Source organism: Diuraphis noxia, unplaced genomic scaffold, assembly GCF_037042655.1.
Source record: "Diuraphis noxia isolate RWA-SAM2 unplaced genomic scaffold, SU_Dnox_SAM2 contig0007, whole genome shotgun sequence".
NCBI lineage: Eukaryota > Metazoa > Arthropoda > Insecta > Hemiptera > Aphididae > Diuraphis > Diuraphis noxia.
Genome location: NW_028301717.1, coordinates 2,150,380 through 2,256,035, shown reverse-complemented (window position 1 = coordinate 2,256,035; position 105,656 = coordinate 2,150,380). Strand labels below are relative to the sequence as shown.

At 27.3% G+C, this 105,656-nt stretch overlaps 10 protein-coding genes and 1 pseudogene across 13 annotated transcripts; 3 read left to right on the top strand and 8 right to left on the bottom strand.

Annotated features, from left to right (window-relative positions):
- Positions 1-14,760: 14,760 nt before the first annotated feature.
- Positions 14,761-24,167, top strand: LOC149054409 (uncharacterized). The gene is made up of 16 exons (XM_089230257.1): positions 14,761-15,194; positions 15,503-15,680; positions 18,228-18,419; positions 18,483-18,611; positions 18,664-18,786; positions 18,855-19,010; positions 19,068-19,343; positions 19,418-19,537; positions 19,606-19,829; positions 19,888-20,025; positions 20,094-20,472; positions 20,536-20,742; positions 20,835-21,005; positions 21,077-21,388; positions 22,263-22,625; positions 22,923-24,167. Exons 2-16 carry the CDS (start codon positions 15,510-15,512, stop codon positions 23,169-23,171), a joined length of 3,210 nt encoding a protein of 1,069 aa, XP_089086383.1. The 5' UTR covers positions 14,761-15,194; positions 15,503-15,509; the 3' UTR covers positions 23,172-24,167.
- Positions 24,168-25,618: 1,451 nt separating this feature from the next.
- LOC149054408 (G-patch domain and KOW motifs-containing protein-like) lies at positions 25,619-27,095 on the bottom strand. Its single transcript, XM_089230397.1, has one exon. The coding sequence runs from the start codon at positions 26,926-26,928 to the stop codon at positions 25,900-25,902; it is 1,029 nt and encodes a 342-aa protein (XP_089086523.1). The 5' UTR covers positions 26,929-27,095; the 3' UTR covers positions 25,619-25,899.
- A 3,102-nt stretch (positions 27,096-30,197) lies between these two features.
- On the bottom strand, positions 30,198-32,604 carry LOC149054407 (uncharacterized; annotated as a pseudogene).
- Positions 32,605-34,566: 1,962 nt separating this feature from the next.
- On the bottom strand, positions 34,567-46,825 carry LOC107168136 (Poly(A) specific ribonuclease subunit PAN3). Of its 2 annotated transcripts, none has more exons than XM_015517447.2 (13): positions 46,568-46,825; positions 45,719-45,820; positions 41,734-41,835; positions 40,081-40,194; positions 39,778-39,991; positions 39,557-39,703; positions 37,865-37,981; positions 37,619-37,784; positions 36,548-36,773; positions 36,348-36,487; positions 36,098-36,286; positions 35,864-36,026; positions 34,567-35,796 (listed from the first exon to the last, which is right to left on the bottom strand). In XM_015517447.2, the coding sequence occupies exons 2-13, from the start codon at positions 45,797-45,799 to the stop codon at positions 35,665-35,667; spliced, it is 1,791 nt and encodes a 596-aa protein (XP_015372933.2). In that variant the 5' UTR covers positions 45,800-45,820; positions 46,568-46,825; the 3' UTR covers positions 34,567-35,664. The 2 variants fall into 2 exon arrangements, with proteins under 2 accessions (XP_015372933.2, XP_015372932.2); XM_015517446.2 differs by lacking the exon at positions 46,568-46,825 and adding an exon at positions 46,161-46,497.
- Positions 46,826-49,377: 2,552 nt separating this feature from the next.
- Positions 49,378-57,884, bottom strand: LOC107168128 (DENN domain-containing protein 2A-like). The gene is made up of 10 exons (XM_015517433.2): positions 56,402-57,884; positions 56,152-56,280; positions 55,959-56,064; positions 53,973-54,166; positions 53,680-53,901; positions 53,452-53,594; positions 53,111-53,269; positions 52,089-52,284; positions 51,776-52,012; positions 49,378-49,821 (listed from the first exon to the last, which is right to left on the bottom strand). The coding sequence occupies exons 1-10, from the start codon at positions 57,383-57,385 to the stop codon at positions 49,576-49,578; spliced, it is 2,616 nt and encodes an 871-aa protein (XP_015372919.1). The 5' UTR covers positions 57,386-57,884; the 3' UTR covers positions 49,378-49,575.
- Positions 57,885-58,038: 154 nt separating this feature from the next.
- On the top strand, positions 58,039-61,119 carry LOC107168129 (syntaxin-10). Its single transcript, XM_015517434.2, has 4 exons — positions 58,039-58,788; positions 59,456-59,661; positions 59,831-59,925; positions 60,825-61,119. The coding sequence occupies exons 1-4, from the start codon at positions 58,726-58,728 to the stop codon at positions 60,899-60,901; spliced, it is 441 nt and encodes a 146-aa protein (XP_015372920.1). The 5' UTR covers positions 58,039-58,725; the 3' UTR covers positions 60,902-61,119.
- A 508-nt stretch (positions 61,120-61,627) lies between these two features.
- Positions 61,628-65,097, bottom strand: LOC107168122 (ubiquitin specific protease 5). 2 transcript variants are annotated; one of them, XM_015517424.2, is made up of 5 exons: positions 64,772-65,097; positions 62,740-62,827; positions 62,417-62,672; positions 62,143-62,340; positions 61,628-62,022 (listed from the first exon to the last, which is right to left on the bottom strand). In XM_015517424.2, exons 2-5 carry the CDS (start codon positions 62,821-62,823, stop codon positions 61,760-61,762), a joined length of 801 nt encoding a protein of 266 aa, XP_015372910.1. In that variant the 5' UTR covers positions 62,824-62,827; positions 64,772-65,097; the 3' UTR covers positions 61,628-61,759. The 2 variants fall into 2 exon arrangements, with proteins under 2 accessions (XP_015372910.1, XP_015372909.1); XM_015517423.2 differs by having other exon boundaries at positions 62,740-62,833; positions 64,772-65,096.
- A 1,532-nt stretch (positions 65,098-66,629) lies between these two features.
- Positions 66,630-76,265, bottom strand: LOC107168133 (elongator complex protein 2). Its single transcript, XM_089230254.1, has 12 exons — positions 75,928-76,265; positions 75,297-75,486; positions 74,131-74,247; positions 71,940-72,167; positions 71,535-71,792; positions 70,190-70,407; positions 69,949-70,125; positions 69,017-69,194; positions 68,728-68,874; positions 67,586-67,751; positions 66,950-67,462; positions 66,630-66,838 (listed from the first exon to the last, which is right to left on the bottom strand). Exons 1-12 carry the CDS (start codon positions 76,066-76,068, stop codon positions 66,685-66,687), a joined length of 2,487 nt encoding a protein of 828 aa, XP_089086380.1. The 5' UTR covers positions 76,069-76,265; the 3' UTR covers positions 66,630-66,684.
- A 2,464-nt stretch (positions 76,266-78,729) lies between these two features.
- LOC149054406 (uncharacterized) lies at positions 78,730-82,637 on the bottom strand. Its single transcript, XM_089230255.1, has 8 exons — positions 81,963-82,637; positions 81,714-81,782; positions 81,212-81,250; positions 79,567-79,674; positions 79,401-79,507; positions 79,270-79,331; positions 79,088-79,188; positions 78,730-79,013 (listed from the first exon to the last, which is right to left on the bottom strand). Exons 1-8 carry the CDS (start codon positions 82,062-82,064, stop codon positions 78,813-78,815), a joined length of 789 nt encoding a protein of 262 aa, XP_089086381.1. The 5' UTR covers positions 82,065-82,637; the 3' UTR covers positions 78,730-78,812.
- Positions 82,638-89,849: 7,212 nt separating this feature from the next.
- LOC149054405 (large ribosomal subunit protein eL28-like) lies at positions 89,850-92,153 on the top strand. The gene is made up of 5 exons (XM_089230251.1): positions 89,850-90,009; positions 90,180-90,277; positions 90,372-90,500; positions 91,840-91,953; positions 92,021-92,153. The coding sequence occupies exons 2-5, from the start codon at positions 90,191-90,193 to the stop codon at positions 92,114-92,116; spliced, it is 426 nt and encodes a 141-aa protein (XP_089086377.1). The 5' UTR covers positions 89,850-90,009; positions 90,180-90,190; the 3' UTR covers positions 92,117-92,153.
- Positions 92,113-100,459, bottom strand: LOC149054404 (intraflagellar transport protein 122 homolog). Of its 2 annotated transcripts, XM_089230249.1 has the most exons (26): positions 100,191-100,459; positions 100,046-100,114; positions 99,849-99,958; positions 99,532-99,652; positions 99,183-99,467; positions 99,036-99,111; positions 98,773-98,964; positions 97,965-98,053; positions 97,610-97,718; positions 97,395-97,538; positions 97,193-97,330; positions 96,966-97,130; positions 96,767-96,886; positions 96,580-96,698; positions 96,359-96,512; positions 94,762-94,923; positions 94,528-94,694; positions 94,180-94,460; positions 93,963-94,107; positions 93,789-93,882; positions 93,604-93,704; positions 93,306-93,414; positions 93,077-93,236; positions 92,627-92,826; positions 92,329-92,493; positions 92,113-92,259 (listed from the first exon to the last, which is right to left on the bottom strand). In XM_089230249.1, the coding sequence occupies exons 2-26, from the start codon at positions 100,102-100,104 to the stop codon at positions 92,182-92,184; spliced, it is 3,543 nt and encodes a 1,180-aa protein (XP_089086375.1). In that variant the 5' UTR covers positions 100,105-100,114; positions 100,191-100,459; the 3' UTR covers positions 92,113-92,181. The 2 variants fall into 2 exon arrangements, with proteins under 2 accessions (XP_089086375.1, XP_089086376.1); XM_089230250.1 differs by lacking the exon at positions 99,532-99,652 and having other exon boundaries at positions 99,183-99,480.
- Positions 100,460-105,656: the final 5,197 nt, after the last annotated feature.

The following is a 105,656-nucleotide window of genomic DNA, read 5'->3' as shown; positions in this document are numbered from 1 at the left end:
TTGGTAATATTTATTATTCATATTTTGGTTATTGACTTATTGCTTTCTAGTTTGCAATAATTGATATGAATAAAATTTAAAATCGTATTTATGAAAATCTATAAATTTTAAAATTTAATTTGCGACAGGTTACAGCCGTAGTTTGGTAACGCATGCAGCGGCCCCGTCAACTAGTTAGCACGCGGCCCATCGGGAATTTCCCGATTTCCCGATGGCCCAATCCGTCCCTGTGTATGATTAACCATAATATACATTATACACGTTTAGTAATCACTTATCAGTTATCAGTATACTTTGTATTATTTCAGTATTCAATGATTTTATTTACTTGAACCGAAATTTTTTTTTTAAAGTACATAATTTTGCTGCGAGGCGCCGAGGCCCCTTTTACGATGAGGCCCGCGGAAAATCCCGCCTTCGATCATATGTAGTTCCGCCATTGATAGGTATTAGGTACTATATTGTCTATATTTATATTGTATATATATAAAAGTACCTACATATTTCTGATAATTTTATACTACTATTAAGAACAAACACTAATAAAAACATCCACTTTTCAAATGAGAATTCCCGTTATTACTGCAAATTATTTAGCAGTTGATTTTCTTGATATTTATATGTATCTTAATCCAAATTTCGATGAGTAGTTTCTGAGTAATTACAATGTTTAAGAATAAACCTTAAAAATGGTTATAAAAAAAAACTTAAATGTTACATATATAGTCTATTAGATGTAATATTTATTTTACTTGGATATTATGTTTACAAATTATTTGTATATTGACAGATCAAATACAATTGCCAACGTTTTCAAATTACATGAGTCCCTAAAGCTACTTAACCCATAACGCCGTACATATATTATAATATTATCTTTACTTATTACACAAAGTTATAGAACTCAAAACTATACTTTATTGATATAGCTAGGGATGCACGGTTTAAGCATAAAAGTATAGGGTGGACATGCTCAAAATATCACATCGTAAATATGCATGTAAATTACAGTGAAACCTCCTTTAACCGACGCCTCCAAATATCGGATGGAATTTTGGGAACGGCGAAATGATGTGTAAACTCTGCAGTATTTCCCCTCTTAATAGTGTACATTTCTAAACAGCGGACGAAATTTAAGCGACCGAGAATGTCCTGTATTTAGAGATTTCATTGTATTATATTTTCGATTCTTCTATATTTTGAGATATGAACAAAATTTATAAACATAATAATGTCATTGAAAAAAATAACAAAACTAATTATTGAATATTTTAACTCAGCCTCTAAGAGAATAATTATAAAGTGATAAAGAACTTAAATACAGTGAAACCTCTAAATACCCGACACTCAGGGTTGCTTAAATTTTGTCCGTTATTTGCAGGTGTCCACATGCAATTAAGAGGTGTCCGTTAAAGGAGGTTTCACTGTAATTGAAAATATTTAAAATTTAAATGATTTAATTTTTCTTTACTTATGCATAGTATAATAAATTAGTACCTTCCTAGTCAGTTCCTACTAATTATTACTTAGGTACCTATAATTTATATGTATTAGTGAAATTAAGATATAATGTATTTATTATAAATATAGTCAAATAATTAATGTAAAATGAAGATTTAAAATATATATATATTAATCCATTTCTCAAACATTAAAAATTGTTATGAATACAAAAAAAAAACTAAATATATGTGAATAAATATTATATAATAAGTATATATATATATATTTACCTATAGGGTTAAAACTTTAAATGATGTCCAATCGGTCACGAATATAGCTAGGTATGTTTAGATGACCTGGGCAATTCAATATCTATCGTGATCGTCACTTATTACCTACCCCCTTCACACAAGATAACCATCTGTCGCATTTAAAATTTTCCCTTGCAATATAATATATAAATAAATATAATTACTACCTATTTTGGTGTTATCCCCTCCTATATAATATGTATATATATATAAAATATTCATCCACCATTTTTTTGTAACTGTTTATTCCCACTTTTCCCAAAACATTGTTAAAATAATAACACTCAAAACGGCCAAACTATACATATACACTACAAATATATACATTTTATATATTATTATATTATATTACACGTGCACTGAACAGACTACAGGATATTCTGAAAAAGGATGTCATAGTGATAATTGCCACTTGCTCACAGTATTATTATATTTGTTTCACTGTATGTATGATGCATGTAATAATAAAAATAATAAAATACCATCCCCTTATTTTGATAATAGCGGCTGACACGCGCTATTTTTTGTGATGTCCTTGCATGCTATACAGTAGGTATACATGTATGTCATAATTATTATTTCAGAAGATGAAACGTCAGATAAGTACCACATGTTTAATTTATTTTAAAGAAAAAATAACGAATATCGTACAATCTTATGCGTTTTTCTAGTTTTCTATTTTCTATTTATTATTTATGGAAAATAACACTTATTAGATGGCTAGACGGTTCAAACCTGCAATTAGATAACACTTATATACTTGCTATAACTCTATATATTATAATAACACAAATTTGAATGTATTTTGACTATTTTGCTGTATACTATATATGTATATATTGTATAATGAATACATAAAATATGTTCTTAAATACAATCATTCATATATTATTATTATAATAATGCCTATTGGCTATTTAAGATAGTTACAACTGTATTAGGTAAAAGCAAAAACTAATTTAGAAAACGTTAATATTGCGTATGATAATATTTTATCATATTTCCTTTAAGCTCATAGATAAATATAAAAATAAACTCGAAATTAACTAATAAACATATCTTTTTGATTATAATTTTAAAATTATTTGTATTTATATTTTTTAATAATTTGTTAGGCTTCATTAGCTAATGAGATTATTATGTCCTATAAGAGATCTTTTTATTATTATTACCAAATTTGAACGATTTTAATTAATATAATTAAAAGTTATAAATATTATATTAATGTATTAAGTTGGTAAAACATTGATTACTTCCTACAGTTGGGCCCCAAAATATAAATTTTTATATATAAATATTTAGATTCCGGATTATTTTAAGTACAATAATACATTTACTACATTTGTTGGGTCGTGGATTTTTTTTATAGTTAAACAAAAAAAAAAATCAATTTTGTCAAAAACTGGTTTTGCATAAGAAACTCCGTTCTCTTATATAGAAATATATCCTTTCCGGTGAGAAAGTGAATCAAGTTGGTGCATTGGAAGGTCAAAATTTCAAAATTTCAATAGTTTTCAAAAGCACCGGGAAAAAAACAAAAAAATTTAGGAGAAATGAGAAGTTTTATGCAAAATCAGTTTTTGAGAAAATCGATTTTAGATATTGGTGTAATTAAAAAAAATATATCGTATTAGATACATGAAATTGTCACTGAATGTTTATATTGGCATTTTATATACTTGATAAAATTTTCAAAATATATTAACAAATTTTAAGTTATTTATAGACATTTTAAACTTTCTGTTTTTATTTATTTATTTTTTTTTTTCTATAAAACAATAAAATTGTAGGTATTCGTTGGCTCAAAAATATGGAAAATTTAATGTACAAGTTTAATACATAAGTTGTTATAATAGCAGTTGGAAAATATTAAAAATACATAAGCACGTTTCTTTTTTTTATAATCGTTTTAATTTCAAATTTTGACAAAATTTATTAAATAAGAAATTTACAAATTGTTTATTTGTTAAAAATGTATAACTTATTGACTTAGAATCACTGATTTTATATTAAGTTATTGTTTATATTATTAATTTAGCTTAGATCTTACATAACATAAAAATATAGGTACATATTATAATTAGATCATATCCATATACCATCATACCCAGAAAATTTGTATGAGGGGGATGTTATGCATAACAGTTGACAAAAACTTTTTTCTAGTAAGGAATAATATAACTAATAACTAATAAGTAATAATTAATAAAAAGTATTAAGTAATAACCCTAAAACAGCCTTATAACTTATAAGTTGTTTTATGTAGGTCGACAAATAAAAGACGATGGAGGGGGATGTAACTGCAAACCTCCCCGCACTAAGCATACTACCTATACATTAATAATTAATTTATACGCCTATTAAAAAAAAAAAGTTTATTTAATTTTAAACTAATTTAATATCTCATGTACAAACGCATGTAATATTATAATAATTAAATTAATATAGAACACATACGTACCTATTGTTAATTATTATGAATTAAATCCACAAGTATATACCTGTTCAGAATTTGACGTGGACAATTATTTTTAGCAAAAGAAATAGTAAAAAAGCGGGTAAGCGGGTATCGCTCTGCTGTACATTAGGGGGTGTGGTGGACCTCAGACTAAGGTAGGTTAAATTTGAAAAACGATTCTGAACGGAGATGGTTTATCTGTCTAGGGTATATTATAGATTATTAAAAATTTTCAATCTTAGATTCAAAAAGAAAATTTTTTATGAATTTCTAGTTTGAAATAATTTGCGAATTTTTGTGATTTTTACATATGTTGTCAAAATTAAAATTAAAAATGCTTGTAAAAAAAAATTGTGACTATGTATTTCTTTTATTTTGCAACTGCTATTGTAAAAATATATCATGAGCATTGTATTAAATTCTCAAATCTTAGAATTAAAAAGAAAAACTTTTATGAATTTCTATCTAACATAATTTGAACAGTACCGTAATTTTTATGTATTTAGTCAAAATTTGAACTGTAAATGCTTATAAAAAAAATTTGTGACTGTATATTTTTTTTATTTTTCAACTGCTATTGTTACAATGTGTTAGGAGCCTTGTATTTAATTTTCAAATCTTTGATCTAAAAAGGAAAACTTTTATGAATTTTTATCTAAGGTAATTTGAAAATTGCCGTAATTTTTACGTATTAAGTCAATATTTGAACTTCAAATGCTATTAAAAAAAAATGTTGCCGATGTATTTTTATAATTTTTTAATCACTATAAGAATAACTTATGAGGAACTTTGTATTAAATTTTCAAGTATTTTGATAGGGCCAAAAAAATTTTATCGACACTTCAAAAGAAAATTTTCAGAAAAATTGAAAACTTCAGTTGTCTATAAATATCTTGAAAAAAGTAAAAAATTCAAAATATTTTGAGAATAAATCATGTAAAGAAAATGCCAATCTAAATAACTGATAAAATTTTCAAGTATCTACGACTTATACTTTTTGAATAATAACAAATATTTAAAATCGTTTCAGGATAAATCTAACGATTGTTCGTTACGCTATTTCGTAAAAATTTAAAATTCAAACGCACTTAAAATTTTTCCTATAATGATGCTTCGAGTTTTCTCTATAGCTACTAGAAGGAAAACTTATAGAAAACTTAGTGTTGTATTTTTAATCCTTAGTTATTAACGCAAAAAATTTTACGATTTTTCAACTTCAAACTTATTTGCAAATTTTCGCGTTTTCGACAGATTTCATTAAATTTTGAACTATAAATGCTTATTAAAAAAAATTGTGACTTACGATTTTTAATTTTTTTTAGCTACAATAAGAACAACTCATAAGGAACCTTGTATTAAATTTTCAAGTTTTTTTGGTAGTCCAAAATTTTTTTACCGACACTTCAAAAAAAAATTCTCAAAAAAGTCGAAAATTTCAGTGGTCTATAAATAACTCAAAAAAGTCAAAAAAATTTGAAAATTAAACTGTAAATAGATAACACTAACATAAACATTTGGTGAAAATTTCAAGTATTTACAGTGATTAGTTTTTGAATTACAACCATATAAAAAAATCGATTAGGTCGAAAACTGATTTTGCGTGAAAATTCCCGTTTTTCTGTCATTTTTTTTAAAACTGTTGGAAAATGTTTACTTTTGACCTGTATAATGCACCAAGGATGATATTCACTTTTACATCGGAAACCATCCCCAAAGTTTGAAATCGAAGCATTATTTCGACTATAGTAAAGTTATGCTGTACACAGACACAAAAAAAAAAACAAAAAAAAAAACACACACATCATTTTAAAATTAATACATTCATCACTTCGTTCAGAATCTAAAATACCTATTATTTTTCAATCAAGCGGTTGATAAATTTTGCACATACATCGTGTAATACATATAATATGCAATATGCATTGATGCTGCAGAGTGTAATTATACCTACTTTGATATTATGATACTGCAGCAGGTGTATCCGGTGCATGCATATTTATTATTTTTATTTATACGTTCGTTTATTATATTTTATTCGTGTTAGGTGTTAGAATACCATACCATCCATCCCATCATATACTAATATAGTAATATGTAATATGTATCATCTCCAAATTTCAAAAGTATGTTAAATGGAATGATGAGAGAGTACACATAATATACATAATTATAGCTCTGTAAGATATTATTCACAACTAGGTATATAGTGTCTATTAAATTTCAATAGATTTACTTCGGTAGGACGGTATAGGTTAATTTAAAGGCGGTAGATAATATGCGGTTTATATATCTAGGTTTATAACCTTCAATTTTTTTTATTTTATCATTTAGATTAGTTTATAGATAACATATAAAATATTTCATTCAGACTCGTGCGGGAATTTAAAAACACCGTGATAATATAAATGGATTAAACGAATTAGTTACGTTGGGTGGAAAAGAAAAGATAATATAATATAATAACTGAGTGAAAGTCCATAATATGTATAGATTTAATTTTCAATTGCATTAAAATATTTTTTTTAAAGTGCATTTCTGTATTTTATAGGTACCTACTTAATATTAGTAAATAGTAGGTATATGTATATACGACTACACTATACATATAGACTACAGAACATGTACCTATACCGTAAAGTATACGATTTAGGTTGGGTGTACCCGACACGTGTTCGAAAATGATATGTTCGAATAAAATGTGTTCGAATGAAAAGTGTTCGAAAAAGCATATGTTCGGATGAATTTTTGTTCGAATGAATTTTTGTTCGAAAACTTTGTATTTATTATTTTGAAATTATAGATATTAAGATATCTATTATTTATAGTATATTCCAACTATTATACCGTTAACCAGGGAAAGACGGTTATTTAAGACAATTTAACAATTAACATTATTTACGCACCGAATTGCGTACAATTTAAACTTTTAACTTGAATATACTCGTATATACATTTATTTATTTTATTTGACGATATACATAGACCTATACATTTAATAATTTTTTTCACTATATAAATAATAAATAAATAAATAATATTTTAATATAATATGCTTGTTTTTACCTATATATATTTAATAATTTTTTTCACTATATAAATAATATTTTAATATAATATGCTTGTTCTTAAGACTGAGTTTAACTATTCGAACAAAAATTCATCCGAACATATGATTTTTCGAACACTTTTCATTCGAACACATTTTATTCGAACATATCATTTTCGAACACATAACCCTTATCTTAGGTTGAGAGATATAGGCGTATTATAGGAGATAATTTTACGCTGCAGTATATACATGCAATACTGCATAATAGTCGCTATTATAAAGCCACTGCACCACCTACATCTAATTTATGTGCTTTTAGAACAAGTCAAAGCATAAACTGCTTTCTGGGGGAGTAATATGTCTCCAAGTTGAAGGCTCCAACTCATAAAAGACAACAAAAAAGTAGAATAAACTTTTATATCAGTTACAAAAAAAACAACACCTGCACACCATCACATAGCCCATTACATAGCTTTATTTAAAAACAAAAACCAAACCAACCATAATGTCATTAAAAAATTAACATTAATGTAGGATATTTATTCTAAATTATGCAATAAAATGAATATCTATACTTCTGTCGAATCAAAAATTATTTTCAAAAAACACCGTCATAGCTATGGAATCCTAAGTTTCCTAACTCTCATTCAATAAATACGAAATAAGCCACAAGATAATAATAATAAATTACGTTTTCATGATATTATCAACTATTATTCGTATCTCTAACCATATTATACTCAAATAAATTTATGTTATTTTTTGTACATTTTTAGTTCGTGATTTTGAAAATGTTTGTCAACATTTAAACTTCAAATTACAAAAAAAAATTGAGTCTATGCTTTTAACTTAAAGTATATATATATATATATATACAATATAATATATATTGTTAATTTACTATTAACGTACAACGTTCTTGATTTGACTTGACTAAAATAATTTGCGTTAATTTTTTTCTGCGTTAACTTGTCCACCACTCGGTAATAAGTATATAGGTACATCAACGTACAAGCATGACATTATTTATATACCTACCTAGTTATTTAGGTATAATAATGCAATCCATATATATATTATATATATATATAATATAAATAGTCTACAGTCTACACCATCTATACAGCACTACACTGTATTATTTCTCTATTTATTCCATCGTTGTTTTTGCGATTTATAGCGGTGTGTAGTTTTGCTTTACTGCAGTTTATTAGTTTATAGCAATGGATTTTATTTTGTATCTATAATTATATATATATATGCTATATATTTCATATATGTACATACTATTGTTCCGAACCCTGGTAGAGCTTAACTATAGAAATCTGGGTAAACGGAGAGTGATAAAAGTATTTTGGTATGTACAGTTGGTCGGCCCGATTGCGTCAAAAAAGGTGTTGTAGATAACGCTCATATATATACTTTCGCGCCATACGCACCACGCGGGGAATGCAGCAGGATGCTCGATTTTGGATTTAATGCAAGTAATTACTGACAAAAGGTTCAGCAGGATAATATATATATTATAAAGGCTTAACCTCCGGTGAGATGAGGGAACGTTTACGGCTATATATGCTATATATATATATATATATATATATATATATACATAATATAATAATACGTATGCCGACCACTCGCCCATCGCATTGATTAATACATATATATATGACGTGCAGCTATATATAATATCATGCGATATACCGGAATGGAGTTATTGTGGGAGGGTGGGTGGTCGGTTGGCTCATGCCGTCCGGATGGTGAGAGGTGATGCAGGTTGCGGGTGATGCGTTGGCTGTGGCGGAGAAGGCGCGTGAACGTCCGATATGGCGCACCGGATCCCCCTGGGGGCGTTGCGCGTTGCGCTGCTCTGGTGTCGATAACACACGGCTCGCTTCGCTTCCAGGCTTTAATTGGCAGTTTTGGCGACGCACACGCCTATATATACACGGCCCGACGTGCGCGTGGTACGATAATCGCTACGGGATTGGAAATCCACTCTGCACGGCGGAGACGAGTCGACAAAGACGATAGGCAGCAGGGGGTGGGAGAGAGCGTCCAAGTTGACGACAAAAGCTGAGCTTTGGTAAATGGGTGGTGGGAAAGTGTGAAACTGTTTGTCTACACTTATATATATTACAATATTCGTATATATACATACATTATTCTTTCATATATATGTAAAAGGGTCTATTGTATTTATGCCGCCGTGGTGGTTTATCAGTGAAGAGACACTGTATAATATATATATATACTAACGGTTTTGTAGTATATTGGTACATATACAGTATATTCAATTATTGAATTATATATAATAATAATAATAATATATACATTAAACATTTTATATCATAATATCATCACATTATATATTATTATATATAATTATTATAATTTATAAATGTAAATCTATACCTATATTATGTACCCGGAATCGCTTACTTAGCCTTATGCAATTATAGGTACATATTTATGTATTATAAATATAATTTTTTTTAATATATACAGAGCGATTTACCAAACATGCTCAAACCAATTTTTCCATCAATAATGAATTCATCCAAATTTATATTTTGCATGTTTTAAGTATACTGAAGAGTGAAGAGTTAGGATTATTTAGTTAAGGACCATAATTTAGGATACTTAACGATTTTTTACACTTCTTAAGAAGTGTCAAATGGCTGTATACAAATAACTTCATTTTTGTAAATGATAACTGATCTTTTTTACTGTAAATATTATGAAGTAGATAATTTTTGTGTTCTTATATCCATCTAAATAAAAATTCTATGAAGCTATAGTGGTTCGGGGTTCCTGTTTTATTAAAATGTGTCTATATTAACTAAGGATGTAATAGTTCGTAAAAATGGATTTATGAGACTATAAAATAAGTGTAAATTTTGAAAAAAAAAAATTTATTTAGATCTATTCTATCTACTTATTACTTACATTTAATAATGAATTTTCTCGGCCGGTCGACTAGCCACCGACTGAGACTAAGTGGCAAAACTTGCGCCACCGTTCAAAATTTTTTGCAGATGCTGCACATATATAGATATGTATACGCGTATGCCATTTGAAGGCTGTTCTACGACTGTTCTCTGAATATTATAGATTATGAGTAATGACTTGAGTAGATTGATTTCAGATATCCGGAGGTGGCTGAATCAGTCAAGGCTCAGAAGTAGGGCTCGGAAGTTGATGACCTTAAAAACAATAAAAAAATGCCCTAAAAAAATATGTTAAAATGACATAAAAATGGCAAAAAATGTCCTAAAAAAATGACCTAAAAATTACAAATATTAATATTATACATTTTTTTTTTAATATTTTACTCTATTTTACTATAAAATTCAAAATATGACATAAAAATGACAAAAATGTCCTTAAAATAGGAAGAATTATAGATTTATCAAAGCTTACAAATTATTTAAAAATTAAAATCATTGCATTCCACAATTAGAGCGTATTTTAAGTTATCGAAAGTAATTGAACGACGATTATCTGTTAATAAATATTTATAATTGGAAAAAAATTTCTCTCTACGTCTACTGAAGTGATTGGGGCAAATCTGAAATGTACCAAATCATCAGTTAAAATGACTAAAAATGTGGGAAAATGACTTAAAAATTTCAAAAAATGACTTAAAAAGTAATAAACACCAAAAAATGCAAAATAAAAATTAGTTATTCGGATTCACATGCTTATGAAACAGATTTGTAGCCAGAAGAGTATCGTCTAAAAAGTTCAAAAAAAAAAATGTAAAATCAAAATGCATCAACTTCCGAGCCCTACAGTCAGAAGTATGACATTTCATATGGCCCAAGCACTGACAGGACATGGATGCTTCCAGTATTATCTATAGAATAGGATGAGGGCAGCTGATCCTCGTTGCAATCACTGCAAGGAGCCGGAGGACACGGTGGATCATACGCTGTTCCACTGTCCACACTGAGTGGAGGGTAAGTTTGAGATGGAGTATATAGTGCATTGGTCAGCGACTACTGCCCGAGGATGTTCCCGATACCATCCTGAGGCCAGAACAGGAGCTCCTCCCACATGATATGTCAAGGAAAATGTGGATTGAGGCGTCAGCGGATAAGCAGAGTATATAGCGTACGGTAGGATGGTGGAGACGATACTCGGGCTAAAGGAGACAGCTGAACGCTTCAGACAGGCAGAAGGAGGATAGCCGACAGGTAGGGATAAATTCGTTTTTTTTTTGTGGACCGAAGGCCAGTTTTATTTTTAAAGGTGGTTAGAGGCCCCACGTATGTATTATGTATATCTAATTATCGAATATAATTAATTTTTGGTGAATAAGCCCTACGGGACCGGGTGGCAGTATTATGCTAAACAGTTCCCATCCGTTTCCGTTTTTTTGAACGGAAAAAAAAGACATCTCCTAAGGAAGAGGCTGAAATATATTTTTACCTATTCTTTAAACAGAAAATTTCTAAAAAAATTACGTCACAGCAAACCTAATCTTACGGGAATTTCATACTTATAAAATATTAAATAGAACAAATAATAGAACATTTTAATAAGTACCTATGTATACATAAAAAATAAATTTTTGTTTACTTAATATTATAATACCTATATAATGCATGTTATAAAATAATTTTATAATACAAACTCTAGCCTTCTGTTTTTCATACGAAAAACGATAATTTCATCCACTGGTATATTTATTTATTTATCAATGTGCAATAGTGCTGCAAGACCGCATAAGTGATCCTGGCCTATTTTTGAACGTAGCTACGTAGTCATGTTTTTAGTTTACAACAATACAACACAAGCATAAAATAAAGTAAATAATAAATATAAATAATTAAAAAGCAGTAGATAGGTACTAGTGTACTACCTAGATTTATAAGTCAATTTTGTAGATTAATAATTTATCTTTATAAATATTAAATAATAGTATGGTCTGTATTAAGTATTCAATTGCTTTTAAAAAATAATATATTAACTATTTAGTCCTACAAATATTTTGAAAACTCATAAGGCATTATATTTTATTTGTATTCTATTATAATAGAATACAAATATTAAGCAACCAAAAATAGGTATTACAAGATAAAATGTTACCGTCTTAGAGAAGAAAAGGATCTTTCAGCGGATGCTATACACTTATAGGCTAGCAAGCAATTATACCAAGCAGTGGCGTATTTAGGTTTTTGTCATGGGGGGGGATATGACTTTTTACCGTTATCACTAACTTGAGGGGGGCTACGCCCCCCTCACCCCCCCCAAGTTTCCAGGAATTATAAAAGCTTATTAATATTAAATATACTTTCTATGTTTGCCAAAATTATAATACACAACACATTACTTGAGATTAAATGTTTTATTAAACCCGGTATAATCACTGACCACAGACCAGTGACCAGCGATACCAATGAGAATACTGTACAATAATATAATATTTTAATTCTTGCAAATGTAATCAATTATTGATAAAAAAAAAAAAAAAAATCATATTATTTTAAATAATAATCGTCAAATTATAACGAGTAACGACTATAATTAATTGTGTGTATACAGTCTATGGGGGGGGATTGATCCCCTTGATCCCCCCCCGTAAATACGCCACTGATACCAAGCAGCTTTTTGATATTAGGAATAAATTATTTCACTTCAATCTGAAATACATTTAATGTATCACAGTCAATAAATTCGCCTAAAAATACAAGAGAAAAAAATATTGTGTGTAGGTGCGTTACTCATTAATCAATTTTAAAAAACTTTTATACTATACCTAATAATTTAATTACCTTCAATTTGTTTTCTAAATTTCTAATCCATCTTGATTTCCAAAGTTAGTCTTCTATTATACGACTCACAGGGAGAGGCGTGAATGCTCCCACGCCCCCCCCCCCCCCACACACACACACACGTACGTCACTGTTGAGTACTTACCCGACTTGGATGGATTTCCTAACTTAGATGTATTCAGCTCAGATATTCAGTAGGTACTTGGTATTCGAGGTGACTAGTTTCCAATTGATGGACTCCAAGTCCGTAATTTCCCCGTCAGGCATGAGTAAGTGTGATTTGAGTTTAATTGTTTGATTAAAATAACACAATGAGCAATACGTTTTTAAAACACTACAGTCGTATATATTATATTATTAATTGCTTTATTATTAAGTCTCAGTATAAGTATAACTTCTACACCTTTCATTTTAATCATATATGTAGTTTATAAATAGTACCACTTTAGGTATTTAACTATAAAAGCATAACATATTATAAACATTTAAATTTAAATTCGATTTGTTGAATTACAGGGGTTAGTTTAATGAAATTAATTTTAGCTTGTTTTTATTACTCGTATTATCAAATACTGTTTTCTATACAACGCGCACATATGAGGCTTGTGGATTATTTTTACAAATTTATAATGACGGTAAATTATAATTTATAATGAATCAAAAAAGGTATACCATAATATACATTAAAATAATATATACCTATATACATATAATATATACTAATATTATAAAGTTGAAGAGTTAAAAAAGTTTGAACACGCAAATCTCAAGAACTTCTATGGTTCAAATTTAAAAAATTATTTTTTTGTAGGATCGTCCTTTTATCGAGAAATGCTATAGGCTATATAACATTTTAAGAAAATCCACAGGTTAAGTTTAAACTTAAGAATTTATAAGAAATGTATGAATTAACTTTTAGGTGCTGTAAATTTAATCAAAAAATCAAAAAATTCTATGACGCAATGGCTTTCAAATGAACTAATGTACCAAGTGTCTCATATATACTATATACAAAAATATGTGATATATTATTGCACAGTTACTTTTCGTAATTATGAAATAAATCGTTTTTCATTTTTTTCACATAAATACCTATGATGTATTTTATTTCACCTAACCTGTGATGGATTTGCCAATCTAGATATCATCCTACTCTGCCTATTAGGAAATCTGAAATCTGCCTATGCAATGTTTGTTTTTAATATAAAAAAGACACACATACACAATATTGACAGTTTTGAAAAGTCCGAGCAGGCGACCTATATGAAATTTAAATTAAGTATAACTTATAAACTAAGTTCGTGCGTCGGAGAGTCTAACTTCGCAATCGTTTTTGAAATGCTTAACGCTTAATTACTACGTTAAAAACCGCAAAAAGGAGTGTGCGTAAAGTAGAAAAATTCCCTTGATAGAAAATCAGTATGTCATTGTCGTATGTGCATTGTAGTCAGTAGAACAACTATTATATTGAAGGGCTTCTAGTTAATTTCTATGTAAACGAGGACTAAAAGTTTATTACTATTTTCTGAATGCCACGCGCCATCTAGGAGCTTTAGTCGGCGATATAGGCGGTATTCAACAGCAATCGAACGAGAAGAACACCGACAAAATGTTGTCATGGAGGTGCTAATATTAATATTATCTATCCGCGTCTGAAATTTGGAGATGATATTATAATATTATGGTAAATCAGTCTTTGAGTCTCCCTCCCCCCTTGCATCTTCCCACTCACTACCACCTCCTCTTAACCGACAATCGTACGGACTTGATGTGACTACAAACAGACCACGGTCTACAATTATTATAGTTATTACTTTATTAGTTATAGTACATTTTACTGAATGCGGTCCGTACTGGTATTCCTGATTCCATATCCGCTGTAGTGACTAGTGACCGCGGTACCGCGCACACGTCGAATGCACACCCATAGCGTCCGATTTTACTTTTTTTACTTCATATCATAAACATATTAAACATCGTTATTTTTATTATTACTTATTAATATATTATTGCCGTAATGCCGTCGTGATTTAATACGTGTATCATGCCTTTAGCATCGTGACCGTTGTGATAAATAAGTCTTCGGGACATTAGCCTGAATCCAGTGTTATTATTGCTTCGATTTTACATTCAAATATTATCGCACGCAGAAAGTAAGTAACGTCGGAACTGAGTGATTTCGACCATTCCCGGGTGTCGGACGTCCGCCGAACCACCGACCGGCAGGCTGGACGCCCTGGATCCCGTCGGCGGGTACCATGACGGCCAGTTGTTTGCGTCCCCCGTGTGTGGGCGTGCGGTGAGTTTTTCACGTCCCCCCGCCCACCCTCGGACCAATTCCCTGTCGGACCATCTGTCGCGCCCGCTGCTAACTGCCCACGCAAACAACTGGTCGACCCGTTGCTTCTTTTTTGTCTTGCCATATTCATTATTATGATCGTCACTTTGTATTCGGCTCTAGTGTCCAAATGAAGAATATAGCTGCCTTTGTGTTTCTTCTGTGTCTGGCATCTGCGCACAAGTCTGGCAACACCAAACATAAATGGTGGAGCATTCCGGAACCCGTTGCCACTGTTGGCAAGTTATTTTACTTCAAAATTCCTCATGACTCGGTCGTTGACAACACCAGTCCCATTGACGTAAGTCCATTTTACTTGACTACATAATAGTGTATCGATTCTATTTGACTCAAACAATGAGTCTTTTAACACAACCTAAAACCATTGACAAGAAATTTATTTTAGATTTACAAATATACAATATAATTAGGAAGTTGTGCATCCCTATCGTTGGTTAGGTTAGAAAATAATTGACAAATATATTAAAACACTGGATAGTTCCATGTAGAACTAATTGAGATGCATCGCAAACTTGTGTTATGAATAATAATAAATTAACAAAAAATATTGTTTCATGAAAAAATTCTACTAAACAAAAATAAATTAATATTCTTACTACCTGTCATACCTTATTAATTTATTATACAAATAAACAAACCATTATTACAATCACTTGAATATTATAATATGAATTGAATTAAAATGTATCTCAAATAATTACAGCTTTTTTTTCTTTTTCAATATACTTAACAACTTTCTACTAGATCACTGTTACACGCAACAGATTTTAATTTGTCTGACTATCAAATGTTAGTTCTAATCAATCAATTTTTAAATAATCAAATATCACATAAATTACCTATCAAGATTAATTATATGTCCTGTTTGATTTGTTTTATTCTGGACAAATATTTCTAATACATGTCTATCATACATAAAAATGATTTAAATATTTTTTATGTTTGTTTCAATATTGTCAGTAATTACAAATTATTGAATCAAGGTTATCATACTAATTTTTATGATCTTATAATGTTTTATAGCAACAGTTTACACTCTACAAACTTACAAAATTATTATTTAAATGTTGATAACATATGAAACTAAATAATTGTTGATTCATTGTTAATAACATTTATTCTATGATAATTTTTATGCTTTATTATTTAATATACATTATTTATTTTTATATGTTCATACAATCTATAAGAAAGAACAAATGTCAAACTTAATTATATATTAATATGACAAATTATTATACAATATCTGTATCAAACTAATTTCAATATACTATTTTAAATATCGAGGTGTTTTTGATATATTTTTGTCAAATTTAAACTCTTTAAATATCAATCAATATAAAAAAATTTTGAGGTACCACAATAACATTTTAATATTTAAAGACGAGGAAAAAGTGTATTAGGAATATTTAACTTTACCAAATTGTAGGTACTTATTAAATATGAGTTTGTTATTAAAAGTGATAATAATACCTACTTAATTACAAAGTATTTTCTTTTTAGATTCTGAGCGTAGCAAATTAATTTATTTTACCTATTAACAATGGTATGAGATTTTTTTCCTGTCATCAATATTATGGGTAGTAAAAATACTACAATTTTTGACATTAGCATCTTTTCTGATGGAAAAGTAACTGTAATCGGTACATTCAGGAGATAATAAAGTTAGTTTTTGAGAGTGTACTGAAAAACAAAAACAAAAATAAAGAAATAATTGGAAATTTTACATAAAATCAATTTATTTATTTTTTGTTTAACACATAAACTAAAAACTGTAGGCACCTGGAATGTTCACCAAATATTGATATTAGAATTTTTTATGTATGGTAAAATTTTCAAAATATATTGACTTTTTTGATCTATTTATAGCTGTAAACCATTTTAGAATTTTATACAAAATTTAATTAACGAATCCTAATAAGTTGCTCTAATATCAGTTCTAAAAAATAGTAAGAATACATAATTAAGATTACTTTTTACTCTGCTTTTTATATGAATTTAAAATTCAAATTTTGACAAAATTCATCCAAATCCTAAAAATTCATAAAAATTTTTTTAATCAGGTATTAATAAAAAGTTTGTTTTATAGCTAACATTAGAAATTTTAATATAAGACTCCCAATAAATTTTTCCACCTTAATCAAAGAAATACTTCACCGACTAGTGTCATTAATTTTTTATAAGCTTTTGATCTTAAATTTTTAGTATATCTTTTATAATTTTCTGCGATTTTTAATTATTAAATTTGATTATTTATATATGTTTACTAATATGATACACAATTTTGTTCAAAATAATATTTTTCCTGCAAAGACTTGTGATTAAATCCAAATCTAACACATCCATTACAATGACAGACTTAATAACTACTAAACAGCATTGCAGCACTCACTTAGGTATCCACCTTTATTTTTTTTATTTAAAATTTTTGAAATAGATAATTTATAATAGTTGTTACAAATTAGCATTGAGTCATGGATCCTAGCTAAAACTGTAATTGATAAAGGGACCCCTTATTTGTGATAACTTACTTTTCAATTTTGTTTAATTGTAAAAATGAAAAAAAAAATTATATGATTTATTTTTATTTTACATAAACACCTTTTTGTAATAATAAAACATAATAAACACAGATTTTTTCAATGGATATACCTAACAACCCAAAGAGATCTATTTCTTACTTCAGTACTACATAACCACTGATCACCTAAAAACACCTGGGAAAACTCCTGGGACCACCAATTGGGAATCAATGATTTATAACATATTGGAAACTAATATCATATTAAATATATAAATTATATTCAATATTTTTTTGTTTGCTCAGTTTTTGGGTCAAGATGGTGGTGGTCTTCCAAGTTGGTTAGTTCAAGGTAATGGTGAGCTTGAAGGAATACCAGGACCTGAAGATGTTCGCGATCATTTGTTGGTAAGAGCTGGAGACAAAAGTCGTCGAATGGTTTCTGATGTAGCTTATATTAGAGTTGCACCATTGAAATGGAAAAATGTTCGAAATAATGTTAGTATGATTGATAAATTTTACCGTACCTAAATAATAAATTAACGCTTGACATGGTTACAGAAACGATGTAAAAATTCTGAAGATTCTATTTTGCTATGCCTCATTATTGGTATGAATTTTAAAAGTATACAACCTTTACAAAGGCTTATTGCACTGAAAAATTTGGCAGGATTTTTAAGCCTTCCTCAAGTAAGAATAACTTTATTCAGATGTTAAATTATTACTAATGCAATTTCTTTAGGATGCTGTGTTATTAGTGCCTCAAGAAAGTGTATCTTCTTGGTTAATTGACTATTTAGTAACATCTGAACGCCAATCCCATAAAAAACAACAATTCAATGATACATCATTTGTTCTTTGGGAGGTAATAAATCATGTTATGTTACAGCATAATAAACAAAATATACTAAAACTATTACCAATGTCTTAAAGGTTGGCTGTGGAGGTGATATTTTGCAAGAACATATTGATCATGTACGGCAAATGCAGAGTAATACAGTTGATGGAACTTTGTCTGAGGTATTGCAGTTGCCAGTTACCAGTTGGAGACTGGTAAATTCATTAAACCCTTTACGAGGCCGTCGTCAGGTAGTATATATTACTATTTGAATGGTATTGATATTATATATGATTATAATTGTTTAGGTGATGATGACAGGCGCAAAACAAAACACAAATTCTGGAAATACTGCTGAAGTCGATTACAACGATGATAGTTTGACCAGGAATCTTAATGCTCTCCCTGATAATGACGATGATGATGAAGAAGAAGAAATTATTCCTGATACTAGACAAACTATTATTGAACCATCTCCGGTATATATACCTCATCAATATGATACTGACCATTATCATAGACATCACCGTAGAGATGAATCTGTGCTGAATATTCCAAAAGACATCAACTCTACGCCTGTTCAAGTAAATAATACCAATATACTTGCTTTTTACTGGATTAAAATTCATTTTTTTTTTTTACATATATTAAATTTTAGAATATGAAATTATCTTCAACTCTTGATTTAAGTGGAGTCATTGGATCTTTTGAGAACATTCAGCCAACACCTTCATTTTACGAGCAAAAGTCTTCAACTTCTACTACTCAAGAATTATATGTTTGTTACATATTTGACTGTTTTATACATAATTGTCAACTGATTTTTTTAATTAATTTTAATTTTAGGAATCTGTAGGTATGGGTGATTCGTATGATGTAACAACAATACCAGATGATATATCTACTGAAACTCCGAATCTTGTGACAGACAAGATAAAAGATCTAATAAATGAGAATTCTGTTAGTACTTCAACTACTTCAACAACATCAAATGGAGAAAATCCTAACACATCTCCAATAATTAAACATAAGTTACCTAAACTTGCTATTACGGCTGGCAAACCATTTAAGTAAGAAGTTTGTACAAAATGTTCTATCATATATTTTGAATCTTTATTATGATGTCAGGTATCCAATTCCTAACAATATATTCTATGATGCTGAAGATGGAGATACAAAACACTTAAAATTAGCATTGTTGAACACCGATCCAGCTTTATTATCATGGGTTGAGTTTGATGCTGAAAAACAAATCTTACTTGCTTTGTATGTTGTTAAAAAAATATTTTGTATTATTATGTACCTATTTGTTTTATTTTTACTAAACTTTTTAGACCTTTGGAGGATCATGTATCAAAATGGGAAGTAGTAATCGAGGCAAAAGATTCTGGGAATCTGGCTATTAACAATACATTAGAACTGGTAGTCCAACAGCTACCTCACCTACGTGCCATTAATCATCAGTTAACACTTCAAATGCGCTTAAAACAAGATTCATTAGCCTGGACTCATCCAGTCAATTGGAGCTTGGATATCATTGACAGAATCAGTACAATTTACTCAACTGATGTTAAAGATATCACAGTCTTAGACTGGCCAAGAGTCTCTCTTTTAGCTGCCAATAAGGATAAACATAGTATTCAGTTTACTTGGACCAATGATACATTGCCACGTGAAATCTGTCCTAATGGACAAATAACTCAAATTTTAGGAGTATGTTTGTTATAGTTTATTTTCCAAATTGTTGATATTATTTAAATGATTCATTTGTTATAGGTTTTAAAACCAGAAAAAGGTGGTAAAATGAAATTTGGAAAATATTTTGGTTCTTCAGTTGTTTTGGAAGATGTTAGCTGGCAAGGATTAGGTAATTGTGCTACAACATCATTTATTTCGAGTCAAAATTATCAACCTGTGTTGCGAAATCCAGTTGATCTTATTAATGCCACTTATGGACAGTTATTATCTTATGTCGTACCAGAGGTAAATAATTTATTTGTGCACATCATACTTATGTGACTAGGATTAAGCATTCATATTCTATTTGTAAAACTTATCTTTACTTTTATTTTTAGGATACATTTTATGATCCCGAAGATGGTTCTTCACGCAGATTGAAGTTGTCATTGATGACTATTGATCGTACACAAGTTCCGACAAATAGCTGGTTACAATTTGACACTAAGAACCAAGAGTTTTATGGAATTCCATTGTGGGGTGACAAAAGCTTTTCTGAATATCAACTTGTAAGTTTAATTTTGTACTTTTTCTTTAGTTGATTTAAGAATTAAAATACTATATTTGTTTTTTTGTTTAGATTTGTACAGATAGAGAGGGTAGATCAAATCATGATAGTCTAGTAGTATCTATACATAATACAACTAAGCCTTTGCCATCAGCTGAATTTGATATGATATTCAAAACTCCAGAATTCAAAGAATTCAATAATTCAGCTAAACTAAAAAAAATATTTGTTGAACGTATAGCTAACCTTTTTAGAGATAAAAATACAGCCAACATCGTTGTTCTTGGAGTCAGCTCAGTTAATGGTATGACAATGGTGACATGGTACAATAAAACATTAGAAATTGATCGGTGTGATGAAGAAAAAATTCTACAACTGAGACAAGTATGTAATTTTTACTTAAGAGGACGCTACACCTGTATGTGTTGTCTCTGTTTTACAAGTGCGTAACATAGCAAAATCTGTTTAGCGTGGGACAACTGTTTTCCCTCAATATTTATAATCGAATTTTCAAAATTTCACAACGCATAGGTAATAACTTTATCTGTGTCATAGCGTCGTTATTTTTTTGATAGCACTAACCAATAATTTTAAGTAATTTAATGAAAAAATAAATGTATTTTCTTAAGCTTATAACTTAATTATATTTATGTTATCAAAAAAGTAACGACGCTATGACACAAATAAAGTTCTTACCTATGCGTTGTGAAATTTTGAAAATTCTATTATAAATATTGAGGGAGAACAGTTGTCCTGCGCTAAACAGATTTTGCTATGTTATACGTTTGTAAGATGGAGACAACACATACGTGTGTGGTGTCCTCTTAACTACTGTAATAAATCCTTAAAACCTGTTATAATTTAAAATAACAACTCAAGAAATTTAATACTGTAATTAATAATTAAAGACATTTTGTTGACATATATATTACTATTGCTAAATGTCCTGTAAGTTATAAGTATACCTAAAAATAGTATGTCCAATGGGCCAATTTGATAATTATGCTGGTCTATTTGTTTTCATAATGCCGACACACTATTTATGTGGGCTAGTTGTGATGACCCCTGTTTTAGGTTGTTTATTAATAATTGTAATGTGCTAAATTTCTGTATAATGTTGTTATATATAGTTATCACAACACTTAAATTACTACCGACTAATCATATCTTTAACATAGCTAAAAATTATGACTATTTTAATTTAATGTGTTAATCATGATATTTAAAATAATTTAATTTAATCTATTTTTACATTTAGGTCTTATTGAATGAAGATGAAAAGTTATCTGAAAATGTAACAAAATATATGAAACCATCATTTAATGTAGTTGGAGCACATGTTTTGCCTTCTGGTATGTGTGAAGGTGGATTTACTGAAGTTCGACCACCAAAAACAACCAACAATGTTACACCTCGTGATGACAATATTTTGCTTTTATTCGACAAATCAGAACAATATTTTTCGACATTTATTATTCCAGCAATCATAATTTTAGCAATGATGCTTTTTGCTGGATTATTAGCTTGTTTATTGTATCGCCGACGACCATCATCAAAGTTAAGAATTGGTGATGATGAAAGACAAAGCTTCCGAAGTCGTGGTATTCCGGTTATTTTCCAAGTAAGAATTACCCTACATAATTATGTATAATAATGTGTGTGAAACTATAAATAAATTTGTTCTTTATTAACAAAAATGTACTTTTATCATTTTTAAGTAAAATCCCAGTAAACAAATAAATAGTATTAATCCGGGTCTGCTTATACAAATAATTTGCTTTTCATTCAGCTTATTTGATAGTAGATGAAGTTATTTTTCTAAAATTGAAAATTTTATATTTTTTGTGATTTAATATAAAAAACCAGATAGAAAGTTAACATATTCTGTGATATTTGACAAACTTATTTTGTACAATAGGATGAATTAGATGAAAGACTTGAGCCTACAAATAAAACTCCAATAATCATGAGAGAAGAAAAGCCGCCTTTACCACCACCCGAATATCAAAGATCAACGCCAATGGCCACCACAGCTTTACTAGCCGATACAGAAGATTCACCATATCAACCTCCACCACCACCCTTCTCTAATGTTGGCTCCAATCATAGGTCAAAACCGTCATCAACTCCGTCATATCGCAAACCCCCACCTTACGTTCCTCCTTAACAAGTCTGATTCTAAATTAGTTTTTAAATTGGTCTTTTACATCAATTTGACTGATTCCTTTTAGTCATTAAATAAAACTTTTACAACAAGTTATTAACAAACAAAAATAGTGTTCGCAATAATATTGTCATTATTTATTTTTTATTTTTTTTACAATCTATTATTTTTAATGTCTTTAGCAATAACAATTATTATTATTTTATCAGTATATTTTTTCTATAATCGTGAATACTTTGTTAAACAACTTTTTTCAGGCGTTAGACTTTAGTGTACTACAATATTATGTGAAGTAACTAATAAGCATTTATTATTTTACCTTTCACGATTTCTCCAAACCCTCGCTTATTGTTCTATGTGTTGATGTAAGTTTGTGTAGTAATTATTCAAAAATAATTAAAATTAGACAACTTAATATACTACACAGTTAATGTATTATTTTTTTTTGCATATTTGCAACATTTTTTATAATCAATTTTTTTTATCCAATTTATTATTATTATTAATATTATTACTATTAAGATAAATTACATAATTATTCTGTTTTAATTTAATAAGAAGAATTGTAATAAAAGTTAAATCAAAACAATTTTGTTTAGTATTGAAATTTATTTTCACTAAAACATGACCAAAATAATACTTAGTAGTATTAGTAGTATACTCATTGGGATAGACTTACTTTTTTTTTGTTATATATTATAAATAATATAATATTGAAGAAAAATTATTTTTACTTAAGGGCTTCTAAGTAATTTTTAAGTTAGTGGCTTTGGTGAGTGTAAATGTGTATTTTTGTTCTTATAACAATAATTGTGGCAGAGGTCACAGAATTTTATGCCATCGAGTATGTTTAGTTAACTGAAAATTATTATTTATTTTTTTTTTTTTTCATCTTTTAGAGAATATTGTAATGGATAATATTAGTAATCATTATTAAATTGTGTTGTAAATTAAAAGTATTATCAATGGTGATAAAAATATATAAGAAAATTTCTTTTACATGTTCTTTTGATTAATTTATAATAACATTTACAGTTGTGACTCATGTTTGTATTTTAGCGCCCTACCTTTCCTGACTGTCCCAAAAGTTCTGAAAAAAAAACTGATGACTACAAACGCCATGACTATAGTCCATAGTATATAACTTTGTTGTTTAAATTATTTATTACTATTTACTATCATAAAACTACAAAGGTGCGATTTGGGTTAAATTTATGAGGGTGCTAGATTTATATCAACCAAGGTGGCCTGTGAAAGGGCCTAATAATAAATTATATATATCAATTTTATAATATTAATAAAGAAAAAATATATAATAAAAAAGTAATATATCAAAAAAATATTATTTAATATTAATGAAGTATAAAATAAATTTAAGAAGTACCTACCTCATTTTAGACTGTTAAGAGAATTTGTCTCTTTACTGTGACATCAATAGGCAATACCTTGTTTCCCCAAAAAAATTTTGTCAATAAGCATTGATATGTAGGTACGATTTTTGGCTGTGTAACAAATACTATGGTAAATAATGAACTTGTTTATTATAGCAGCTACATTTATAACAATCCGTTGATTTGTATATTTAATTGCATGGTATATAGGCAAAATATACCATTTTGAAGAAAAGTATACTTTTTAATATAATTTAGCCAAATCACTGCATAATACATACATATATTTTATAACTTAAAACTCTGTTTCCCATAACTATCCTTTCACATTAACAATGAAACAAAATTGTCATGTGAACTAAGGATAAAGGTATTTAAGGACTTAAGGTAGTATAGATATTTATTATTTATGCATGGGTGCTAAATTTAATTTATCCATAATGTATTAATGTGAAAATTATTTTAAAAACATTGAATATTAGAAATACTTATTAAGTAAGTACTTGGTTTGTTACAAGAGAACATTGCAGAAATTTAGAGTTTTTTATTTTAAAATACCGGCAATATTGCATTAAGTAGATACCAGGACACAAAAGTTATTGAATTGTTTTGTTAGTCTATTTTCATGCTCTAAGGTGTGTACCTTTATTAAAATAAAAATGTAATTATGAATTTTCTATAATAATTTTTTTTTTTTTTTGTTATTTACTGATATTTATGAATTATGAATAGCACATTCATTTCATTTGTATAAAATATAATCTAAATTCATGGAACCTATACTTTGTTCCAAAAGAGAAAATCTTAGCACGTTGAATGGAGGATGCTCACCACCTCGTGTCTTCTCTTTTGTAATAAAGTATATAATATCTACAGATCCCAGTTATGACTACTATTAAGATCATAAATAAAATAAGGAACTTAAATATTTTCTTAAAATTGGTTAGGTATTAGGAATAATTTTACAAATTTGGTCTAAGACTCAAATAGTGGAGGACAAGGGTGTTGTGGGTCACCAGATATATTTCAGCTGAAAAATATATTTTAAAAAGCAAGGAATTAAAAAATAGGTCTGCAATGAAATGTTTTAATGTGTAACAGATGTCAAATGATGTTCATATGATTACAATTAGTAGTCGACTTATGGCTCATATTTTTAAATACTTTCACAATAATGCTGTCATGATATTATTTAATAATTAATGTAGTTAAGTAACAGCAAGTATCTGTCTAAACATTACAAAAATATACAATAATTATTCATAAAATACATTTACAAAAATAAGTAACATTAATAATTAGTAATTAATAGTTAATCTATAATCCTGAATATACATATATTACGATGAAGACTTTTTGTGTTTATATTTTTTATGTTTATTGTGATTAGATTTATGTTTTCTATGTGGTGATCTGGAATGTTTGCTTTTTTTTGTTTTATGGTGTCTAGATTGACGATCATCGTAAATGTCTTCTTTAACTATTTTTTCACGATGATTAGATTGATCATCACTGTCATTCGATTTAGTTTTACCTTCATGATATTCTTTATACTGTTTTATATTAATTACATTACAATTTTTATCAAATTCACTTTTTGTGACCAGATTGAATAAATTTTCGCTAACATTCTCTAATTCTCCAGTGCGTGAAACTTTCACAATCACTCTTGAGGATAATTCATCAAAACCACAAACTTGTCCATACTGGCCATTCAGTTTTCCAATAGTAAATTGTACAAAAGATCCTCTTTTGAGTTTTAGTTCTCCTTCAGAACTTAGTGTTTTTGGTACAGATTTAACTAATTTATCAGCGCCCAAACCCATTCCTTTAGACCTGATCTCTGGCAGACTAGTAGAAGTTATTTGAGAATTATTACCAACACCTTTAGTAGGTTTCCAACCCATACCTCGAAGCATAGCTAATCCAAATTTATCAATCGGTATAGTTTCATAGTCTTCGGCCGTAGACATCTCCATCCCTTCCTGAGGATCGATTATCAATGGTACTTCAACTATTCTTGTATCTTCTTCTTCTTCTTCTTCATCTCCTTTTTTTTTTTTACAACCCTTTAATATTGCCTGTACAGCCATTTCTTCCAATGTTGACGCTCCGTTTTCTTGTGGTTTGTTTGATATTGAGCTTACAAATTCTTTTGCTGGTAGCCTCTGTTTAACTGATTTTGGCATATGAATAACTAATTCATGATCAACCTTTTCTACTGCTCCAGCCACTTTAATCGATTTCTCTTCGACGCATTCAATAAACTGAATTGCTTTCTCTGTTTTTGGAAATACAGGAATTACCTTAGGTTTAGATATTTGTTTAAACGAAAAAGATATTTTTTTGGTATCTTCTTCTTCCATCATAACTAATTATTAATATTCAGTACGTTAACGGTCAACGATCAACGACCAAGCGAGCAACAATTCGAATACTGGATTTGTTTAAACGTAAGTTGAGGTTGACGAAATTACGTAGAGTCGTAGACAACTACTAACCAACGTCTGACGAACTTAAACGTTAACTATAAACACTAAACAAAATATAATAGTGATAAGTGATAGCACAGAACCAGTCGGCAGTATAGATATTAGATTAGATTACATTTTTATTTTTATTAGCACAGAACAATTTTATAAGGTATATGAAAATTTAAATATAATAAAAATAATAATTATTATTAATTTAATTGTTTTTTGATGAATAGAACAATATTAGTTTTATCTGAAAAAAACGTTATTCAATCATTAATGTTATATTAAAAATATTATCACTAGATACTTCATAGCCTCAAGCCTGAATCCCCCAATGTGGAAAACAAAATTGTAGTAACTCAAAAACGAATATCCACATGACCATAGATACTTGAAAACTTTCCCAAAATGTAATTAGGTATGACCATTTTCATACTTGATAATATATTAAAATTTACAAGTTTTTTTTTGTGTGTATGTTTAAGCCCAACGACCTATGTTACTGAGAGTCAAAATAAAAATAAAAATGAATAGGTATTCAAAATATTTTGATTCTTTTTATCGATAATTAATTTTAAAGTTGGTCAAAAAACTTGAAAATTTAACCTTGAATAGGTACAAGACTTCATAATAATTAAATTAGAGAGTGTAAAGAAAAAGGTTGAGCGTAAATCCATATTTTTTCTGAGCATGTAAAGTTAGTATTAAAAAATAAATTCGTCAACATTACGAACATTTGCAAATCATTTTTGAGTTGAAAATACTTTAAAAAGTTATTTTTGTATTTAAGATATTTTTAAAATAACAAAATTCCTTATAATTGTTTTACCTATACCAAGATAAAAAAGTTAAACGAAGTCAAATAAATTTTTATGAGCGTTTCAGGTTCAAATATCTACGATATTAGATATTCAACGGTAAATTAAGTAGCAACTATGGACATAGGAAATTATTGTCGAATTGTCATTAAATGATTTCCTATTATTTTATTATAATTCAAGAACGTCAATAATCATTAACTTCTCAAAATGTTTATTTTATCACTTTTAATACTTCTTGATAACAATTTCAAATTGTTTTGATCATTTTTGAGTTATTTATGAACATTTCTTCCTTAAATAATATCAATAAATAATTTCGATTGGTCAACATTTTTGAAAATTGAAGATAGCAAGTTCCTCATAAATAAGTTGTTATAAAAGTCAATAGATGAATATCAGTTCATATCCTAGATTCAAAATCTAAAATATTGCTCGAATAAATACCATTTAAAATTAGAGCTGTATGTAGTAATACAAAAAGGTAAGTTTAAAAAATTATCGACAATAACAATATCTTCAAAAACATTAGTTATACGTTTCAATAAATGAAAGTCCAACGTTAAATGAATAATCTGGTATAGTATCGATAAGTGTAAATGTTAATTTTAGAGAATAGGGATAAGCGTCGACGTACATATTACTCGTGTAAAATCACATAGGAAATCACGAAATCATACATAAAAATACATAGAAATTTAGCGACAAAAACGAGCAGAATTTCATGAATTGGTTTTTAAAAAAGTGATGGTGAGTAGTTAAGCATCTTAATAACACCTCCCCCCCATCTGCAATATCAGTATATTGCAGCATTAATTATTAAAATATAGGTATAGGTACAATTTATAACAAAAAATACAATTACATAATACATTTAACATGAATATCCTCTATTAGAAAAAAAAACAATTACTCAAAATAAAAATATCCGAAATATTTGATTGAAAAATTTACAAAATGTGTACAACAAATTGAAGCATGTAGGTACTTAAAAAATTTTACGGCGGGATTTTGTACAAGCAAATTCATTAATTATATCTTCATAATCAATTTGTCTGCAGATTTCATTTTCGATGTTAAGAATAAGAATAGCAAAACTGTTTAAATGATCCTCTGTTAGTCTCTATCGCAAGTAATTTTTAATTCTTTTTAGTGTCGAGAAGGACCTTACAGCAGAACAGTTTAAGGCTGGAAGGCATAAAAAAATTCTTGAAACTATGTCTATGTAAGGAAATAGATCACTTATATTCTTTTCCTTTATTCCTTTAATAACATAATCATTTCCAATACTGTACGGGGAATTTGTTCTATACTTAAAAGATAGTTACGGAAATGTTGACATTCATTAGAAAAACTTTCACCTAAATCATTATTATATATTTTACAAAGTTCGTTTGCACTCAAATCCAATATTCAGAGGATGAAAGAGTTGTAAACTTCAGTAAAAATGAGAATTTTTCCTTTATATTTTCATAAAACTTTTACCTTTTTTCCAATTCGGCATCAAGTTTATCTAAAATTGCGAAGTGTTCACTTTTAATGATTCGCGACTATCAACGATGACACATTTTGTACACAACACTAATAATAATAATTTAATTTTAAACGAGACGTGTATAATTTTCTAATTATAAATTATTATCATAATGATAGGCGGTCGATGATTGTCGCTAAACTGAACTCGAAGAAAAAATTTCAATGTTTTGTTAAAAATAGATAAACAAGAGTCACGAATCAAAAATATTTCTGCCTCTATATCTATTTTTGCCTATGTAATACCTATAGCTTTATTATAAATTGTTTTTATACAGCTATAATTTTATTTTACATTTATTTTGTATACATATTAAGTATAAAAATAATTTCATATAAAAATAATTTCATATAAAAATAAAAGCGATCTATGTGTAATATGTATTAAATATTATATGGTATATAAAAAAATAGAAATAAAATCAAATTAATTTTTTTTAAATCACTAAATAACACAACATTTTGGCGCCCAGGGCTACAGCCCTGGTTAGTCCTAATATAAATACGTCCCTGCATTTACTTACCACAATCCATTCCTGGTATCTGCAGAGACCGCTTTTAAATATTCTTTAATCGGCCTTAGCGTCAAAGGTATAATCGTTAATAAGTACAAAAAAATAATAATACTAAATACTAAAATATACATTTAGAATTAAAACTTGTAACTGTATGGTATACATAAATTTTTTTTTTATTCATAACCAAGTAACAACAGCATATTTTTATACTTATCAACTTAATATTAACGTTTTATTATTTTTAAAAATGATTACAAGAACGTCGAGTTATTATAATAAAGTAACACCTGCAAAGGGTAATGGAAAAATTTTATTATAAACAAAACATAAAATCAAAAGAAAGTTTTACACATGTATACATGTCACGATATTGTTTGTTTGTTACACTAACGTTTTTAACCGCAAACAGTTACTACAACTACAGATTATGTAAAATATATAATTTATATAATCTATGCTATAACTAATATACCTATCTACTATAATTTTGAATATTATATTAATGTTCTGCTGTATCTTTTTTCTAAATTCTAAAGAACAAATGGTAGTGATAAATACAGCTTATAAGCTATAATTTATACATACAATTTACTATAATATGTAATGAAATAAATAATAATTAACTTGTTCATCAACTATAGTGTTTCATCAATGTATATATTGTAATCATTTCCATTTCTTATTCAGAAGTTCACGTTGAAAGTTCTCGGCGGCTGCTCTACCAAAATTACTAGGATTGTAAACGTTCAAATAATATTTTGTTGTGAACGTTGTTGGAACAGTTTTAGTTAGTACAAATATATCGTAAACATCCTTGATTTTAGCAAATTTCTTTTCTCTAACATTCAAAATCATAACCGAAGTTTTTGCAGTCATTTTAATACTAACCGAACCATATAGTCCTCGAAACGCCAACGACGACGGTACGCCGTTTTTCATCAAAAATTTAGGTGCAATTTTTAGGACAATTTTTTTAGCAATCTCCTTGGTCGGTATCGATAACGTTTTACCAAAAATGCCTCGTTTAAATCTAGCCCCAACGTCGTAACTGGTTGGCGTCGTAGTGTCTGCGGGAGGTTCGTTTCGTTCGTCAGGTTTGATAAAGTCATAATCGTCCAAGTTGCAATCGTTATTACAATCATGATCATTAAGTTTCGACAAGTTATAAAATAATTCATCGTTATTTATGACAATTGTCCCGAAAGGTTCTATTTGCACATCGATACCTTTTAAATGTGAGTACAAATCCAAACGATCTTCAATCCACATTGTGCAGATGACTTGTACGGGCGATGTCGCAAGATCGGCGACTAATGGTAACGCGAGAGACACGATTTCAATCGATTTACAAGTATTCATCATTATTACATCTTCGGTATCTAGAGTATCGGAAATAAAGGCGTGCGGATAGCATTCGATGAGTAGGCTAATGACAATACCAGTAACAATATCGCTACAACCTATATCAGATAACAATTTTGGTACTTTGGAAAATTCATTGCTGACCGAGTCGATGCCAGTGTTCACGGTATTTGGTACTTTGGAAAACTCATTACCGATTGCGTTAATTCCAGTGTTCACGGTATTTGGTACTTTGGAAAACTCATTACCGATTGCGTTAATTCCAGTGTTCACGGCATTTGGTACTTTGGAAAACTCATTACCGATTGCGTTAATTCCAGTGTTCACGGTATTTGGTACTTTGGAAAACTCATTACCGATTGCGTTAATTCCAGTGTTCACGACATTTGGTACTTTGGAAATTTCGTTACCAATTACATTAAACGCCGAAGATATATGGCCAAGGACATAAAAACTTAATACTAGTGAAAAAAAAAAACAAATTACAAAATACGTTAAATACTTCATTTTTTCGCCTATGTTCTTATCCGTAGTCGATATTGTACGCAATAAGACGCTTTTGCTTTTACTTAAGGTGAAACTAGAAATTGATCTAGATTTAAGAATTCAAACTTTGTTAATACGCGATTTTCAATTAATTCGAAAAATAATAAAAATATAACGTCAAAATACGTGTTGATAAACATGAGCATTGAGCATACACATCTTACCTTGAGTTCAACACATTCACACATTCACTACTAAGAGTATATACTACAATATTGGGATTTATAACTACTATCCCAGCAACTTGTATAACATATTTAAATAATATATGGATGACGGGGATCAAATTTGAGACGATAAACTAGTTAAAACTACAGTGAGCAAGAGTAACAACCACGTGGCTATAGGTAAAAGAACAATGAAATGGCTAAAGACAACGAACTAATGACTATCGGCATCGAGCAACGACTGTTACGAACTTACGACTGTAACGGTGTAACTGTCAACTGAATAACTGATCAACAACGACAACAACGTACAACATTATTACAACAGTTCTTAAACGTCTTAAACAAGTTAACCAATTACCGAATGTCGGATATATTGTAACGAGGAAAAACGGTTGCACTTTATACGTTAGGTTAGGTTATGAGCAGTTGTAGTTCACCGCGGGTATATTAGGATTAGGATTTAGGGCCACCACACGTGCAGCCGTACAGGGCTACCAGTCCACTTTCAGTTGCATGCATAATCATATTCTATGATAATAGGTCAATGATTACAACCTTGTTTCCAGTGTTTCCACGCACGTCTGCGCATAATGAGACGGCCTCAAAGTGATCTTGTTATTTGTTAAGTTGTATTATTCTAAGACCGTGAGTTGTACTATAGTTGTAGCATAGAACAGTTTGGTTGTAGCACAGAACAATTATATAGAATAGACAGTCGATCAGCTGTGCGGGTTTACGTATCCCTATGGTATGAAGTATTGGACTCTAAAAATTGTACCGTATCCGTAATCTGATAGGATGTTGGCAACGTGTATCCCTCTTTGTTACGAAATTTTAAAAACGGATACAACGCAATGGCCAGGCGGCATTAACCACCTGTCCTGTATGGCTGTATGTTCTGTATCCCGTAATCCGTAGTTGTAGCGTTTTCATATGTTATTAGTATTATTACTTATTAATTTATTATTCAATTTTTTTTGTAATTAATAATTTTCATTATGGTTGTAAAGTGTCTGGTATGCCCTAACAAATATGGGCCATTATCCCAAACTAAATTTATAATGTGTTAGTTCTTTAAACCTATAGGTATTCTATTCTAAATTCAATTTCAATATCCTGTTATTACATAAGCCATTAATTAAAGTATTTTAATATTTTTTTCATTAGAGTTATTAATTAAATACAGGGCCAGCGCTACCTTTTGCGAGGGCCTGTGCAAAACGTATTTAATTTATTTAACCAATTAGGCAATAACTATAGTTATCTATAATTTATAGACTAGGTGTAATTAAAAACGAAAAATTATCAAAAATACATGTCCCAAATAAAACAATTTTTTTAATAATTAAATTTAATATATTAAAGAGTTAAGCTCTTCCAAAATGTTGACCCTAGTTACATCTATGATGTTTAATGGTATTAAAAAATACTTTAGGGAAATAGCGATTATCAATTTTCAACTGTTCAATGATTACTTTTAAACGTATGTGTAATACGTCAACTTACATATCATATCATACGAGTAAACAGACAAATTCCAAAATATATATTAAGGCATACAAAGGTTTTGTAATTTTACCGCACCACGTTGCTTTTCAAAATATTATACATATTTAATTTAATATTACTTATATTCTTGTTTTATTTTATTGCAAGATTTTTATACAAAATATATTTAAGCACGAGGTCCTGGACAAATGCCCCGTTTTGCCTCCCCCTAACGCCGGCCCTGATTAAATAATTTATTTTACATTTTAATGCTAAACATTCAAACTTGGTAAAATTACTAAGTACTGTACTATACAAACTACAAATATCGTTTTGTGGTAATCAATGTTCAGCGGTGATATTGATATGAACTATTTAATTGATAACGTATGCCACGCCCTCCCGGAGACCGTGTTCAAGGCCACAGTCACCCGATTTTGCCAATACACAGTGTCGTACCTCTGGTTGTAGTTGTAACAGAATTTTGTACTGTATAAAGTATATAGACATTGGTCATATTCATTGTATTCATATTGCTAACATTTAAAATACATATATAAACATTAAATAGTATATACTATTTACAAATATTCGTTTATGAGTCATTCTAAAAAATAAAATCGATTTTGTCAAAAATTGGTTTTGCATTAAAATTCCACGTTTTTCCTTATTTATCCTATTTATTTTCGTTTTCCCAACGCTCTTGAAAATTACAAGCAATTTTTTTATTCTGACCCCTAAAAGTACCAACAAGATTAACTTTCTAATGTCAAAACTCAAAACAAATATTGTCATTGTAAAATCAAAAGATTCAAAACTTAAAACATATGAATTATGTTAAATTTAGTACAAAGATATTTATTATTAAAAATACTGTGATGACTTTGGCTTGTAATAAAAAAAAATAGTTGTCTCCACAAGTACAGACACGTCATCATCAAACCTCCCTGTAACAGTTGACACTTTTAACCCATTTCCCGTTAAAAGCTTTCATCTAGTGGCATCATCTCATTCCAAACTCAATTTCATGTCGACAAGTAAATAATTAATAAGTAAACGTAAAATAGTAAACATACTTGAATAATTAACAACCAGTTAAAATAATTTATCTTTTATTAACTCTTAATAATATTACATGACAAAACCTTAAGAACTATTATTTTGGACATTTTATTCTCAAATCTATCACAATCAAACAATTAATAAAAAAAATATATCTTAATTATAACAAATGATAGACATCACCATTGCTTCAATACTATAGCTTTGTGCGATTTACTTTTAACTAAATTAATAGCTGCCATGTAAATTCTCCAAATTCTCAATAATATATAGAAATATTATCATACATATAGCTATCTTTCAATATGTATCAAAATATTTTTTTGTTAAAATTAATAATGTTTTTTTTGGTAATAAATGATCACAACAATTTAATTTTTGGTAAACCAATAATTCATCAATAAGAAAAAAAATATAAATTAAAATCAATTAGCTTTAAAAATAAAAATAATCTATGATTGCCATAATATATAAAAAAACATTAATGAAATAGAAAATGTTTAGAATCATGGAGTAATGCTATAATGACTGAATATAGAGACAACTGCATAAAAATGTTTAAATAATGCTTAATTGTTATATCAATTTTAGGTAACAAGTAAGTTATAACACATATTGAAAGACAACTTAAGTCTCATTAAATATTTATCATCTTGTTCATTCCTAGCACAATATTAAATGTAATACAAAATAAAACAATTGAGAGACCAAAAAATTTACTATAATTGCAATAATCAACTTCAGTTAGCTAGCTATGATATTATGTTTTATTATTGCTCTATGTTTAAAATATATATATATATATTCTTTGCAAATACACAGCCAAATGGAAGCAAATTGAAAAATAGACTCAAGTAAAGTTAATTTTTGCAACATTTATGATTGGAATGTTGAATTAGGAATGAAATTTGGTAAAAAAATAATTATAAAATTTAAAATAAAATAAGAAGAAAATTAGAAAAAAATAAACAAAAATGTAAAAATTAGCGCTTATAAGCATTCAACCAAATTAATTAATCCATCATGTGATAAATGATCTTAATTGTTCTTAAGACATTACTTAATTATTATAAATTAAGTACTTGGACTTATTGCTAATCATTTGAAAGTCCCATAGTAGGACTTCTAAGATTATTCAGCCTTAATATGATCATCGGACGCAGCCACGGAGGCAATTTCACAATATGACTGTTCTAAACAATGTTTCAGTTCTTGAAAGCTAACCACTAATATGGTCTTTTCATCACGCGAATACAAACAAATCTAAAACATAATTATTTCGAAATAAGTAAGTACGACAAAAAATAAAAAAATAATAATAATAATTTACAGTATCTGATGATCCAGAATCGAGTTTATTTAAAGTTTGAACTATGTGCGACATATCCAGCCAAGGGCGTCCATCCTCAGTCACTTGATGAAATAAATAGTCCCTAAATAGTTTTAACATATATCGATCACCAGTTTCTGACCACGCAGGATCTAAATTAAACCTAAAAATAAAACATTATTTTTTTAAACATTTTAAATGTTATTAATATATAATTATACTAATTATTATTACTCAGGTCGTTCATTAATTGATCCAAGTTTCACAAGCAATCGAAACAAACGACCATTTTCCATTTCTTTAGATAACTCATTTTCCAAATTGTCTGAGTGATTCTGCGCAGCATCCAGTTGAGTGTAAAATCTAGCTCCTATCATTGGCATTAGCTCTGTAATATGCCGTCTTTGACTACTCAGTAAATACCTGAGAAGATAGTTATCATATGAGATTGTGTTATACTATATTTAAGATCAATGAACCAAACCTTATTAAGTTACGAATATCACTACTGTAAGAGCGTGCCATTAAATCAATAGAAGTAGCAAGATTATCTTGATGAACAGCTATAAGGGATCGACAAGCTAGAGCTAATAAAAGCTTACCAAATTCTGTTAAATCTTCTTGCTAAAAATGTTATCTCATATTTTTAAATATTCATTATTTAATTACTGAATTTTCACTCACTTGAAAATGACCAATCATGTTTGAACTGGCCATATCATTTAACAAAATATCTGTTATAGCTACACAATTGATCCGAAGTCTAGCCCTGGTATTTACATGACCTGTCACTAAAACCCTATTTAGACAAAGACCTCGTAAAGCTAATCCTGATCCATGTATTGCTCGTAGTGCACCACTAAGTTGAATTGCATAATTCCATAGTGTATTTTCAGATAAAAGTCCATTACTAAAACAATGTTTATAATTATTATTTATTACAAATACTGCAATTATAGGTATAGTTAGTTAAATGCAAGTCTTTAAATAGTTGCATAATTGATATCTTGAAATGGTAAAATAATAACATGTAAATTATGAAAAGTTCACCACATTATAAATAATATTGATTTAACAAACAAGCTCAACCTCATTATTTTCAAAAATAATGAATTTGTTCAAATTTTGATGTTTGGAATTTAAAGGGGAGGTTAGCAAATTTTTTCTCTTACTGACATACACACAATGTCCCACATTTTACATGTTCACAATAATGATTTTAAACATTAGAATGTAAAATTTGATTGGTTGCAACAGAACTAAAAAAAATTTGCTGACATTCTCTTAAAGATGACATTTTTAAATTTTTAGGATAAATGTTAAAAGTTAAAATTTTGATTTTATATAGACTTCATTGAAACAATTTGAAAATTTACAGGAAATATATTATTTTTCTTTGAAAAAAATAAGTTATCCCACAGGATATACTCATTAAATGGGATACAATATGAGGACTTGAAAATAAGGTCATTATTATATATTAAAAAAGATAATTAATAACAAGTAACAACTTAAAATATTTTTAAAATACCTTGGTAAAATTAAAAAGAATACTTATAAAAAATATAACTTGGCCTAAGAATAAATAATCAACATTTAAGTTTAACATTTCTGATTATAGCAAACTCTCAAGTGAAATACTTCTTACATAAATGAACAACATGTTTTTTTTGTATCGCTAATTTCAATTACTGACTAAAAAAAAACAACCATAAAAAATTCTACTTAATATAAGACTGTTAAATAATAATTTACCTATGCTGGTGTCTTAAAATTGCATTTTTAGTGTGGCTATAAGGTCGTGGTGCGTTTGGATCAGAACTAAATGGATCGTTATAACCATTCATTATTTCATTAGAACTGAAATGTCGAGTTTGTAAAGATTCAGAATCTGGATGATAATTAAAAACAAAGACTAATGCTAAAAATAAAAACAATAATTAATCCAAAACAATATCACAAAATGTTATTTTATAAATAAAAAGACTCAAGAACACTCACAAGTATCATTAAAAGCTTTTGTTATAAATACATCCTTTAACTGAACAATATTTGCATGATTAATTTTTTTCCAAGCTTCAATTAATGGAGCATATTTTGTAATTGTTAATCGAAAACCTATAACATCAAAAACTTAAAATAAACTAACAAAAATATAATTTTTTAATTCTGAAGATTTTAGATTTTGAGCGGAGCGAGGAATGTATTGATTTTACAATGATGAGTGAATTTTTTTGTGTCTGTCATCATGTTTCGGGGGAGTTAAAGTGCTTCGATTTTCTACTTCAGTATCTCGTTCGATCAGAAAGTAAATCTAGTTGGTACTTTGGAGGGTGTCAAAACTAAAAAATTCTCTTTAAATAATCAGGATAAACAAACTGAAAATTAAGCAAAAGATGGGAATTTTTACGCACAGTCAGTTTTCGACAAAATCAATTTTGGTTTTTGATATAACTTTAAAAAAAATGACCATAGATAAATGAAAATTTCACCGAATCTTAATATAAGTATATTCTATCCACTATGTAAATTTCGAAAAATTTCAACTTAAGTTGAACTATTTTTTTAAAATTAATATCGATAAAAATTTATTTGCTGGGTAGAAAAGCTTGAAAATTTAATACAAGGCTCCTAACATATTGTTATAATAGCAGTTGAAAAATAAAATAAATACATACCCACATTTTTTTTTTTTTATAAGCATTCAAAGTTTGAATTTTGACAAAGACATAAAAATCACGAAAATTTGCCAATTATTTTAAGCTAGATATTCATAAAAAATTTTCTTTTTAAATCTAAAATTTGAAAATTTTCAATAATTTCTAATATATCCTAAACAGATAAACCGTTTCTCCTCAGAATCGTTGTTTGTATACAATGATATAATATCATTGGATTCAAATTTAATTCCATCTATTACAGTGACCCACTTGTAACTTACTGTACAACAGAAAGACATCCACAAATTACCTGTTTTTTATTAATTTGAAGCACTAATCTAATGTGAAATGATTGTAATATTGAGATAACAATTTATATGTAAATAAAAAAGCTATCGCCTATTCAAGCTTTTATCTCTTATTTTTACATCAAAATAAAAAAATATTTTGAAATTACTTTAATCGACACTTTAAATTAAGTTTTTAATTATAAAACATTAGTTAAACCACTATGGACCTTAATTTTATAGCACTGCAAAAGTTTCCAATACTAAAAAAATTCAACAGTTCCAGAAGATTGCCTTTAAAAATATAATGACTGCCCACCTTTATATATCAAATACACATTACGTGAAGGTCTTTCAATGAAAACTGTGACAGAAGAAGCTGCACACTTCCTATAAACTTTCATAACCATTTTCAAACACACCATAATCTACTTATAAAGAATCTCTTCACCCAAACCATACATGAAAACCCCAGGCATTGTCTAAAAAGCGAATTGTTAAAAATTAAAAAATTATTTATTAAAAAAAAATACATATGAGCAACTGAACAACTCCAAGTGAACTGTTACTAATGGGTAACTTCTTACTTTAAATATGCATGCACATTTGATTCTTACGTCACATACTTATTGAGCTAAAAATTATAGTTTATTTACCTATATCTTAATGTAAAATGTAAAATTACCTTCTAATAAATATAATAGAAATAACTAAAAATAAATAAAAAGGTTCATTAAACTTTTTACCATGAATGCGTTTTAAACAACATTTCTCTCCATTCTTAGAATAGGTTGCTCGATAAGTGGATGTATTGTAAGTCAATATTTTAGATGAGTGCCCATATATATCGAGTGGATAAACATCATGATAATCTTCAACAGTTTCTGGTAAATCTAAAATACAAATATCAATAACCTATTAATAATTCATAAAGATAAATTACTTATTTATTGAGGATGTTACAAACCTGGCCATTGGTCTGAGTCTAGTGAGGCAATTGATAAAGCATTTCTATGCAATAAATCTCTTCTTAAATCATCTTGGGCATATAATGAAGATGTTGGTGATTCAACTGATGGCATTGGTAAATATCCAGATGGATCATCAAAGATATTACCATTAGGTTGATTAGTACCATTAGTGTCTGGAGGATAGAAATATGTTGTACCATTGACATTTTTCTATTAAACACCAAATAATAATAATACTTAAAATGTATTTTTTAAATATTTAAAAGTTATTAGCGATAATATTAAGCTTAATTATCTACCTGATATGCTTGTATAGGCTGAGATTTGTCTTTAGCGTAAATTGAAGAAACATCAGTATTGTTTAATGAACCAGCTAGATTTCTAGGTACGAAATCGACAGTTGCTATAGATGCCTGAAAATTGTCAATTGCCTATCACAACATGTGCATAATAATTGTAAACTTTTTTTATTATCCTAAGTGTTTAAAACAAAAATTAACATTGTGCTTTGAAAGGTAACTTATAATTATGTCTAATAAAATGTATGTGTATTTTAACTTTTAAGTAACTAATAAGATAATTATGTGATCAATCAACAGTGACAAGCAGTTAAATAATTTACTGAAAATTCTTCTGGCCTTTGAGATTAATATAAATCATAAAACAATTATTTAACCATTTACTGAAAATTACCACATTAATTAATGCAAATTAACTCAATACAAAATAATTTTTGGTTAATACATATTGGAATTAGGTATATTAGGTTTTTTATGTTAAGGCAAATATTTTATTCAATGATACGGAAATATAGAATTGATATATTATGCATATACTATAGTTAAATATATAGTATCGTTATCAATATACTAAAACTAAAGTAATATATTATGGTATAGAATTTAAGTATTGGAAATATACACCAAAAATATTTATGTATGTTGAGCCATTTGTATGTATTTCTTCCTGAACTTCTATTTTCTGTGTCCCCGAATATTAACTAATTATGTATGAAAAACCAAATTAAATATTTTATGAAAATTAAAATGTTTTTAAAAATATGTTATTTCCAGATTAACTTTTTATCAATTAATAAACATGAAGGATGTCAAGGCCAATGAGTTTAAATAGTTTAATATAAAAATATACCAACAGAAAAAACTCATGACTCATGAAAAAATCAGATTTTGATCATTTTTTTTTTATTTGAAAGATAAGGAATTTATGCAGGTCGCAAGACATCAATTTTAAATTCTATTTTCAGAAATTGCTATCAAATTACATATTACAAATTTTTGATTTTTAAATGTATTATTTATTACTGATATTGATAAAATTTAAATAATTTAAGAATCAGTCATCAATGAAACCACAATGTTTTCCTCGTAAAAAATACAAAAAAAAAAAATTAATATCTGATTGTTCTACAAGGAGACATCATTTTTACTGTACACTATTTAGATGTTTTAAGAGTTTTAATGGTTTGATTTTCTTTTTCTAAACAGATTTTTTATATTTTTGACCCTAACATATTCACTTTAAAGTTTAAACAATATTTGAATATATTTGTTGTCTCTAAAAAATTGGAGTTAAAAATACTAGTTAAATATAATATAAAATAACAATAATAATTGAAAAAAAAATATTGTAGTATGAATTGCACATGTAAATGAAATAATACTTATTGAAGAGACCGATAAAAAACAAAAAATTGTAATCGTAACGCAGACCAAATTTTAGTACATTTAATAACATTGTTCATGAAACGTATTGGAATCATTCAGTATTTTCAAACTATGTAAAATGGGGTTATTTGACATCATTTTTAGTGAATATGTTAATAAATAGCTGACACTACTAACGCTAAGTATAAATGGGGTCATTAATTTAATCCAAGAAATATATTTAATATAAAATCTAGTAATGAGATATACTTTTATTTTATTATTTACCTTTTTCATTGATAAAGAGGACTGGTTTATATCTAAATTAGAATAATTTTTTGATAATGTTGAGTACAGTGTTGATTGAGGTGATGAGTTATTTTGTCGTTTCTATAAAAAAAAAATAATTATTTATTTTCATTATAATAATAATAATAATAATAAAATATACAAAACTGTATTTTAGAATTAAAATAATAAATGCAAGTTTATTTAATTCAATATGATATATTGATACAGTAATTCAAAATATTTATTGCAATATATTATTTTGGTAGTTGATACTCAATTATTCATATTAGTGGCACTAATTAGGTATAGCCACCAACCTACTTTTTCATGGGGTAGCAAGATCAAATTTTTGCTACTTAATGAAAAATTGTTATTTTGGTGTCATAAACATAATATAGTATATTTATCAATTATCAGTAATTTCTAACCATAGTGAAATAATCACCTATAATTTAAAGCAATCATAATTTAAAAAAGGGCGGGTAGGTCGTGGATGTCGCTCTGCTGTACAGTAGGTTACAAGTGGGTTACTGTAATGGATGGAATTAAATTTGAATCCAATGATATATCATTGTATACAAAAAACGATTCTGAGCGAAGATGGTTTATCTATCTAGAATATATTATAGATTATTAAAAATTTTCAAATCTTAGATTTAAAAAGAAAATTTTTTATGAATTTCTAGTTTAAAATAATTTGCGAATTTTCGTGATTTTTACACATGTTGTCAAAATTCAAACTTTGAATGCTTGTAAAAAAAAAATGTGCTAATATATTTCTTTTATTTTTCACCTGGTATTGTAAAAATATGTTAGAAGCCTTATATAAAATTTTAAATTCTAAGATATAAAAGGAAAATTTTTAATGAATTTCTAGCATAAAATAATTTATGAATTTCCGTGATTTTTACGTATGTTGTCTAAAATTCAAACTTTGAATGCTTGTAAAAAAAATTGTGACTAAGCATTTCTTTTATTTTTCAATTGCTATTGTAAAAATATATTATAAGCCTTGTATTACATTTTAAAATCTTAGAATTAAAAAGAAAAACTTTTATGAATTTCTATCTAAGATAATTAGAACATTGCCGTCATTTTTACGTATTTAGTCAAAATTTGAACTTTAAATGCTTATAAATAAAAATTGTGACTATGTATTCCTTTTATTTTGCAACTGCTATTGTAAAAATATGTTAGGATCTTTTTATTAAATTTTCAAGCTTTTCTATCTAACAAATAAATTTTTATCGATATTTATAGAAAAAAAAGTTGAAAAATTAAAATGTCAGTAAACAGCTCTAAACAAATCTAAATATTTTGAAAATTTTATCAAATATATAAAATGCCTATATAAACATTAAGTGAAAATTTCAAGTATCTGCGGTCATTTGTTTTAGAGTTACAGCAAAATAAGGAAATCGCTAAAAGTGAAAATCCAATGTTGTAAAAATTTAAATTTCAAATGCTCACGAAAATTTAATTTGAATTTCCGGTGGAATTTTTATTTGTGATGAAGATTGAAAAACTTGTAAGGAATTTTGTATTAAATTTTGAAATCTTAGATTTAAAAAGAAAATTTTTTATGAATTTCTAGCTTAAAATAATTTGTGAATTTTCGTGATTTTTACGTATTTTGTCAAAATTCAAACTTTGAATGCTTATAAAAAAAATTGTGACTATGAATTTCTTTTATTTTTCAACTGCTATTGTAACAATATGTTAAGAGCCTTGTATTAAATTTTCAATCTTTTCTGCCTAACAAATAAATTTCTATCGATATTAATTTAAAAAAAACTAATAATGATCGAAAATTTCAAATGCCTATGAATAGTTCAACTTAAGTCAAAATTATTTGAAAATTGCATGGTGGATAGAATATACATATATAAACATTTAAAAAGACTTTTATGAATTTCTATCTAAGATAGATAGAACATTGCCGTAATTTTTACGTATTTAGTCAAAATTTGAACTTTAAATGCTTATAAATAAAAATTGTGACTATATATTTCTTTTATTTTTCAATTGCTATTGTAAAAATATATTATAAGCCTTGTATTAAATTTTAAAATCTTAGAATTAAAAAGAAAAACTTTTATGAATTTCTATCTAAGATAATTAGAACATTGCCGTCATTTTTACGTATTTAGTCAAAATTTGAACTTTAAATGCTTATAAATAAAAATTGTGACTATATATTTCTTTTATTTTTCAACTGCTATTGTAAAAATGTGATAGGAGCCATGTATTAAATTTTAAAATCTTAGAATTAAAAAGAAAAACTTTTATGAATTTCTATCTAAGATAATTAGAACATTGCCGTCATTTTTACGTATTTAGTCAAAATTTGAACTTTAAATGCTTATAAATAAAAATTGTGACTATATATTTCTTTTATTTTTCAATTGCTATTGTAAAAATATATTATATGCCTTGTATTAAATTTTCAAATCTTAGAATTAAAAAGAAAAACTTTTCGAAAATTTCAAATCCCTATGAATAGTTCAACTTATGTCGACATTTTTTGAAAATTGCATGGTGGATAGAATATACATATATAAACATTTAAAAAGACTTTTATGAATTTCTATCTAAGATAAATAGAACATTGCCGTAATTTTTACGTATTTAGTCAAAATTTGAACTTTAAATGCTTATAAATAAAAATTGTGACTAAGCATTTCTTTTATTTTTCAACTGCTATTGTAAAAATGTGATAGGAGCCATGTATTAAATTTTAAAATCTTAGAATTAAAAAGAAAAACTTTTATGAATTTGTATCTAAGATAATTAGAACATTGCCGTCATTTTTACGTATTTAGTCAAAATTTGAACTTTAAATGCTTATAAATAAAAATTGTGACTATATATTTCTTTTATTTTTCAATTGCTATTGTAAAAATATATTATAAGCCTTGTATTAAATTTTCAAATCTTAGAATTAAAAAGAAAAACTTTTCGAAAATTTCAAATCCCTATGAATAGTTCAACTTATGTCGACATTTTTTGAAAATTGCATGGTGGATAGAATATACATATATCAACATTCCGACATTCGGTGAAAATTTCATGGTCATTCGTTTAAAGTTACATCAAAAACCAAAATCGATTTTGTCGAAAAATGAGTGTGAGTAAAATTTCCCGTTTTTCCTTTAATTTTTAGTTTGTTTTTCTCGATTATTTAGAAAAGTTTTAAGAACTTTTTACTTTTGATCCCCCTAAGTACCAACTAGATTCACTTTTTGATCGAACGAGGAACTGAAGTAAAAAATTGAAGCATTTATACTGTCCCAAAACGTGATGACAGACAAAAAAAAAAAAAAATAATAAAAACACACATCATGGTAAAATCAATACATTCATCGCTCCACTCAGAATCTAAAATATCAACTATGGATGAAACATTTTATTTTTTTTAAATATCTATATCTATATCAATATGTTTGAATTCTAGAATATTTAATTGTGATTTATGACAAGAATATTATCTAAACTCAAACATAAATTATATCAAATATTATTAGAACAGTTATTTTACAATTTTAAAGTAGGTATCTATATTGCTTTTTTCTTCTTTTAACAAAAATGTGTAAAAACTAATTGTTTCTTAGAGGGTATTTTTTTTATTTTTTTTTTTATACAGTTTACTACCTACAATCGGGATTTTTTTCAAATGCCAGTATTTCATAGTATAAAAATATATAAATAATAATATGTAATATATATTATTTGTTTGTTGGATATTATATTTTAAAAGTTAATAATTGCTTTGATAGTTTTTATTTATATAATATAAGAATTATTTAAGAATTTAAAGTAATTTTATAATCAATACATACAATTAATTAATAAGTTCTATCAATTCTCATGACCTTAGGATATTGAGGTCAAATCTCTAAGTTACTGAATAAAAGCAACTACAGTAATAAATAATGACCAAAAAACCAAAGACAATACAATTAAATTGGCATTATATACATACCATATAAGTAGCAAGTTTTGATTCTTCTGGAGGACCATTTTGCAATAAATTATATTGTGTCACTAGAGTCATTGGATCCATTTTTGAACTTTGATCTTCTTGCTTTACAAAAGAAAACATAAACAATTAATGAAACTCAACTGCTTGGTAGTATCCAAAATTGCAAATTCAAACATATTTCAAACATGAAGGAAAATACTTCAAAACGCTTTGAATAACTACTTATAGGTAATTAAAATAGCTAATACTAACTGCTTAATGTAAGTTAAATATTGTGGGTAACTGTATTTTAATGTTGTATGTACAACTCTGTCAATTAGATTTTTTTAAGCCTAATTCACGAAACATGTCACTACACGCCAAATTATTGACACATCTGATCATCTGTCAGTGTGTCGAGGAATGAGCACAAGAAAACCTTAAACGTACACAAATCACTCACTTGAGACAAAATTATACGTCTGAAGTCCAAAAAAGGGTTGTTCGATCTAATACTGTCGTTGGTTACTGCATTACCACTCTCTGTTCCCAGTGCAAACATGAATGTACCTATGCAAAGTTACTGAAAACCTAACAGTGAAACGTTGAGCAATGGTAATGACAGTCGCCGCAGACGATGCCACCGCGGTTTATCATATTTTACTATTTAGACAGCGATCGAGTTATTTGTTTTGTATTATTTTAAATTCGTTTTTACAACAGTACGGAAAAGTTTATAATTATTATTATTATTGTCCGAGAGGAGTCGGTTACTCAAACGGACGAAACTATCAAACACCTTATGAACGCGCGTCAACTCTGCTACTGAGTAAACTGTAGAGTACCCACTACCGACAACTGATTACTGACCGATGACTGTTTGCAGTTCGCGTCTCCCAAGCCGTGTCGCCGCGGTCACAGAGTGGTTTGTTATTATTTTATCGTTCGTTCTTTCCTTCTTTCGGACACACACTTTGTACAACGGTAAATTAATTTCTTTGTCTATAAATTTTAATTTTATAAAATTCTACAATATTCTCCTCTGTGGCCATGCCATCAGCAGCTACACCATCAACATTGTGAAAATGTGAAATGTGAATTGTGATTTGTGATTGTGAATACTAAATAGTGATTTATGACTTATGTTGTAGTTTTAGGAATTGTTATTGTTTTCTTTTCGTGTAGAAATTATCTCATGGAAGATAAACTTTGATAATTATCATAGAATAAAAACACAATATTTTAAATTTTAAATAGTTACATGTGGTTATATATATATAGATGAGTATTAATGTATTATCAAATATCAGCCCCTAAACCACAGAACAATAAATGCCTAAACCTCCAGACAGTGAACATTTAGATTTTAGAGTTTTAGACCCTTTCAGAGTTTGATGAGAGGAAGAGTTGGATGACTGACTGACTGTACTGTGTTCAGATCTAAACTTACATAACAGGTTACCTAAACTAAAGTTTGACGTTCTGTGGTTTGACAAACTACAAAAAGTTGTTCTCTACGCCTATCGTCTTCAATCGCCAGATTCGAGGTCCTTTTTACATAATATGTTGTTAAAATTTGAACTTTAAATGCTTATAAATAAAAATTGTGACTATGTATTCCTTTTATTTTGCAACTGCTATTGTAAAAATATGTTAGGAGCTTTTTATTGAATTTTCAAGCTTTTCTATCTAACAAATAAATTTTTATCGATATTTATAGAAAAAAAAACTAAAAAAGTTGAAAAATTAAAATGTCAGTAAACAGATCAAAACAAATCTAAATATTTTGAAAATGTTATCAAATATAGAAAATGCCTATATAAACATTCAGTGAAAATTTCAAGTATCTTCGGTCATTTGTTTTAGACTTTTAGAGTTACGCCCAAATAAGAAAATTACTAAATGTGAAATTCAGTGAAAATCCAATGTTGTAAAAATTTATATTTCAAATGCTCATACAAATTTAATTTGAATTTCCGGTAGACTTTTTATTTGTGATAAAGATTGACAAACTTGTTAGGAGCCTTATATTAAATTTTCAAATCTTAGAATTAAAAAGAAAGACTTTTATGAATTTCTATCTAAGATAATTAGAACATTGCCGTCATTTTTACGTATTTAGTCAAAATTTGAACTTTAAATGCTTATAAATAAAAATTGTGACTATATATTTCTTTTATTTTTCAATTGCTATTGTAAAAATATATTATATGCCTTGTATTAAATTTTCAAATCTTAGAATTAAAAAGAAAAACTTTTCGAAAATTTCAAATCCCTATGAATAGTTCAACTTATGTCGACATTTTTTGAAAATTGCATGGTGGATAGAATATACATATATAAACATTTAAAAAGACTTTTATGAATTTCTATCTAAGATAAATAGAACATTGCCGTAATTTTTACGTATTTAGTCAAAATTTGAACTTTAAATGCTTATAAATAAAAATTGTGACTAAGCATTTCTTTTATTTTTCAACTGCTATTGTAAAAATGTGATAGGAGCCATGTATTAAATTTTAAAATCTTAGAATTAAAAAGAAAAACTTTTATGAATTTGTATCTAAGATAATTAGAACATTGCCGTCATTTTTACGTATTTAGTCAAAATTTGAACTTTAAATGCTTATAAATAAAAATTGTGACTATATATTTCTTTTATTTTTCAATTGCTATTGTAAAAATATATTATAAGCCTTGTATTAAATTTTCAAATCTTAGAATTAAAAAGAAAAACTTTTCGAAAATTTCAAATCCCTATGAATAGTTCAACTTATGTCGACATTTTTTGAAAATTGCATGGTGGATAGAATATACATATATCAACATTCCGACATTCGGTGAAAATTTCATGGTCATTCGTTTAAAGTTACATCAAAAACCAAAATCGATTTTGTCGAAAAATGAGTGTGAGTAAAATTTCCCGTTTTTCCTTTAATTTTTAGTTTGTTTTTCTCGATTATTTAGAAAAGTTTTAAGAACTTTTTACTTTTGATCCCCCTAAGTACCAACTAGATTCACTTTTTGATCGAACGAGGAACTGAAGTAAAAAATTGAAGCATTTATACTGTCCCAAAACGTGATGACAGACAAAAAAAAAAAAAATAATAAAAACACACATCATGGTAAAATCAATACATTCATCGCTCCGCTCAGAATCTAAAAAATGGGCAAGTAGATACGGAATATGGATTTGCTGTACAATTGGTGTCTAAAATGCATGCTGTAATGAATATATATCAAATTCTAATTTCTTCCAAATTTGAACTTTAATGTCAATAAAAAACCTTATTAAGTATTCAAGTATTTTTTGGTTACAGTATGAACTTATCTAAAAAAAATAAAATAAATTATAAAATTTTATACATTTTTAACCACAAAATAATATATTTGTAATTTCGATACATAAAAAAATTTAGACAAAACTCCAACTTCAGACGCTACTAAATGTTGTAGATTTAAGTTCAACTCTTTCCACAATACTTTTAAGCAAAACAAAAATATAATTCTGAATAAATATGTTTTATCTACATTGCCTGTCGGCTAGAGAGAAAACAAACAGCGCACTGACATCTTCTTTAGAAATATTGCCCAAAAATATCAATCATGAGTAAGAAAAACCACTAATGTATGATAATCATATGAACACAAATAAATCAATTTAATAAATACCAATGAAATATTTTTAACAAATAAATGCTAATATATTACAAACAATACAAAAATGATCATATTTTAATAATACTTTTAGTGTTTTATATTTCTCTTACATATAAAACATTTTTAGAAATCTTGATCTTTGGTTAATATATATAATTATATTAAATTAAAATTTATCATTATACATTATAAATTATAAATCAATTAATTAAATGGATTCATGAAACTGCCCATTCTTTTATCCGATCACCTATTGCCTTCATAGACTGTAGTGTTTTTGATTTACGTTTAATTTTACTGAGCTCATTAGAAAATTCATCACATCGGCACTCAAATACGTCTTTTTTGTCTATATTATTATGCATTTTATTATTTAGAAATGTGGTAAACATAGCTGTTTCTGTAAACCATTCCAAAAAATTCCGATGTGCAGTATTAATACCAGCATCAATGAAAAATTGTTTCTGAAACAAAACAAGAAATGTATTATACTCTAAACAGAACAAAACAAGTTTTTATGTAAAATACATCTTAATAATAATTCAAAATTTAATAGAGATAGTTAGAGCATTAAATTTGTTAAAAATGGAAAATGATCAAATAATTTTTTTGGGGTAATTGTAATGAAAGTAAACCATTTTGTATTTAATAATTAAAAATTATGTTTTATGACTTATGAGTATACAAATTAAATATGTTATTTTTTAATATATAATTTAGATACAAGCTACTGATTGTAGGCAATATCCTTTTTATTTTAAGAAACACAACTAACTTGACATTGAATTATGATTTATTATCATAAATATTTACCTACTATCAACGTCATTCAACCATAATATTGTTAATATTTTAAAATGTGTTAAAAAAAAAAAAACAAAAAAAAAAACAACTTTTTTCTGAATAACTTTTTCTAATGGAACAATAATTATTTTTGTTATTATATCTATTGTATATGAATATGTATATATTATATTATGCACATGAAATATTAACATAGTTGCTAACCGATTCCCGGACGAAAAGTCCGGTATGGAAATAGTTGGACAAAAAGTTCGGATTAATTTTTTGATTGCCGGGCAAAAAGTCCGAAAGTTCAAAATTGTCTATTCCATTTTCATTTAAAATTATAATGTACCTTATATTATATAATATTATCATGTAGGTATATATATAGTATACACATGTAATATTATATATATATATATATATATATATATATATATATATAGTCAGTTCATATATAATTATTATTTATTTTAAAAATGTAATTGTAATACTTTTATTTCATTATTATATCATTGTACCTACTGTTTTTTATATTTTCTTATTTCTTATTATTTCTTATACCTAAAAAAAAATATTATGGAAATCCGCTATAGTCTGGTCTATATGGATCTAATGTTTATCGCAGCCGTACGTCTACAGTTTATCTACCATAATATCATACCTACAATCTACATGCTACAAAAACGTTATTACCACAATTATAATATAAATCTTGATAATTTCTGTTGTATTTATGTTAGGTATAAGTAGGGAATGGATTTAAATGCTCTAAAAGACAAGAAAAATGCCTTAAAAAAATACGATTTAATGCCCTAAAAAACTTTAATAAAATGGGTTCATATTCAATAAAAACAAAATTTTGCATTTAAAACTTATAAAAAAACACATTATTATGAAAAATCTAATAAAAAATATTTAAATACAATACAACCTTAATTAATTAACTTTAGATAAATAGTTTATCGGATCTTATCTCTTATCTTTACCTTAATGTGGGTAATAATCTGTTGTAACTTGTATGTATATATTTTGTGTCTACACATGTCAACAATAATTTCGTAATTTCGTAACATAATACACGTGTCAACAATAATTTCGTAACAATATAATACATATTTAGGTATTTTAATTTTTTTTAAGAATGAATGTGGAAAAAATGACTTAAAAACCACAAAATGCACTAGAGATTTAAAAAAATGCTCTAAAACTGCAAAAAAAAGCAAAATAAAAGTTACATTTTTTAATTCTTTGATGTATGAAATGAACTTTTTGCTTGGAAACCAATGTTTTCGGACATTCAGAAAAAAAAGGCAATTTGCATTCAAATCCGTTCCCTAGGTATAAGAAATAATAAGAATAAGAAAATATAAAAAATATATATATATATATAAAATATTATAATTACACAATTATGAAAATTTTGTATTTTCGGACTTTTTGTCCGACACTAAAAATGTGTTTGGACTTTTTGTCCGGCAATCAAAAAATGAATCCGGACTTTTTGTCCAACTATTTCCATACCGGACTTTTTGTCCTCAGACTTTTTGACAGATTACCTGCTTACCAAATAGTTTTAAAAAAAGCATTTAATCTATGAGTAAAAATAGGAAAATATTTTATCAACAATACCTGAAAATTATATTTATTTTCTGTATTTGATAGAATAAAGGATTTATAATGACCAACTAGTTCCACAAACAATCGTATAAGAGACTCTGATGCTAAAACTGCTTTAGTTGATTGATCCAACTCCACCTTTAACCCAATAACATTTTTCAAGCCTTTTGCAATTCTTGATGGTAGGACACTATATTCATCTTTTACTTTACGCAATGTTTTGTTAGCATCCAAATCAAAAATGAAAACCTGATTATTAACATAATTATTAGGAAAATAAGCATACAAAATTCATGTATAATATATACATAAATATAATATTTACTTGATCTTTTTCACTCAATTGAGAGAATATATCTGATTGATTATCAGTTTTTAACAGACCAATGATATATGGTGTTGGAGCTTGAACAAAATCAGCAACAGATACCATTTGAGAAGGAAGAACTGATACAAGAGTATGTTGCCAAGCAAAAGGATATAAAGAAGATGTAAGTGCTTCAATACTACTTGATAACAAACTGTAAAAAAGAATTTAAAAAAAAAATATTACAAATTAAATCAAGTGTCAAAAAATATTAGATTTATTTTTAAGATGTATTTGTAGTAGTCTCCATCTTACAAGTGTACGATATACCAAATTTTTGTTCATTAGTTTCAAAAGTTGTTGTTAATTCTGATATTAAGGAAAAAACTGACCTATTACCAAATTTTTCGGTAAGAACAATATAATAACATCTGTGCTTAAAAATGTTGGCGATTTATTGTTATATACATTTTCAAGCAAAATATGTGTATGTAAAATATTACACATTGATAATGTTTTAATGTTTATATCACGTTTGAAAATTGTATAGTCAAAATTCAATTCACTCTAATACAAAAATTAACGGCACACAATTGAAACCAGTGAACAGAAATTTGCTAGGTTGTGCTTGTGTATGATGGAGACAACAAATGCATGAAAAGCATCCTCTTAACCAATAATCAATTGTTATACAAATTTATTTAAAACTAAATTTTATTATTTTTAAATTCATATCTTATATTTATAGTTTATACTTATATTATTTAATAGATGCAAATATTTTAATTATTTATAAGTAATATTATAAAACTATACAAATTCTTAAATTAAATGTTTCAAGTTGACAAATATAAACTTTTCTAAGCGTACAAGGTGTTCAAAAAGTTTGTAAGGATACATCAATATTCAAACAAATATCCAGTAAATAATTTTCCATTTGTTACTTAAATATAAAATCTTAAAATAATAGCTGAATAAATATTTTAAAATTTTTCTAAAAAATTGTTAAATTACTTAATTTATTTAGATATAATTAATACCTTATTGATTTGCTGAGAAGTATCAATTTTCTTTCTAACAACATTGTAGCTAACATTTGTATAAACGTATTTGGTTTAATAATGTTTAAAAGTTTTAGTAGATCATCTTGATCATTTAGAATATCAAATGGTATACGAAGTACTCCTTCTCCGTTAGGGCTAAAAAATAAAGTTTCAAAATGTTTAAAAAAAAATAAATAAATAAATGTGGTGAATATATGGTACATTAGATTATTCAAGGAATCTATGGCCTTGATATCAAATGGTTCAAACATGAAGTTGTCTTGTGAACCTAAAAATAGTAAAACAAAATATTGTTTATAAAATGTTTATTTACTTACAGCTCAGTACTGTAACTTGAAGGTTCAAGAGGTAAATAAATTGAAGAACCAAGTTCTGGAAATGGCTGGTCATATAATAACTTAATAAACATTTTCATATTGAATTCAGATAAACCATGTCTTGATTCAATTTCTTGTAATACCTGTAAAGTTCATTAAGATTATTTAATATTTATAAATATAAGTTGAATAATCTTATTAAAAATGAATGGTAAAAATATTACGTGCCTTAAAGTAAAAACTGTTAGCTTTAATTGAAGAATATATACAATATACTAATGGTAAACAATAGGCAGCACCTTCAGGCTGTACTCTATAACAGTAACCATAGTTACGTCGACCATTTTCATCAGTAACAGTTAATGAATATGTTCTACAATCATCTGCAGTAAATGGCCAAACATGTGCATCAGGAAAACATAAATTTTCAAATTGTTCTGGTATTTTAGCCTGAGATTACAAAATAATCATTAATGAAATTACATTTGTTAAAAATTAATCTATTTAACCACAATAATTACTTGTGTAGGATATTTATGTTTTATATAAGGTAATTTTTCTTTGGTAGAACTTAAATCCAGTCCAATTAATAAAAGTGCCTGAAATAGATGATTTTTATCATGAACAATAGTTGAACACGATGATGTTGTAATTTTTTTAGCCACTCTACGTAAATACCCTTTACGCTCTAAAGTTTGTTCACTAATATTTTTATCTAAAAAAAATAAAAAATCCATAAATGACACATCATTTATGACCAATATTATAATATTTTTAATTCACTATGAATTGGTCACTAAAATAAAATTAAGAAATGAACATTAAAAATTGAATAAATTTTAATTTGTTTGACATACTTTCATCTATTAATGAAATATTATAGAGTTTAAAGACAAAGTATATGATTAATAAATTAAATGTTTTTACCATCCCCCCTATTTTCATAATTTTACCATCAGATGTAAATCAAAGCGTCTACAGATAAGTAATGTAACATTTAACCATTTATTTTTATGTTTAAACGTATATTCTGTATGCAGTACACGGCAGTATCTCATAGTGGGCCCTTCCCCATCTAAAAATCTACTATGATATATGTCATATAATATATTATATATATTAGGTGATCGACGCTACTGTCAATGTTTGATTGTTAAAAATCTTTCTGTAAAATGTACTCGTATTATAAATACAAAATTAAGACAAGAACTATGCGTGAAATAGGACTTTTTCATAGAGAAATTACTTATTATTATGTTATTTAAGCTAAATCTTTTTCAAATATTTCTAAAATAGAAGCCAGTGTCCTGTAAGGTACATTTATTGCACCATTCCTTTTTAACATCTACATCGCAGAGCAACCCCCTACTCAAAACACAAAAGTAGCCGACTTTGCGGGTGACAAAGCATTAGTTGTATGCCACTCTAACCCAGACATAGCTGCTTCTTTTATGCAAACCTATTTTAAACTACTCACCTCATGGTACACAGAATGGGTCCTGAAATTAAACCAAATAAAATCACTAGACTCTACCTTCACATTACACCCCCAGAACACACAACTATTCTTCAATAATCAACCTTTACCCTACTCCCAAAACGTAAGACTAGCCTTAAACCGCTGGCTCACATGGGTTCCTCAAATACGCTCCAAATGTTTAACGCTCAATGTCGTAGTCGACAGCTGTGATACCTACTGATCTCTAAATACTAAACATATTCATCTGAACAATAAACTTCTTATACACAAAATACTACTTAAACCAATATGGGTGATGGATCTATGATATACAGCTCTAGGGATTAGCAAAACCTACTATACATCAATAGAATACAAATCTATCAAACCAAAACTCTAAGACCATCTATTAAAGCACCGTATTATGTTTCCAATCACAGATTCCATCACAACCTCTTCATATCCTTTTCCTTTGTTGCAGACATGGCTAAAACACACTACAAAACATTCCATAACAGCCTTTTAACCAAAGGAAACTCACTCATGTTCAATATCTCTTTTTTACTATCCCTGGAAATCCTTCCTAACGGCTCAAACCAAATGGTGTAGAAACCTAATGACAAAGTAATTCAATTTTAAAACTCATGTTTTTTTTTATCGTAGTACCTTCACTGAAGGGTTCTACGCTCTGTTATTTTTATCTATTTGTTTATTTAATTATTATTACTATCTATTACTTCCTAAGTTGTTTTTATTGTTTTTTTTTACAGCAGATTGAATAAAACATTTAAAAAAATAATAATAATAAGCTAAACAATTATAAATTACAATTAAAAGCTAAATACAGTATTTTTGTACATTAATGTAATGTAATAGTCGTTTCATTGGTTTATTATGTGACCAATAATAAGTGCTTTATAAAAATAAAATGTAGTTGATAGATACTTTTATTAAATAATAGATATTATTATAATTTAAGATTTCTAATACCTAAATGGTAAGTTTATTCTCATCGTTAACTTATATAATTATTAAATTATTTACATACCCGTTAGATTATTTATTGATCCACTAGAACTGTCTTCACAGTTAGAATCACTTTCCTCTTGAGTTTTAACAAATGTACCATAAGCTTCATTCATTAACATTTGAATCTTATAAAAGTACACAGTATTGACAATTAATTTAACTAGGTAAAAATTATATTAAAATAAAATAAAATAAATTATTCTTATAAATACTTTTCTCTCATGAGTCATAGTCATATTTTTGTTTGTTTTTGAATCCAATTCATCAGTAGTATCAATTTGAAAATATGATTCAGATTCTTTCAAATTAACTTCAGAATTATAATCTTTAATTGGCGTGGACTACAGATTAAAATAAAAAGATAGATTTACTATTATTTATAGGTATGATAAGTATTTTAGTAATAGATAAATGAAAAAATCAAATAGACAATCATTATTTTAATTAATTATTAGAACTTACCATATAATGCAGATTAGATTTATTGGAATCACAAATCTGATCATTACCAATTATAAGCGTATGACAATTATTAGCAGTATCGATGTTTGGCCTTGAGTTGGGTTTTAGGAATATTGGTTGGTCATATATATGCTCTACGTCATATTCATTATATAATTTTCGAGTTAAATAATTCTGTTCATCAGTATGGTGTATTTTTAAAGAATTACCAAACGGTTTATCACTTTCTGGACACTTTAAAGACTTTGCCAAATTAAATAAGTTAGATTTCTTAGAACTGATATTTGAATTACAATCTTTTCCAGTAGTCTTTTCATCTTTAGGTCCATATGTATGGGAATTTTTAGTTATAAACTTCTCTAGCTTTTCCAACATAGCTTTTGGATCAGACTTGGTATTTTTATGAGATTCCATTGTACAATTATAAGGAAGATCTAGATCTATTTGTTTATCATGAGCAAATGTTCTTGGTGGCTTTTTAGGAGGTGGACCAATTGGTAAATGAGGTTTTTGTGGAAGTTCAAAATTTTTTTTTGGTACTTTTGGTTTACAACCTGCAGTAATGCCGTTAGTTTCTAGTCTTTTTTTCAAACAGTTGATGATAGATTTTTGGTCAGTTGCTAGTTTATTTTTATCATCTTTTGCAAATGTATCTAGATATAATTTTTGATTTAAACTGTCAGTCTTATTATAACTATGAGAATCAGTTGGTGTAGTTGTTTTATTACACTCACTAGTGTTTGAAATAATAATATTACTAAATTGTTTCTCATTGTTAGTTACCATCACGGCCTGTGAATGATCCACAACTAGCTTTCTCGTAATGTTTACATCCCGTCTGAAGGCAGGAGTTCTTTTGATATTTCTTTTGTTCGCATTATTCTCGTGTCTTCTCTTCTCATCCAATAATGGTTTCTTAGAGCTTTGAAATGATTCGAATCGTTTCGTCAATACGTCTACATTAACAACGTTCGTTTCATTCATAATTTTGATAATATCATCAGTGAAAATGTCACATCTTATAGTGAACAGTTACCAAAAAAAAACTTCGCAGAAAAAATTATTTTTACCGATAATTATTATAAATAGCAATCATTGAACACTTAGTACGTACACACAGCTTAGTGTACACGAGTGTACTGAACTCTGTCAACTCTCAATTCTAAATGCAATGCTTAATCTATGTCAATAATAACGAATTATGAAACGCGCAACTAAACTATTAAACACTGTACGATAATAAATAATAATTAATAACAATTAACAATTATCAACACAAAATTATTAGACTAAAAAAAAGAAACGAACAAGTTCTTATGATATTAAATATTTAAATGTTTATTTATACACTATCAAATATCAGTATATTATTATATTATCCACGGCCCACGGGTCAGCCACCATCGCATGCATGCATTATACTATTGTTGTTACCGTTCATTCTACATGGTTGTTACCATTATATCTGAGCACAACCATTGAATAATATTTTATAGTACCTACAGGCAACAGCTGGTTGATGAAAAAATAGTGCATGGCCATCGTAATAACATAGAACAGTATTATGCTATTTTTTTTCAATGATATGATTTCAATATCATGATAGAAGATTAAGAACTATAGGTAATAGGTATGATCACTTCGAAATTCGAATATGACTTCACGACTTCAGGAAAGTTTTGTGCACTACGCATTGTGTTGTGTGTAAAGTCAACTGCGCAACATTGAAAATCGGTAACGTTAATATATTTGTTGCGCACTTGTCGTGAGCATCTTGCGCATTGGATCTGTGTGAATGCGTGATCATACCTATATAGTTATTTCTATCATGAACTTTATTCATTATGATACTCTTATTAGGACGTTGCTAATAACTTTATTTTTACAAAATTTTATAGACAGATAATAATATTTTTATCATACAGGCCGACGTAAAATGTGAAAATGTGAATACGCCATTGCCATTGATGAATGATGACTATTCACTAGATATATTGACCACCTGTTATAATTCGTAATTTTTTTTTATTAATCATTTACCTATAAATTATGATTTTCCAAACAATTACTTCTAATCCTTATGTCAAATATTAACCATTGTCACTATTTTTAATAGTTCATAGTTTATTATCATCTCTAGTACAAGATTTAGTTAATACTAAGATAATTACAATTCACTTATAATTTTTTACCTACTACAGATACAATAACTTTATGTATAAAAAAATTATGTTTCTATCTATTAGATTACTAATTAACTATAGAAATTAATTTGTTCTAAAAATTTTAATTACTAAGTGATTCCAACACCAAAAGATAATAATATGATGCCCAGAGGAAAAAATGGTTATTCCTGGGAGTTAACCTCAGGAACTCAAGACAGTGAGGTAAGATTAAATTCATTTAAACTAGCTTATTTTTAAAGGAAATTGATTAGACAATTAAGAATTTAAGATTGATAATTATCTAATACCTATAGAATATTAATAACTAAATAAAATCTTCATCACTTAATGAAATAATGAATTTAAAATTAAATAAATGATTATCTTTGAATTTATATACCTAATTCTATTTATCACCATTTATTACTTTAATTCTATTTAATTAGCTCAACAACATTGCTAACTCCAAATTTTACTTCTACTAATCAAGAGTTTAATAAATCTCTTCAGAAATTTTTAAGTAATTTAGTTAATAACCTTACAAAGTAGTGTATAAGATGTAGTTTGCTGAATTATTTATAAAAGTGTAATGTCCATTCTTACTATGTCCCGTTAAAGTTAACAGACACATAACTGACAGAATTTTGCTGGTGAAAATTCCAATAATAATCGGCTATCGATTGACAGATACAGGAGATACGAAATTGTAATAACCGGCCTTAGGCATTTCTTTTTATAATACAATTAAACAATGTGTGTATCAAAGTTAAAATAAACCATTATATTTATTAAATTTTTTAGTATTTTAGTATTAAATTTAATATTTAGTGTTTAATATATTTTACTACTTTTAATTAAATTATTTGTAACAAATTTTTCATTACATTAGCCTTTATTAGAAAGGAATAATGAAGATCCAGATGATGTGTTATTTACATCTCGCCCTGGCACATCAACATTTGTGGCTGATATGCTTAGTTCACATTCTCATAAGATGAATAATCAACACAATCAACTGGACCTCATATCTAATTCAGTAAAAACTTTGAAAAATGTTTCAGAAGATATAAGTGTTGAATTAGATCATCAAAATGTGTAAGTTATAAATTATTAATATCTATTTAAACATAACATCCTTTCATTTTTTACCATTTACTGTACTGTTTAATATCGATTTACACTTTCATAACAAAGTGATAGAAAAAAAACTTATCAAATTAACTATATTTTAACTACATTACAAATGTATTTTTAATTTTTTTAGAATGCTCGAAAATTTGAGCTCTGAATTAGACAAAACAGAATCAAGATTAGACATGGTATCAAAAAAGGTGGCACAAGTTCTACAATTGTCTGATGGTAATATTTTAATAACATCAAATTATATAATTTCAACAAAATTTTCTCTGGTATTTACATTTAAGATTTAAAAATATTAAACATCTAAAATGCAGAGTGAAGTTCAATATCTGTGTGTTACAATTTGAAAATGGTTTGATACATTACAACATCTATATTTAAGCTATTTATTATTTTCTAAGCTTCATACATTTGAATGTTTATTGACTAATTCAATAAGTTGTAATTTATTGAAGAAAAAAAACTATTAAGATGAGAAAATATGAACATATATAAACATAAAAGATACATATTATAGTATTTGGACTTTAGAGACCCTGGCAGACGTCTTAAGTGTAGCCGGTGCCATGACCTACTAGTCGACTAACCACTACTATCCCGCTATGAAGTGCTATTATTGAACAGCTTCTTCAATCAAGCCAACCATGACCTAATATGTATCCCTCCATTGTGCTTATTGTAAATATTTTTCTTAGATTGTTCAAATTAAATAAGTGTGACAAAAAAAAAAAAATATTTTTATTTCTCTGGTTGGATTTTTGAACCAAACTATTAGATATTAGGTTTGGTTTGATTTGGAATTTCTAGTTCAATTTTCAATACATAGAATTGTCACAAAATTATAGTAAATAATTATGTAAATATAATTACAGTTAATATTAGAAGATAAAATAAAATAATTGATAAACGGAAAATAAACATAGGTAGTCTTATGAATATAACTGATAGTTTATAATATTAGATGTGTTTTACAGAATAAACATATACAACTAGATAATTGAATAAATTTATTAATATTTTACTGTCGTTATTTTTGAAATATCTTTTTTAACAAATTACATCCTACAATTATTTCTATTCTATTCAATACAATATTAACAATGCAATTTATATTTCAGATAAAAGACAATGGATGGCGATTGGAATTTTAGTTGGTATTATTTTAATAACCATCGTTCTTTTAATAATTTTGTAAACTATATTTAAACATTATATTTGGCAAAAAAGACTGATTTTATTTATTTTATATTTACTTTTCTCATAAAATATATTTACATATTATTATGATAAATTTGAAAGGTATTCATTACTAGTCTAAATTCTATTATCATTTAATTTATTGTTATTCGGAGTATATATTTTATCTTATTTTATATCTTTAAAATAAAATATTATGAATTATGGATTGATAAATTGTTCTTGATTGTTCAGCATATTGTATAATTTTTCTCTGAAATGTGTTCTTCATTATATCTATACAAAACATTTTGATGTACTTAATTTTACCCTTGCATTTATTTGATTATCTTCTTAGACGTTTAATAATACTATAATAAAACTATTTATTTCTATTGCACCTTCCAACTTCGATATTTCCTTCCATTATACTCTGTTCTTACTAGATTAAATGTAAAATCTATTCTTGATATATATTTAATATTAGAAAACTATGTTTGACCAGATATTAGTTCCTAATGACCTTAGCTTGAATCACTCACATAATATATTCTCTTTATTCAAAGATTATGTACCTATAAAACTATAGAAATTTTAATTATTTTAAAAATAAGCACATATTGTTTACAAAGTATTTTAAAATATATTACTATTATTTAATTGAAATCATATGTTCACTTATAAACTAACATTATATTATATAGTATAAATAAATAAACATATGATTATAATACAAAATATTTTATATATGAGTTATATAATTTTTGATGGAGTAATCTGTAATAATTATAATGTTGTTATTAATACACATAAGTCAAAATACATCAAACAGATAATGATATTTTATGCAAGAAAATCTACAATTAATCTTATACAATTATTGATCAAAACAATAGTTATAATTAAAATTAAAATTAAATGAATATGGATCAGCATATTGAGTTAAATTATGTTCTCTGTAATACACTATATACTGTGGATAAAATTCGTAATCATTAAATTTTACATAAACCATACCATTTAATGATTTAGCAGTATCGAAAACGTTAGGTATAACGTTCAAATTATAATTCACGTTAACATCTTTGATTCTATGAACCAAAACTCGGCAAATTATAAATGCTCGCTCGATAGAAATTTCTAAAAAATAATATTTTAAATTAACATGAAAACAGGAATGTTTCGAATATTTAAACAATACATTATAATATTATACAAAATAATATAAATATTTTTTATCACTTAAAAAAATTTACCTACCACTATTAAAGTCATGTCTGGATGGAACAAAAGGTTCAGCAAAATTATTGTCCATAATATGGTCCATAAGCCATTTGGTTGCACATTCTAGTCCTTGGTTATAAGTATAAAATAATGCTCGTTTGATTGCTTCTCTTGGAAAACCCATATTAATAAGTATATGCATTAAATTTTCATCATAGTCTACTGTAGTTGATCCTGATTTAATATAAATAAATATATTTTAATGAAATTATAAAATTTAATTTAATTGATTAATGTATCAATCATTTACCTTGATTACATGATGCATATTTGTTGGCATACAAAGGGCAATATGAAAAGCATACACCTTTTCCATATCGACAACGACTAGTGAAACGCCAATCTAAATTATTCTCAGCAATTGATTGAACATTTTTAGTGGCAGTAACATGATATAAAAGCCATTCATTTACATTTATATTTTTAGTATTTATTTCCATTTCATTTTTTCTTAATGTGTATAAACCCCAAAGCAGTGGATTTTGTACTTTATGAACACTAATTACCTGAAATTATTTCAAATTTCTATTCATAAAAATAAATCATTGATAAACAAGTCATAAATTGTCTTACATCAAAGAGGTCATACAAATGTCTAATTTCTTCAACTTCATATAATTCTGAATCAACTACTGGTTCAATAGAATAATCATTCATGATTCTGCAGCTATAATTAAGATTGCTCATACAAGAACCAAATATTATTGCAACAATATTAATTTAATAAATATATATGCAAAATAATAAAATTTTAAATCAATGTTTGTTGTTTAAAAATCTTTTAAGGTATTTAAATAATTGTTAATAAACTATATCGATAAGATTGTATTTGACTTCAATCTAACTTAATTAAAGGGTACATGATAATTTTAAGTGATTAACATTATATTTACTAAAGAAACTCCATTATAAACTTTATCAAAAAACTAAATCAGGAAAATAGACTGGGTACCTAAGTATTTTTAACACTTATTTGTCCTATTTGGTTATATTTTGATGAGACCCAATTAAAGATGCATGATTTAACATTTTTTTGAATATTGTCTTCGATGACTTGTAATAAAAAAACGTCAAATTAAAATAATAGGTAAATCTGAAACCATATTAAAATTAAAATTATAGGTATATAATCCTTAGCACTATTGATTGAAAAGCCTGAATTGGCCTGATATTCGAGGGCTTGGCTGGGCCCCAGATTGCTATTCCATAAGACCAGACTGGTCTTATGATTGTCTTATACATAATAAGTTTGTTTTGGAGTTGAGGAGTGGTCAGAGGAGGTGAAGTCTATTGTTCGCTGATTTTCTTTTTTCTTTTAGGTGGGGGCCCCAGGTTAGTGTTTTATCGAGTGTTATGCCTAAGTACTTTATTTCGGTTTGGACAGGGATGGGGGCGTTGTTCATGATTAATTGAGGGCATTCACGGGGAGATTGTATTAACGTAAAAGTGACTTGTACAGATTTGTCAGTATTTATTTTGATTTTCCATTTTTTGGCCCATTTGTCTATTTTATTAGCGTGATCCTGGAGTGCAGCTGAAGCTAGGATAGGATTTGAACTAGAGGAAAGAATAGCTGTGTCATCGGTGTATGTTGCAAGAAGGGTGTTAACCTTACACAATGACCTAAAAATATTAACTACCACTGAACTAGCCAAAACAATGTATAAAAATTTTCACCAAAATTTAAGCACTCATCACAATACTTTAATATCACACATGTCCTCCCTCACCCTCCCAAAAAACCCACCACGCAGACTAAAGCAAAAATGGTGTAGAGACCTATTAAATTAGTAAAGGAGGTGTTACCATTGGGTTTCTTCCTCATCACGTCATTCATGCTACTTTATTGTTTTTTTATCTTATTTGCTTATTGTAATTACTGTGTACAGATTGTAAATTGTCTCCACACATAAAATCAAAAAGGCTACAATTAAACAATCGATTACGCACACTAAGCTCATTGCTACACAGAAACACACACACTAACCTAAATGTCAAATTAATAATATATAAAGCTCTTCTAAAACCCATCTTGACCTACGGGCTCCAGCTCTGGGGTAGTGCAAAAAAATCAAATATACAAAAAATTCAAGCTTTTCAAAACATTGACCTAAGAAAAATCACAAATGCCCCTACCTTTGTATCCAATGTTACGCTCCATAATGATCTATGAATAACAACAGTACTTGACGAAGCAAAATGCTACTACAAAAGATTTCACATCAAACTACCTCTTCATCCTAATCCTCTTATTAAAAAACTATCTACCTTGTCCATTCCAGGTAATCGAAAGATTGTGCGAAGATGGTGTCGGGACCTTCCGTCTCAAAATTAAAATTAGCTTAACTTAAAAATTTAAGAACACAAAATAGGTAGTGTCACCAATGGGTGGCTTCTTCCCTCAAAAAAATCATATGTAAATACCCTATTCACATTTGCTTATTGTTCTAGTTAAGAACAGATTGTAAATTTCTTATAAAAAATAAAAAAATAAAATAAAATTTGACTGAAAAAAATATTTATAATACCCTAGGTATATCTAGGGAAATAATATATTTTCTATATATAATATCCTAACAGCAGGAAATAAATTTAATTTACGAACCCAATAGAATAGAATATTAAATATCTTGAGGTGCAACACAACCAGACCTGACAGTAGATTCAGTTTTCAGTAGAACTAAATTCGTAAATTAGGCTTCCCGTGATATAACCGTCGTCCGTCAACATTACAGGCAACTGATGTTTGGGTGAAATTTTGATATTGTATATTTTTGTATATAAACTATAAAGTAAACAACAGATTCTACAATGGCTGGCTAAAGCAAGAATACCAATAAATTAATGAAATAATGACTGTCGAAGTGTCGACTGACGTTACAACATAGAATAACCAGAATGTCCAGATCCAGAATGGACACTCGCTGAGCACTCAAAAATCTATTCAATTTGGTGGAATATCAGTGTATCCATGTTTATTGGAATTTACGACTTTATTACTTATTGGGCTAAAGGTAATTTATATATACATATAGAGTTGGGCATTACCAGAATATATAGGTGTATATTCTGTGACTATACAGTATACCTAGTGATAACGATGGGGATTCCCGAAAAAAAGTTTTATTTTTGTTTAGGATTTTATTTTAATTATTAAACTCAACGATATTGTTCTGTTCAAGCAAACTATTAACTATTGTTACTTGTTAGTGTCTTTATTTCTTTAATCCTAATTCTTTATAGTGTGAACACAGAATAATATATTCTGGATGTGAGTGTCAGTAATATTGATCGTTTGAGGGCCGCTTTAGCAGTCGATGAGTGATTAGAAAGAACGTTTTCAAAATTAAAATTAAAATAAACTTTATGGAATTTCATTGTTTATACGTTTACCTGTTTACTTTAGGGAATGTAAATAATTTTTATAGCAAAAGTATTTAAAATTTAAATCAATATTATAATGAGCTATATTACACAACGATATACGATAACATTGTTAAGAACCCCGATTATTATTATTAGTATATTATAATCATAGACATATTATAAAACAATATAATATGTTTTATATGTCTATGTATATAATTTACTAATTTAGCATTAACATTATTATTACATGAACGTCATGAACAATTTGTAATGTAGAACGCTGACTCAACATTCGGCGAGCGTACAATGTAAAACCGTCCCGTCTCCCATACGGGCCAGTCGGTTGATGACAGTATGATGATAAATATTTTTATTTTTACTCATATAATTAAACCTATCAGTATATTATCACATCTCATCTCATCATCTTCCTTTTCGAATTTTTCGAGAGACTTCCGGATGTCATAAATATGGTTCAGAATGTTCAGATAAACTATTTTTTGTATATTATAATTTATAATTTTCGGATTAAATACGTTATACTAAAGTATTGATTGTACATTTATTGTTGTGTTATTATAATTATAAATATTACATAAAAGTATAAAATATGTTCGTTTTTTAATCAATATTTTACATTTACTAATTTAAAACAAAATATTATGTCTGGAATGAATTCTATACTTTTAAAATGTTATTATTTATAAATATTAGTTATTTTTTTTTATTGAATGTAAGATGGAACAATGAAATAAAAATATTTTAGCGAGACGTAAAATAAATCTGATATAGGTTCGCCACATCTGGTCAATGGTATATGTATAATATGCCGTTGGCTGGTGTTATAGGTTCCAATGGTTGTTTTAAACTTGTTCTAAAGAGTTATCAGAGGAAGGACAGTTGGTTCGTATTGCCACAGATTATATAAAACTATTATATAATCTGTGGTATTGCCAAGGATTTATTGCTAAAAACCCGTGTGATCACCCATCCATGAACGGCATGATTGCATGAACAAGAAACTCGGTTAGTAAGTACACTCAGAGCATTTCCGCAGTTGAGTGAATTTGTTGAAATTAGTTAACATATTAATATTTGAGAAAATCACAAGTATTTTATACAATTTATTAAATTTATACAATAATACAATCACGGAAAATCTTTTAAAAATATGTCATAAATTCTAACCATCATGTCCGCACCACAAGATGCCATTTGTAGAACACCTTCTCTATATCTTGAGTCAGTCTTACGCAGTAATGGTTGAAACTTAATTTTCTTTACTGTTAAGTGATGTCCAAATCTATAATAATGTATTATTTAAGGAAAAGATAAAAATTGAAAGTGACAAATTTAATAATAAAGCAGTATAAAAATGTATAATATTAATTATGTAGCTTATGAAAAAGGATACTCATTGATTAAATCAGCAATTTTAAACCAAGGTGTGACAGATTTTTCATCATAATTCCATGTATATAAACTAATATTTCCACAGTCAGCACCAACAGCCAATAAATAGGTTTTATTACATTCACTTATTAATGTGGGAGCAAAGGCTACAGCTGTAAAACTCTTTTCTGATGCTATTAAAGGATTAGTTTTGGCACAGTAAGTTATTTTGCTATCAACACTATGATTATTTTGACCCCAAATTACTAATTTTCCATCTCTAGATCCAGTAGCAAAGTATACAGAATCATGAGTCCAGGCACAACACCATATTATTCGCGTATGAATACCAGTGTGTTTGTCTGATTTGCTTGTTATAATAAAATAATTTGATTTTATATCATATTCAAATAATGACCAGGTACGATCACGTGAAACGGAGAGAAGATTTTTACTATCTGGTGAAAAAGCTAATTGAGTCACAGTTAAATTATGTGACATTAACTTTTGTATCTGTTGAAAATTTTCGGTACTCCTACAAATCAAAAATTAAACATTTAACTAAGTTATTATAGCATTTTTGGATTTAATTTATACAAATTACATTTTAAATACTAATATACATATTATTATTACATAGTTTATTTTGTTTTATTACCATATTATAATAGAAGCCAGTTCTAATGATGTAGCTTTAGCTGCTGATGCTATCCATTTATGATTAGAGGAAGATGCTAAACAGTAAACTTCATAAACGTGACCATAAAGTTTTTGAATTTCTGGCCATAAAGTATTTTGAATTAAATCTTCTTCAGTCGGAGGTTCTAATACAAAATAATATGACATACAATTATTTAAATTTATATAAAAATTTTGCTGATACTGGATATAATGGGCATAACAATAAAATTATTGTTATTACTCATTATCTTTATGCCTATAAAATTTGAAGAATATCAAAAGAAAATCCTCTTAAAATTTATTTTAATACTTAAAGTTTCTTGCTAAGTATAAATGTTTAATAATTCAAATCCTATTTAATCTCCATGTACTTTAAGCTACATTTAATTATTTGTATAAATATATAGAAAGTGGTAGGTACTATATATATATATGTGTGTGTGTGTGTATATATATTAAATATGTACCGGGTGATTCTTTTATCATTGAACACTTATTATTTCAAAAATTACTAATGAAATTATTATTTTACATAGTTTCAAGTTGTTCAAAAACCAACGTTTTTATTAAAAAAAATTATTTTAAAATATTTTTTATCCTTATCATTTTTTAAGTTTTTTACTTTTTTGAATGATAACATGAGTTTTAATTTCATATTCCAAAACAGAATATTTTTCTAAGTATTTTGATTCATAAAAATTGAATTTAGGACGAGTAGTTTATGAGTTATAAGTATTTAAAGTTTAGATTGGCAGAATGGAGTGGTACGAGGTTACCCTGCAAAATGTTTGTCTACTACTCTTGTAGACACGCTCGGATACTACGCTTGTCTAAATTTTAAATACTTATAACTCAAAATACTCGTTCTAAATTCAATTTTTATGAATCAAAATACTTAGAAAAATATTCTGCTTTGGAAAATGAAATTAAAACTCTATACTGTCATTCAAAAAAATAAAAAACTTAAAACATTTTAAAAATATAACTTTTTAATAAAAAAACGTTGGTTTTTAACAACTTGAAACTATGTAAAATAATATTTTCAAAAACATTAATAATTTTTGAAATAATGAGTGTTCAATGATAAAAGAATCAACCGGTATATATTTTTAAACTTACGATTTAAATACAAAGGAATAAAATAATGTTCAGGATAATCTTTCTTTTTTGGTTGATTAGTATTATTTTTACAGTCATCTTCAGACACTGCTTTATTTGATAACCCAAGTGATGGAACAGAAGCACCAAGTGGACATTTTGTGATATCTTAACAAAAATTAATAGCACAATATATTTTACTGAACAAAATAAATAAAAAACATGTTACTAAAATCTGAAATAACTGAATCATTACAAATAAAAATTTTAATAAAACTAATAATAATTTGAAGATTAATAATATATTTACCGACAGAATTAAAATTGATTTTAGCTAGTTGACTCATATTTTCTAAAAAATTGTAGGGTGCTTGAAATGCTCTAATAACTTTTTCTTCAGCTGAAGACACAAAACTTAAACTCGACAACAAAGCAACACTAGACATATTATATCCATGAACTTGAGGTCTTGCCATTTCATGCCAATTCTAAAACAAATAATAAATTATTGGGAATTTATTTTGTCGAGATTTTTTTGTAATATTATTATTTAAGAATTAAGTTAATTGAGCAAAATGCATTGATTCAAGACTCATTGTAATGTTTCATGCTGAAGTAGAGTAAATGTGGTATACTCTGTTCCAAGAGAGAAGGTACAAATTTCTTTGTTTATCGGTGCATTCCTCAACATTTTTGCACGTTTAGTTACGATTTTCAAAAGTTTGGACTATCAGTAATGAGTGAGAGAAATTTGGTCTCCGTGTTATTGATGGTGTTATTTGAATGCACATGGTGCATGTACCTTTTCAAGAGGAACAGAGTATAGTTTGGGCTCTCTAAAAATATTTTTAGAAATGCATATGGAATAAATATAAGTTATAATATAGTTAATTTATTATTTATAATAAGTTCAGAGATTTCCAAAATATGACAGGTTATTTACTAATTAAATAAATACTAATATTTATTTATTTAAGCCACAAGTCTGGCCCTTCATAAGAATTTAGTATTTATCATATAACTAATAAACATACTTCAATAATATGACGGCACTTGTTCTCCAGACACCGTGACTTGCCCGGAGAAAAATGGCGCTCGATGGTCGAGGATCGAACCTGGTCCGGCTGAGCTACAGCCGACCTGTTAGACCGCTCGGCCACCTCGTCCCCCCAATATAATTATAATAGTTTTACCCGTACCATATCAAATAAATAAATAATTTAATAATAAGAAAAAACTTACGTAAGAATGTAAATTGGTATTTTGTTTGTTTGATTTAAGCCATTGAGCATGAATTCTAGTAGTCTGGTCAGAACTTACAGAAACAATATATTTTCCTTCTGGATCCCAATCAATGTCCTCAACAGATCCAAAATGACCTCCGATTGTAACTCCAGGAGTCCAACTACCACTAATATTCTAGAGTTTAGTAAGTAATTAGAAGATTTTTAATTATTTTTTACTATTTGTTTTCATCACATACTTTTGTCCATAGATGCAATGATCCATTATGTCCATGGGCTAATATACTATCACCATTAGGAGAAAATTTTCCACCATAAAACCCTAATGTATTACCACCAACTTCGCCCAACCTTATTGAATCAACCCAAAGACCACTGTTTTCATCATATGCCCAAACTGCCAATGTTTTATCCATAGAAACTGAAAGTAACTCCATTTTTTTCTCTGAAATATGATCTAGAATAATATAACATAATGTAAGTACTCAGCATTTGACTGGCTTTACGTAAAAAAAATAGTTTTCATAAAATTATTATATATTATTTTGGCCGTAGCCATTTTCCTCCAAAAACGAGATACCGTTTTCCTCCAATAAACTTACATAACTTTGTCCTAGTTCCTTAACTATCACTTTTTTCGGTCGTGAGAATAAATCGTCAATTGCTTTTCGCTTACATGCATTATTCACTATTTGTCGATTTATTTTTTTTGGTGATGGCAAATGATTATGTACATTTTTGTGTAATTAATCGGCTACTATTTCTTCATTTTTATTAGTGTATATAACTGCTTGACAAGTCGTTAAACAACATCGCCAACGTGATAATTCAGATTTTGACTTATATGCTAAGAAATATTTATAACTATCACGAATTAACAAAGGTTTTCCTCAAGAACTTTCAATAAACGTTGTATATGTACGTATCTTTATTAGGCTTAATCAAAGTTACAATCGACTGTTATAAACTACGTGTGCTGTCGGACACTTGGACTAGCGTTTTTCCCTAGCCGATTAGAACGCGACCAGAATTTAATCAACAGATACGCGCAAAATGTGATCCTAGCCATACTCTATTTTTATAATACGAAACGCAACACTACAACACTGACTAAAATATTGGAGGAAAATAGACATAATTTTAGTCAAAAATAATGTGTAGGAAAATGGAAACCAACCTTTTTTGTTTTTGGCAGAAAATGGACAGTGGAGGAAAACGGAATCTCGTTTTTGGAGGAAAATGGTCCTGCCCATTATTTTAGGTTTGAGTAAAACGTTTTGTAAATAAATTATACAATACAATTTTTTAAATTTAACTATTTATTGTTATAGATTTATATTACTGTCATAACCTCTACTATAATGTCACAACATGGATTTCCAAACACAATTTTTTTGATTATGACCCTTCATCTGCTAAATGAGACATTTTAATTGTACTGTCACACTATAGTAGGTATAACTGTAAAGTGTATTTGTTTAATCTTATGATATGTTTTTGAATCATCAAAAACAGTTGTGTTTAAAAGGTTGGGAGACACATTTATAGGCAACTACTGAACTACGATTAATTTGATTAATATACCTGAACAAAAATTAGGTTTCCAATGTACTCCATAAATCCAACCATCGTGTCCAGATATAACAGTTTCTAATTGAATCATATAATTACAGTCAGAACCATCTTGTTTAGTCACATTTAATGTTTTACTCTCTAATTTTAATGTATCATTGATTTCTTTATTTGATTTGCAATTGTTATAACTTTCTTCAATTGTAAATTTCCACAATCGCATTACAGAATCTTGAGACCCACTAGCAAGAAACAAATTTCCTAAATTACCTAAAAAACATATAAATGTAAGCTATTTAAAGGGTACATATTTTTATCAAGTTAAGATAAGTAATATCATGAAAATGTTTTTTCATTGGTCATACATCCAAAAAAAATTATAAATAATTTTGTAAATTGATGATACACAGTATTTACCTTCAGATATAAAATCTAATGAACGAACCCAATCTTCATGACCCATCAATGAATGGCTAAGAAGAAATTCTGAATTACCATTGCTAAAATCATTCATATACAACTGTATCTTGTTATTTGATAAACCACATGCCAATAGAAGACAATTTGTATTGGATAACAAAGTAATTTTTAGAGACAAACATAATAAACTGTCAAGGTCAATAGTTTGAGCACATAGAGATGTATCTGAAAATAAATAATTTATCTTCACAGATATTTAGAGCAAACGCAATTAAATTGTAAAAAGTAATTTTAGATTTTTAAATAATGATGTGAACTAAGCAAAGTATGTATATTAAATAATAATTTATTATTTTTTACATAAATTAAGGAAAACTACATTTTAAATAAAGGCCAACATTTTTAAATCTGACTAGATAATGGAGTTTTTAGATAGATTGAAAGTATTAGTATTACATATATTGTATTAGTAACATTTTAACTTTATATATTGAGATGCACACATAATTTTAGATAATTTTCCGCCTAGTTAGTAGTTTTAAAATAGTGGAATGGAAAAAATTCAACTGTGTCAATTTTATTAATAGAAAATTAATTTTTAATTTTTAATAGTTATTTAATTACCTCTAATACCGATCCAAAGTCCACATATAAGTACTACAAAATGAAGTAAATACTAAATTATTCTTTTTTAAAGGTAAACACAATTTTTTTTCGTTAAAGTATTAATATTATTGGAAATATTTAATAAGAAATCATAAGAGAAAAAAAATTTTTCTAATCATTTGGATTGTTATATTTTTTTTTAGTTTATCAAAAATTATTATTCTGTTAACTCTTCCCTATTTTAAATGAAGGTACAATTATGTTATTGTTAACTGGACAACTGTTTATTTGTTTCGACATACAAAAAAACACGAATAACTATGACTTTAGACACAATAACTATTGCACAATAGCTAGCACTCGATGCACCTTCCTTCCAAGTAGCACTGGTACTAGGTGACACGGACATGATTTCTGAAAAGGGGGGATAAAAAATAAATGATATAACTAAATGGGAGGGGAAAATTGGAAAGTCTTCAGCCTATAAGACCAGTATTTAGCGAGAAATTAATAAGTAAATATGTTCACAAATGGTAAATTATTTCGGTCAACGGTGTGTACTTTATTCCAGTATCGTGAATTTTGACAGTTCTCATTTAAATAAAAATTTATTAAAAATTGTACAACCACGCTATCAGCTTGATATTTTCACAGTTGATCACAAATGTTGTGATCCATAAACTATGGTAGTTTCATGTATAAGGATAAAAACCCCCATCATAAAACACGATATGGAAGATTGTCCAATTCAATTCTCCATAAAGTCAAAACTTTGAACTGAACCTGTAGCGATAATGACCTCATATTCTCATAACTTAATAACAAGTAACAATGATAATATCCAATAACATTTTAAACACAGACATACAGTGAAAGCATAGCCCATTTCGTCAAGCCTACATACATCTATTATACATATAGTATTGTCGAAATTCAATAGCTCGATAGATTATGATATGTAAAATATTATATTAGTGCATCCTTTACCTTGTTCCAAAAGAGAAGACACCAGGCGGCTATAGGCAAACCTGTTTTTGCTACGTAAATCTGGTGTCTGCTTTTTTGGAACAAGGTATACATAATGTAAGCAAAAACAAAAAAAAGCCAATGGAAGGGAATCTGACCCCCATGCCATCCCTTGTGTATGCCACTGCACTGATATCAATGTATCGCAAATGTACTACTCACACTGGATTAGCAGGTAGTCACTATTGTCAAGAGCTTACACTACTTTTTAATATGAAATTAATACTCTGGAAAAAAGTAAAAACTAAGAATATGATAAAAATAATAAAAATTTTAATTTCATAAAATTGTTTGTTTTTTTTTTTTGTAATAACTCAAAATCATGCAAAATATTTTTTTTAATTCAAGTAATACTTTTAGAGAAAATGAATGTTTTACTTTAAAAAAATCATCTTGTAAAGCAAAATTTGGAATTTTTAGCATGCTTTATAAGTATATAATATCCACTATTTCTTGCTCAAAACTCTTAAATTAATTATACATTTTTTCAATTACAGACAAATACATTTTAATTAGTACTGTATAGATATTCAAATAATATAAATAAAAAACTTACTTTCATTTTTGTGTTTATTCCAAACTTTAACTGTACAATCACCAGCAGCAGTAACTATAATAAGTGTTTGATTTTCAAGTCTTATTGCATCATTTATTGTAACAACATCAGAATGTCCTAAATATAAATTGTTTACATTTAATCATGATTTAAGACTAATATAATAGTTTCAACTATATATTTGTATGTCTATAAATTAGATAATCGCATAAAATTACTTCAAGGATGTCGGTGAGGTCAATTTTTAGTACAAAACATGTCTAACAAGAAAAAAATCTCACAGGCATAAACAAAGTGAAGTGGGGTGTTCTATAATTTGTCGAATGTTAGATTTTGTTAATTTTTTTTTATTTAAAAAAAGAAAATATTTTGCAGGTTATATCAAAGACCAATTTTTAAAATTATGATTATAAAAGTAAAATATACAATTGAATAATGCACAATATTTGTTATTTTTCCAATGTATTTTACAAGTACTAATGAAAGTAAAATGAAAAAAGTTCTCATCTTTTAGATTAAACTCTGACATTTCAACAAGATGAGAGGGTTTTCCTTCTAAAATAGATATGATCATAACGAATAGTAGATTTGTAGAAAAGTATTATTATTGAGGTATAATTTCTATGATTTATAAATTTGAGAGAATTTCAAAAACCGCTACAAGACTTTTAAATTTTAAATTATATTGGTCAAACTTTTTATTTTATAGCATTAAGTAACATGTTAATTCTTCCCTATAAAACTGTTTTCTTGCTCTACAACTACAATACTTATGAAATCTAACACAATTTATATCCACAATTGTATACCCGTAAAGAAAATAAGTTTATCTTTTAAATCATTGTTAGGTAATTTCTACAATAACATTTAATTACTAACTATAATACATCAAATTTGTTAATTAATTCAAAATTGTTCAAAATTTAAGTTTAAGCTAGAAATAATTAACTAATATTAAACTTATCTATGATACCAGAGACTCATGCCAAACAAACAATATACACTGAGGAACGAGGGCCAAATAAATGGTCTATAGTTAATAATGGCTTCCAGAAACTTAAACTTCCACATTAATATTTTCTAAAGACAAAATTTCCTTTTGACGGGAATGATTTATTTGCTTACATACTTACCAGATTATGTAAATTAACTCTAAGAAAAATTACCAATTAGTTTTTCATAAGCTTTATAGGATCCTGTAGGTAAAATATCTTCCCATAATATAGCTGTATGATCAGTTGAACAAGAAACAAAATCTTGTTGGCAAGAGCTATCTACATTTTGTACCCACTTAACACTATTTACACGCATTGTATGTGCAACAAATGAAGAAACAACTAGTCCATCACTTTCATTCTGAAATAATATAAGTGTAAAATTTAATATTATTTTTACTTTTTATTTTCTGATGATTAAGCTTATGTAATAAGTTACCTATTGCATTTACACAAACAACAGTTAATAAATAATGAAATTTAAGTTAACAAATATATATATATATATATATGTATAAATTATATACACGCTTAAAATATCATTTTTACATTTTCTAAGACCATTTATATAATTAAATAATTCATAAGAGCCATTTATATTGATACCTGCTTGCATCATAAAACTAAAATATTAGATGGGTTAAATTCTGGCTTTTAGGTCCGTAAGGTTATGTTAAGCCTCTAGGTTTACATACCTATGTACTAGGTAGTAAATAACTTAATAATAAAATCTTTTATGCTTAATAACCTGGTGTTGTGATACGGGAGAAAAAAAGCTATAGTTATTGTTAAGTTAACTTACCATTATTTGAGGATCATACAAATGAATAGCGTTACAAGAACCATAAATAACTAATCCATTAACACCCCAATCTAAACAATTCGGTGAGCTGTTTACAGCTGAAGACACGTACACTGTCTTAATCCGTTCGAATTTACACATTTTCTTAACTGAAAAAATATAACTATATATAAATATCTATAAATTTAAACAAAAATTGCATTAACTACAGTCCAGGTGTCAATTATTAACTACTATTAAGTATAAATTTTAAATTTCATTTAAAAATTATTTCCCACTATTAATTTATTAGATATTATTAAGATAGGAAAGGAAGACGAACTACATATTAAAATATCAAGTATAGAACATATTAGATACAAGCCATACAACACACAAATCATGGAGCACATGTTTATTGTTATTATCAGTAATAACACGATAGAAAGTGATAAGCTGTAACGTGTCTGCTGAGTATCATTTATATATTTTTCCAGAGCCATCCCAAAAATTGATAAGCTTTCTATTGCCAATAGTGGAGAGCTATAAAAATTCCGAAAATAATTTTGCAGACAGTATTTCAGCCAACAAATATTTTGCCCGGAAATATTTGACCAGGAATTATTTCAGCCGAATAATATCTTGGACGACAGTATTTGATCCGAAGATAATTTAACCGACAAATATTATGGCCGAACCTAACCTAACCGTATTTTAGCCGATAAATATTTTGGACGACTAATAGAATATTATAGCTAAATCGATTTAAAAAAAAATACATAAAATTATATAAATAATAAAATATATAAATTAATACTAACCTGGACATGTAAAATGTATTATGTTGAGTGTGGGCTTGGCTCGGAGCCCCGTTCCCGGATAAATAAGGAGTAAGGACCCCTTAAATTATTTATCAAAATATTTAGCCGTACTTTTTTTTTTCGGCTAGTCATTCGACATTTTTTGGTGGCCTCTTTTTTGTCTATTATTACTCTATTCTACTATTAAGTAATTACTAATAGGTACCTAGACTTAAAGTAGGGTATTGCACAGATATCATATTAAATTAATTTGATTGTTGGGGAATTGCAACTTGTAAATACCAATGATCACGAGAGTCGAGAGATCTCTATAATAATCTATTAGATATATGGTTATATTGAAATATATATTTTATTTATGTTGCTTTGTTTTTTAATTGCTTATGATATAGGACAACAGTTATTAATTTATTATATTTATAATATACATAGGTATCATATCAATATCATTATATTAATGTTTGAAAGTATTGATTTTCCTTTATACTGCCCAAAACATAATAAAAAATTTTTATATATCAAAAAATAAAAAACTTACTTATTTTTACTTACGTTAAAAATATAAATCGCATTTTAAAAGGCATAAGGTCGCCAGTCGCCACACACCGCAGCGGTGGCGGTAAAATTGAGACAATTGAGTCCGGTTTCATTTTGCCGTAACCGCCACCGCCACCGACACCAAAACCGCTACCGCTGCAGTGTGTGAGACCTATAGACGGACAAACTTATGATAACTATGATACTTTAAAGCAAGCTGCTCATATATTATATTTTTTAAAACCTAATAGAAAAAGATAGGTACATCGTACATATATTCATATACTTTACATATTTTTGGATTACCATATTCATACTTTTTTAATTAAATATTTAATGATATTGTGATCTTAATATAAATAATAATAAATAATATTATTAATTATTATATTATTTTGTACCTATGTTAATTATCTTCAACAAAATATGTAATATGTATGTGACCTAGCTATGGGCTATAATTAATATAAATTATAAATATACCTATAATATGATAAAAGACTGAATTTAAATCAAATATTAATTTGGAGACTTTTTTTCCGTTTACCGAAAATTTCATGTATTTAGAGTTACAGCTGTAAAATAAAATAATTGATCGAAATCTGGGTTTGCGTAAAAAATTCCGTTTTTCTGTTACTTTTTTAGGGTTTTTCTGTGCTTCTTTGAAAACTATTGAAAATTTATCACTTTTGACCCCCTCAACTAGATTCACTTTCCTTTCAAAAAAAGTGGTATTTGTGAAAATCGAAGCACTTTTACTGGTAGAAATTTTGTCCTTAAACACACAAAAATAAAATAAAACACGCATCATTGTACAGTGAAACCTATGACTTAACGGACAAAATGACCAGGTCCCTGCAAAAAGATAGGCATTCTAATGTATTTTATTTTGACCTGTCTATAACGGACACGGACACTAATATTCAATCCAACAATTTCATAACGGACAAAAATACATACATTCATACTACGAAACAACGTTGATAAGGAACGCAATTAGGTCGTTCAGTGAAAACCACGGATTACGACCAATTACATTATCGCCGATTACGATAACGCTAATTGCCTATTGAATTTATAAAGTCCAAGATGGCGAGATATCCAGCTATAAATTGCATTTTGCAATACTTACGTATAAATGATAACCATGAGTATCAAACACTGTAGGTATGTATAATGTACAATGTATGTGTATAATATCATTGATTATAAATACTATTTATAATCAATGATAATATTAATAAAGATTATACCAAATATGTACATATTATAAAATATAAAACAATACAAAATATGTTGTAACAACTCGCACGAGGCCATACCCAGATTCGGCGTGGAGTGTACATTGACGAGGCTGGTATAGGTCGCCAACCCACAGCCGAGATTTGAAAATCAGAACATGCGGGATTTTCTTTATATAAATAAATAACTAAATCGGAAAAGGGAAAATAATAACAAAGTGTAATAACTTTAAAGTATATGATTATCAAAAAGTAAAACTTATTATGAAAAAAATTGAAATTTTAACAACAATTATAATAGTCAATGTTAAGTTGAAGATGACTTCAAATAATTTTTGGCTTTTTCATAATCATTATCAAATCTTTTAAGTACTATAATATTCTGAATAGTGTTGGTATATCCATCTGCTACTAACATCTCTAATAAAACATCAATATCTTTACGTATAATTCGTGGGACAGATGTGGGTGTATCCGATTTTAAGTTTTCAGGTGAGTTTGATGAATTCTGTAAATATTTAATAAAATATTTCTTTATATTTTTGATTATTAGTTATCATGGGAATTATATTTTAACTTTACATCATTAGTTGCTACAGTTGTTGATGACAATTTTTCCTTGTCCTTCTTGGTTTTTTTTTGGCGCTGACCAAGATTGACCTTTATATCTAGGTCTTCTTCGCCTAAATCAAAATATATGGTTTATAGAAACTATTGTTTATTTGAAATTTATATCTTATTACAATTTTTAAATTTAAACTTACCTAAGGAATTATTCTTTGATTTGTTCACAGAAGCTGTCTGTAAGCCCTCTGCCAAAATCGACCTATTTATATATAAATGCAATATTTTAATGAGTACGCTATTTAAAAAAATTAAATACATTTTTAAATACCTAATACTTGAAAATGTACTGGTTTTATTTTCTTCAATTGTTTGGATAAATTTATCTGATAATTCATCAATTTTAATTGTTAATTTGTCAATTTTATTTGATAACAGCTGAAATACAAAATATGATTAATGTTTTCATAAATTCATAAAATGAATGTTAATGCTACCATGAATTGAGCTTTTGTGTCATCAGGCAGTTCATGAATAACAGTTACCACAAGTTCCACATTGCAATAAATTTCTTTGGTTACTGCATTATAGGCAAGTTTTGTTTTCTATAATTGATAAATACTGTTATTAAGTAAATAATTAAGTCTATAACACTATTAAAAATTATTATCAAAAACTGATAAAATAAAAATGTAAATAGTTGGATGATCTTTATAAAGGGTTAAACAACTTTCAAATAAAAACGTATATTTTATAAAATTAATAGTAGCATAGCTTAGATTCTATACTTTAAGAGGATAACAGTATAATACTGTCTATTTTTCTCTCTTAGATCTACGCTCAACATAGATATAGCATTAATTTAAAATGGTTTATTATGGCTTTTTGAGTAGTCTAAAAATAAAGTTAGACTCAATAGATAGGTCTGAAAAACATTGGTATGAGTTATCATTCATACATAGAGCACTACCACCTACTGCTACTGTAGTTCACATTATTACATTGATCATCATAATTTTGATACCAATACTTTATACGTAAGTCCTATACCATAACACATATCAGTCATAACGGTACACCTAACATTCAAGTAGTCAAGTCATTAATTAAAATGCCATAAGATAAAATAATTAGTGACCTAACCAATGAAAAGCTGGGAATTAAGTAATAAATTTGGTCATAACAGGAATGTGCATTTCAGTAAAAGTTTGATCATACATTCATACCTATCCGTTTAGTCATGCCTAATAAAAACTATAAACTAAAGTAGTTTTGAGGGTTTGACAAATTTTAGATTTTATAATTATTATTATTTTATTTTATACATGACGTCAGTCTTGTGTTAAGGAGTAATGCTGCCGGAGACACATATATTTTGCAACCTAATAACCTCTCTTCCACCAAAAAAATGTAAGAAAAATTAGTATACAAATGCCCCTCTTGCCCGTAGTTAAACACGTCTCTGCTTGACGTGAATAGTAATAACAATACAAATTTAAATGGATTGTCAATTATTTTCAGAGAGTAAGTATTTTGACAAACTGATGTCTGATCACACTGATGACCATCACAATTTTTCCTGATAATCCTTAAAATGGATGATAGTACTCAAAGATCATTCAAAATCATAAAATAGATTTGTTAATTTTTTGCTAAAGCAAATTTACCTATTGGTAAACTTAAACCTATAAACATTATGTTTCATACATTTTTAATTACTTCTTTATGATAATTCAATTTTTTAAGTAGTTATGAGTATATTAAACATCACAATTTAAAAACACTTACAAGTTGTTAAATTATCAAAACACAGATAATGTTCTTACCTACAAATTTTATGATAAGTTAATTCAATCTATCATAAAATCTACTTTCGGAAATAAGCTATGCTGAATTTTTCTAACATTATATCATAAAATTAACAGAAGATACAATATTTTTTTAAGCTCTATTAAATTTAAAAATTATTTACTTTATTTTCTTTTTAGGTAAGTAAATCTGATGTCAATCTAGTATTCACTATTCAGTTACAGTAAGAAAAAGTACAAAAGTAAACTAACTGGGACATTTATTTAAATTTAAAATTTTAAGACACCAATAATTACTTTCATACCTCACCTAATACGAAATTATCAACTTTACCTTTAAAAATTCAATATTGTCATCTGATTGGATTTCCATCTGTAAAAAAAAAAATGTTTCCAAGAAATAAATTTGAATATAACACTAGGTACATTTATAAAATTAAACACAAAATATGTAAAAAGGAATTAAATAATAAAAAAAAAAATGATGCATCAACACCTAACACTGCTGATAATTTTGTCACATAAACGCATTAGTGCAATGATTGGTGTGTATGCATGTAGGAGGGAAGTGCTTTAGGTCTTAGGCACCCAAAAAAATTGTTTAAAAAGTTAGGGTAAAATAATTTAGAAAAAACCTGGAGCTTAAGCCCCCCTTGTTTAAATGTTTAATTGTGCAAATTCCAATACATATTCGCTTCTTTTTTTCTTATTTACAACATATTCAATGGAAATCCCCATATTAAAATAAGGTGCCAAGTCATATTTTAAAGTAATAGTTAGAGTTAATTAACAATAATGGATTAGGTAGAATATCAGATGCATTAAAATAATCTTACCATCTTTCCGTCGGGTGTTGGACATAATATCACTAATTCATCTGTTTTCTCCAAATTTAATTCATCTTTCTATAAAATAATTAAAAATATCAATGTAATTGCATTTTTCAATTTTTGAGCTACTTATACCTAATAGTTACTTAAAACCTATGTGAGACGCTAATAAAAATGATAAAATCAATCGGTAAAATTATAATATTTGTTAGTTAATAGTATAATTGTTAAAATAAGTAAAAACTATTTATTTACCAGCTTTTCGATGAATCCAGATACATTTTTAGGAGTTTTTATTTTAAGTTCAAATAATTTTTTTTCAAAGCGAACGTTGAATGTAATAAAATCGTCTGACATGTTTGGTTATTTTGTTGTTTTAATTTATTCAAATAATTAATATGCACTATAGTACCTATCTAATATTTGGTGTATTAAACGGGTAGTCAAGACAATGAACTGGCTTAACTAGCGTCCGTAAGGGAATATTCAAGGTGAATAGTTTAGGATTAACACTACGTAAGGCGTTAGTGCGTTATTACAACGGTGGTCTAATCACTGAACGAGTAACGACTAACGACTGAAGTATAGAACTTTGCAGAAGGAAGAATGAAAAAAAATGGTCAATAAACTTGTGGAACAATGAAGGTATGCATTTCGCAGATACTGCAGATGCCAGATACGAAGATACAAGATTCTAGAACTCAAGAGCTAAGTTACAACCAACAGGCAACAGGCCTGCAAACTGTAGAAGTAAAATGAATAAAAACGGAAAAACCAAGAATCTAGATGCTTAAGTGACAAAAATAAAAAATTAACAGCTCGGCATTTTAAGAGGTGTAATCGTATGTTTATCTATTTCGTGACTTCGTGTATAGCTGCTTGCAGTATAGGAGTATAACATAGCACGATTAAAGAATAGATGATTACAGTCTGTAATTTACAGATTAAGACGCCCAATAAGCATATCAGACATGATACTGTCACGATGAGAACAATCTGCAGCGCTTGATAACAGTAGTGGAATATTTACGTACTATTGAACTTTATTAATATTATAATCATGGCTAAATACTATTTTTAGTATTTCTTTTTTCGTGTATTTAGCCAATAAGCCATAGATAAAAGATATTACCAGGTATATAATATATTATATTATATTTCTTTTAATATCGCAAATTCCCAAGAGAACGCACGCACTAATAGGGAGTAGGGACCATTCCACACTATATCCACCACAGAATAGGTGAAATCAGAATGGACACCGATAATTATTTTACATTGGCTCTTATGGAGAGTACGGTAATTTGAGCTAAAGTGCCACCAGTGTTCACAAAAAGTACAATGACAAAAATATTGTACGCAATAATTTTGTATAGAAACATATTCAACGTTGGCGGTTTATTTGAAATTTGGTTATGTTATATTATTATATTTTAGAGTATATTTCATCAATATCAGTTAATTAAGATCAGTTTTACCAAAAAACTGTACGCGAAATACATACATATTACATATATTTCTATTCTATATTTGATTTGAAATGGAAATAAATTAGATTCATATACTTTTTAGTAATAAATAATTTTTATTTTATATTTTAAAAAACATAAATATTTGCAAGAATTGATAAAAATAAATTTAATTAACAAACTTACTATAAAATTATAGGTTATTTATTTGATATTTAATGTAGCAGCCTAATGTAAAAATGTATTTTCTTCATTATGCAATAGGACCAATATAGGTAATTGTAGATGATATCAACCAATAAATCAATAAGAAAAATTAAAAAAAACAAACATGATTTAATAACAAATAATTTTATTTACAAAAACAATTGCAAATAAATAATAAATAAACTATATAGGTGTATAAAAAATCTTTATTTGAACAATTTTATTTGGTGTTATATATATTATTTTAATAAAATATGAATAAACAATGATATAAACATGGTGGATGTTTTTAAATTAATAGCTCTAAAAAGAACTGTTTTAAAATAAAATAGCACTGCATGTATAGCAAGCTTGTACAAAAGAAAGCAAATAGAAAGCAATAGCACACTGCAAAATAATTTTACAAATGTTTTAGTACAATCAACTTTCTATTTTTCAATTTTTTCTCAGACACCAAAGCTTTATTCAAAAATTTGATACCTGTAAAAATTCTGAAGCGTGTAAATAAATTTATAAAATATGATTTTTCAAAATTTTTACATGGATGATCATAAGGTACATTACAAAAATCAATTTTTAACTTAGCCCCAACACCTTCCTCATAGGCAATACAGGGAAAGTTATCGATGAAAATATTTTCTAGCTCATAGATATAATTATAAAAATCATCATCAGGCATCATCAAATTTCCAAAAGTGCAATGGTTACTAGTTGGATATGCTTTGATAAATGATAGTAGAAAGGATTGATCCAGTTGTTTTTGATACTGAGCATAGTCAACACAAACCTGACAAGTATGTTTTTCCAGACATTTTTTCATTAAATACCCACATACATAGGTAAAGGAGTTCCTTTCAGGAATCTCTAAATGTCTGTAGTCAACTGTACCAACAGGAATACCTTTGAATATAAATAATTCTTGGTTCGGTTCTTCCAGAATAAGAGCTTTTATCAGTGGATGGCATAACAGAGCTTGATATTTGGTCAAAATCATTAATACAATTTGCACCAGGAGAATGTTGAAAGTAATTTAAATAAAGCATTTTTTTAAATGCCCATATAAATTGAATTGGTGTAGGATTAAAATTATTGCCTTGACTTTGGCGAAAAGTACAGAATAAATTTTCCAGGCAGTCTTGATTAATCCTACCAGTATAAAGGACATAATCTTTATTTTTAGGTGCATTTAAAGAATTCCATAACATTTTTAAACCAGATATAGAAGTTAACCAACCATTGATAAAGTTCATACGCTTAGTTTCATCTGAACCTTTGAATTTATGAACAACTTTTAAATTTTTAAAAACATCAGCCATTTTATTTAAATGAGTGACTTGGGCTTCAGTGTTTTTAAAAGGACGATTGTATTCTTTTCTTTTAGGAACCTTAGAAGAATTGAAAATGTCGAATAACTTATCCATATCATTTATAAAGTCTATGGTGAATTGGGCACACGGTGGTAAAATACCAGACACTAAACTAATTGACATACCAGCAGCCACAGAACCACTAAATACTTGGGTAGCTAAATAAACTCTCATTTTTTCGAAAGGCCCTATATAGGAGCATAAGTTAATTTAGGTGCTAATCGAAGATTACACCCGGAATCATAATTATAAAATGAATTAAGATGGTCTTTAGTGACAACATTATCGTTAATTTGAAAGTTATGTTTAAAAAACATATTGCGGGTTGACTTTATCAAATGAGGGGGATAAAAAATATAGACAATTGATTTTCCTTCAACATCAAAATAAGGCTTACTAGGAGAAACATAAAGGCTTTTAGAAAACTGCATAAAATTAGTGCCTTGGTCTGTAATAAATGCCTTAATATTGAGTTTGATATTTTGGAGACGACAAATTGTTGACAAAATTATGTCTTTCAGATCAATACCATTACAGCTACTTGAAACAAGAAAATAGGCAATTGGTTGTTTCCAGTTATAATTTATACTTCTCAGCATAAGGACCAAAGCATACTTAGCAGGTTCATATTTTCTACGGTTAGAAGATTCATGAAAGCCAATTATTTTGTCTCTATTAACTCTATAATACAGATTAGTTTTTAATGCCATTTCGTCAGCACACAAGACACAATCAAGCCAATCACTTTTAAAGTTATGAATTTTAAATGAAAGAACAAAGAAAATTAAAAATTAAATCATTAAGACCAGGATTGATTTCATACTTACTGGTGATTCTCAAAAACAAACGAACCAACGAAAAATCTGTAGCTCAGACTAGCCGTATGCTACATAAAACTAGAGTTCACAATAGTTTTGTTGTGTGGCTACACTGGTGGCACTTGAGCTCATTTCGTCGATTTTGGAGAGTGTCCATTCTGATTTCTGATTTCACCAATTCTGTGTATCCACCAAAGTGGCATTAGTACCTTAGCATTTAGATCATATAATATGGATGGAGCCATGGCCTATCTCGCCTGTGTGGCAGTGTGGACAATTTGAAGCACATATTACTGTTATAATAATTATGATATTAGCAACGATTGACGAGTCTCTCCTTGAGATTCGCTATCTGCGCATGCGCGAGTCTACTCGTCGCATATTTATTTAGTTATCAGTTTATCACTCATGACTCATGAGTTCCCTGGAGAATTAAAAACAGAATAAATATGCTACGAGTATACTCGCGCATTTGCAGTCTCGCAGATAATGAATCTCAAGGAGAGACTTGTCGCTTATATTATGTGCTTCAAATATCAGGCCATGGCTCCATCCATAGTATATGATCTAAGAAAAGAATGGATAGGCCATTCCTATATTAACAACATAGTGGTTTGCGGGCCGGAATGTGGATGAGACTGATGAGAGTCAGATTGCTATTTATATAGTGCTCTCACTTTAGTAAGAGGTATTATAATTTATTTTATGGTAATTTTTATATTTTTATACTGATAAAACCCCTTGTAACACATAGATTATAATTGTACTATGTTGTAATCTCATTGTTCATGCCCGTGCGATAAGGCCTGACGCCTGATGGCCTATCCATTCTTTCATTATCTATGGGATTTACCAATTGCTATATCTCTGCGAATTCTGGTTTACTGTTTATAATACATAACTGTTTTGGTAATAAGAAGCATGGGAATAAGAACTACCTACAATTATTTCATATTTTAATTTATTTTAATGTTTTGATAAAAAAGTTAAAAAATATATTTTGGTGTACATGTCGTATGCTATCTACACAAAATTTATACTTGTGTCACACGCTATCTACGCAAAAACATGTATTCTCACCTAACCTTAGGTAATAATTTTATTAGAGCTTGTAGTTTTACAGTTGTCATTGAAATTATAATCGACTTTTATATTCGATCTTTTATGCCTCTCTTTAGATTCGTCTATTTATACTATTAATCCTTTTCCACTGTTCTGCTACCACGTATCGATATAGAATGAACCAATCTGAGACTATATGATGACCTCTGTGGCTCTGTTAGTTAATTTCTCAGTTTGTGTGACTTTAAATTTATTTACCCAGCACCACACAAGTTAAAATAATTTCACATAAACTTAAACCACTTTTATTTTTTCCATTTTTATCTACGTAGGTAAAAAATGGATTTTGGGAACGTATTGATCGCCATTTTTGACATTTTGACAACCTCTTGTTTGGCATTGCATGTATTTGGTTTTAAATAATTAACCGGTTGCATCTCGTTTTCAACTTTTTTTTTCATGTTTCTTTCATGTCACCAACACTCCCCCCGTAACATTTAATTTAGTACATACATTTGAATTCAGCGATAACCCACGTTCTTTTAAAAATTTGACACGAGGTTCATCGTTAAAAATAATATTTCTGTATAAATCACCTAAATTACTCATTTTCATAAAACTTAAATAAACACAAAAATACAAATACAAACACGTTAATCAAATTTTCACCGAATGTTTATACGAGTATATTCAATCCGCCATGAAATTTTCAAAAAATTTCGACTTAAGTTAAACTATTCATAGGCATTTGAAATTTTCGATCATTATTAGTTTTTTTTTAATTAATATGATAAAAATGTATTTGTTAGGCAGAAAAGCTTGAAAATTTAATACAAGGCTCTTAACATATTGTTACAATAGAAGTTGAAATATAAAAGAAATTCATAGTCACAATTCTTTTTTATAAGCATGCAAAGTTTGAATTTTGACAAAATACGTAAAAATCACAAAAAATTCACAAATTATTTTAAGCTAGAAATTCATAAAAAATTTAATACCAGATTCTTTACAAGTTTTTAAATCTTTATCATAAATAAAAAGTCCACCGGAAATTCAAATTAAATTTTTATGAGCATTTGAAATTTAAATTTTTACAACATTGGATTTTCACTTTTAGCGATTTCCTTATTTTGGTGTAACTCTAACTCGATAAAAATGTATGTGTTCGGTAGAAAAGCTTGAAAAATTAATACAAGGCTTCTAACACATTGTTATAATAGCAGTTTAAAAATATTAAAAATACATAGTCCTGATTTTTTTTTTATAAGCATTCAAATTTTGAATTTTGACAACATATTATGTAAAAATCACGAAAATTCGTAAATTATTTTATGCTAGAAATTCATAAAAAAAATTCCTTTTATATCCAAGATTTGAAAATTGAATACAAGACTTCTAACACATTGTTACAATAGCAGTTGAAAAATAAAATAAATATATAGTCACAATTTTTTTATATAAGCATTCAAAGTTTGAATTTTGACAACATGTGTAAAAATCACGAAAATTCGCAAGTTATTTTAAACTAGAAGTTCATAAAAATTTTTCTTTTTAAATCTAAGATTTGAAAATTTTTAATAATCTATATTTACTATAATATATTCTAGACAGATAAACCGTCTTCGCTCAGAATCGTTTTTCGTATACAATGATATAATATCATTGGATTCAAATTTAATTCCATCCATTACAGTAACCCACTTGTAACCTACTGTACAGCAGAGCGACTTTCACGACTTATTTTATTTTTATTTTTCAGTATTAACAAAGTAAAATATTGATCTTCGCTTTTTAAGCAAGTGTCTTTAAATAATATATATAATATATACGGATTTTTTTTCCGTGGCTTTTTTTTCCTACATTCTTGTAACCTACTGTACAGAAGAGCGACATCCATGACTTACCCCCCTTTTTTTATTTAACTATTCCCAAAAAAATTGACCACAGCCATTTTGTAGAATTTATTTTTCTGAAAATATTGACGTTTCAAAATTTTCAGAAAATTGCAAAATGGTTATCTTAAATTTTTTTGAAAATAATTTAATAAAAAATACATTTCTTAAATTTTTACCTAAACATTAAAATAAATTTTAAAATTATGTAATTGTATTCTTATCCCCGCGAGTCTTATTACAAAACCAGAATTTTAATGTTTCCATTATTTCGAGAGATATCGCATGGGTAAATCACATGGGACATTCTGTATAAAGACAATAAAATATTTAATTGGTATTGTTCATTAACCTTATATATTACCTAGTATTAGGACTGTAGTACCACAGAATATATGAAATATATATATATTTATAATATATTTCATGTATTCTGTGGTAGTACTGTGATACTCATCGTCATCATGATAATGATAAGGCGCACGAGCTGCGGGAGCTGCTGCTCATGCGATTATAAATGCACTACAAAACTGCAAAAAACTGGTGTAGTGTATTGAGGTGAAACATAAAAAAGTCCAATCAGTGCACTTTAATTTTTGCCGTTGGTACATAAAATTATGTACTGGTGTCTGGTGCAGTCAGTGTGCAGTGTAGTGGAAAATGCTTTAAGTTAGTTGAATCACAGAGTAGATGAATAGCTGATTCTTAAAATGATTTAAATTCCCATGTGATATACTAATATCACGTGTGAGCTGTGACCAAGTGGCCACGATTTAATATACATGCCACATGGATTGTGTCGTTTTGATCATAAAGATTAGAGTTTTCCTTAAATCATGACCAAACCTCAACGTATTGAACTATTGACTGAGAATAATTGTGTTACCTATCGACTCGTATCGAAGTCTAAGATCGATACAGGTCGGTATATATAGCTTGTATATTGAACGTGTAACTTCTTGAACACTCAAAATTGGATACGTATCGTATATCGATACACACCAATTTCTTCCCTGAAAATCTTGATTATTATATTAATAATTAATATACATTTCATATGATTTTTCTTTTACAAATAAGGATGGTCATGATTGTAGATATTATTAGTAATTATTATATTAATGTTGTCTATGATTGCATTTGTATTTTATAAAGCTTAAATAAGTCTTATAATAATAATATATTATTGTATTCCTTTTTATTTTAAACTATTACTATTTGGCGCCATTATCCTGGTAGGCTTGTTTTTAAGCGCATTTTTCATTTGTATCAGTAATACCACACCAACATATATTGCTATTCCACGAACAATTTTGTGCTATGTTTGGGAAGGAATTGGGAACATTGTACATTGCTTGATAATTATTAATTACTTTGAGGTTACTTTTGACTTTTGAGTCGGGTTGACATTTGTCAAAATTTTATTTAATCTTATTTGGGAGATTCATACGTCTTTTTTAGTAATTTTCCTAAATTTTGGACAATATGTAAGTAAATACAATTTTTGTTGATGGTTAAGTATTGAAATATAGTGTGTTCACATGTATTCTTTTGGTCTATTTGTTTTAACGTGATATTATGAACTCTTTTCAATTGAACCATGTGTCGCGTTGTTTGCCTATTAACATAATGAATTAATGTTTTTTGTTCACTTTAGATTCGTTCACTATGTCGGCCGATCTAAGCTGGATGATAATCAGGAACAATAATGCGTTTTTGTCAAAGAAAACTAACATTAAGAAACCATTCAGTAAAGTATGTTAAATTGTAATCTTCTATGTTCCAAATAAATAAAACTAATATATTTTTATCTTCTAATACATGGCTTAAATTGTAATATATTTGCCAGGAACCAATGAATTTAACCAATTTGGCATCAAAACGCTACAATGGTCTTGTACACGATAACAGCATTGGTGTGGAATCTGCTCCTAATAACAAGGGTTTCACAGTCATTACTAAAAAGCGCAAGTTGGCAGTGAGTATAAATTATAAGCATTGATTCTAATGATTGTAGACCATTATTTATAAACTAAAATTGGCAATTCTATATGCTGCATATTATTTAACCCAATTTCGTAAATAAATAAGTACTACAAATTGGTAGGAAATTGTTGATTGGTGTGTCAACATCTAATATGGCTTCTACAACATTTTATTATTAATTTATCTACTTAACGTGATGATATGTCTATATTCCGTACTAGAAAGAACTCATAAAGCAGCTGACTAAAACTCGTTTATCAAGCCCATAAGCTTCCCCCTCAACAAAACAAGTTATATGCTTTCAGAGCTTGTTGGTCATGTATTGCAGTATGGGTTTGCTAGATGTATGCATTCTCTTGTGGTACAAAGTATACATACTAATCAGTTCCATAGTTACTAACAATTTCTGATTCAGTATTATGATATTAAATAATATACAATTTTAATTTTAACATGTATATTGAACACAATTTCTGTTAGATTTATTCATTCTTTAAGTAGATTAAGATTTTTTATGAAATAAACTTTTAAAACTACATAATACCAATAATTTAAGTGATGAATAATGCTTCACCAACTCTGATATAATTTGAAGTTAACATAATATTTTGAAATCTGATAAATTATTGGTATAATGGTAGTATAGTAGTATCATATTAAGCCATTATAAAATGGTAACTAATGATGTTTCTTAATAGTTATGATGTACTCTAAGTTGCCTATGCTAGATAACTTTGGTTAAACATTGATAGTTATTTAACCATGAAAATTTGTATAAAGTAGTTTCATTAATTGTCATTTACCTGTTAGGTATAATAAATAAATAATCTACAATGCTTGATTAATGACATCCACTTATTAATTTGTGATAAATATTTAATTTTTATGAATTTATTTCAATATTACGGTAAAGCCTAACTGATTAATAAAGAATTTTGGTTAAATTGGATTCCAATATTCAATGCCCCAACAACTGTGATTATTTTTCTAGTGAATAGCTGCACTACCAATTAATATTATTTTCAATGACATTTTTAGTAAAGCTTTTGGTATGCTCTTCAACTTATTTCAATATTACTATTAATAGACATTATTAATTGCTTTATTGTTGTCTGTATTAATATAGTATGAGTTAAGGTTTTTGAGTAGTACACAACTCATCAATAAATTTATATTAAATATTAATCCTACTATTAGATAAAATAATTAGGATGTGTACCTAATTGTATGTATAAAATTTAATTAAACCCAAACTTTATCGTAATAATCCAGATATCTGGAATCTGTACTCCACTTTCAAAATATGTGACTAGTTCCTTCATATTTTTTAGAATAAACCAGGAAAGTCTCTTGTGAAAGTAAACTTTACTAGTGGTCCAAGAAGGTCATTGTTCAAGTTGCGTAAATATTTGCTTGGAAACAACTACAGAAAAGACCTTATCCAGGTACTGTAATTTAAAATAAAATAAATAATTAACTATAAATTAAATTAATTTATGATTGATATTTTAGGCTTCTCTGAGGAGAGCTAGTGCCATTTTGGAATCACAAAAACGAGCTACATTGACCCTTAAGAAGTTGGGTAAAAGCAAGAAACCTGATGCTTAATATTTTTCAAATATATATTTTTTTGTCTTAAAACAAACAGTTTTATTCATGTCCATATTTTATTATTATCCTGTCTTTGTTCTACAAAATGGACAATGTCCTAATCTTAAAACTTCAACTTCATATTCATCTGCATGGAACATCTGAAACAAGAATTATTATTATCACTAAACAAATTTTAATATGTGCAAAAAATTAAATAATATAGGTACCTTAAAACAACTATGACAGTTAGTCACTAAAAATCCAGGTAATACATTTCTGTAGTATTTAAACTTCAATGGTTTGGGCCATTTACAAACTATTATACTAGTAGTGTTCATGGATTGTAATATAGTATTGTTAACTTTTATGGGTTGATAAGTATTTTCTTTATTCTAAGTAAAAAATAACAATTATAAAAGCATAATTATAAATTTTTTCTTAGAAATCAAGTAGTGATTTACTCATGTTAAACATGACTTAATTAATTATAAAATTATGAAATAAAAAAGCAATTGAAAGTTTCACCTCAAAATTCAAAAGTTTGTATGTAAATGGGTCGACTGTTTCATCATGAATTTCTTCATTTAAAATTAGCGTATTCATTTTCTGAGATTTATTTTCAGACTCAATGGGTTTACTCTCTTCATAAGCATTTTGTATTAATTTCAATGCCTCAGTATCTGATATATTTTCTTCCAATTGGAATTCAATCAATGGTAAAATTTCTGATAGATTTAAATAACAAATATGTGTTAAATTATTTTTGTTTAGAACTCATGATAACTATTTATTGTAGTTTCAGACTACTAATGCTATATTATAGCTAATAATTATTCTAAATAACATTAATAATCATTTTGGGTTTTTTAAAAATGCTTTTATTAAAAATTCATCTTCTATGAATTAAAATAGTTAATTTCATAATATGTCTTTTAAGTTGGATATATAATATATTATTCATACAATAATACAAACCGAATTTTATGTGGGAATATATAAACTTATGATTGCATGTGATACATGTTTGAACCATTGGAGAATTATAAGTCAAACAGCGATAACACATTGATAAAAGATCTTCATTGTCATGAAATGGCTTAGCACGAATACTCAATGAAGCAAGGTCAACAAAATCCTTGATGTATATAATAATAAACAATTGTATGTTATATATTGTATTTTGAAAGTAAGTAAATAATATTACTTGATATTCAGAAGGGATTCTCAGCTGTTGTAAATTTGTTAAAATTTGTCTGGCTAACTTGAATGCTCTCATAGTAAGTGCTTGTTTTGATAATGTGTATAATATTGCACTATAACATACAATGTTACATTAAAATATTTTTAGTTCAAAAATTATTTTGTTATTGTAAGTTGAATTTTCCTTTTATGCCATAACTTTTAAATTATTACATGGGCATTTGAATATCAAAAGTAAACTACTTAAGACATATATAACTTGATATAAGCTAAAATTGTTTTAATATAATTAAATAACTTACAATTTTGAAACTCCTTTTAGATGTATATTATTTGTCTCATTCATGAGAAATCGTGAAATATTGAATAAAGTTTCTGGTTGATAAGACATAAAAGGATCCTCCTTAAAATAACAAGGTGCAGAAAATATTACATTGAGTATATAAAAGAAAAGCAAACAAGATGTATGATCATGATTTATACAAACCATGTAACGGTGAATAGCATTGTATGCATAATATATTGAAGCATACTTGTCATATAAATTGTATTGGTCTATTATTTTGATAGAGTTTACATCACTGAAATAAATAATAAATTACTTTTTGTTGTATGTATTATTTAAGGATTTTATATCTAACCAAGGTTATAAGGTATTTACCTATTTGAAGCAATATTCAAATATTGTCTACTTAATAACCAATAATAATGACCAGCATCTTGAAAACGCTGTTCGTCAACAGCGTTTTCAGTTAACATTTGTAATACTTGGAATGCTCGTTCTGGTCGGCCACCTTTAAGAAAAGCTAAAAAAAGAAAAGAAAATAATTTTCAATAGCAGTAAAACAATGAAAATAATAAGATTATAAATTTAATACCTTTTTGTGCTTCAACAAATTTATCATTTTCTGCTAGCCATTCAGCATACGGTAAATAAACTAGAGGAGCAAAACTTGGATTTTTTTCAACTAGGGCAAAGGCTTGATCCCAATTATGAGCTTCTACATGCAAAGATACTATTTCAGGTCCCATATCTTTGCCCAATTTAGCATATATTTCAACAGCACTTTCTGTATCACCTAGTTTACGTAACTCATCACCAATTCTACTTAGAACTTCTTCTTCAGCTTTGTCAGCGTGACGTCCAAGTTCTAACAGCCTAGAAATAAGCATACAACAAAGAAGTAAATGGTAAATTGTAATGGTTCTATTATCTATAGAATTACATGTGTGTCCAACAATTATGAACCATAATATCAATAGAACGGTCAAATTCTTCGGCTGAAATATATAATTCTGCTGCAACTTTATGTTCATCAATACTCATAGCCCATTCAGCACGTTTAATAAGTAATTCTTTATTTTCACCAGCCGTATTTGATCCAATAAATTCCTAAGAACCAGTTAATAAATTTATTTTGGATCAGAAATCAATAGTTTTACAAATAAATATAAAGTACTTGTGCCAAATCAAACATTCTCAAATCAGTATACATGGTAAAAGCTTTATGTTCAAAACCCCATTTTTGATAAATTCTTGCAGCTTCTTTGAACTTTCCTTCATAGGCAAGTACATCAGCTAGTAGGCAGTGTTTGTCTTTTTCATTGTGTAATCCTTTTTCCTTTTAAACATTTAAAATTCAAATATAGCTGTTTATAATTTATATACTATACGGGGTAATTTATGAAGCGTAAAACACTCATTATTTCAAAAAGTGTAAATGTTTTTGATACTATAATTTAACATGGCTTCAAGTTGTTTACAAAACGACGTTTTTATTAAAAAATTATATTTTTAACATTTATTTATCCCTATAATTTTTTTAAGTATTTTACTTTTTTCAATGACAACATGTAGTTTTAATTTGATATTCCAAAACAGAATATTTTTCTAAGTAATTTGATATATAAAAATTGAATTTAGGGCGAGTAGTTTACGAGATATAGGTATTTAAAGTTTAGATGAGCGAAGTAGAATGGTACGGGGTTACCCCGCGACATATTTGTCCATTACTCCACTCATCTAAACTTTAAATATTTATAACTCATAAACTACTTGCCATAATTCAATTTTTATGTATCGAAATTCTTAGAAAAATATTCTGTTTTGGAATATCAAATTAAAACTACATGTTGTCATTTAAAAAAGTGAAAACTTAAAAAATTATAGGGATAAAAAAATGTTAAAAATATAATTTTTTAATAAAAACATGGTTTTGTAAATGACTTGAAGCTATATAAAATTATATTTTCAAAAACATTTACACTTTTGGAAATAATGAGTGTTGTACGCTCCATGAATCATCCTGTATTATCAATATATTATAGTCTTAAGAAGTTATCTACAAAAAATTAACATGGCCATTTAAATATAAAATTTTTTTAAATTAAAATACACCCAATAGATTAATGTTTAAATATTTAAATAAACAATTTAATATTAATTGAAATATTTTGATTTTTTTGAGGGATTCTACATAAAAATTCTTTTAGATATAAATTAAAAAAACAAATGATAATGTTCATAACATAACTAATGCAATCGTATTGCACCGTCCTACGTATCTTAATATTCTATATCCATTTATCTCAATTTGCTTTTAAGATATCACAACACTATTTTTTTTCTCTCTGTTTGAAACACAACATGGACAATTTGTATTCAGAAAAACTAAACAAATTTTGTGTAGTGAATTGAGCTAATATCAAATATCTATTTTTGTAATTTATCTTTAGTTTTTCTTTTACATAAATTTCAAAATTTAGTATTTTGAAATAGTAATATTTTACATACTCGTTACACAAACATTTGAATAAAAATAACAATTAATATAAAAAAAAGTTAATGTTCTTAAAGTTATGTTAGATAATAGATCAAATTCACTTCAATAGTTAAGCTGAAAAAACATGATTGGATCTGCTGAATGCATATTTGCCATGTTGCCCAAATCACAAAAAAAAAAATACAAATAGTTCATTATTGAAAAAAAGGATGAGTATGCTTATTGAATCATCATGTATATATATGTATAAAAAAAATGAGTCAAAATTGTTTACTTCATAAAGCGTAATTAATTCCAAGTATTTTAATTCATTAATTTTCGCAAAAGCTTTCTTGGCAATTAAGAGATCAAAATGTTCTAAGGCTTCTCGAGCTAATATTTTCCAATCAGTATCAGTGACATTAAGACAAGCAATTTGATAAGCTTTGCTGAAATATAAATACAAGTTAATAATTAATGAATTATTATTTTTACTCAAAAACAATTTTTACACACCTAAAATATTTATTTTCTAAATATTGATATAGTGGAACTGATAATGCAACTTCAATAACTGATACTATAGAATCATTTAGAGAGAATATTTTAGAACCCCACATGCCAATTACATGTCCCTATAATATGTATAGAATTTTATTAGATTACATTAATATGGTTGATACTAATTGAATTAATTTATTACTATGATACGTTGTTGATGAGCTGGAAATCCATTTATTTTGATATTAAATATATGTTTACCAGAAAAACATGCCATGTCAGAAAATTTTGAATTCCAAACTACACTTGTAATATCAGACTCCTAAATCATATAATATGTCATTTTAAGTTAGAAAATTATACATAAGTAATAATAAGTAGTACTATACACAAGTATTTACTTGAAAAAGAAGCTTTTTTGATTTCATATCAAAAAATGAACAATTGTTTTCATCGTCAACAATAGCTGCTTTATCCATTGATATATTAACGTCGAAACAACGGATACTTTTAGTAACATTAAATAATTGCTGCACAACTAAACTATTTACACGTAACATCAAAACCTAAATATATAATAGTTTTGTGGATAAATAAAATTTAAAAAACACTAAAATTCAAAAAATACTTGTCCGTTGTGTAATCCAACTAAAATCTGTTCTTTGCCTGGAGAACCTCCAATAACTTTTAAATATTTCACAATAGAACTCATAGTCCATTCACGTTCATATACACCAGCTAGTGATAAACATTGAAGTCTTGTTTCCTAAAAATTTAAATCAATAACAAATTAGTATTATATTATTCTAAAAATATTTAAATCTCCTTACTTGACACAAAACTAAATTATTTGAACAAACTACTAGTAGATTACAAGCTGCATGTTTAGCCAACTTTTCTTTGATTCTGTAGTGCATTTCAGATGTTTGAATTAAAGATGATTCATATACTATGATTTTTGATGGTAATTGAACCTGAATAAAGTTGATTGAGATTGGAAGAATACATACACAATATGTTTTAAGTATAATAAACTTTAACTTACAGCCAATCTATCCTTAAAAATTGCAATTTTTTTAATCAAATCTCTGCATTTAATTTGCACTTTTTGGTTAGTAACTAAATCTTGGACAACAACATCTGTCATATTTTTTCTAATAAATAATAATGACAATTATTAATTGATATTGACAAAATGTTTGGGTTTTAACTAAGTAAAAGCATTGTTAGTCAGTGAAAATCCATAAACAAACAACATTATTAAAAGTGCCATTTATTTTGAAAAATAGGTGACTTCAATCACATCAAGATATGATAATGAATTTAAGACTTTGTGCACCATAACCTTATAAATATACATTGTGAAACCGTGCAGTTACAAAAATCTGTAACTTTAGTACCTGAATGCATATTTTTCTTGATAAAGTCCATGTATTATACTGAACTCGATTTTGTAATATGCTAATGTTCCATCTTGACAACCTAACGCCTATTAATATGGATAGTTATAACTTATATTTAAGTGACAACAAAACAACTACATTTTAGAAACAGCACAAAATAAAATAATAATTTGGAAATTGTATACATTTTTAAATTATAGTTATAAATATTAATAGCAAAATACAAATGTATAATTTTATAGATTAGACATAAGAAATCTTTTCTTCAATTATTGTATTTAAATATTAAGTATAAGTAGTATAGCCAAAACACACGAAACAGAAATAACTAATGAGTAAAAGACACATAATATACTTAATTATAAGTTAATGAATCATATTATGACACTTATACATCAAACAAAATTTGTATTGTTATCTAAATTGAAATCATATACTCAACAATTCTGTAAAAATTGTTAAAATAATAATTTCAATTTATGGAGTTGTAAAAAAGAAATACATCACAGATAGGTAAAATATGAAATACTATGAAAATAATAATGAAAAAGATAATCTGATATTTTTATATGTTGATGACTCAGTGATTTAAGGGAAAATTTAGTTTAATAATCAATAGTTCACTTCACAATCTTAACGGTTCTATTGACTGAAAATAATAAGTTTGAAGAAATAATGAAACAAAAAATAGGGTTAAGAATAATTGCATTATACTTTATACCTTACAGATGTATTATATATTGTTTATACCACTAATTTTAAATAAAAATTAATAAAAATCAATTGATTGATCAATGAAACTTACTACAAATTTTGAAAGTGGATGTACAGAAGAGGCCCATATCCAACTGTGCTTGTCTTCAAATTCACACAACTTTATTCCATCAATAGAAAATATGGAGCATTTTCCTTTACAACCACCAATTAATAAATAGGAATCATTACTTAGAGTTTTAATTATTAAAGCTTCCAAATGTATGTTTTTATTCTTTAGAACCTACAATAATATTTTGTATACTTTTAGTTATGTTATCAAGTGTTAAGTGTGAGTATTATTTAATTAATTACTTCAGAGCCAGTTTTGTTAAAAAATGATAATTTTTGTCCCCAATCAGTAGTACATAATATTTCATCTTCATTATATCTACATGTTACAACATGCAAATAAGTATAATAAATACAAATATAATGTTAAACTATTCATTCGACAAGTACCTAGATGATAACCAAGTGATTGCCCAAATTGATTGTCCATCAGATAGCTCAACATTTGCAACTTCTTCTCCGCTTTGATTACGTAAGGAAATACTTCCATTATCACACCCAAGGGCTAATGACTGACCATCTGTTGACCAGGCACATGTATTTATTTTAAACAAAATTTTATACTTTCGAACAGATTTTTGTTCTATAGAGTATAAACTAAATTCCATAGAACTGCAACTTGCTAAGTGATGAGTAATTGAATTAAAATCCATGCACTGGACAGTGTCATTGTGACTGAAAAAAAAATCTAAAATTCAGAAAAAAGTAAAAACAAATAAAATCAAATTACAATGATTACTTATATTTTCCAACTGGTTCAAATTTAGATGACCAGAGAATAACTGATTTATCTGCTGAGCCAGAAGCAAATAATTTGCCATTTTTAGCATTTGTCAAACAGATAACATTTTCTTTGTGTCCTAAAAGTTGAAATATATGTTCTATGCTAAGTAATACATAATAGTATTATAGTATAACTAAATCAATAGATAATTTTAAATTTTAAAACTTGTATAATAATTATTGAAATAAATAATAATAAGGTCATTTTGACACTAAAAAGAAAAATAATAAAATTCATTATATAATGTCTATAGTTAAGGGATATAATTTTACCTTTTAAAGTATTTAAAAGATATCCATCAATAGATCTATAGATAAGAACATCATGGCCGGCTGTTGCAAGTAGTTGGGAACCATCAATACTGAAGCAAATACTGTAAATACTATTTGTATATATAAAAAAAAATATATTAGCAGTATTTTATTTGGAACCAATTTAATTTGACAGACATTTTTTAATAAAATATTACCATTGTTGAATTTTATCTTTATCCTGTATTTTATGAAGCCAAATGGGAATACAATGCATCTTTAACTACCTACAAACATTATGATTGTTAATAATTTATACGAATAACAAATCTAATTGTTTAGCAAGAAGTAACATAAACTTACAATTATAAAATATAGATATAACTTAATATTATCTGTAAATTTAAATGCCTATGTTCTGTTAGCTCATAGAAAATAAAAATATAGCATTTTGAGATTCATTAATGAGTAATAAATATTAATTTAAAATGCTGAAATAGTTGAATTGATGAACGATTTTTATTTATCCAGTATCCATCCACAATCCACAACTTACTATGGAATATATAGCAATTAGCAGCATTGGCCATTGATTATAGAATAGACAGATAGACCATGCTATAGGGATTTTCGGCGACTACAATTTTAATTATGATAGCTGCCGGTAGGTAGCGTTGTATGAATTAATTTTATATTATTACGGCGAATAACATATTCCTTAGACCGGTTTGAGGTAGTGACAGAAAAAGCGATAAGCCTATTAATGACTTTATAATGGATAAACCTATATTTATTATTTTCTGAGCATTGCGCCATGATTGCCACTATCGCTAAATAGTATATTCACAAAATTTTTAATTTTTATGTCGAATTCTACTACAGAAAGCAATAATTAATTAATTTCATTACGAAAGATCAACTTTGTTTGGATGTTTGGAATGTTACGATTCAGGGAACAAATCTAGTTTAGGCGTTAAACTCGTTTTTCAATTTTTTTCCCCCCAAAATGTGTGTTTTAAGGCACTGAATTTGAATCTGTTTGAAAAAGTTGTATTATATATAATATATAATAATACATATTATATATTGTATTATATTATATTATATTATATTATAAAAGTAAGTGAAATTATAATAAAAATTAACGCTGTGGCTAGAGACCAGGACACCAGGTATATAATGCGTAAAAATTATATCCCCGGACATGATATACGCATGTGATTTCTGCACAGAATATAATAATTTCTGCGCGACGTTATCACTGTTATCAGATTTAAAAAAATTTAATTGATATTGAATACCTAATTATTAATTTACAATACAATTTAAGATATCTTGGATAACCTAACCTATGCGACTGTCTTGCAAAATTCAAGATGCATACCTATATGATAATATGTATATTAAAATAATAAATGCATGATTTGGCGCTTTGCCATCTTTTAACGGAACAAATAACAAGACATAAGACTTTTACAATTGTTACCCAAGCGTAGGTATGGTAAGCCTAAAAAGGCGAATTGGTTTTGTTCTCAATGTTGTATAATGTGTTATGTGTAAACCACGATTTAAGATATACAGGTTACACATCGGCCTATGATATAATGTATTATTTTATGCCGTCTAACTGAGTCTCTAAATCAGCTGTGGAACTACTGACTGGCACCATATAGCGGCATTTAGGTGGAAACTCAGCAAACCAAAACGTACTATTTAAAATATTAATAATAATAATAATAAATAATAAATTATTATTATTATTATAGCACGTAATATTGCACGTATGAAGTAGTAATGTGAACGGTCGTATAGTAATTTATTAGTAATTAGTAAACTCGTAAATCATAATGTAGCATTTACTCACTTATTCTAGTTATATAATATGTATAGGTAATGTTAAATAATACCACCTTGCTTGGTTTACTAAATTATAATTTAAGAATAAAAAGCTTATATCTTTTACTATTACTTTTTTCCTATTTTCTGTTTCTATTTTTTTACATGGCATTTCAGTCAACTGATGAAACTTTAGGAAACTCATTTCCAACAATTTTGTAATATGAGTGATCTAACTGTACATCTTCATTTGCCTTTTCAAATATATATTTTTTAAAAAAACAAGATATTACACCTAGTAGGTACCTATATACATTTATTTTAAAACATGGGTACAAACCTTTCTTTTTTTTGGTGCAATAGCACAATCAGCTGATAATGAGTTTATACTGTCACTACAGTTACTATATGATATACTCTTATTCATATTATATAAATCATTATTTTCGGTATTATAATATGCCATGTCTAAATTGTCTGTACCATCTACCTGTTTATTCAATGATTTCAATGTAATAAAACAGTTTTATTGTTATTGTAAAATAAGACTAAATAATGCATACCATAACATTAGAAGTAGATGCATTATTAAATAAATTTTGGTCAATAGGTATGGCTCCTTCTCGTAATTTAGGTCTTTTGTAACATATCTAAGAGATAATTTAATAATATTTAAAATTACTAAAACCCTTAAAGTGAACCCATAGATCAATATTGAACTATTGTTGATCCTATCTAAATTATCAAGTATTAGATTAATATTCACTTACCGAAAATTGACTTTGTCCCGACACCCATGTTCTAATTATGTCATCAGTTTTAAAATGTAATTCACAGACTATAATTAGATTTCAGCTCTATACCAAGAGCATTTTGCCACAAATGAATAGCATTTTTTGGTACACAAAAAGTACTACCAATTGATGAATTACAATTTGGTACACAACACCGCATGTTGAATTACTTGAATCGAATCAAACTTAATAATTACACTACAGTGAATTTATGCAAATAGAATAGATCGTGGGTGATATTCAGACATGAGATTATATAAATAATCAGTGGCTCATAAAGATTTAACACATTTAATTTTTATTTCAATTAACAAATTTTATATCATCATTGTAATTATTTATTTAAAATATACCATGCACAAATGTAAAATACATTCAATTTATTATACTAAACTAAATATAATAAAAGCCCGTTCTTTCAGTGGAAAAGTAAGTTAAATTAGAAAAGTTTTAAAAAAAGTTTAAGTTATACCTAATATAATAAGTGTATAATAAATAATAATCCATAAACCTGATAATCTGATGGCATGCAATTCGGACAAACCCCTCGATGAGGTGGCATGCAATTCGGACAGAACCTTTCAAGAGATGGCATGCAATTCGGACAACCCAATTTATGTTTTTTTTTTTTGGCATGCAATTCGGATGCACGCATAACTATTTAATAAATTACCTTCATATTTTATAGACTTTGCCACAACATATCCAAAACCTAATTCAAACAAACGTTTAGTAAACACATTCAAATCACTAGTTTCTCCTTGAATAGAAATATTATTCACTATGTTTGAGCTGTCTAGGAAATTTTTCAGACCGTTAAAATATGTAGTGTCTTCCATTTTCATAAAAATAATAATTTAAAAAACCGCACCAAAGATAATTCAAAACAAAAAATATTGATTGAAAAAAATGATTTAATCAAAACACTAAAAAAGTTTCATAAAATATATATGTATGTCATATAGGTACAAATAGTATTAAAGTGGAATAACCAATTCATATCAAGTTATCTTCAATATATATATATATTTTTTTTGGGACACAGATCACACAATGATTACTAAATAAACTCGGTTAATCAAAAATAGTTTTAATAGTGTTAGAAGTTTTTAGAAAGTGCTTAAACTAAAGAGTTAACTAGTACAATAATAAATTTACTTTGATCATGATATATAAAAAATTATATTACGCCTACCCTATCGAGCCACTACCTAATTCCCCATAATCGAGAAAAATTGAGATTATTATTTGACTATTGAGGTAAGATAAACATTTAATTTGCAAATAGTAGTATAATTATTAATTAATAATTTTTACTACCATAATAGTAGGACTTTACACTCTGATTACTGTATTGTTTAGGCACCTCTATTAAATTTTTAAATTTTTTAAAATACTATATTTATATTAATGTTCCATTTCAGTTTATTAAGAACATATTAAATAGTTCCATTTTTATGGCCAGAAGTACCGTCTTATAGGTACTTTAACTTTTAAGGTTTCGTATTTTAAAATAATATATTATAATATAGATTACAAATGTTAAGAAAATTGCAATTGCTGTATATTATGCAAAATATGCATCAAATTCTACTAGCAGTTAAGTATAGGTGCCTATATTATAAAATAAAATATTTATTACACAACTTATACAATATATAATAATATGTTATTATGTTATATTATCATCTATGAAATATGTACTATGTAGGATATAATATCTTAGTCCGTGGCACGAATTAAAATATACTGGATACCCAACGACCTATATGAACTGCTATTTTTCTTGGACCCAAACTGACTTGCCAAAACAGCTGTTGCAAACTACACCTAGCGCTTGTTATCATATTAGTAGCAACTTTTACAAAATAATTTACCGCCAAATTTCTAAATATTTGGAATTAAATAAACAACCATGACAAATTATATTCGTCAATTCGTCATGTTAATTACTATCATTGGACATTATTTATAACCAAGAATTAAAATAGACGTACATCTTAATTCATGTTTATAACTTAAATAGATTTCCCATTTTTCATTTAAATACATCAACTGTCGGTAGTGAAGCTGATTTACTTAATAATAAAACAAGAGGATACCTAACTCACCCAGATCGAAATTTATACTTATTACTCAAACATCTAGAAACATGTTTTTCAAAACATGCCACTTCTTGTGATGTGTTTGAAGATACATATAATGAGTTTTAGATTCTGAACGAAGTGATGAATGTATTGATTTTACAAAGATGTGTGTTTTTTTTTTTTTTTTTTTGTGTCTGTGTACAGCATAACTAGTCGAAATAATGCTTCGATTTCAAACTTTGGGGGTGGTTTCCGATGTAAAATTGAAGATCCTTGATGCATTATAGAGGTCAAAAGTAAACATTTTCCAACAGTTTTCAAAAAAATCGAGAAAAACAAAAAAAAAATGACAGAAAAACGGGAATTTTTACGCAAAATCAGTTTTCGACCAAATCGATTTTTTTATATGGTTGTAATTAAAAAAATAATCACTTTAAATACTTGAAATTTTCACCAAATGTTTATGTTAATGTTCTCTATATACAGTTTCATTTTCAAAAATTTTTGACTTTTTTTGAGTTATTTATAGACCACTGAAATTTACACTTTTTTTGAGAATTTTTTTTTGAAGTGTCGGTAAAAAAATGTTGGACGACCAAAAAAACTTGAAAATTTAATACAAGGTTCCTTATGCGTTTTTCTTATTGTAGCTAAAAAAAATTAAAAATCGTAAGTCACAATTTTTTTTAATAAGCTTTTATAGTTCAAAATTTTACGAAATCTGTCGAAAACGCGAAAATTTGCAAGTAATTTTGAAGTTGAAAAATCATAAAATTTTTTGCGTTTATAACTAAGGATTAAAAATACAACACTAAGTTCTCCATAAGTTTTCCTTCAAGTAGCTATAGAGAAAACTCGAAGTATCATTATAAAAAAAATTTTAAGTGCGTTTGAATTTTAAATTTTTACGAAATAGCGTAACGATAACGATTTATCCTGAAACGATTTTAAATATTTATTATTATTCAAAAAGTATAAGTCCTAGATACTTGAAAATTTTACCAGTTATTAGGATTGGTATTTTCTTTACATGATTAAATTTTCAAAATATTTTGACTTTTTTTGAGATATTTATAGACGACTGAAATTTTCAATTTGTCTGAAAATTTTTT

What these genes read in the sequence shown, in the direction of transcription:
- LOC107168122 (XM_015517424.2), bottom strand. Translation starts at nt 62,823, where the DNA reads ATGAATGATTATTCTATTGAACCAGTAGTTGATTCAGAATTATATGAA. An exon ending in ATTTGTATGACCTCTTTGAT is followed by an intron (nt 62,673 to 62,739) that starts GTAAGACAATTT and finishes AAATAATTTCAG; the next exon opens with GTAATTAGTGTTCATAAAGT. An exon ending in CAGACATGACTTTAATAGTG is followed by an intron (nt 62,023 to 62,142) that starts GTAGGTAAATTT and finishes ATTATTTTTTAG; the next exon opens with AAATTTCTATCGAGCGAGCA.
- LOC107168128 (XM_015517433.2), bottom strand. Translation starts at nt 57,385, where the DNA reads ATGAATGAAACGAACGTTGTTAATGTAGACGTATTGACGAAACGATTC. An exon ending in CTATGACTCATGAGAGAAAA is followed by an intron (nt 56,065 to 56,151) that starts GTATTTATAAGA and finishes TACTTTTATAAG; the next exon opens with ATTCAAATGTTAATGAATGA. An exon ending in ATCAATAAATAATCTAACGG is followed by an intron (nt 54,167 to 55,958) that starts GTATGTAAATAA and finishes TATTTTTTTTAG; the next exon opens with ATAAAAATATTAGTGAACAA.
- LOC107168136 (XM_015517446.2), bottom strand. Translation starts at nt 46,259, where the DNA reads ATGTTTGCACTGGGAACAGAGAGTGGTAATGCAGTAACCAACGACAGT. An exon ending in AGCCTATACAAGCATATCAG is followed by an intron (nt 39,992 to 40,080) that starts GTAGATAATTAA and finishes GGTGTTTAATAG; the next exon opens with AAAAATGTCAATGGTACAAC. An exon ending in ATTCTGGATCATCAGATACT is followed by an intron (nt 35,797 to 35,863) that starts GTAAATTATTAT and finishes ATTATGTTTTAG; the next exon opens with ATTTGTTTGTATTCGCGTGA.
- LOC149054405 (XM_089230251.1), top strand. Translation starts at nt 90,191, where the DNA reads ATGTCGGCCGATCTAAGCTGGATGATAATCAGGAACAATAATGCGTTT. An exon ending in TTAAGAAACCATTCAGTAAA is followed by an intron (nt 90,278 to 90,371) that starts GTATGTTAAATT and finishes TATATTTGCCAG; the next exon opens with GAACCAATGAATTTAACCAA. An exon ending in CTAAAAAGCGCAAGTTGGCA is followed by an intron (nt 90,501 to 91,839) that starts GTGAGTATAAAT and finishes CATATTTTTTAG; the next exon opens with AATAAACCAGGAAAGTCTCT.
- LOC149054408 (XM_089230397.1), bottom strand. Translation starts at nt 26,928, where the DNA reads ATGATGGAAGAAGAAGATACCAAAAAAATATCTTTTTCGTTTAAACAA.
- LOC149054409 (XM_089230257.1), top strand. Translation starts at nt 15,510, where the DNA reads ATGAAGAATATAGCTGCCTTTGTGTTTCTTCTGTGTCTGGCATCTGCG. An exon ending in CTACTACTCAAGAATTATAT is followed by an intron (nt 19,538 to 19,605) that starts GTTTGTTACATA and finishes TTTTAATTTTAG; the next exon opens with GAATCTGTAGGTATGGGTGA. An exon ending in GCTTTTCTGAATATCAACTT is followed by an intron (nt 21,006 to 21,076) that starts GTAAGTTTAATT and finishes TTTTTTGTTTAG; the next exon opens with ATTTGTACAGATAGAGAGGG.
- LOC149054406 (XM_089230255.1), bottom strand. Translation starts at nt 82,064, where the DNA reads ATGTCAGACGATTTTATTACATTCAACGTTCGCTTTGAAAAAAAATTA. An exon ending in CAACACCCGACGGAAAGATG is followed by an intron (nt 81,251 to 81,713) that starts GTAAGATTATTT and finishes TTTTTTTTACAG; the next exon opens with ATGGAAATCCAATCAGATGA. An exon ending in ATCAAAGAATAATTCCTTAG is followed by an intron (nt 79,189 to 79,269) that starts GTAAGTTTAAAT and finishes ATTTTGATTTAG; the next exon opens with GCGAAGAAGACCTAGATATA.
- LOC107168129 (XM_015517434.2), top strand. Translation starts at nt 58,726, where the DNA reads ATGATGCCCAGAGGAAAAAATGGTTATTCCTGGGAGTTAACCTCAGGA. An exon ending in CAGGAACTCAAGACAGTGAG is followed by an intron (nt 58,789 to 59,455) that starts GTAAGATTAAAT and finishes TCATTACATTAG; the next exon opens with CCTTTATTAGAAAGGAATAA. An exon ending in GAATTAGATCATCAAAATGT is followed by an intron (nt 59,662 to 59,830) that starts GTAAGTTATAAA and finishes TAATTTTTTTAG; the next exon opens with AATGCTCGAAAATTTGAGCT.
- LOC149054404 (XM_089230249.1), bottom strand. Translation starts at nt 100,104, where the DNA reads ATGCATTGTATTCCCATTTGGCTTCATAAAATACAGGATAAAGATAAA. An exon ending in TTAACAAAACTGGCTCTGAA is followed by an intron (nt 98,965 to 99,035) that starts GTAATTAATTAA and finishes ATATTATTGTAG; the next exon opens with GTTCTAAAGAATAAAAACAT. An exon ending in ACTGTCATAGTTGTTTTAAG is followed by an intron (nt 92,260 to 92,328) that starts GTACCTATATTA and finishes TTCTTGTTTCAG; the next exon opens with ATGTTCCATGCAGATGAATA.
- LOC107168133 (XM_089230254.1), bottom strand. Translation starts at nt 76,068, where the DNA reads ATGTGTAAATTCGAACGGATTAAGACAGTGTACGTGTCTTCAGCTGTA. An exon ending in AGCTTATGAAAAACTAATTG is followed by an intron (nt 74,248 to 75,296) that starts GTAATTTTTCTT and finishes ATTTATATTTAG; the next exon opens with GACATTCTGATGTTGTTACA. An exon ending in GAAACCTAATTTTTGTTCAG is followed by an intron (nt 70,408 to 71,534) that starts GTATATTAATCA and finishes ATATTATTCTAG; the next exon opens with ATCATATTTCAGAGAAAAAA.